The sequence below is a fragment of the Carcharhinus amblyrhynchos genome, chromosome 6 (genome assembly GCF_965287045.1).
Source record: "Carcharhinus amblyrhynchos chromosome 6, sCarAmb.v2.hapA, whole genome shotgun sequence".
Lineage (NCBI taxonomy): Eukaryota > Metazoa > Chordata > Chondrichthyes > Carcharhiniformes > Carcharhinidae > Carcharhinus > Carcharhinus amblyrhynchos.
Genome location: NC_137329.1, coordinates 27,163,552 through 27,307,730, shown reverse-complemented (window position 1 = coordinate 27,307,730; position 144,179 = coordinate 27,163,552). Strand labels below are relative to the sequence as shown.

At 47.2% G+C, this 144,179-nt stretch overlaps 1 protein-coding gene across 3 annotated transcripts; it reads right to left on the bottom strand.

The window, feature by feature from the left end:
- Nucleotides 1-36,809: 36,809 nt before the first annotated feature.
- Nucleotides 36,810-122,558, bottom strand: LOC145343774 (ras association domain-containing protein 8-like). Of its 3 annotated transcripts, none has more exons than XM_080190096.1 (7): nt 122,468-122,558; nt 55,263-55,418; nt 49,571-50,475; nt 42,450-42,506; nt 40,519-40,675; nt 39,541-39,648; nt 36,810-37,047 (listed from the first exon to the last, which is right to left on the bottom strand). In XM_080190096.1, exons 2-7 carry the CDS (start codon nt 55,387-55,389, stop codon nt 37,019-37,021), a joined length of 1,383 nt encoding a protein of 460 aa, XP_080046222.1. In that variant the 5' UTR covers nt 55,390-55,418; nt 122,468-122,558; the 3' UTR covers nt 36,810-37,018. The 3 variants fall into 3 exon arrangements, with proteins under 3 accessions (XP_080046222.1, XP_080046221.1, XP_080046223.1); XM_080190095.1 differs by lacking the exon at nt 122,468-122,558 and adding an exon at nt 93,411-93,582; XM_080190097.1 differs by lacking the exons at nt 42,450-42,506; nt 122,468-122,558 and adding an exon at nt 93,411-93,581.
- Between the last annotated feature and the right edge of the window lie 21,621 nt (nt 122,559-144,179).

Sequence of the window (144,179 nt, the reverse complement as noted above, 5' to 3'; positions counted from 1 at the left end):
GGCTTGGGTGACTGTCTATATAGAGTTTGTACATTCTCCCCATATCTGTGTGGGTTTCCTCCGGATGCTCCCACAATCTGAAAAATGTGCTGGTCAGGTGGATTGGCCATGCTAAATTCTCCCTCAGTATATATGAACAAGCACCGGAGTGTGGTAACTAGGGGATTTTCATATTAACTTCATTGCAGTGTTAATATAAGCCTACTTGTGACTATAAATAAAACTTTAATTTGCACAGTTCCAAACATTCTTTACTTCATTAACTTCTGAGTTAATTTTCCTCTGTTACGCAACACTTATAGATTTAAAAAAAACTATTAAAATCCAGTAATAGTTACCACACCAAGCAGTTATATCTCTTTGGGGTTGCCTCTTTTCACTTCTCAGGAAAATCTTTCTTCACTGATACCGCTTCCTAGACTTAAACAGCAATTCCTGCCATGGGCTGAGGAATTAAAACAGCTCCTCAGCATAGATTTCTTTATATACGGTTTTCCACTTTAATCATCTCTTAACTAAGCTAACTTCTGCAGAAGTCAAACTTACTTATCTTAATTCCTTAATTCTAACTTTAAGAGCATAATACAAAATGCACTCACTTTATATGACCCTTCATTCACACTTTTCCCCCTTCTTTCAAACTTTTAGCACCTTATTCAAATTCCTTCATTTTGTCCCCCATTCTTATCAACTTGCCTTTGGTGAACATTTATTTGTAATGTTGCTAAGTGCTTCAACATACCAAAGGCACTAATTCCATTAATGTAACCCAACTGGCCCTGCCTTAAGCAGCTTGCATTTTCCCACGGTTTTTAAAATATATAACCAGCAGAAAATATTCCAATTTCTTGGATCTCCATGATATTTTCATGTCACCACTATTTTTCTAACAATCTTCAGTGATGCGATTCTTAATTGTTGACAAACAAACTTTCTGGCAGGGAAAGTTAACTTATATAAGTGTAGAAATACATTTCTTTGGATTTTTGAAAAAGTTTTTAAAAGAATACTTTTATTCTTTGTTTCTTTTATCACTAAATAACATATCTTTACCTCCCTACATTTAATTTACTGTACATCATTTTATACTGTCTTGAATATTTTAATTTGTATGTTTAGACTCTTGTACCTCAATGAGGATTCTTGACTCTGTTGGTTAAGGAGACATGCTTTACCTTGGTCTGCTCACACAGGTCCCAGATTCTGAACAGCTGCTATTGTGTGACTGCCAAGTCACCATTCTGAAGCACACAAAACATCTGTGGACAGCTGTAAGGGTGATGTACAGCAAATATTGTTCCTCCATCGGTCACCATCAAATCCAGACCATTGTTTCACATAAGTTATCAAGACTTCAAAGAATAGATTTCAAAGAATTATTCCACTGCTGGGAAACTTCAGGGGTGTGGATTTACTGGAGATGCTGGAATTGTTCTCCTTGGAGAATAGAAGGTTAGGAGGAGAATTAATAGAGGTATTCAGAATTCCAAAAGATTTTGATTGAGTAAATAAGGAGAAAATATTTCCATTGGCAGCAGGGTCATTGTGCAGAGGGTGCAGGTTTGAGATCACTGGCAAAAGAACCAGAGGGGAGATGAGGTGGTTATTTTGCACAGCAAGTTATTACAATGCAGAATCTGCTGCCTGTAAAGGCAGCCCTGTAAAATTTACAGGCACAATGGGCCAACTGGCCTCCTTCAATGCTGTGTAATGCCATAAAAAATAAAGACAGAATTCCTGCATTGCAATGCTCAGAGTGTAAGAAATAAACAGGAGGAAATAGATGCTTTCATAGGAAGCTATAGATTTAATAGCAGCCACAGAAACCTGGCTGCAAATCGGGCAGGAATGGAAAATAGACATCTTGAATTCTCATATGTTTAGGATGAACAGAATAGTTTTGACAGCAGGAGGAGGAGTGACAATATTGGTGAAGAGGGTATGCCTGCCTGAGAGACCACTGATCGTAGTCTCAAATAGTTCATCATGTTAGTGATCAAGGAAATAATTTGCATTCATACAACTTTTGCAACCATTGGACAACTCAAAGTACTTTATAGTGCATTAAGTACTTTTGAAATGTATCACTATTGTAATGCAGCAGACAAATTGTGCACAGCAAGCTCTCACAAACAGCAATATGTTAATAACCCAGACAATCTGTGCTAGTGATGCTGACTGAGGGATAAATGTTAACCCTACTTTTCACTGAAATAGTGCTGTGTGGTAGGATCCTTTATGTCCATGTGAGAGGACAGATGGGTCTCAGCTTAACGTCTCTGTTCAGCACAGCCCCAGGATTTGACTTTTATGTTCAAGCCCTGGAGTGGGACTTCAACCTGGAACCTTCCAACTAGGATGGGAATGCAACCAACGCAAGGGAATACAAGCCTAATTTATGCAATCACTCCTCGTAATCATAGAATCATAAAATCGTTAGTGCAGAAGGTGGCCATTCAGCCCATCAAGGCTACACCGACAACAATCCCACCCAGGCCCTATCCCTGTAACCCCATATGTTTATCCTGCCACTCCGCCCTGACACTAAGGGGCAATTTAGCACGGCCAATCAACCTGACCTGCACACCTTTAGACTGTGGGAGGAAACTGGAGCACCCGGAGGAAACCCACGCAGACACATGGAGAGCGTGCGGACTCTGCGCAGACAGTGACCCGAGGCCGAGAATTGAACCTGGGTCCCTGGCACTGTGAGGCAGCAGCACTAACCACTGTGCCACTCAGATCATTCTTTCACCTTGGAATCATTCTGGTGAATCTGCGCTGCACTCTCGCCAAATTCAGTGTGTCTTTCCTGAGGTGTGGTGCTCAGAACTGAGCACAGTCACTTTTCAGATGGGTCTGGCCAGTTCTTTGTATTCCTCTCTCTTGTACCTTTATATTACCGCCGCCCCCCTGCAGAATATGAATCTGTCCCAGTCATTAAAATGATTGGAATCTCCCGCTGCCAATCCTGGAGAAGCCCAGTTGCTCGCTAGTCAACTTTCCAGCCAGAATGTTAAATCTCCATCCTCAACAGTCGGGCCGAAGGGCTTGTTTCCATGCTGTAAACCTCTATGACTCTACCCACTCATCTTCAGGCAGGCAGCATTGCTGGCAAGGCCGACACTGATTGCTGAACCCTGGTTACCCTTGAGAAGATGACTGTGGGCCTTATGTCTGAACCACTGCGATGAATGTGCTCCCACAGTGATGATGGGCTATGTTCTCAAACATGCTGCTGTAGGGACTGGAGTACATTTTGGCTCAGGTTAGGTAGGGACAGAGGGTTTTCTTCCCCAAAGGGAACCTAATGCCCAGCCACCCTGTGTGTCTCCATCATGGTTATGATAGCAAAGGAGACCTTCTGACCCATTGAGAGTCTTTGTCAGTCCCCATTTCAACCGACACTTCCATCACCAGTAGACTGTTCTGAATGCCACTGGGAGTGTTTATTGTACACTTCCTGTCAGCTGCTGTACAAAACCTGCGCTTGTGACAGGCCCAGGCCCAGCAGGAAAGTTACCAACAGTTCAGGAAATGGTTTTTTTTTATTGAGAAAGTCTACAGAGAGGGGTCGAGCAGGATGTTCCTTCATGGAAACAAATCTAAACTGGTGACCAACAACTCTTTACACTCATTCCTAAACATCCTGGAGATGGATATTTAAAGATTACACTTTGAAAACAAAATTACTGTGCTCAAAATTTTAATAGAGGCGTTTAAAACCAGGTTTGATCGAGTAAATAAGGAGCAACTGTTTCCAGTAGCAGGAGGTCAGTAACCAAAGGACGTAGATTTAAGATAATTGGCTGGAAGAGATGAGGCAGATTTCTGTTTACACAGTGAGTTGTTATGATCTGGAATGTGCTGCCTGAAAGGGCGGTGGAAGTAGATTTAATAGGAACTTTCGAAAGGAAATTGATAAATGCTTGAAGAGGTAAATATTTACAGGGCTACGCCGTAAGAGCAAGGGGAGTGGGACTAATTGGATAGCTCTTTCAATGTGCTGGCACAGGTGTGATGGGCCGAATGTCCTCCTTCTGTGTTGTGTCATCCAAAGTCTGACAGCCTCTATTTCAGAGCGATACAATGTACAACGAACATTGAAAGCACTTTCTCTTGTCAAGACAAGTTTTTTGGTCCCTGTATTGTCAGTACTTGAGAGTCACACTGTTGTTTACATGAAGATTACTTGTTCTGAGACAGGTACAGGAATGTCTGCCGTGTGTACCAGCCTGAGTGTACCAACACCACCTGATGAGACAAGCAGGGAATGTTCTCCAGAGCTATACGGGCTCAGTAAATATAATGTTTACTTCAATGATGTGTTCAGATCTGTGGTATGATCAACAAAAAACAGAACTTGCAGAACACCCTTTAATATAAAACAGCAAGAGTGGAGCAGAAATCAGACAAGATTTAACACAGCAATGAGGGGAGATATTAGGAAAGGTAACCAAACATTTGGTCTAAGAGGGAGGTTATAAAAACTGACTAAAAGAAGGAAAGAGAATCGAGAGGTTTGGGGAGGGAATTCCAGAGCCAGGCAGCTGTAGGAATGGCCATCAGTTAAAATCAGGCATACTCAAGAGGTCAGAGTGAGGGGAACACAGAGATCCCAGGGTTATGGGGCTGGAGGAAGTTACAATGATAGGGAGAGGCAAGGCTATGGAAAGGCTTGAAAACAAGAAAGACAGTTTTAAAATTGTGGTCTTGTTTGGACCAGATGCCAATGTAGGTCAACAGACTCAGGAGTGATTGAATTATAGAATCCCTATGAACATTGTTTACAATTTACATAGATGATTTGAAGTTGGGGATTGTGTAGTGTGTCAAAGGTTGCAGATGACACTAGAGAGTAGTAGAGCAAAGTGTGCAGAGGACGCTGAATGTTTGAAAAGGAATAGCGATAGTTTAAGTGAGTGGGCAACGGTCTGGCAGATGGAGTACAATAGTGGTAAATATGAGGTCATCCATTTTAGTAGCAATAACAGCAGAATGGAATATGATTTAAATAGTAAAAAATTGCAGCATGCTGCTGTGCAGAAGGGCCTGGATGTCCTTGTGCATGAATCACAAAAAGTTGGTTTGCAGGTGGAGCAGGTAATTAAGAAGGCAAATGGAATTTTGTCCTTCATTGCTGGAAGGATGGAGTTTAAAAACAGGGAGGTTATGTTGCAGCTATAAGGTGCTGGTGAGACCACACCTGGAGTACTGTATACAGTTTTGGTCTCCTTATTTGAAAAAGGATATACTGGCACTGGGGGTGGTGCAGAGGAGATTCACTAGGTTGATTCCAGAGTCGAGAGAGTTGGCTTATGAGGAGAGACTGAGTAGCCCGGGGCTATACTCATTGGAATTTAGAAGAATGAGGGGGGATTAAAAAGAAACATATAAAATTATGAAGGGAATAGATAAGGTAGAAGCAGGGAAGTTGTTTCCACTGGGGGGTGAAACTAGAACTAGGGGGCATAGCCTCAAAATAAGGGGAAGTAGATTTAAAACTGAGTTGAGGACGAACTTCTTCACCCAAAGGGCTGTGAATCTGTGAAATTCCCTGCCCAGTGAAGCAGTTGAGGCTACCTCATTGAATGTTTTTAAAGATAGATGGATTTTTGAACAGTAAAGGAATTAAAAGTTCTGGTGAGCAGGTGGGTAAGTGGAGTTGAGCCCACGAACAGATCAGCCATGATCTTAAGAACAACAGAGAACAACACAGCACGGGAAACAGGCCCTTCAGCCCAACGAGCCCGCGCCACCATTTTAACATTATGAGTGCCCTCCTCTACCCATGACCTTTGTCTACACCTATTGGGGATTATTGTATCCTCGTAATTATTGTATCCAACCTAGGAAAAAGCTTACCACTGTTCACTTTATCTATACCCTTCATAATCTTATATACCTCTATTAGATCTCCCCTCATCCTCCGCCTTTCTAAGGAGAACAGCCCCAATTTGCCCAACCTTTCCTCGTAGCTCAGTCCTCCCATACCAGGCAACATCCTGGTAAACCTCCTCTGCACTCTCTCCAGGGTCTCCACGTCCTTCCGGTAGTAAGGCGACCAGAACTGGATGCAGTACTCTAAATGCGGGTGAACCAACGTTCTATACAACTGCAACATTAGACGCCAGCTTTTATACTCTACACCCCTCCCTATAAAGGCGTACCATAGGCCTTCTTCGTCACCTTCTCCACCTGTACTGCCACCTTCAAGGACTTGCGTACTTGCACCCCCAAGTCCCTCTGCGTTCCTATACTCTTAATAGGCCTACCATTTATCGTGTAACTCCCCTCTACATTATTTCTTCCAAAATGCATCACCTCGCATTTATCTGGATTAAATTCCATCTGCTATTTCTCTACCCAATATACCAGCCTATCTATATCCCGCTGTATTGCCTGACACTGCTCCTCACTATCAGCAAGTCCAGCCATCTTTGTGTCATCTGCAAACTTGCTGATCACACCACGTACTCCCTCTTCCAAGTCATTTATGTATATTACAAATAACAAAGGTCCCAGTACTGAGCCCTGCGGCACACCACTAGTTACAGACCTCTAGCTAGAAAAGGACCCTTCCACTACTACGCTCTGTCTCCTATTTCCAAGCCAGTTCTCAATCCATCTAGACACCTGTCCTTGTCTCCCATGAGCCTTAACTTTTTCTACCAACCTACCATGAGGCACTTTATCAAACGCCTTACTGAAATACATATTGATGACATCCATGGCTCGTCCTTCATCGACCGTTTTTGTCACCTCCTCAAAAAATTCTACCAGATTCATAAGGCACGACCTCATCTGTTCATATCCATGATGTCTATCACTAATCAAATTGCCACACTCTTAATGCTTATACATCCTATCCCTAAGAATCCTTTCCAACAACTTCCCTACCACTGACGTCAAACTCACCGGCCTATAATTACCCGGGTTATCCCTCCTGCCCTTTTTAAACAACAGTACCATGTTCGCTATCCTCCAGTCCTCTGGGACCTCACCTGTGTCCAAAGAAGAGACAAAGATTTGCGTCAGAAGCCCAACAATTTCATCCCTCGTCTCCCTAAGCAGCCTAGGATAAATGCCATCAGGCCCCGGAGATTTATCAGTTTTAATACTACCTAAAAACCCTAACACTTCCTCCCTTGTAATAGATATTTCCTCTAACGGGTCTACAACTCCCTCCAAGACAGTATCTGAAAACAGGTCCCTTTCCTTCGTGAATACTGATGCAAAGTATTCATTCAGGATCTCCCCCATTCCCTCAGACTCTAGGCATAGTTCCCCTCCTCTGTCCCTAAGAGGACCAATTTTTCCTCTAACCACCCTTTTATTCCTAACATAGGAGTAAAATGCTTTTGGATTTTCCTTAATCCTGTCTGCCAAGACCATTTCATGCCCCCTTTTCGCCCTTCTAACTCCCCGTTTGAGCTCTCTCCTACTCTCTCTGTATTCCTCCAAAGCTCTGTCCGTTCCCAGTTGCTTAGACCTAACATACGCCTCCCTTTTCCTCCTGATCAAGTCCTCAATCTCCCTAGTTATCCAAGGCTCCCTGATCCTACCTTTCACATCCTTCCTCTTAACCGGCACATGTCTTTCTTGCATCCTTTTCAGCTGTCCCTTAAAAGACTCCCACATGCCGAACGTGGACTTACCCTCAAACAACCTCTCCGAATCAGTATCTACAAGTTCCTGCCTAATCCGGCTGTATCTAGCCTTTCCCCAATTTAGCACCCTGCCCTTAGGACAGCACTCATCTTTTTCCATTAGTATCCTGAATTGTGGTCACTATTCACCACATGTTCCACTACTGCAACTTCAATCACTTGACCAGGCTCATTTCCCAGAACTAAATCCAGTATAGCCCCCTCTCTAGTCAGGCTAGCTACATACTGCTCCAAAGACCCTTCCAGTACACACTTTACAAATTCCTCCCCGTCCGGACTCACAGCCCTCGGCACCTTCCAATCCACCCCAGGGAGATTAAAGTCTCCCACTACAACAACCCTATTTTTTCTACATCTATCCAGAATTTCTTTACATATCCTTTCTTCCACCTCCTGCGGGCGATTTGGTGGCCTATAGTATACCCCTAGCAATGTGATTGCTCCCTTCCTATTCCTGAATTCTACCCACAGTGACTCATTTCCTGACTCCTCTAAATTATCCTCCCCCTGCACCGCTGTGATCTGCTCCCTAACTAACGCCACTCCCCCTCCTCTTTTTGACCCTCCTCTGTCACGCCTGAAACACTTATACCCAGGAATATTTAGCTGCCAGTCCTGCCCACGTCTCTGTCGCTGCAACCACATCTAAATTCCTTGCAAACATTAAGGCCCTAAGTTCATCCGTTTTACCTGTTACGCTCCTCGCGTTAAAACAGACGCACTCCAGGCCCACTCGGATCCTCCCTCTCCTGGATGATTTTCCTCTTGTCTAAGCTAACCCTGTCTCCCAACTCGCTCCCAATCCCAGTGCCTACTGAGCTATCGGTCTCATCCCCACCCCCCCTCCACATTAGTTTAAACCCTGCCGAAACACTCCAGCTAACCTCCCAGGTAAGATATTTGTGCCCTTCCCATTTAAATGTTCCCCATTATTGAATGGTGGAGCTTGAGGGACCAAATGGCCTCCTCCTGCTCTCAATTCATATGTTCTTACGTTCTACAGTGCAGCAGGAGGCTATTCCGCCCATCAACTCTGCACTAACTCCCCCACAGAGCATCTTACCCAGGACCTACCCCCTGTAACCCTACATTTTTACCCCACTAATCCACATTTTAGAATACTAAGGGGCAACTTGGCATGGCTAATCCACCTAACCTGCACATCTTTGGACTGTGGGAACACTTGGAGTAAACCCACGCATATTTGGGGATAATGTGCAAACTCCACACAGACAGTGACACAAGGTCAAACCCGGGTCCCTGGCATGGTGTGGCAGCAGTGCTAACCACTGTACCACCAAAGGGGAACAGGACTTGGAGAGTTTGGATGTGGATAGCAGAATTTTGGATGCGCGCAAGTTTACGGAAGATGGGATATTGACAGAAAGCTTTGGAATAGTACATTCTGGAAGTAAGAATGTTGGAACAGGAGTAGGCCATTCAGCCCATTGAGCCTATTCATTATGATAAGAACATAAGAACATAAGAAATAGGAGCAGGAGTAGGCCATCTAGCCCTTCGAGCCTGCCCCGCCATTCAATAAGATCATGGCTGATCTGTCGTGGCTCAGTTCCACTTTCCCGCCCTCTCCCCATAACCCTTAATCCCTTCTCTTATCAAAAACCCATCAACCCGCTTCTTAAAAATATTTAGCGAGGCAGCCTCCACCACTTCAACGGGCAGAGAATTCCAGAGATTCACCACCCTTTGAGTGAAGAAGTTCCTCCTCAACTCCGTTCTAAACCGCCTCCCCTTTATCTTGAGGCTGTGCCCCCTAGTCCTACTGTCTTTTTTGAGCGGGAAGAGTCTCTCCACCTCTATCCTATCCATCCCATTCATCATCTTATACGTCTCAATGAGATCTCCCCTCATTCTTCTAAACTCTAACGAGTACAAGCCTAGTTTATTCAGCCTCTCCTCATAGCTCAATCCCCTCAACTCCGGTATCAGCCTAGTAAACCTCCTCTGCACTCCCTCCAGGGCCAAAATATCCTTGCGCAGGTGCGGCGCCCAAAACTGCACACAGTACTCCAGCTGCGGCCTCACCAATGCCCTATACAGCTGCAGCAAGACCTCCCTACTTTTATATTCAATCCCCCTCGCTATGAAGGCCAGCATCCCATTCGCCTTCCTGACCACCTGCTGCACCTGCAAGCTGGGTTTTTGCGATTCATGCACAAGGACCCCGAGGTCCCTCTGCACCGTCGCCTGCTGCAGTTTTTCGCCACGTAAGTAATAGTCCTTCCTACCATTCTTCCTACCAAAGTGGACCACCTCACACTTGCCAACATTAAATTCCATTTGCCAGATCTAACTGATCAGATACTTTGTAGCCTTTTACTCACTCTATCCCCATAACCCTTTATGATATTGTTATTCAGAAATCTATCAATGTCTATCGCTAACATACTCAATGACTGAGCTCCCATAGATTTCTGGGCTGGAGAATTCCAAAGATTCATAGGGAACATAGAATTCATAGAAGATGGTTTCAACAGCAGGTAAGCTGAGACAGGGGCAGAGATGAACATGGAAGTAAACACTCTGGGTGATGGAAGGGTTACGGGGTAAAACATGCAACTAGGAGTCAGTGATCAGGAAGAGGCACAGAATAAATAGGAAGGAAACATAGTGGGAACCAAAAACAAGGGCAGTGAACCAGAAATGAGCAACAATACATCATCTTAAACAATTCATAGACGCAAGTGTCAAATGAACTAGCAGCTTCCAAAATAAATGAATGGAGCTGGGTGAAAAAAAAATTATCTGCTTCAAACCAAACACTGAATTGAGTCACTCAATCTCTCCAAGCAGTGACTGGGGCAAATGTGTGGGTTCTGCACAAATTTCTTGCTGTGTAAGTATTCCTCCTAATTTCTACCCTCTTGGAAGTATGTCTCCCCTGGAATACAGGAAAGTCTCAAGGGCAAAGATCTAACCCAGAGGAAAGGTCACCCGTTCTCCAACAAGCCCAAGAACCCTAGCTGCTATGAGTCAGCCCAAATGGACACTAACACCATGTCAGGAATAGACTGTTCTCCCTCTGTCTGGTCAGCACTCTGGAAACATTCTTTGTTCTCTTGCTTGCAGACTGGATGAGGAATGATCATGACAAGCTGGGAGACTTGTCTGAATCCGTAAACAATAGTAGTGGGTGTTAAACATAAAACCAAACAAAATTAAACATTGCTGGCAAAATAATAAACAACATTACTAACGTAAAACAATCCAAATAATCCAGGAGTCAATGGGAGTACTTTCACCTCTGAGCCAAAGATTGGGGTACAAGATCCATTGCAGTATAAAATCCAGACTGACACTTCTGTACACTACCATGGGAGGGGCATCATTGATTAAGTGCTGCACTGTGGAAGGGCGGTACCAAGAGAGTGCTGCACTGTCAGAGGGTCAGTACCGAAGGAGTGCTGCACTGTCAGAGGGTCAGTACCGAGGGAGTGCTGCACTGTCAGAGGGTCAGTACCGAGGGAGTGCTGAGCTGTCAGAGGGTCAGTACCGAGGGAGTGCTGCGCTGTCAGAGGGTCAGTACCGAGGGAGTGCTGCGCTGTCAGAGGGTCAGTACCGAGGGAGTGCTGCGCTGTCAGAGGGTCAGTACCGAGGGAGTGCTGCGCTGTCAGAGGGTCAGTACCGAGGGAGTGCTGCGCTGTCAGAGGGTCAGTACCGAGGGAGTGCTGCACTGTCAGAGGGTCAGTACCGAGGGAGTGCTGCACTGTCAGAGGGTCAGTACTGAGGGAGTGCTGCACTGTCAGAGGGTCAGTACTGAGGGAGCGCTGTACTGCCAGAGAGTCAGTGCTGAGGGAGCGCTGCACTGTCAGAGGGTCAGTACTGAGGGAATGCTGCACTGTCAGAGTGGCTTTATTGAGGCAGTCTGCTCAATTCAAAAGCTACAAAGGGATATGGTCCCTGGAACGGTAGGAGGTTTTAGTTCAGATGGGCAGCACGGTCGCGCAGACTTGGAGGGCTGCAGGACCTGTTCCTGTGCTGTGATGTTCTTTGGTACTGCACCGTTGGAAGTGTGGAGTTTTGGAAGGCCCTTTGTACATGCTCAGGTTGAGGTAAACAAATCCCGCAGCCATTATTCAAAGTGGAGTTTATGAAACAGCCCAACAGTTTGGTGAAATCATTGCAGCAGAGAAGGAAATAAGAAGGGATTTCTGAAAAGTTGTGTCGGAATGGTCAGGACCGGACAGGACAAAGCTTTTGTGATTAAAACCCAATTCAGTTTTGAGAGCTGGGGAATGCAGCCTCCAAATGATATCACAGTGCACACAACTGCCTCTCACTATGAGAGTCTCTGTTAATGTGAATAGGCTGCGAGGCAACAGGGAAGGATAGACCTTCATGGCTGAATGTACTATTTGTGTGCCACAATATTCACTATCCTGAATGATTAACATTAACTGGGCAGCCAAGAGCCTTTTGCTAACAGTTGAACACTCTAAGTGAAAATGTAATAAAGGAAGATAAAACAATTTCCATTTTTCTTTCATTCCCTGAATTATCATCGACTGGGGGAATTTGCAAAATTTGAAATTTGTTCCAAGCCAAGTTAGAATAAACTGTTTGTTCTGTGTCTGCCTGAAAGTCTGGGATCTTGTTGTCAGTTCTTGTTCTGTGGGCAGCTTTGGTTATTTGTTGCCCAAATTATATTTGACCTGTTGGTGTTGGGAGGCAAGCACTGAGCTACAATTTTAACCCCCTCACACACTATCCCAACTGGGACAGATATCATTGAAAGCTGGGCAAAAGTCCTCAAACTCTTGAATGAACAACACAGTCATTGCACAGTGAGAAGTCCCACAACTCCAGGTTAAAGTCCAACAGGTTTATTTGGAATCACGAGCTTTCGGAGCACTGCCCCTTCCTCCGGTGAGTGGAGAGGTAGGTTTCACAAACATAGCCCGTAAAGTTTATTTATTAATGTCACAAGAAGGCTTACATGAAGTTACTGTGAAAATCCCCCAGTCACCACACTCCAGTGCCTGTTTGGTGGGAGAATTGAGATTGGTCAATGCACCTAACCAACACATCCTTCGGACTGGGGGAGGAGACCAGAGCACCCGGAGGAAACCCACGCTAACATGGAGAGAATGTGCAAACTCTGCCCAGCCAATGACCCAAGGCGGGAATCGAATGGGGGTCCCTGGCGCTGAGAGGCACCGTACTGCTCAGGGAACAGTTGCAAGATAATGGTTGGATAATTGCCCAGAGTTAGGATTCTGAGTGGGGTGGGGCAGATCTATTTGACGAGTGAGCAATTCAGTACCTAGCCCCACTCTGCACCTTGAACCAGATGCCCTGTATGTTCTTTTAGTGTGTGTATGTGTGTGTGTGGAATGGGGCGCGGAGGGGTGGATGAGGAAGGTTTACCCCTGCATTGTGGGTCACTGAGAGGTCGATCAGATATTTGGGGAATCTGGATATTCCCGACGGGAGAGAATCCAGTGCAAACAGTCGGTAAAACTGGCTGCATTTGAGACAATAACTGCTCGCACTGCAGATTAATAAGTATCCACACATTCCTGATTTGCGCTGTACCTAGATTCACAGAACCAATGTTTGTGACTGACACACCTTCCTCTTGCTGTGAACGTCAGAGGCAGGAAGCTGTCTCAAAGTTCACAGTCCGTTCAAAAATCAACAGCTGTCGCCAAGATCCACGCCTTCTTGGTAAAGAGAGTTCGTGCCAGCACTCTGGAGCCAAACCACTTCCTGTGTCAGTTCCCAGCAGCAGCTCTGGGGAAGCTCTGGAGAGTTGACTTGCACGGTCAGATTCCAGCCTGTCACACAGATCAGGACCCATCTGGAACTGGAGCATCCAGCTGCGAAATTGTAATCACTTATTCCTGAGTAATAAAACCCCACGTCTCCACAGACACTGGGGGATTCTGGTGAAATCAGGTGTTCAGGGGCTGCTGTGCTTATAAGACATGCCTAAATAATAAGTAAGACATCCCTGTTTAAAAGTCTGGCTCTAACCCGCAATACTGGGGCAAATTGGGGATTGCCTTGACTGAAAGGTATGAAAGCAGGCACCAGCCGGTTTAGCACGCACATATCAATTAGGTGCAATTTCCACAAAATGTAGCCTCCATGTAGACACACACTGAAGGCATATCGAATCCATACAGAGCAGAAGGAGGCCATTTGGCCCATTGAGTCTTCACTGACCCTCCAAAGACCATTCCACTTAGGTGTCCTCCCCTGCCCCATCTCCGCAGTAGTCATGATGTGGATGTGCCGGCGTTGGACTGGGGTAAGCACAGTAAAAACTGGTGTTGTCAGACTTTTTACCATCTCCGCAACCCAGCTCATCCATAGTAGATAATCCACACAACCTACACACTAGGGGCACTTTAGCGTGGGCAATCTACCTAACGTGCACATCTTTCAAACTGTGGGAGGAAATCGGAGGAAACCCACGCAGAGACAGGGAGATTGTCCACATCGTCACCCAAGGCCAGAATTGAACCTGGGTCCCTGGCGCTGTGAGACAGCAGTGCTAACCACTGTGCTGCCGTATTAGAATCCCTACAGTGCAAAAGGACGCTGTGGGACTGATGAGGGTACACACAGGCTGTTAGACACATCAGTGGAGGTTCTCAGGAAGAGGGCTATAGGACGAATGACCTGTACCCACTCAATCCCCTGCCCTTCTCTCTTTCAGTAGCTGTGTTGCTCTGCCTGGCTCCTCCCAACCCCCCTGTAGGTGGAGGGGACCTCAAGTGAGATGCACATACAGATACAAATGACTGCTGTAAGGTTGAGGATCACACTTTCGGTCTTTTTAGAAAGACTTTCTGTGGAAAAACTTTGAAAGAGCATTGATGAAATCTTGCCAAAATGTTGCAAAAGGCCTCTCAAAGAGGATCCGAAATCTTGGTCAAATGCAGAAGTCAATTGATCTCCAGCGGCAACTGAACAATGACAATCCTCAGCACCAATGTGAAAACTCCTGTTCAGCAGCTCAAAGTTAGGAGACTTTAATTAATTACAGCACTGCCAGCAAAGAGGCAACTGGCCTCTGTAATCAGAGGTAAGAATGAAGAGAATTGCCAATCTGAGGCTTAATGATCATCATTAATAATCAAATGTGTTCAGGAGAATTTTCTACATCAGTATATAAAGGTGCCAACTAGAGAGAACATAAGAACATAAGAAATAGGAGCAGGAGTAGGCCATCTAGCCCTTTGAGCCTACCCTGCCATTCAATAAGATCATGGCTGATCTGAAGTGGATCAGTCCAACTTTCCCGCTTTCTCCCCATAACCCTTAATTCCCTTGTCTGTCAAAAACCTACCTACACGTGACTTAAATATATTTAGTGAGGTAGCATCCACCAGTTCAATGGGCAGAGAATTCCAGAGATTCACCACCCTTTGAGTGAAGAAGTTCCTCCTCAACTCCATTCTAAACTGCTCCCCCCCCTTATCTTGAGGCTGTGCCCTCTAGTCCTGCTGTCCTTTCTGAGTGGGAAGAATCTCTCTACCTCTACCCTATCCATCCCTTTCATTATCTTATACGTCTCTATAAGATCCCCCCTCATCCTTCTAAACTCCAATGAGTACAGACCTATTCAGTCTCTCTTCATAATCTAACCCCCCTCATCTCCGGTATCAGCCTAGTGAACCTCCTCTGCACCCGCTCCAAGGCCAAAATATCTTTGTGCAAGTGCGGCGACCAAAACTGCACACAGTACTCCAGCTGCGGCCTCACCAGTACCCTGTACAGTTGCAGCAAGACCTCCCTGCTTTTATATTCTATCCCCCTCGCTATAAAGGCCAGCATCCCATTCGCCTTCTTGATCACCTGCTACACCTGCAGACTGGGTTTTTGTGACTCATGCACAAGGACCCCCAGGTCCCTCTGCACTGTAGCATGCTGCAGCTTTTCGCCCTTTAAATAGTAATCCCTCCTACTATTATTCCTGCCAAAGTGGATAACCTCACACTTGCTAACATTGTACTCCATCTGCCAGGTCCTCACCCACTCGCTCAGCCTATCCAGATCCCTCTGCAGACTTTCCACACCCTCCGCACAATTTGCTTTTCCACTCATCTTTGTGTCATCAGCAAATTTCATTACCCTACACTCAGCCCCCTCCTCCAGATCATCTATATAAATGGTAAATAGCTGAGGCCCCAGCACTGATCCCTGCGGCACTCCACTAGTCACCAACCACCAATCAGAATAGCACCCATTGATACCAACTCTCTGCCTCCTATTAGACAACCAATCCTCTGTCCACGCTAACACCTTACCCCCAACTCCATGCACCCTAACCTTCTGAAGCAACCTTTTGTGTGGCACCTTATCAAACGCCTTTTGAAAATCGAGAAACACCACATCCACCGGTTCCCCTCTGTCTACCGCTCACAGGGTATAAATGGAAAGTGGAAGGCCTTCGAAGGAGAAATTTTGAGAGTGCAGAGTTTGTATGTTCCTGTCAGGATTAAAGGCAAAGTAAATAGGGATAAGGAACCTTGGTTCTTGAGGAAGATTGTAACACTAATTAAGAGGAAGAAAGAGTTGTATGTAATGTACAGCCACAAAGAAACAGATCAGATACTCGAGGAGTATAAAAAGTGCAAGAAGCTACTTAAGAGGGAAATCAGGAGGGCTAAAAGAAGACATGAGATTGCTTTGGCAGACAGAGTGAAGGAAAATCCAAAGAGCTTCTATAGGTATGTAAGGAGCAAAAGGATAGTGAGGGATAAAATTGGTCCTCTTGAATACCAGAGTGGTAAACTGTGTATGGAACCAAAAGAGATGGGAGAGATACTAAATGGATTTTTTGCATCCGTATTTACTGAGGAAACAGAAATGGGGTCTACGGAAATAGGGCAATCAGGTAGGGAGGTCATGGAAACTTTACAGATTAAAGAGGAGGAGGTTCTGGCTGTCTTGAGGCAAATCAGAGTGGGTAAATCCCCAGGATCGGACAGGGTTTTCCCACGGACCTTGACGGAGGCTAGTGTTGAACTTGCAGGGGCCCTGGCAGACATATTTAAAATGTCAGTATTGATGGGGGAGGCATTGGATGATTGAAGGGTGGCTCATGTTGTTCCGTTGTTTAAAAATGGTTCCAAAAGAAATCCAGGAAATTATAGGCCGGTAAGTTTGATGTCGGTGGTGGGCAAGTTATTGGAAGATGTGATAAGGGATAGGATCTACAAATATTTGGATAGACAGGGATTATTAGGGAGAGGCTTTGTGCATGGTAGGTCATGTTTGACTAATCTACTAGAGTTTTTTGAGGAGGTTACCAGGAAAGTGGATGAGGGGAAGACAGAGAATGTTGTCTACCTGGATTTCAGCAAGGCCTTTGACAAGGTCCCTCATGGGAGGTTAGTTAGGAAGGTTCAGTCGCTAGGTATACATGGGGAGATAGTAAATTGGATTAGACACTGGCTCAATGGAAGAAGCCAGAGAGTGGTTGTGGAGGATTGCTTCTCTGAGTGGAGGCCTGTGACTATTGGTGTGCTGCAGGGATTGGTGTTGGGTCCATTGTTGTTTATCATCTATGTCAATGATCTGGATGATAATGTGGTAAATTGGATCAGCAAATTTGCTGATGATACAAAGATTGGAGGTGTAGTGGGCAGTGAGGAAGGTTTTCAAAGCTTGCAGAGGGATTTGGACCAACTAGAAAAATGGGCTGAAAAATGGCAAATGGAATTTAACGTAGACAAGTGTGAGCACTTTGGAAGGACAAACCAAAGTAGAACATACAGGGTAAATGATAGGACTCTGAAGAGTGCAGTTGAACAGAGGAATCTGGGAATGCAGGTACAGAGTTCCCTAAAAGTGGTGTCACAGGTGGATAGGGTCATAAAGAGAACTTTTGGTACATTGGCCTTTATAAATCGGAGAATCGAGTATAAAAGTTGGAGTGTTATGGTAAGGTTGTATAAGGCATTGGTGAGGCTGAATTTAGAGTATTGTGTACAGTCTTAGTCACCTAGTTACAGGAAGGATGTAAATAAGGTGCAGAGTGCAGAGAAGGTTCACAAAGATGTTGCCAGGACTTGAGAAGCTGAGTGACAGAGAGAGATTGAATAGGTTAGGACTTTATTCCCTGGAGTGTAGAAGAATGAGGGAGACTTGGTAGAGGTGTAGAAGATTTTGATGGGTATAGATAGAGTGAATGCAAGCAGGCTGTTTCCACTGAGGCTAGGGGAGAAAAAAACCAGAGAGCACAGGTTAAGGGTGAAAGGAGAAAAGTTTAAAGGGAATATTAGGGGGCGGCTTCTTCATGCAGAGAGTGGTGGGAGTGTGGAATGAGCTGCCGGATAAAGTGGTAAATGTGGGGTCACTTTTAACATTTAAGAAAAACTTGGATGGGTTCATGGATGAGAGGGGTGTGGAGGGATATGGTCCAAGTGCAGGTCAGTGGGACTAGGCAAAAAATGGTTCGGCACAAACAAGAAGGGCCAAAAGGCCTGTTTCTGAGCTATAATTTTCTCTGGTTCTATCAGGGTGGAGCATTTCCAATATGTACTTCAACTCCTTTACAATGTGGCATCTGGCACAAAACATGGTCCAAACCAGCAACTCCAGACTCAAATTGACCACCCAGAGGTACTTTAACACAAACAATATCATGGAAAATTATCTGCACCAGTTCACTGGTGGCAGCTCACTGGGATACAGTTCCACAGTCACTGACTCTCACTGGGATACAGTTCCACAGTCACTGACTCTCACTGGGATACATTTCCACAGTCACTGACTCTCACTGGGATACAGTTCCACAGTTACTGACTCTCACTGGGATACAGTACCACAGTCACTGACTCTCACTGGGATACCGTTCCACACACACTGACTCTCACTGGGATACAGTTCCACAGTCACTGACTCTCGCTGGGGTACAGTTCCACAGTTACTGACTCTCACTGGGGTACAGTTCCACAAATACTGACTCTCACTGGGATACAGTTCCACAAACACTGACTCTCACTGGGATACAGTTCCACAGTCACTGACTCTCACTGGGATACAGTTCCACAGTCACTGACTCTCGCTGGGGTACAGTTCCACAGTTACTGACTCTCACTGGGGTACAGTTCCACAAATACTGACTCTCACTGGGATACAGTTCCACAAACACTGACTCTCACTGGGATACAGTTCCACAGTCACTGACTCTCACTGGGATACAGTACCACAGTCACTGACTCTCACTGGGGTACAGTTCCACACACACTGACTCTCACTGAGGTACAGTTCCACAGTCACTGACTCTCGCTGGGGTACAGTTCCACAAACACTGACTGTCACTGGGATACAGTTCCACAAACACCGACTCACCCTGCGATACAGTTCCACACACACTGGCTCTCATGTGTACAGTTCCAGTCACTGACTCTCACTGGGATACAGTTCCACACACATTGACTCTCACTGAGATACAGTTCCACACACACTGACTCTCACTGAGATACAGTTCCACAAACACTGACTCTCACATAAGAACATAAGAAATAGGAGCAGGAGTAGGCCATCTAGCCCCTCGAGCCTGCCCCGCCATTCAATAAGATCATGGCTGATCTGTCGTGTCTCAGTTCTACATTCCCGCCCTCTCCCCATAACCCTTAATCCCCTTGCCTATCAAAAACCTATCAACCCGTGTCTTAAATATATTTAGCAAGGCAGCCTCCACCACTTCAACGGGCAGAGAATTCCAGAGATTCACCACCCTTTGAGTGAAGAAGTTCCTCCTCAACTCTGTTCTAAACCGCCCCCCCTTTATCTTGAGGCTGTGCCCTCTAGTCCTACTGTCCTTTCTGAGCGGGAAGAGCCTCTCCACCTCTATCCTATCCATCCCATTCATCATCTTATATGTCTCAATGAGATCTCCCCTCATTCTTCTAAACTCTAACGAGTACAAGCTTAGTTTATTCAGCCTCTCCTCATAGTTCAACCCCCTCAACTCCGGTATCAGCCTAGTAAACCTCCTCTGCACTCCCTCCAAGGCCAAAATATCCTTGCGTAAGTGCGGTGACCAAAACTGCACACAGTACTCCAGCTGCGGCCTCATCAGTGCCCTGTACAGTTGCAGCAAGACCTCCCTACTTTTATATTCAATCCCCCTCGCTATGAAGGCCAGCATCCCATTTGCCTTCCTGACCACCTGCTGCACCTGCAGGCTGGGTTTTCTGAGGTACAGTTCCACACACACTGACTCTCACTGAGATACAGTTCCACACACACTGACTCTCACTGAGGTACAGTTCCACACACACTGACTCTCACTGAGATACAGTTCCACACACACTGACTCTCACTGAGATACAGTTCCACAAACACTGACTCTCACTGAGATACAGTTCCACAAACACTGACTCTCACTGGGATACAGTTCCACAAACACTGACTCTCACTGGGGTACAGTTCCACACACACTGACTCTCACTGAGATACAGTTCCACACACACTGACTCTCACTGGATACAGTTCCACGCGCACTGACTCTCACTGAGATACAGTTCCACACACTGACTCTCACTGGATACAGTTCCACAAACACTGACTCTCACTGGATACAGTTCCACACACACTGACTCTCACTGGGATATAGTTCCACACACTGACTCTCACGGGGATACAGTTCCACACACACTGACTCTCACTGGGGTACAGTTCCACAGTTATTGACTCTCACTGGGGTACAGTTCCACAAACACTGACTCTCACTGGGGTACAGTTCCACACACACTGACTCTCATTGAGATACATTTTCAAAGGTATTAACTCTCATAATCTGGGTCAACGCACTCAGAGCCTGTTCAAAGGAGCAGTACTGATGGAATGCTGCATTGTCAGAAGGGTGGTTATGAGGAAATGCAGCACTGTCAGAGGGTTTGCTGTCAATGGAGGTATGGCGAGTTCACGATACTAGAATCACTACACCTCAGAGCAGCAGGAGGCCATTCAGCCCATCGAGCCTGCACTGACAACAATCCCACTCTGGCCCTATCCCCATCTCCCTGAAATTGAAAAGTAATCACACAGACTCTGCTGTAAGCAAACCCGAGAAGGAAATAATGAAGACATTAAAATATAAGGCATAACATTTCCCTTTTTTTGAAAATTTTTATTTATTAATTATGAAAATATTGATGATGGAGTTAAAGGCTGTTTGACCAGGTTTACCCCGCTAATCCCCTGATGTAGCAATTTAGCATGGCTGATTTAGCATGGCCAATCAACCTAACCTACATGTCTTTGGAGTGTGGGAGGAAACCGCAGCACCCAGAGGAAACATGCAAACCATGAGGAGAATATGCAAACTCCACACAGTCACCCGAGGCTGGGATTGAACCCAGACACTGTGAGGCAGCAGTGCTAACCACGGGGCCACCTGTAACTGCCTGAGTTGCTGCAGAGCCTCTTACAGATAATATGCATTAATGTTGCTGTGCGTCAGTGGTGGAAGAAGTGAATGTGTAAGGCGGTGGATTGGGTGCCCATCAAGCTTTGTTAGTGTCACAAGTAAGCTTACATTAACGCTGCAATGAAGTTACTGTGAAAATCCCTTAGTCGCCACACTCTGGTATCTGTTCAGGTGCACTGAGGGAGAATTAACCAGCACACCTTTCGGACTGTGGGAGGAAACCAAAGGACCCGGAGGAAACCCACGCAGACACGGGGAGAATGTGCAAACTCCACACAGACTACAACTCAAGCTGGGAATTGAACCTGTGTCCCTGGCGCTGTGAGGCAGTAAGGCTAACCACTGTGTCACCTATGGGCTGCTTTGTTCTGGATGGTGTTGAGCTTCCTCGAATGTTGTTGGAATTACACTCAGCCAGGCAAACGGAGAGTGCTCCATCACATTCCTGACTTCTGATTAGTTTTCCAAACTCAGGTTAGCCATATTCCAGGAGACTTTGCTACCTGTTGCTTCTAACTTGTCCATCTGGTCAAACAGCCTTTAATTCCATTGCCAATATTTTCATAATTCATAAAGAAAAATGCTCAAAAGAAAATGGGAAATGTTATAAGAACATAAGAACATAAGAAATAGGAGCAGGAGTAGGCCATCTAGCCCTTTGAGCCTGCCCCGCCATTCAATAAGATCATGGCTGATCTGTCGTGGCTCAGTTCCACTTTCCCGCCCTCTCCCCATAACCCTTAATCCCCTCGCTTATCAAAAACCCATCAACCCGCGTCTTAAAAATATTTAGCGAGGTAGCCTCCACCACTTCAACGGGCAGAGAATTCCAGAGATTCACCACCCTTTGAGTGAAGAAGTTCCTCCTCAACTCCATTCTAAACCGCCCCCCCCACAGCCTCAAGGCTGTGCCCCCTAGTCCTATTATCCTTTCCGAGCGGGAAGAGTCTCTCCACTTCTATCCTATCCATCCCATTCATCATCTTATACGTCTCAATGAGATCTCCCCTCATTCTTCTAAACTCTAACGAGTACAAGCCCAGTTTATTCAGCCTCTCCTCATAGTTCAACCCCCTCAACTCCAGTATCAGCCTAGTAAACCTCCTCTGCACTCCCTCCAAGGCCAAAGTATCCTTGTGTAAGTACGGCGCCCAAAACTGCACACAGTACTCCAGCTGCGGCCTCACCAATGCCCTATACAGCCGCAGCAAGACCTCCCTACTTTTATATTCAATCCCCCTCGCTATGAAGGCCAGCATCCCATTCACCTTCCTGACCACCTGCTGCACCTGCAAGCTGGGTTTTTGCGACTCATGCACAAGGACCCCGAGGTCCCTCTGCACCGTCGCCTGCTGCAGTTTTTCGCCATGTAAGTAATAGTCATTCCTACCATTATTCCTACCAAAGTGGACCACCTCGCACTTGCCAACATTAAATTCCATTTGCCATTTCCTGGCCCATTCACCCAGCCTATCTAGATCCTTCTGTAGACTCTCCACACCCTCCGCACAATTTGCCTTTCCTCCAATCTTGGTGTCATCAGCAAATTTCGACACCCTACACTCGGTTCCCTCCTCCAGATCATCTATATAAATGGTAAATAGCTGAGGCCCCAACACCGACCCCTGAGGCACTCCACTAGTCACCATCCGCCAATCCGAATAGCACCCATTGACCCCCACTCTCTGCCTCCTATTTGACAACCAATCCTCTATCCACGCTAACACCCTACCCCCAACTCCCTGTCCCCTGACCTTCTGCAATAACCTCCTGTGAGGTACCTTGTCAAACGCCTTCTGAAAATCCAGAAAGACCACATCCACCGGCTCTCCTCTATCCACCGCCCTAGACACATCCTCATAGAACTCCAATAAATTTGTCAGACACGACTTCCCTTTAACGAAACCGTGCTGCGTCTGCTCTATCAAGCAATTCCTCTCAAGATGCCTCGCTATTTCCTCCTTGATGACGGATTCTAACATTTTACCTACAACAGACGTTAAACTAACCGGCCTATAATTCCCCGCCTTTTGCCTGGCACCCTTCTTAAACAACGGCGTAACATTAGCCGCTTTCCAATCTTCCGGCACTTCCCCGGAATTCAGCGACGCCTTATATTTTAATGTCTTTATTAATTCTCGGTTTTGCTTACAGCAGAGTCCGTGTGATTACTCTTCTACTCCAGGTCACCTGAGGAGAGCTGGTAACCACTCACTCTAATGGGAAGTCAAGAACACGAGACCCAGGAAAGTAGCCAGGCGTGTCAGAGTCAATGCAGACTGGTTTGCCAAGAGCTGGCTACCAGCATCCGAATTACACTTTCATTTTAAAAGTATCCATTGAAAAAGCATGAAAAAAAACTAGAAATGTCAGAAATAGGAAGCAGTAATAGGAAACTTAAGACTTTTCTCAGTAGGTTCTACAATCCCAGCACAGTCTAAAGACTGCTTAGTGTTTCTCATCCGTGTACTATTAACACAACATACCCAACCCATCAATAAAACTGCTAAATCTACCTCTATACCGTCATCAAACTGACACGCGTTGCCTCAGCTCCTCTGTGGCTGAAACTTTCAGCCTTTATTATCTCGAGACTTGACTATCCCAACACTCTCCAGGCCAGCATGCCATCTTCCACCCTCCATAAACCTGAGTGTTGTCATGTCTTACTTCAAACCAAGCCCTGTTTGCCCATTGCCCCCTGTATCACTGACTCCTGGCCCAGCAATGCCTAAATTTCAAAATTCTCTTCATTTTTTTTTCCCCCAGATCACAGCCTGGCCTCACGCCTCCCTATCTCTCAAACTTCCTCCAGCCCTAAAAACATGTGAGATCTCTGCGTTCCTCTGACTCCCGATACTTATGCTTCCCCAATTTTATGATGCTTCCTCAATTTGAATTCTTCCATCATTTGTGGCCCTGTCTTCAGTTCCAAAACTGTGCAAATCACTCCCTAATCCACCTCCCATATTCTGACTCCTCCTCTAATATCTTGTTGTGGTATTACAATCAGGACCTCATTTTAAGGCTGATTAAATTGGATATCCTAAATTAAAGAATTGGGCATATTAAAATCTAACACAGTCAAACTTCAGGCAAGCCAGACTTGACTAAGGTCAGATATACAAACACAGGAACATGTCTGGGCCTCGCCCTTCAATCACCCATCTTTGCACTCTACTGAGACCCAGCAGGAGACAATCGCACCCTATTAAAATGTACCAGCCTATCGTTAGAAGTCCAGATCAGGCCAGACTTTCTGTCACCTCGAGTTACTGCACTTATCTTATCTGGCAACAGGTTACATGTGAGCAACACCATGGAGATGGACACCTGGGGGGCGGGCCCTGGTGTCCTGTCAGGCAGATATCAAGAAACCCACATCAAGAAACTCCCCCAGTGTTAGGATGGGGTAAAGAAACTGTGTGATTTCTCCAATCCCGCCAATTTCATGCTTGCGATTAATGTTAAAACCACAGCTGTCAAAAGTAGCCTCATACTGCTGAGTCAGATTGGAGATGATTGGGTCATGGCTCTATCAGTCACACGTGGAGCTTACTCTGCTGTCAGGGATAGCGACTGAGGCTACGCACATTCTTGTGAAGATCCCAAGGGCAGAGAATGAGATTGGAAGACAAAACATCAGCTTCCCATCACCAGAGTGAAGGTTGGCTATTGACTGGCCGGTGGACAGCGGGAAAAATCACTCTTCCCAATGGAAAATGGCAAGAAGCTTTTTTTAAATTCATCACCGTGTCACGTATTCTCACTAAAACATAGCTGCGCCTGATTAAACTGTAATTTAGTTTGGAACCAAGCCTGCGACAAATGAGAAACAAGTGCCCTCAGATTCATGACTGCTTAAAGGTGATGAGATAGACTAAAAGCAAAATACAGCGGATGCTGGAACCTAGAAAAAAACAGAAGATGCTGGAAAATCTCAGCAGGTCTGACAGCATCTGTGGAGAGAGAATCGACATGATGTGGAGATGCCAGCATTGGACTGAGGTAAGCACAGTAAGAAGTCTCACAACACCAGGTTAAAGTCCAATAGGTTTATTTGGCAGCACTAGCTTTCGGAGCCTCAAGTCCCTTCTTCAGCTGAGTGAGGAGTTGTGTTCATAAACAGGGCATATAAAGACACAAACTAAATTTACAAGATAATGGCTGGAATGCGAGTCTTTACAGGTAATCAAGTCTTAAAGACAATGTGAGTGGAGAGGGGGTTAAGCACAGGTTAAAGAGGTGTGTATGGCTTCCAGTTAGTGAGATGTTGCAAGCCCAGGCAAACCACAGGGGTTACAGATAGTGTGACATGAACCCAAGATCCTGGTTCTCCAAGATGGCCTTCATGACACACAACAACGCAGAATCACTGAGCAGACACTGATACCAAGTTCCACACACATGAGGACGGTCCCAACCAGGATCTTGGGTTCATGTCACACTATCTGTAACCCCCACAACTTGCCTGGGCTTGCAAGATCTCACCAACTGTCCTGTCTGGAGACAATACACATCTCTTGAACCTGTGCTTAACCCTTTCTCCAGTCACATTGTCTGTACCTTTAAGACTTGATTACCTGTAAAGACAAGCATTCCAACTATTATCTTGTAAATTGAGTTTGTGTCTTTATATGCCCTGTTTGTGAACACAGCTCTTCACTAACCTGAAGAAGGCGCTTGAGGGTCCAAAAGCTAGTGCTGCCAAATAAACCTGTTGGACTTCAACCTGGTGTTGTCAGAGAGAATAGAGCCAGTGTTTCAGGTCAGGATGACTCTTCGTCAATCTGTTCTGTGCAGCTGATAGCAGCTCCTGAGGTCTGGCTGGTTGATAGAACACAGTAAGAACTTTCACAACACCAGGTTAAAGTCCAATCAGCTTATTTGTTGATAGAAGCCAGTGTGAGGAGGTCATAGCATTTCCCAGAATCACAAAATCCTTACAAACAGCCCAGGCTGATGCTGCTGGATGGTAGAGAGTGGATGCCTATTTTAAATGGGTAGTGTTTAAACATGCCACCAGGACCATTGACCTCATGGGGTAATGGCGGAGCCGGCAACTGTCTGTCTGTCCCTGCTGCAGATTGGCCAGGGCACCTCTACATATCTAATTGGCTGATTGCCTCATGACCTTACTTTACGTCAGGTTCCCCACTCAGTGTGTAGACAGCTAGTCTAACTTACTGCTTTGGTGCTGTCAGACTTGCTGTGAATTTCCACCACTTTCTGTATATTCTCCCCGGTAAACAATCTCTTCCCCTGTGTCCTTTTCATTCTCTCATTCCCCTCTGCTATCTCTTTTTATTGCTTTCTCTATCCTTTGTCTCTTCCTCTTGTTCTCTCATCTCCTTCTACTGTGGCTCCCCTCACTCTCTTTCCCTCTCCACTTTCCACCCTCACTTTCCTTCCCTTTCTCTATTTTACCTCTTTTTCTCTTCACCCCCTCTATTCCTCCTTTCCTGCATTTCCACATTCTGCCTTTCACTCTTTCCCTCTTTCTTTCATCCCTCTCTCACTTCCCTTTCTTTCTACCCCCTCTCTTTCCGCTTCCTCTCTATCACTTTTCATGCTCTTTCCCTGCCTCCCCGTCTCTCTTTCCCAAAATAATTTCTCCCCCTTCTCTTTCATCTCCCCTTCTCTCATATCCCCCATCTCACCTCCCTTTTTCTATCTCTATCTCCCTCTCTCTTGTGTCTCTCCTCTCTCCAAGCCACTGCTCTCTCTCCCTTCCCTTCCCCATCTCTCCTTCCCCATGTCCCTTGCTGTCCACTCCTGTTTCTCCCTAGTCCCTCTTGCTCCTCCTTCCTCTCTCCCCTCGCTCTATTTTTCCCTTTCTCTCTCTCTCTTGCCCCACCCCCTTTGAGCGTACAGTTTAACATCAGTAACTCTGATTTATTAACACATGAAGATCACAGAAATATTTGAATAACATGAACCTGCCCAGGTAAATGATAGCAATGAGGCTGGATTAGAGGAGAATTCTGACACTGACTCTGGTCACTGGGGCTATTGCAGGTCAGCAGCTTAACCTCTGACCTGGGCGATGCACTTTACTCATCACATCCAGTAAGACTTAGTAAAAAACAAGACGCTAAAAGTGGAACCGAGAATCCTGTGCTAGAAGGTGTCGTAAGAAAGTTAAAACAACTTCCTCAAGTTTGCATCAATATTGGATTGCTACAAATGCTATTGGTTGGGTTTAAGGATTCCTTTGGTATTATTAGACCAGATGACCATAAGACATAGGAGCAGAATTAGGCCACTTGGTCCATCGAGTCTGCTCCACCTTTCAATCATGGCTGGTATTTTTCTCATTCCCATTCTCCTGCCTTTTCCCCATAACCCTTGATCCCCTTATTAATCAAGAACCTATCTATCTGTGTCTTAAAGACACACAATGACCTGGTCTCCACAGCCTTCTGCGGCAAAGAGTTCCACAGATTCACCACTCTCTGACTGAAGAAATTCCTCCTCATTTCTGTTTTAAAGGATCGTCCCTTTAGCCTAAGGTTGTGCCCTCTGGTTCTAGTTTTTCCCACTAGTGGAAACATCCTCTCGATGTCCACTCTATCCAGGCCTTTCAGTATCCTGGAAGTTTCAGTAGGATTCCCCCTCATCCTTCTAAACAATTGTAAGTACCTTGGCATCTCTAGGTGTTGTGGGCACAATACTTAAAAACTGTCCAAAATGTGTTTTTAAATCTATATGTGTGATGTGGACTAGGCCAATATTTACTGTCCATCCCTAATTGCCCATGAGATGTTGGTGGTGTGTTTGATCCAGTCCATGGATCACATATTTGAATTTCAAACACTACAAGTTGTCACCCGATGTCATTCTTACTGTGTGAACGATATGTTTGAGCCTGAGACAGGGATTAAAGATAGGGGAAGATTGGTCGGGAGGAGATGGAGTTTGGGATGATGCTAGAGACAATTTCAATCTTGTAAGGAGGACACCAGGAATCTGAGTTTCCATTGAATTCTGTGCCTCATTCTATAGAGTTTCTGTGAGGGCTTCTCAGGTCATTTCATCACAAGCGATGGCCTAGTGGTATTATCACTAGACCATTAATCTAGAAACTCGATTAAAGTTCTGGGAAGCCAGGTTCGAATCCTGCCATGGCAGTTGGTGGAATTTGAATTCAATGAAAAATGTCTGGAATTAAAGAACAATTGATGACCGTGAAACCATTGTCAATTGTTGGAAAATCCCATCGGGTTCACTGATGTCCTTTAGGGAAGGAAATCTTCCCTCTTTACCTGGTCCGGCCTACGTGTGACTCCAGGGCCACAGCAATGTGGTTGAATCTCAACTCCCCTCGGGCAACTAGGGATGGGCAATGAATGTTGGCCAGCCAGCGAGGCCCACGTCCCTACGAGTGAATTAAAAAACCCCTGTCTCAAAACTCACCACCAAATTATGGATGTGTGGCCCTAATCCACCTGTCCAACATCCCATCCAACTTTCCTTTCAAAGTCACAACTATGTGACTATGACATTGCTAAACTTTCTCTCCTTGCCCTTCTTGACCTGTCGGTGGCCTTTGGCATTTGATTTGATTTTGTTTATTGTTGACACTGTATTAGAATACAGTGAAAAGTATTGTTCTTTGCACACTATACAGACAAAGCATACCGTACATAGAGAAGGAAACGAGAAAGTGCAAAATGTAGTGTTTCATCACAGCTAGGGTGTAGAGAAAGATCAACTTAATGCGAGGTAAGTCTATTCAAAAGTCTGACAGCAGCAGGGAAGAAACTGTTCTTGAGCTGGTTGGTACGTGACCTCAGACTTTTTTATCTTTTCCGACATACCCGATCATACCATCCTCCAAGGTCTGGTTTAAGATATTAATAGATAAAGGTGAAGCCTGTCCTAAGGGGAGGGTGTTAAACTGGGGGAGGGCTAGATACAACCGGATTAGGCAGGATCTTAAAGATACGGACTGGGGTAAGCTGTTTGATGGCAGGTCGACGCTGGGTATGTGGGAGTCTCTCAAGGGAAAACTAAAATCTTTGCAGAAAGACATGTGCCGGTCAAGAGGAAGGATGGGAAGGGTAGGATTAGAGAGCCGTGGGTAACTAGGGATATTGAGGACCTGGTCAGGAGGAAGAGGGAGGCGTACATTAGATCTAGGCATTTGAGGACAGAGATAGCGTTAGAAGAATACAGAGAATGTAGGAGAGAACTTAAAAGGGGCATCAGAAAGGCAAAAAGGGGCCACGAAATGTCTTTGGCGGGTAGGATTAAAGAAAATCCTAAGGCATTTTACTCCTATGTTAGAAACAAAAGGATGGTTAGAGGGAAGATTGGTCCTCTCAGGGACAGAGGAGGGGAACTATGCTTGGAGCCTGGGGGAATGGGGGAGATCTTGAATGAATACTTTGCGTCGGTATTCACGCAGGAGAGGGGCCTGATGTCTGGTGCTGTGCTTGAGGAGTTTGAGGATCCATTGAGGGAAATAGTCATCACGAGGGAAGAGGTGTTGGGACTTTTAGACAGTATAAAGACGGATAAATCTCCGGGGCCTGATGGCATCTATCCCAGGCTGCTAAGGGAGGTGAGGGATGAAATTGCTGGGCCTCTGACGCAAATCTTTGTCTCTTCTTTGGACACAGGTGAGGTCCCAGAGGATTGGCGGATTGCAAATGTAGTACCGTTGTTTAAAAAGGGTCAGAGGGATAACCCAGGGAATTATAGGCCGGTGAGCTTGACTTCAGTTATAGGCAAGCTAATGGAGAGGATCCTCAAGGATAGGATGTATGAACATCTGGAGCGCTGCAATCTGATCAGGGATACGCAGCATGGCTTCGTTACAGGGAGGTCGTGCCTTACGAATCTAGTGGAATTTTTTGAAGAGGTGACAAAAACGGTTGACGAAGGACAAGCCGTTGATGTCGTCTATATGGATTTCAGTAAGGCGTTTGACAAGGTCCCTCATGGTAGGCTGATAGAAAAGGTGAAGGCTCATGGGATACAAGGCCAGGTATGTAGATGGGTGGAGAACTGGCTTGGGAGGAGGAGACAGCGGGTAGTAGTGGAAGGCTCCTTTTCCAATTGGAGGTCTGTCACCAGTGGTGTGCCGCAGGGCTCGGTACTAGGACCTCTTCTATTTGTGGTATATATTAATGACTTGGAAGAGGGGGTAGGTAGTGTGATCAGCAAATTTGCTGATGACACTAAGATGGTTGGATTGGCGGGTACTGAGGAGCAGTGCCTGGCAATGCAACATGACATAGACAGGCTGGTAGATTGGGCAGATAGATGGCAAATGGAATTTAATCCGGAGAAATGCGAGGTGATGCACTTTGGCCGGAATAATGTGGAGGGGAGTTATACGATAAAAGGTAGAACTATCCGGAGTATAGATACGCAGAGAGACCTGGGGGTGCAAGTGCACAAGTCCCTGAAGGTGTCGGTGCAGGTGCAGAATGTGATGAGGAAAGCGTATGGTATGTTAGCCTTCATAGGAAGGGGTATAGAATATAAGAGTAGGAGTCTGATGTTGCAGTTGTATAAAACGTTGGTTAGGCCTCACTTGGAGTACTGCGTCCAGTTCTGGTCGCCGTACTACCGAAAGGATGTAGAGATCCTGGAGAGAGTGCAGAGGAGATTTACCAGGATGCTGCCTGGTATGGAAGGGCTATCTTACGAGGAAAGATTGAATGAACTTGGGCTGTTTTCCCTTGAGAGACGACGGCTGAGGGGGGATCTAATAGAGGTTTATAAGATTATGAAGGGGATAGATAGAGTAAATGGTGGTAAGCTTTTTCCGCTATTAGGAATGGATAGAACGAGGGGTCACGGGCTTAGGGTGAGGGGGGCTAGGTATAAGACAAATATTAGAGGGCAGATTTTCACGCAAAGGGTAGTGGGGGTGTGGAATGCACTGCCGAGTAAGGTGGTGGAAGCAGGCACGCTAGGGTTGTTTAAGAGTCACTTAGACAGCCACATGAGCGGGCTACATATAGGGGGATATAGCAGGCCTTACTAAACATTGTAGGCTTGGGATTACGTTTTTGCCTCAGGGATGTTACAGTCTTTGCCTGTTTAATAATGAATTTTTTGTCTCCACAGGCATTTAAGTCCACCTTGTTGACCAGCAAGGGGCATGCATGCGGCAGGTTGTAGTGGGCTGCTCTTGGACATTGCTTCGGGAGTTGCCTATTGCTTCATGTCGTTAGTGTGCTTAAACTGGACCATCTCGAGGGCAACATGACAGCTCAGAGACTATCTCTGTTGCTGTGCGGACACATGGATTTGGGCCTGTGTCTGTGGGAGTTTGCACGTTCTCCCCGTGGTTGCGTGGGTTTCCTCCGGGTACTCCGGTTTCCTCCCACATCCCAAAGATGTGCTTTTAGGCTGATTGATTGGGTAACAAATTGTCCCTATATTGGACCTCCCTGATCCTCGCACATTAGGCATAGACTAAAATCATGAATAGGTCACTGAGACAGTGGGACGGCGGCGCGGGCTCGTTGGGCCGAAGGGCCTGTTTCCCGTGCTGTGTTGTTCTTTGTTCTTTGTTGTCTCTCCACTTTTGTCCAGCTGGGTGGGACTGCTCTTACCTTGTTCCATCCTTATCCATAACCACAGCCAGAGAGTCACTTGCAATGGCTTCTCTTCCTGTTCCTGCACCATTACCATCTTGCCTCTCTCCTGCTTTACCTTTACCTGCTGCCCCTCAGTGATAACATCTCAAAAAACAGCATTAACTTTCATATTTACATTGCCATACCCAGCACCAGCTGAACTCCACCTCGCTCAACTCCCCTACTGTTGCTTAGTTATTGGACTAGTTATCTGACATTCAGTGCTGGGTGAACAGAAATTTCCTACAATTAATTATTGGGTAAACTGAAGCCATTAGTTACAGTTCTCAGCAAACTCTATTCCCTCACTGTGCTGACTCTATATCTCTCCATGTCAACTGTCAGGGAGCAAACCAGTCTGTTTGTAATCTTGCTGTCTTGATTCTGCAATTTACAGTGCATTTACTAGTTTCCAACCACACAGCCATGTTATTACTAAGACCATCTATGTCTGCCTCTGTATCATGGACCAGTGCAATAGGCAGACAGATGGCAGTTGAAATTTAATGCAGAGAAATGAGACATTGTGATAGGAGGAATGAAGAAAGGCAATATCAAATCAAGAGTGCAGTTCTACAGGATCAGAGGAACCTGTGTCTAAGTGCACAGATTGTTGAAGATGGTAGGTCAGAATGAGAAAGCCAGTGATGAGGCATTCGGGATACAAGGTTTTATAAATCGAGGCATTGAGTACAAAATAGCAAAGGCGTAATGGTGAACCACTGCAAAGACACTCATTTAGTCTCCACTATGATATTGTGTTCAATTCTGCGCACCACAACTTAGGAAGAGTTTGAAGGCATTAGAGAGGGCATGGAAATGATTTACAACAATGGTTCCAGGAATGAGAGACTTCAGTCCTGTGGATAGGTTCGAAGCTTCCTTAGACAAGATTAAGAGTTGAATTAAGAGGTGTTCAAAAGCATGAAGAGAATAGATTGGGTGAAACTGTTTGCATTGGTGCAAGGCTCAAGAGCCAGTGGACACTAATTTAAGGTAAGTGGCAAGAGCGATGTGAGGAAAAGCATTTTTAACCCAATGGAAAATTACCTAAAGAGAAAACATTTGCAGGTTTACTGGGCAAAAGCAGTGGAGTGGGACTAGCTGCATTGTTCTTGCAGATGGCCAGCACAGAAATGATGGGCAGAATGGCCTCTTCCAATGCTTCTGTGGCTCTACTCTGCCTCAGTTTATTTGCTGCTGAAACCCTCATTAGTGTCTTTGTCACTTTGAGACTTGATTATTCTAAAGCGCTCCTGGCAGGTCTCCCACGTTCTTCCTTTGAGGTCATCCAAACTCTGCTGTCCATATCCTAATTGCACCAAGTCTTACTCACCCCTCATCTGTGTGCTCGCTGACCTCCAGTGGCTCCCTTAATATTGAGGAGACTGGAAGAATAATCCAATTCACTGCCTGAAGCTGACTGCTATTATATCAGAGACCTTCAACACATATCAGAATCATAGTACACAATCATAATATCCTTACAGTGCAGGAGGGAATGGGAGGCAGGATCTATGAATGAGCTCAACTCCACTCATAAATTCCTATCCATGATGCTGGCATCCTTGGAGACAGTAATGGAGACACCTTGTTCAATGTTTAGTTGGTCTGTGACCTTCAGTAACCCATTGTACACATCATGTGGGAGTCACTGGAAAGGTCAGCATTCGTTACCCATCCTTAATTGCCCTAAACTGAGAGGCTTGCAAAGTTATTCTGGAAGGCAGTTAAGAATCAACCTGGCCCATGGGTCTGGTATCGCCAAACCAGGTAAGGATGGCAGATTTCCTTCCCTAGGAACATTAAGAAGTCAAAATGGCTTTTAGCCACAATCCAGAAATTTTGTGGTCACCATTATTAATTCACTTTTAATTCCTGATTTATCGAATCAATTGAATTTAAAATTCCCCAAGTGCTGTAGTGGGATTTGAACTCGTGCCTCTGGATCATTAGTTCAGGACTCTGGATTACTTGTCCAGCAACGTAACCACTATGGGAGGCACGGTAGCACAGTGGTTAGCACTACTGCCCCACAGCACCTGGGGCCCCGAGTCCAATTCTGGCCTCAGGTCACTGTCTGTGGAATTTTCACTTGCCCCCCCCGTGTCTGTGTGGGTTTCCTCCGGGTGCTCCGGTTTCCTCCGATATTCCAAAGATATGCGGGTTAGATTGATTGGCGATGCTAAATTGCCCCTTTGTGTCCAAAGGTGTGTAGTTTAGGGGAACTAGGAGGATAAATACATGTGGTTACAGGATTAGGGCCTGGATAAAATGCTCTGTTGGAGATGTGCAGGCCCGATGGGCTGAATGGCCTCCTTCTGCACTGTCGAGATTCTACAATTCCACAATTCCGTACTTTTTATCTGTCTGAACTGAAGTGGGAGGGGAATAACCAAACCAAACGAATGCCACACTTAGACCAGTGGTAACATTCAAATAAATATTTGAATTGGTGTGGTAGTAACCAGTTGTTTTTATTCCCAGACCCTCTAGAACAACAACAAAAGGAACACAAGGGAAGGTATTGCCGTATAATTGTGCTTAATCTCATCAGAGGGCCATCTGGTGTTGAGTTAACTTGATCCAAAAGCTTGACAGATCAGCCAGAGAGGAGAGAGCAAATTGAATCATACAATTCCAGAAAGATATAGTGTTAATGGATACCATTTAGCTCCTCCTACCAGTGCCTCTTGCCATGTTCGCCAAGTCTTACAAATTTGTCACTTCAAATATTTAGCCCCCAAAACCTAGAAGGAAAAAAAAAATCGCTGAGGAGACTGTGTGTATCTTCCAGCACTGTCTCAGTTGTCGGAAATGATGTGGAGATGCCGGCATTGGACTGGGGTAAACACAGTAAGAAGTCTCACAACACCAGGTTCAAGTCCAACCGGTTTATTTGATAGTAAACCCACAAGCTTTCGGAAACGGTGTTCCTTCTTCTCTGATCAGAACCTTCCACACACCTGACGGAGGAACACTGTTTCCGAAAGGTGTGGGATTTCTATCAAATAAAATGGTTAGACTTAAACCTGGTGTGAGACTTCTTACAGTTGTCAGAAAACCAGGAAAGTCTAAAACAGTTGCTGAGTTTCCACCAAATTTTGATTTGCCACCACTCTAGGATTGCCCTAAACTGTCCTGTAATTAGAGATTAGTCACCAGTCTCTGCTCTGTTACATGTCATAATTTTCTAAACAGCATTAAAACAAATTGAATTTTTACTTCTAAAGATATTAAAGCTGGTTAAGAAGAATCAGATGGACGTCCAATCATATATCACAAACAAAAGAGATGGAATGCTTTCATTGGTGTGGAGTTAGGGCATTGTGGGTGAATCTTGTCAGCTGTACACTTTGCTGAATCATTGAATCCCTACAGAGCACAAGGAGGCCATTTGGTCCATCGAGCCTGCAGCAACCACTATCCCACCCAGACTCTATCCCCGAAACCCCTCGTATTTACCCTGCCCACGCCCCTGACATGAAGGGTCAATTTAGCATGGCCAATCAACATCACCTTAAACTGTGGGAGGAAACCCACGCAGACATGGGGAGAACGTGCAGACTCCACACAGACAGTAACCCAAGGCTAGAATCAAACCTGGGACCCTGGCGCTGAGAGGCAGCAGTGCTAACCACTGTGCCACCTACCGTGTTTCTTTTGGAGAAAGAACAGATTGAACAGCATGCCCCCCACCACCACCACCACGCCCTCCGCCACAGCCGCCACGCCCCCCCGCCCACCATGCCACAGCCGCCCCCCCACCCCACCAAGCCCCCCACCCCACCAACACTACCACCGAGCCACTGCAGGCTGTGATATGGCAGCCAGAGATCCTGAATAATCAGTGCAGCCAGTGGAATTAGCACCCTCCCAGTTTTGCCTAGGACACTATCCTAAGGAACTCCTGCAGTGATGTCCTGGAACTGAGAAGACTCACTTCAAACAACCATAACCACTTTCCTTTGTGCTAGGTATGACTCCAACCAGGGGAGAGTTTCCCACATGATTCTCACTGACTCTAACCTTGCTGGGGTTCCTTGATACCAGTGTCATTGACACTTTAATAGTTTAAGCAGAAAATGGTTCATCTTCAAGGACCAAGATAATTCTGGAGGAATTTGTGCTTTTAAATTCAATGTCCGTTAGTGGGTTACAGCAAGGAGTCCAGTTGCAGCATTTTACAAGAAAAGGTAATTAAGCAGTTTTAAAGAAGCTGATAACCTCCTGACCCTGGTGGACTCTTCATAAAAGTGGCATCACCACCTGCAATTTCCCTTCCAAGTTGCTCACCATCCTGACTTGGAAATGTATCGCCATTCCTTCGCAGTCGTTGGGTCAAAATCCTGGAACTCCCTCCCTCATGGCATTGTGGGTCCACCCACAGCACGTGGACTGCAGCGAGTCAAGAAGGCAGCTCACCACCACCTTCTCAACCGGGGTGGGCAATAAATGCTGGCCAGCCAGCAACACTCATGTCCCATGAATCACCACAGTCCGGCACATGTTCAGGTCACTGCCCCTAACCAGCACATCTTTCAGAGCGTGGGAGGAAACCCACACAGACATGGGGAGAACGTGCAAACTCCACACAGACAGTGACCCAAGCTGGGAATCAAATCCGGGTCCCTGGCATTATAAAGCAGCAATGCTAACCACTGTGCCACCGTGCTGCCCATCAGTGCTGAAGACGCTCCGAATTGTTGGAAGATCAGTGTTGAAGGAGTGATGAATTGTTGGAAGTCTCTCTTTTGAAGGTGGATCGAACAGTCCCCGTGTATACTGTTTGAAGAGGAGCAGGGACATTCTCCCTGGTGTCCTGGACAATATTTATCCCTCAGTCAATTTCACTAACAACAGATTATCTAGTCATTATCAGGTTGTTTGCTTAACATGTGCACATTGTTGTAATATAGAAAATATAGCAGTCAGTCAGTGACCACACCTGAAAAGTTGGCTGTGGAGCACTTTGGGACATACTGTGGTGCTGAAAGGCGCTATAGAAATGTACGTCTGTCTTTTTCTTTCAACAATAACTGATCCACTCAGTATTTCTGACATTTTCCTCTTAAACTACAGAAAACCTTCACAAAAATACACGATAAAAATGCACACTGATTTCCAGTTCTGATTTATTTTGAATATATACTTAAAATAAGTTTAAAACATTTCTGAATGACATGTTCCTTTACATTGACATGCTACCGTTAATAACCAACCTAACACATTTTTTTCCTCAATGTACAGGCCAGATTGGACAGAGATGACATTGAAACAATATCAACCTGAATGCAGTACACAGCTTCAAACAGTGTCTTGCTCTTTTTTTGTCAGCTACCTACTATCCAATGATGAAATTCTGAAACAAAAAGATTACGTAAATAAGTTAATGGGGCTTGAAATTTAAAATGATGTTTTTCTAGTTATTTGAAAAATAAATACAAGTTATTCTCGCAACCTACTCTCGAGTGAAACTGTAACAGAAAGGCTGCTCCTTCATATCTATATTCAGGTCTGTGGTAAACCTTAGCTTCATCATTTTCCCACACTGGCACGCACAGAGAGAAAGAGAGAAGGAGAGAGAGAAATGGAAATAAGCACGGAGAGATAGAATAATGAGGAGAGATGGAAGAGAGAAGGAGAGACAGAGAGAGGGGATGCGATAGAGAGAGATAGAAAGATGAGGGCAAAGCAGGGGGACACAGAAAACGAGAGTGTGTGTGCGAAGGAAGGAGAGAGTTAAGAGGGGGAGCTCCCAACCACCGGGGATCTGCTCTGCTCTGAATATGAGATCTTTGGGGGGGGACTGTGCTGTGTGCTGTCTGGTATTCTCATTCAACAACCTGAGGACTCACAGTGACTTGATTAACATCGAGCTCCCTCGCATGAGCTTTTATTTATCCCCTGGGGTAGTGGTCGTTGGAGAAGATGTTTCCGAAGGGGTAACCGCCTCCCCCCCCCACCTCAATGTTGTGCGTGGGAGGATGAATGGGGAGGAGGGGTGGGGTTGGGGGGGAGGGAGGGTGCTGCATCCAGTGTAGCACTGAGCATGAGAGAAGAGTGGTCTAACTGAGAACAGATGAGACTTGGAAATGCCATGGTTGGTTGATGCCGCGACTGCTGAGTCTCAGAAGCCCATTGCTATTTATCGCTGACCTGAGCGTTGGAGGTGGTGGGACTGCCACCTGCCATTGGAATAAAGTTCTGCCTGCGACGACTGTCGGCCAATCTGATTGGCGCTGCAGTGGTCAGAGGGCCACTCTCAAGGTAAGTCCCGGGGAGGGGGGGGTGGGGGCGGTAGAGGGTGTCTTGGTAAGTGGGGGGACTGGGGCAGGGGTGGTGGGCCAAAGCTCCAAGGCCCCAGAGGAAGGGCGCCCCAAATCCCTTTCCACCCGAGGTGGAGAAAAGTTTCCCACCGCACTCACACCCCCTCGTACCAGCTTAAAAGATTGAAGTTGGGTGGGGAAAAGGTACTTAAGTGGCCACTTGTGGGCCTTGATAAGTGAAAATGGCAGGTTTCCCACCCACAGTCCTGCCAACCCACACTTGAAACTACACGTGGACAGGAGTGCTTTCAGAGGGAATCCCATCCATACAATATTACACTCCATCCCCCCCACCCCCCCAACCATCTCCAAACCCACACTGGGGGAGGGGCAGGGGTGGGGGGTATCAAATTCTGTCCAGTCTGTTTCTGACTGCTATCCAGTTACAGACATGTGAGAAACTGGCGGACCTAAGGTCCGCCCTCCAAAATCTCACTGGCGCTGATTTCGACTGAATATCCTCGGATGGGGGAGGGTGTGTCAGCATTGGCGGACACCACCATAGATCGCCAGAGGATAGGGCTGGTTCACCCCTCTGCAGTGCACAGCCTCTGAGGCAAGGATACAGTGGGTTACTTGGTGCCCACTGGACCCAAACCCCAAAGAGTCAAAGGGAGGGAATAAACTCAGGTAACAGAAAAGAGAAATCAATTAATGTAAAGATGGTCACTATTCTAGAATACTGTATTCTGAATACTAACCTGCACTCCAAAGATGTGCGGGTTAGGTTACTTGGCCGTACAAAATTGCCCCTTAGCACTGGGGGGACTACTTGTGGTTACGGGGATAGGGGATAGGTGGGATTGTGTTGGCTCGGTGGGCTGAATGGCCTCCTTCTGTACTGTATGGATCGTATGACACTCCAAAGTCCTTTGCTCTGAAATCCATTACCGAATTCAGGAGAAACTTCAAGAACAAGGTGAGATTGTAGAACCTGCTACTACAGTGTGTGGTCGAGGTGGAGAATTTAAGAGGGAGCTAAATAATCAAATGAGGGAGTAAGAAATACGCTGATAGGGCGAGAGGAGGCTCGCGAGGAGCTTACATGTACCACTCGGGCCGAACGGCCAGTTCCTGTGCTGTCACATTATGTCATGTAATTGTGCTTAAAATAAAATGCAACCAATGGATATGAGAAAGATGACCCTTTGAATTATTTTCTAAAAGGGATTTCAGAAGGATTGGATAAGGTAATGTTGTAGGGCTCAGAGGAGATTGTAACTTATTCTGTGTCATTCGCAGTTAATTGCAAGTTGATGCATAGCATCAAATAAAAAGAGAACACAAGAGGAGAGAGAGAGAGAGAGAGTGTGAGTATGGTTACCATGGCTCATGCAGATACTACACCAGCAACCAGGTACTATATATACACAGAGGGGTATGTGTATCTCATTCTCAAACTGGAAAGCTGGAGTTTGTTCCGACATTGACCATCTCAAAGGTGCAGTTGCTGTGCGTTAACCGGCCCCATTGCCAAAGGCTAGTGTCGTTAGCACGAGGCATACACTCAGTTCAAACAAACACACCTTCCGGGTTCAGGCTCGACACCAGAGGGTTCTGGAGGTTCCGCGGGTTCCCCAGGAACTGTTTCGCTGTCTGTCGCGGCGGAGAGTCAAAATCTGAAATGTGAGCATCTGTAAAAATAGAATTAAATAAAATGGGTTTGGAACCTCACACACACGTCGCTCCGTGTCACCGTCACACGCATGTCACTGCGTGTTGTGCAGGTTAGTGAGTCAGTGTTACCATCACACACGTTACCGAGGGTCACCGTCATGTGCAGATCAGTGAGTCAGTGTCACTGTCATACATCGGTCCACAAGTTAGTGGCACTGTTGTACTCTGATATAATGAAATGCTTTTGAACATCTCAATCACATCTCCCCTTGTCTTTTCTTTGCCCCAGCTTCTCCAGTCTATCCACATGACTGAAGTCATTGCACTCTATCCAAGGTGCCGAATGGATTTCTCTGGTTGGGAATGGTCTTGTATAGCTCTCTCTCTGTGACTCCCCTTCCCTGATGCCTGTTTGGTGCCTCTGTTCCTCCCATCACATGAATGTGTTTTAGTATTTGGTCATGGGACATGGGTGTGGCTGGCTGGGCCAACATTTAATGCCCATCCCCAGTTACCTGAGGGTATTGAGAGTCAACCACATTGCTGTGGCTCTGGAGTCACATGTAGGCCAGGCCAGGTAAGGACAGCAGATTTCCCTCCCTGAAAGGACATTACTGAACCAGATGGGTTTTAACGACAATGATTTCATGGCCATCAGAAGATTCTTAATTCCAGATTTTTATTGAATTCAAATGTCACCATCTGGCGCGGTGGGATTCGAACCCGGGTCTGGAGAGCATTACCCTGTGTCCCTAGATTACTAGTCCAGTGACAATAACACTACACCACTGTCTCCCCCTGAGGCAGTACCTGTTGGTTGTTTGACTGGGCTGGGAGGGGCTCCAAGTGGGGTTTGGGTGCTATGGTGATGATGATTAGTTCCTCACCTCCATTGCAGTGAGCAGGCGGCTGGTTTGCTTCCTCCGTCGTTGTCTCCTCTTCGTTTCTGATCTGCGTTCCCGCACTGCCGGTTTGCTGGATAAATTGCTGTAAGTTGCACTGTCTCAGCTCTTTATTCAACTCCTCCAGCTCCTGTGTTTTGGCCTAAAAACACAACTCTCATTCAGAAACAAAGGACAGAAAACAAAAAGGCACACAAGTAGATGTCGTGATGGGCAGCACGATGGCACAGTGGTTAGCACTGCTGCCTCACAGCGTCAGGGACCTGGGTTCGATTCCCGGCTTGGTTCACTGTCTGTGTGGAGTCTGCATGTTCTCCCCAAATCTATGTGGGTTTCCTCCCACGTTCCAAAGATGTGCAGATTAGGTTGATTGGCCATGCTAAATTGTCCCTTAGTTTTAGGGGGGCTCGCTGGGTAAATGCACAGGGTTTTGGGGATAGGGCCTGGGTGGGATTGTGGTCAATGCAGTCTTGATGGGCCGAATGGCCTCTTTCTGCACTGTAAGATTCTATGATTCTATCCTAGATCCTGCTCAGAGGCAGGAATGCACTGACGAGCCCACCATGTACACTCCTGGCTAATTCTGTCCTCAATCCCTCCTCTTAACTGGACTCCACAGGAGCAGCAACACTCATCCCAAATCCATCATAATGAGTAAAGCAGCAACACAAAGTGTGCTTTGGGCATATGGAGAATGGTTGAGTGCACATTGCCCAGTGTCCAGCATGCAAGGAGGATGGTTACTTCAGTATCTGAAAACTGAACTTGCATCGCAGAGAATTGAACAAGTAATTCAGGCTGACATTGCCCATGAAATGCTGAGGGAGCGCAGCGCCACCAGAGGCTCAGTGCTGAGGGAGCGCGGCACTGCCAGGGGGTCGGTGCTGAGGGAGCGCGGCGCTGCCAGGGGGTCGGTGCTGAGGGAGTGCTGCACTGTCAGAGGGTCAGTACTGAGGGAGCGCGGCGCTGTCAAGATGGACAGTACTGAGGGACCGCTGCACTGTCAGAGAGTCAGTACTGAGGGAGTGCTGCACTGTCAGAGGGTCAGTACTGAGGGAATGCTGCACTGTCAGAGGGTCAGTGAGTGCTGCACTGTCAGAGGGTCAGTACTGAGGGAGTGCTGCACTGTCAGAGGGTCAGTACTGAGGGAGCGCGGCGCTGTCAAGATGGACAGTACTGAGGGAGCGCTGCACTGTCAGAGAGTCAGTACTGAGGGAGCGCTGCACTGTCAGAGGGTCAGTACTGAGGGAGTGCTGCACTGTCAGGGGGTCAGTGCTGAGGGAGTGCTGCACTGTCAGAGGGTCAGTACTGAGGGAGTGCTGCACTGTCTGGGGGTCAGTACTGAGGGAGTGCTGCACTGTCAGAGGGTCAGTACTGAGGGAGCACTGGGTGTAACAGAGGGGAACACGGGGACAGGAAACAGCCCCATTATATTCTGCCACTCAATGAGATGATGGCTGATCTGTGACCTGTCGTTACACCCCCATCCCTTCAGATTACAAAAATCCACCACATCTCCAATTCAGAATTCATAATTCTTCTAACAATATTTCTGTTTGAAAGATTCAAACTTCTGTCACCTTGTGTGTGTGCACGCAAGTATTTCTGAATTTCTTTCACCAGAACTCTGACTCTAAAATTAGAGTCTGCTTCCTAGTCCGAGACTACACAACTCAGCAGAAATAGTTTCCCTTTATCAATCCCATCAGTTACATAAGAGCTGAGTCGGCAGTTTAACCCCTCAACCGACTGATCTCATCTCAGCCTCAGCTCCATTTTCCTGCCCCTTCACCATCGCTTTCTAACCCCTTACTAAAATTCCATCCACCTCTTCCTTAAAGTCCCTGTATCCACTGCGCTCTGGGTAATGAATTCCACAGACTCATGGTCCTTTGAAAGAAGTAATTTCTCCTCACCTCTGTTTTAAATCTGCCATCCCTAGTCCCTTTACGTTGATATTCTTTCCAAGTGTTCTGATGAGTGCAAGACAAAAAGTTTTGACAGGTCTTTTTTTTCAGCAATTATCATTTTCACTTTGTAATTTCATGCTTCCATTTACAATGCTCATGATATTCTTTTGTAACCTTGGCAATCTAGTACATATCCCATAATTGAGGTCTGCAATAGATATGGTGAATAGTTGGAGGCTTGTTATATAGTGTGGGACATGCTGGTCATGTTGTTCCTATCTGCCATTATTCCTGCAGTGGCACAGTGGTTAGCACTGCTGCCTCATAGTGCCAGGGACCCAGGTTCGATTCCTGGCTTGGGTCACTGTCTGTGTGGAGACTGCACATTCTTCTTGTGCCTGCATGGGTTTCCTCCCACAGTCTGAAAGACGTGCTGGTTAGGGTGCGTTGGCCGTGCTAAATTCTCCCTCAGTGTCCCCAAACAGCCTCCGGAGTGTGGCGACTATGTGGCGGAATGTGACCACAGGAACTTCATTGCAGTGTTAAATGAGCCTACTTGTGACACTAATTGAATAAACTTTAACTTATTCTGCCACTCAGCCAATTTCCTGACCAAGTCAATAATCCATGATCTTTAATTTTAACCAACTTTATCAAATGCTCTCTGGAACTCTGTAGAAATAACAAGCATCCACATTCCTCTGTCTTCCTCATCAAAACAATAACAAAAATCAGTCAGCCTTCTCAGACATGACCCACCCTTTACAAACCTCTCTAATCAGCTGAAAAGGTTTTTTTCACCCCTGTCCTTAAATATCCTTAAATGTAGTCTGGTGGCACAGTGGTACACTGGTTAGCACTGCTGCCTCACAGTGCCAGGAATGCAGATTTGATTCCCGGCTTGTGTCACTGTCTGTGTGAAGTCTGCACGTGTCTGCGGGGGTTTCCTCTGGGTGCTCTGGTTTCCACCCATAGTCTGAGAGATGTGCTGGTTGGGTGCATTGACCATGCTAAATTCTCCCTCAGTGTACCCGAACAGGCGCTAGAGTGTGGCAACTAGGGGATTTTCACAGTAACTTCATTTCAGTGTTAATGTAAGCCTACTTGTGACACTAATAAACAAACTTTATTTTATACAGGCTCTACTAATTTCCCAAAATTGATCCCTAAACCAACCATCACCCCTTGTGACACCTGAATAAACAGATGCAGGACAACAATCTGGGAACATGCAAATGCCCCAATTAAATTGAGCAATGGTTTGAGTTCGCCACAGGGTGGCACCAGAGCTGCATGTTTGAGATCGGATGGAGTAGTGGTTGTACTGATAACTGGAAGACATTCTGTCGGACCTTTCATGACCTTTGGCTGTAAAGTGCTTTCGGACGCCCTATGAGATGCTTTTGAACAGTAGTTACTTTTGCAGTTATGTTTTTGCAGCCCAACATGTGCACATCATCTCCCACAAACAGCAAAACAACAGCAACTTATACTTCTGAAGCAAGATTGACTTAATAAAACACACATAAGAACATAAGAACATAAGAAATAGGAGCAGGAGTAGGCCATCTAGCCCTTTGAGCCTGCCCCGCCATTCAATAAGATCATGGCTGATCTGTTGTGGCTCAGTTCCACTTTCCAGCCCTCTCCCCATAACCCTTAATCCCCTCTCTTATCAAGAACCCATCAACCCGCTTCTTAAAAATATTTAGCGAGGCAGCCTCCACCACTTCAACGGGCAGAGAATTCCAGAGATTCACCACCCTTTGAGTGAAGAAGTTCCTCCTCAACTCCGTTCTAAACCGCCTCCCCTTTATCTTGAGGCTGTGCCCCCTAGTCCTATTGTCTTTTTTGAGCGGGAAGAGTCTTTCCACCTCTATCCTATCCATCCCATTCATCATCTTATACGTCTCAATGAGATCTCCCCTCATTCTTCTAAACTCTAACGAGTACAAGCCTAGTTTATTCAGCCTCTCCTCATAGCTCAATCCCCTCAACTCCGGTATCAGCCTAGTAAACCTCCTCTGCACTCCCTCCAGGGCCAAAATATCCTTGCGCAGGTGCGGCGCCCAAAACTGCACACAGTACTCCAGCTGCGGCCTCACCAATGCCCTATACAGCTGCAGCAAGACCTCCCTACTTTTATATTCAATCCCCCTCGCTATGAAGGCCAGCATCCCATTTGCCTTCCTGACCACCTGCTGCACCTGCAAGCTGGGTTTTTGCGACTCATGCACAAGGACCCCGAGGTCCCTCTGCACCGTCGCCTGCTGCAGTTTTTCGCCACGTAAGTAATAGTCATTCCTACCATTCTTCCTACCAAAGTGGACCACCTCACACTTGCCAACATTAAATTCCATTTGCCATTTCCTGGCCCATTCGCCCAGCCTATCTAGATCCTTCTGCAGACTCTCCACACCCTCCACGCAATTTGCCGTTCCCCCAATCTTGGTGTCATCAGCAAATTTCGACACCATACACTCAGTTCCCTCCTCCAGATCATCTATATAAATGGTAAATAGCTGAGGCCCCAGCGCCGACCCCTGGGGCACTCCACTAGTCACCATCCGCCAATCCGAATAGCACCCACTGACCCCCACTCTCTGCCTCCTATTTGACAACCAATCCTCTATCCACGCTAACACCCTACCCCCAACTCCATGTCCCTCGACCTTCTGCAATAACCTCTTGTGAGGTACTTTGTCAAACGCCTTCTGAAAATCCAGAAAGACCACATCCACCGGCTCTCCTCTATCCACCGCCCTAGACACATCCTCAGCAGCTTTACGGGACAAAAACACAAACCGTCATCACACAAGTGGCCATATGTTTGGTTAGAGAGGTGTGTTTTAAGGAGCAGTTTACAGTGAAGAGAGGGATACAGGTTTAGGGGTGAGGATTCCAGAGCTTTAGAGCCAGGGAGCTGAAGGTATTTCCATCACTGGGTCAGCGCCGAGGGAGTGCTGCACCGTCACTGGGTCAGTGCTGAGGGAGCGCTGCGCCGTCACTGGGTCAGTGCTGAGGGAGCGCTGCACTGTCACTGGGTCAGTGCTGAGGGAGCGCTGCGCCGTCACTGGGTCAGTGCTGAGGGAGTGCTGCACTGTCACTGGGTCAGTACTGAGGGAGTGCTGCACTGTCACTGGGTCAGTGCTGAGGGAGTGCTGCACTGTCACTGGGTCAGTGCTGAGGGAGTGCTGCACTGTCAGAGGGTCAGTGCTGAGGGAGTGCTGCACTGTCAGAGGGTCAGTACTGAGGGAGTGCTGCACTGTCACTGGGTCAGTGCTGAGGGAGTGCTGCACTGTCACTGGGTCAGTGCTGAGGGAGTGCTGCACTGTCAGAGGGTCAGTGCTGAGGGAGTGCTGCACTGTCAGAGGGTCAGTGCTGAGGGAGTGCTGCACTGTCAGAGGGTCAGTGCTGAGGGAGTGCTGCACTGTCAGAGGGTCAGTGCTGAGGGAGTGCTGCACTGTCACTGGGTCAGTGCTGAGGGAGTGCTGCACTGTCGGAGGGTCAGCGCCGAGGGAGTGCTGCACCGTCACTGGGTCAGTGCTGAGGGAGCGCTGCACCGTCACTGGGTCAGTGCTGAGGGAGTGCTGCACTGTCACTGGGTCAGTGCTGAGGGAGTGCTGCACTGTCACTGGGTCAGTGCTGAGGGAGTGCTGCACCGTCACTGGGTCAGTGCTGAGGGAGTGCTGCACCGTCACTGGGTCAGCGCCGAGGGAGTGCTGCACCGTCACTGGGTCAGTGCTGAGGGAGCGCTGCACTGTCACTGGGTCAGCGCCGAGGGAGTGCTGCACTGTCAGTGGGTCAGCGCCGAGGGAGTGCTGCACCGTCACTGGGTCAGCGCTGAGGGAGCGCTGCACTGTCACTGGGTCAGCGCTGAGGGAGCGCTGCACCGTCACTGGGTCAGCGCTGAGGGAGCGCTGCACCGTCACTGGGTCAGCGCTGAGGGAGCGCTGCACTGTCACTGGGTCAGCGCTGAGGGAGTGCTGCACTGTCACTGGGTCAGCGCTGAGGGAGCGCCGCGCTGTCAGAGAGAAAAAATGAAAACTTGCTTTTATATTGAATCTTTCACAACCTCAGGATATCCTGAAGTATTTTTCAGCCAAAGTACTTTTGAAGTATAGTCAGTGTTATAAGTTGATCTTTCTCTACCCCCTAGCTATGACTGTAACACTACATTCTGCACCCTCTCCTTTCCTTCCCTATGAACGGTATGCTTTGTCTGTATAGTATGCAAGAAACAATGCTTTACATTGTATATCAATACATGACAATAAATCAAATCAAAATCAGGAAGTGCAAGAGTGAATTTTTACACACACAGATTCCACTAACAGAATCAGAATGACCTGACATTCGGTTTGAGTGATAAATATTGATGGATACTCCATGGAGAACTCTGCTGCTCTTTTTGGAAATAGTGCACGCTCCACATCAATCTGAGACTGCATTCACATATCATTCAGAAGTCAGCACCTCCCAACGGTGTTTAAAGGGGAGGAGATAGCAATTCTGACTACTGGAGTGCATGCCTCAATTTCAATATCAAGGATCCAAGGTATAGGTTAGTAACTGGAGGATGCCGTTCAGTCCTTCATAACCACGTACGTTTTCCAGTCCTGTCCACCACGGGAATCGATGCCAGAGGGACAGACAATTTTGACAGACCATTGAGACTGGGAAATTCCCACCCAATCTGCAGTCAATGTTTTATTTTATTCTCTGCTAAGTGTCCTCTGAAGGCAAATAGGGATGGGCAACATAAGAGTCAAACTACATTGTTGTGGGTCTGGAGTCACAGATAGGCCCAATCACTCAAAAAGCTTGACACCATCCAGGACAAAGCAGCCCGACTGATATATGGGTGGCACGGTGGTTAGCACTGCTGCCTGACAGCACCAGGGATCCGGGTTTGATTCCGGTCTCAGGTTACTGTCTGTGTGGAGTTTACACATTCTCCCCGTGTCTGCATGGGTTTCCTCCCACAATCCAAAGACACGCGGGTTAGGTGGATTGTGGCCATGCTAAATTTCCCCTTAGTGTCGGGGAGATGGTGGTGCTAGTGAGGGTAAATACTGGGTTATAGGAAGATGGCCTAGGTGAGACTGTGATCGGTGCAGATTCGATGGCCCGAATGGCCTCCGTCTGCACTGTTAGGATCCTATGATTGCTACCCCTCCACCTAAGACAAACAGCAGCAACTGTGTGTACTATCTACAAGATGCACTGCAGGAATTCACTAAGTCCTTAGGCAATACCTTCCTAACCCATGATCACTACTATCTGCAAGGACAAGACTACACAACCGCCTGGATGTTCCCTCGCAGGCCGTTCACCGTCCTGACTTGGAAATAATCGCGATTCCTTCACTGTTGTTGGATCTAAATCCTGGAATTCACTCTCTAACAGCACTGCGGGTGTATCTGTACCTCAGGAACTGCAGTGGTTCAAGGCAGCAGCTCCCCACCACCTTCTGAAGGGCAACTGGGATGGGCAATGAATGCTGGCCCAGCCAATAACACACACATCCTATAAATTAATTATAAAAAACAGCCAAGGATGGCAGAACTTCTTCCCTGATGGACATTAGTGAACCAGGTGGGAATTTTTAAACAAAGAATGATAGTTGTCATGGTTGCCATTACTGAAATTAGCTTTCAATTCCAGATTTTACCAATTGAAGCCAAATTCCACCAGCTGCCTTGGTGGGATTTGAACCGGTGTTGTCTGGTCTTCTGGACTAGTCCAGTGACACTGCCACTACTCCACAATCTCCGCTCCCATCTGAACATGAGGAAATCATGGGTTATAGGTTGCATTCTGTTGGGCCTAGAAGGTTTAGGGGTGTTCCAATCAAACTGTTCATGATAAGTAAAGGAATCAGCAGGATTTGCAGAGAGGAACTGTTTCCTCTGCTGAGAGCGTCCGGAACAAGAGGATAGCGCACCTGAAAATCCCGGCTCGATATCTAAGCAATGTCAGGAAGCACTTCATCACATGGTGTAAATCTACAACTTTCTCCCTCAGAACCCTGTTGAGGTTGGAGATCGATTGAAAGTTTTAAAACTGAGATTGATGGATTTTTGGTTGGTAAAGGGTATTGAAGGAACCAAGGTGGGTAAATGGAGTTAAAATACAGACTGGCCATGATCTAACTGAATGATGGAATGGGCCCAAACGGGCTGAATGGCCTCCTCCTGGTCTGATGTTTCGTGGCTGATCCCTATCTAAACTTCATTCACCTGCCCAAAATTTAAACTGAGAGGGTGCATTCATCAACCCTAAACCTTGATAAAACTCCGGAGTATCATGGATGGTGTTAGGAAGGCCATGGAAAGGGAACGGAGATTTACTGGGACAGAACCAGGGATAAAGGGACTTCACATGAACTGAAGAGACTTGGGTGGTTTTCCTTACAGCACAAAGGGGAGATTTAATGAATAATTGTGGAGTGGATGCTTCCACTCGTGGGAGAGACTAGAACTAGAGGGCACAATCTGAGTAAAAGGGACACTCCTTCAAAACTGAGATGAGGAGGAATTTCTTCAGCCAGAGGGTGGTGGAGGCCCAGTCACTGAGGGTCTTGAAAACAGAGATAGATAGCTTCTTGATTAATAAGGGGATCAAGGGTTACGGGGAGAAGGCAGGAGAACAGGGATGACAATCACACGGGCCATGATTGAATGGCGGAGCAGGTTCAATGGGCTGAATGGCCTAATTGGATAGAGTGACTAAAGAGAAACTGTTTCCAGTGGCTGGGGTGGGGGAGGGTGGCTTGGTGGGGGGGGGGGGGGGGCGGTGATGTGGGGAAGAGAAATCAGAGGTCACAGATTTCAGGTAATTGGGAAAAGTTCAGAGTAGGAGTTCTAAAGAAACTTTTCTATATAAAACGCAGCAAGTTGTGATCTGGAATGCATTCCCTGAAAGGGTATTGGCAGCAAATTCAGTAATAAGTTCCAAATGGATAACTATTCGGAGCGAAGCATATAAGAGGGCTGTTGGAAAAAGTAGGTCAAGTGTGACTAATTGTATAGCTTTCAGAAAGATGGCATAGGCATGATGGACTGAATGGCCTCCTTCTGCAGTGTATGATTCTAAGCACTATGCCCCTACAGGATTAATCTCACCTGTAATCTTCTGTCTGCTTCCTCTAACGTCCTCCCTACTTCAGAGATGGATGTCTGTATTTGCTGGTTCTGCTGGGTTTTTGCTTCGATCTCGGCCCTCACTCGGTCGATGGCCTCCCTCGTGTTGGTGTGATTTGCCCTGTGAGAGGTTTTCAGCCTCCGCACCCTTTCGGCCTCCTCCTGCAGGATCTCCCTGTCCAAGAGGGCAGTCCTGTTGCTAATCTCGTGCAGCCTCTGCATGTTGTCCCTGAAGCTTTGCTTCAGTTTGTTCAGGTGTCTCTGCAGCTCCTTCTCTCGCTCCTTCTCCAGCTGCAGCTCCCGCTCCCAGAACTGCTCCTCCTCCAGTTCCTCCTCGTTCCTCCGGATCGCCTGCTCCAGCTGCACCAGCTGCTTCTCAAAGTCCGGAATGCCGGGCTGTTCCCAGGATTTTATCTGGCAGTCGAAGGATTCATGTTGGGCAGAGACAGAGTTCAGCTTCTCCTGCTGAATTAGTATCAGTTTAAAGAGATCTTCCTTGCTCGCTGGAGACTTGGAGACCTTGTCTTGGCCCTCCGCGTCGCTGAGCTTCTTGCCCCGCCATTTGTTCTGGACAGCGAGATTGGGAGCTCCCAGCGCCCCCCCTGTGAAGGTCAGGGATTTCTTCGGCTCGCGCCGTTTTGGGAGCTCGGGATTGGTGGGGTTAGCAGGGAACAGGGCAGTCCGGCTGAGGGAAGGTTCCGGAGTTTGGGCCCCGTTGCTCGAGATCGATCTCTCGGAGTGAGTGGAGCCTGTGCGGCGTAATAGAAATCGAACGTCATTGGCGTACTGCCCACACTTGGCCAACAGTTGCAGCGGGCACTCATTGGCCAGAAGCTGGTGTTCGCTATCGCGCAGTTTCTGAATCAACACGTAGCGGCCGGTCTGACCTGCAAAGGGGAGCAAGGGTCAAATGTCAGAGTTCAAATCAATGTTGTTAACAGTGCAAGTAGAGGGCGGCAGAGAGCCTTCCTCCAGCAACAAGCACAAAGTCTCCAGGAAATAAAGGTGTGGATTGTTCTCCTCACAGCAGCAAGGGTCAAGAGCAGATTTACTGACTAGTGTTCACAGGGTCTTACAGTCCATTGAACCCATTGCTGTAGGGCAATCCATTCCCCCACTCTATCCCCAGAGCCTGCTAGTTCATCTCCTTCCACTGCCCATCCAATTTTCTTCTGAAATCACTCACTGTGTCTGCTTCCAGCAGCCTCCTGACTTTCTTTCAGGTTATTACCACCCACTGTGCAGCATAGTTCTCCCTCACATCCCCCTTTCATCCCCTGCCCAAAATCTGAACTGTGTCCCCTAGTCCTTGTACCATGGCCAATGGTAACAGCTTTTCCTGGTCTACTTTACCCAAACTTTTAACAATCTTGTACCCCTCTATTAAATCTCCCTTTGCTCCAAGCAGAAGCCCAGCTTCTCCAATCTAATCTCGAGGCTAAAATATCTCATCCTCAGACCATTCTGGTAAATCTCTGCTGCACCCTCCCAAGGGCCATCAGCGCTTTATCATTTAATCTTGCTGCCCTCCACCCAACGGGCTGACTAATGTCCTTTAAGGAACAAAACCTACCATGTCCCGGATGTCAACGCAGACTAAATGGGCTGAATGGCCTCCTTCTACGCTGTAAGGATTCTATGATATGTAACTCCAATCCCACGCCAACATCATGGGCTCTTAACTTCCCTCTGAACACACCCAGCAAGTCATTCATTCTAATGGGAGCTTCTCAAATACACAACAGATGGAAAATAAACATGGGCTTTGCCAGCGATGCTCACATCCCAAGAGTGACAAATGATCTTAAAATCCAAGATTGAGATCTTTTCTAACTGACTGACTGGGTGACTCTAGGGAGCTCGGTTCAGAGTTGAAGTATTTGCTGGCTTCTGATTTGTGACCCAGTGCTTATCATTCTCCTGCCTTGTCTTTTTCTCTCCTGGTGAAATGTTCTCTTGCTATGTGAGAATAGTCACAAATATGACAGTAAAATTGGTTGAATGTAGCACAATCAGCAAGGCTACTCAATGTCCTGATATCACATCTTCAGAGACCAGCTAACAGAATCATTCAACAAACTTCACTTCTGTGGCTTAAAGAATTGAATCATTAACACTGGTCTCGCAGGGCCTTAGGCAGGACTAACACCCAACATCCACGGATAGCACGTCCACCAGAATTGCAAGATCACACAAGCGGTTTTCTACCACAGTTACAGGCTTAACTTTACTAATCCATGGCCTCACTATCTCTGCAACCTCCTCCAGTTCCACAACCCTCACAGTAACGGCACCTCATGAATTCCAGCCTCCTCAGCTTCCCTGATTTTAACACCTCCACTATCCATGGATGACCCTTCAGCTGCCTGGTTTCAAACCACAAAGTTAAACGAATGCCCAACATGAACATCACAGTACCTGATTTTTAAGCTAACCCAGAGTCCCTAAGAGCAGCGCGGTGGCACAGTGGTTAGCACTGCTGTCTCAGAGCGCTAGGCACCTGGGTTCGATTCTGGCCTTGGGGCTACTGTGTCTGAGCAAAGTCAGCACGTTCTCCCCTGTTTGTGTGGGTTTTCCTCCTGGATGTTCCAGTTTCCTCCCACAGTCCAAAGGTGTGTGTGCTAAGTGGATTGGCCATGGTAAATTGCCCCTTAGTGTCTCAGGATGTGTGGATTGGAGGGTTACTGAGGGAAATACATGGGGTCATGGAGATAGGGCTTGGGTAAAATACTCTGTCAGAGAGTTGGTGCAGACTTGAATGGCCTCCTTCTGCACTGTAGGGATTCTATGTTTCTAAATAAAAGCAAATTATTGGAATCTGAAACCAAAAAAAGAGAAAATGCTGGAAAATCTCAGCAGGTCTGGCAGCATCTGGAAGGAGAGAAAAGAGCTGATGTTTCGAGTCCGGACAACACTTTGTCAAAACTGCAGGGAGAGGGAGTGAAAGATGAGCCATAGTCACAGAAACCAGGGGAAAAGGCTGCTAATGGCTGTCCACAGAGAGAATAAAAAGGTGTGAATGGCCAAACGGCAGAGAAGCTGTAAACTGACAGATGAAGATTGGGGGGGGGTGGCGGGGAGAGGGGGGGAGGAGAGATGTGACAGAGGTAGAATGTAGAAAGGAGGGGGAGAAAAGGGAAGGGAAGGACGATAAGGTAGGGGCAAGAAAAATGAAGAAAGACAAAAAACAAATTAAAAAAAAAGGTAGAGAACAGTAAAAAAAAAATTAAATAAAATAGAATTAAAACAAAAAGGGGGTGGAGGTGGGATGGAGCAAATCCTCTGAAGTTGTTGAATTTGATGTTGGGACCTGTAAAGTGTCTATCTGGAAGACGAGATGCTGTTTCTCCAGTCTCCCGGTATCTCCCACTTTCTACACCTTTTAGCTTTGGCTAAAAAAATCATCTGGACTGGAAACGTCATCTCTTTTTCTCTCCTTCCACCTGCTGCCAGACCCGCTGAGATTTTCCAGCATTTTCTCTTTGGGGTCTATGATTCTAAGTGTTGAATTGCTGAGTGATAACGTATCTGTCTCTCCATTACCGAGGAGCTAGATTCTGAGAGTGTGGGGGTGGGTGAGGCCAGCAGCCTCTGACCCACACTCCATACAAACCTCACACACCCATCCATAGAGGGTGTGAGGAATCTTCCCTCTGAGTAAGTGGAAGGAATTGACACCGTATCCGGATAATGAGGCAAAATACTGCAGATGCTGAAATTTAAACAGAAAATACTGGAAAGTCTCAGCAACAACTTGCTGCAACTATACAGGGTATTGGTGAGGCCGCAGCTGGAGTACTGTGTGCAGTTTTGGTCGCCGCACTTGTGCAAGGATATTTTGGCCTCTTGGAGGGAGTGCAGAGGAGGTTCACTAGGCTGATACTGGAGTTGAGGGGGTTGGACTATGAAGAGAGGCTGAATAGACTGGGATTGTACTCAGAGTTTAGAAGGATGAGGGGGGATCTTATAGAGACGTACAAGATGATGAAGGGGATGGATAGGGTAGAGGTAGAGAGGTTCTTCCCGCTCAGAAAGGACAGCAGGACTAGAGGGCACAGCCTCAAGATAAGGGGGAGGGGGTGTGCAGTTTAGAACGGAGTTGAGGAGGAACTTCTTCACTCAAAGGGTGGTGAATCTCTGGAATTCTCTGCCCGTTGAAGTGGTGGAGGCTGCCTCGCTAAATATATTTAAGACACGGGTAGATAGGTTTTTGGTAGGCAAGGGGATTAAGGGTTATGGGGAGAAAGCGGGAAAGTGGAACTGATCCACTTCAGATCAGCTATGATCTTATTGAATGGCGGGGCAGGCTCGAAGGGCTAGATGGCCTACTCCTGCTCCTATTTCTTATGTTCTTGTAGTGTTAACTCCCTCTCTCTCTACAGATGCTGCCAGACCTGCTGAGTCTTTCCAGCATTTTCTGTTTTTATATTTGAACAATAGTCTATTTTTCCCCACCGATGTGGTAATAAGAAGTACGTGAAGCAGCAGCCAATAGAAATAATAGTGTGCCTTCATTCTGCATATTTAACAGGGTACAATGTCTCGGAATGGGCAGTGTTGTCAAACAGAGTGGTTCACAGAGAGAATTCCAGAGCTTGGGATCCAGGCAGCTGAAGGTATGGCTGTCAATGACGGAGCCATTAAAATCAGGGACACTCAAGAGACCTCCTTTCATAGTTGTCGAGTTGCGGCCCATCGCTCGCTCACTACACCCTTCCTGACCTCGTGACCCCACACTACACCCTTCTTGACCCCTGACCTGTTTCCGATTTGAGCATTCTAACATCCGAATCAGTGGGTAGGATTTCCTTGTCCCGAAACCATAAAAGCCCACCCGGAGGAATGCAAGAACACAAGGAACAGGAGCTGGCGTAGGCTATCTAGCCCCTCGAGCCTGCCCCGAAAGTGGATTTACCAGGATGTTGCCTGGTATGGAGGGCATTAGCTATGAGGAGAGGTTAGAGAGACTCGATTTGCTCTCACTGGAGCAACAGAGGTTGAGGGGCGATCTGATAGAAGTCTTATGAGGGGCATAGACAGAGTGGATAGTCAGAAGCTTTTTCCTAGGGTGGGAGAATCAATTAGTAGTGGGCATAGGTTTAAGGTGTGAGGGGCAAGGTTTAAAGGAGATGTACGAGGCAAGTTTTTTTTTACACAGAGGGTGGTGGGTGGCCAGAACTCGCTGCTAGGAGAGGTAGTGGAAGCGGATATGACAGTGAGCTTTAAGGGACATCTGGACAATTACACGAATAGGATGGGAATAGAGGGATACGGTCCTTGGAAGGATAGGAAGTTTTAGTTCGGTCGGGCAGCAGGGTCGGAGCAGGCTTGGAGGGCCGAAGGGCCTGTGCTGTAATTTTCTTCGTTCTGCCCTCCTGCTGGCTCCGATTCCCATGGCAAGAGGGGCAGTAAAATTTCAGCCGTTACTCACCCAAACGACAGTCTGTTCCAGTGGCAGAGTTGGTAGTAATGGTACCAGAGTCACTGTCTTATCGAATCCAAACTCTCCATCCTACTGCCCCAGTGCAACCCCTTCTATTGAATTCAAAACTCATCTTACCCCAGTCCCCTATCTCCATCCCCTCATCCCCATTGCCTCATCGTAATTCCCCCATCCACCACCTCCATCCCAAACCCGCGGCGCTGTTCCATCCCAGTTAATCTGGGCACTCACCTATGGCCTGTGCCAGGGCGATCACCACATCCTGACAGGTAGTCTCCTCAGTGACTCCACACACCACACGCTGGACTCCGTCCACCCAAACCTTTAGTTCCATCGCTGCGCAGCTCGTTCCTGGCATCGAGTGACCCAGTCAGTGCGGAGACAGCTCTGAAACAGAGAGGCCGTGTCCCATTTCAACACACAGAACAAAATAATGACACCGAACATACATTTCCCTCCTTCATTAAACTTTGTGTCCTCTTCCCATACTCTGACTGGTGTACGGAGCCACGGGCTGTTGTCGCTTCATTATTCTAATCAGTCAGAATGGATTACAAAATGACAATTTATATTAATAAAGCGTCTTTAAAATAATAAAATATCCCGTGACACTTCACAAGGACATTTTTAAACACAGTATGCCTCTGAGCTACATAAGGCGATAATAGATCAGATGATCAAAAGCTTGATCGAAGAATTGTCGCTGTTCCAGCCTGGGAGGCATTATCACAACGTGTAATCCTGCCCTCAACCCAAAGTCCCAAAACAAGAGCCTGCATTTTCACAGCACCTTTTGACACCTCAGGATATCCCAAAACCCTCTGTGGCCAATGGAGGAGCAGCTCGCTCCTGCACAGTCACGTGATCACAACGGGTAGCACAGCGGTTAGCACTGTCGCTTCACAGCTCCAGGGACCTGGGTTCGATTCCCGGCTTGGGTCACTGTCTGTGTGGAGTTTGCACATTCTCCTCGTGTCTGCACGGGTTTCCTCCAGGTGCTCCGGTTTCCTCCCATACTCCAAAGATGAATGGGTTAGGTTGATTGGCCATGCTAAAAAAAAAAATTGCCCCTTAGAGTCCTGAGATGCATAGGTTAGAGGAATTAATGGGTAAATGTGTAGGGGATATGGGGGTAGGGCCTGGGTGGGATTGTGGTCAGTGTAGACTCAATAGGCCAAATGGCCTCTTTCTGGACTGCAGGGATTCTATGACTTCTATGATCATGATTAGGCAATTCATCTTTTTCAGAGATTATGGCTGAGATAAATTGGGACAGGAGTGTGCGCAGTGGGACCTGGGTGTCCTTGTACACCAGTTGCTGAAGGTAAGCATGCAAATAGTTAAAGGTGGCAGATGGCATGTTGGCGGTCATTGCAAGAGATTGAGTACAGGAGTAGGGACGCGTTGCTGCAATTACACAGGGCATTGGTGAGGCCACACCAAGAGTACTGTGTGCAGTTTTGCTCTCCTTTTCTGAGGAAGGATGTTCTTGACGTCAAGGGAGTGCAGCGAAGGTTCACCAGGCTGATTCCAGGGATGGCACAACTAATGTAGGAGGAGAGACTGACTATGTTAAGATTGTTTTCACTGGAGTTCAGACAAATGAGGAAGGGATCTCTAGAGGATTATACAATTCTAACAGGGCTTGACAGGGTAGATGCAGGAAGGATATTCCCAATGCTGGGAGTATCCAGAACCAAGGGCACAATCTCAAGGTACAGGATAGGACAGAGATGAGGAGACATTTCTTCACCCAGAGTGTTGAGCCTGTGGAGTTCATTGCCACAGGAAGTAGTCAATGCCAAAACATTCAATTTTTTTTAACAGGCAGCTGGATATGGCATTTGGGATGAATGGGATCAAAGGTTATGGGGAGAAAGCAGGATTAAGCTGCTGAGTTGGACGATCAGCTATGATTGGAATGAATGACAGAGCAGGATCGAAGGGCCAGATTGCCTCCTCCTGTTCCTATCTTTTATGTTTCTATAATGATTGACCAAAGACATTGGGGAGGACTTTCCTGTTCTTCAGGATCCACGTAAAATGACAATTGCAGTTTGGTTTATCTGAAAGACAATGTGGTGCTCTCTCAGTACTACCTCTCCAACAGCACACCACTCAGTACGGAGCCGCAATCTTCACGCCAGAACTTCCATCGGTAACACTTCAGTTAACATTTGCACTGACTATTCCTCCCCATAAGAGATACAGAGTGAAAGTCATCCATTGAGCAGGAACCAAACTGGACCAGCCATATACTGGTTACAAAAGCAAGTCAGAGACAGGGAATTCCGCAGCAGGTAGCTTACCTCCTGACTTCTCAAAGCCTGTCCACCGCCTGCAAGGCACTAGTCAGTGTGATGGAATACTTTCCAGTTGCCTGGGTAAGTGTAGCTCCAACAACAGAGGATGCTTGACACAATCCAGGGCAAAGCACACTTGATCAGCACCTCAACAATCACTTCAAACATTCAATCCCTCCACCTTTGGTGCACAATGAGAGCTGCCTGTACTGTACACTGCAGCAACTTGCCAGTTCTCCTTTGACAGAACCTCCCAAACATAAGAACTAGGAGCAGGATTAGGCCATCTGGCCCCTCGAACCTGCTCCGCCATTCAATAAGATCATGGCTGATCTTTTTGTGGACTCAGCTCCGCTTACCCACCCACTCACCATAACCCTTAATTCCTTTACTGTTCAAAAATTTATCTATCCTTGCCTTAAAAACATTCAACGAGTTAGCCTCAAGTGTTTCATTGGGCAGGGAATTCCACAGATTCACAACCCTTTGTGTGAAGAAGTTCCTCCTCAGCTCAGTCCTAAATCTGCTCCCCCTTATTTTGAGGATATGCCCACTAGTTCTAGTTTCACCCGCCAGTGGAAACAACTTCCCTGCTTCTATCTTACCTATTCCCTTCATAATCTTATGTTTCTATACGATCTCTCCTCATTCTTCTGAATTCCAATGAGTATAGCCCCAGTCTACTCAGTCTCTCCTCATAAGCCAACCCTCTCAATCCTGGGGTCAACCTAATGAATCTCCTCTGCACCCACTCCAGTGCCAGTATATCTTTCCTCAAGTAAGGAGACCAAAACTGTACACAGTACTCCAGGTATAGCCTCACCAGCACTTTATACAGCTGCAACATAATCTCGCTGTTTTTAAACTCCATCCCTCTAACAATGAAGGACAAAATTCCATTTGCCTTCTTAATTACCTTCTGCACTTGCAAACCAACCCCTTGAAACTTCTATGACATATGACTTCTGGCATCTAGATGGGCAAGGATCACAGATGCATGGAAACACCCCCTCCTGCAAGTTTCCCTCCAAGTCACACATCATCCCAAGTTATAGTGGCATAGTGGGTAGCACGGCTGTCTCCCAGCACCGGGAACCTGGGTTCAATTCCAGTCTTGGGTGACAGTGTGTGGAGTTTGTACATTCTCCCCATGTCTGCATGAGTTTCCTCAGCATGCTCTGGTTTCCTCCCACAGTTCAAAGATGTGCGGGTTGGGTTGACTGGCCAGGCTAAATTGACCCTTAGTGTCAGGGAGATTATTGAGGTAAATATATGAGATTGCGGGGATAGGGCCAGGGTGGGATTGTTGTTGGTGCAGGCTCGGTGGGCTGAATATCCTCCTCCTGCACTGTAGGGATTCTATATCACTGTTCCTTAACTGTTACTAGGTCAAAATCCCAGAACTCCCTTCCAAACAGCAACTGTGGGTGGACCTACAACACGTGAACCACAACAGTTCAAGACGACAACTCAACATCACCTTCTGAAGGGCAATTAGAGATGGGCAGCAACTGTTGGCCTTGCCAGTGACACCCACATCCCATGAAATAATTTAATAAACTGTGTTGCATGTTTTGTAGATTTACATCAATGACTTCTGTAATATTGTTAGATCATACTGGATTAATCTATCTCGGTTTACATCCCAGTTATTTGAATGCAATTTAACATACTTTTCTTCCATTGTTTCAAACTTCTGGGAGACACACGACATGACAATGTCTCCATTTAATCAAACCACGCCCAGCCGTTTAGATGTCACTCCCTGTCATTGCAGAAGATCACAGAATCCCTACAGTGCAGAAGGAGGCCATTCGGTCCATCGAGCCTGCACCAACCACCCACTCCCTATCCCCTTGACCCCACATAATTACCATTTTAGTCCCCCTAAAGGAAAATTTAGCATGGCCAATCCACCTAACCCACACATCTTTGGACTCTGGGAGGAAACCAGAGCATCCAGAGGAAACCCACACAGACGCGGGGAGAATGTGCAAACTCCACACAGACAGCGACACGAGGTCAGAATTGAACTCAGGTCCCTGGTGCTGTGAGACAGTGGTACGAGCACTGTGCCAAAGTACCACCCAAAACTATTAGTAGTAATAGATGTTTCTATTAGGCTAATTCTATTATACTATTAGAATAGGCTAGTAGAAGATGAGGGCAGTGCAGTTGATGTTGTCTACATGGACTTTAGCAAGGCCTTTGACAAGGTACCGCATTGTAGGTTGTTGCATAAGGTTAAATCTCACAGAATCCAGGGTGAGGTATCTAAATGAATACAAAATTGGCTTCTTGACAGAATAGGAAGTCTCACAGCACCAGGTTCAAGTCCAACCGGTTTATTTGGTAGAAATCCCACAAGCTTTCGGAAACGGTGTTCCTTCGTCAGGTATGTGGAAGGTTCTGATCAGAGAAGGGCAAATAAAGTCACACATAGTTTACTGAATACTGTTTGGAATGCAAGTCTTTGCAGCAAACCTGCTATTCAAGTCTTAAAGATGCAGGCAATGTGAGTGCAGATAGCATTAGCATAGGTTAAAGAGATGTGTATTGTCTCCAGGCAGGACAGTAAGAGAGACAATACACATCTCTTTAACCTATGCTAATGCTATCTCCACTCACATTGCCTGCATCTTTAAGACTTGAATAGCAGGTTTGCTGCAAAGACTTGCATTCCAAACAGTATTCAGTAAACTATGTGTGACTTTATTTGCCCTTCTCTGATCAGAACCTTCCACATACCTGACGAAGGAACACCGTTTCCGAAAGCTTGTGGGGTTACTATCAAATAAACTGGTTGGACTTGAACCTGGTGTTGTGAGACTTCTTACTGTGTTTACCCCAGTCCAACGCCAGCATCTCTACTTCTTGACAGAAGCCATAGGGTGGTAGTAGAGGGTTGTTTTTCAAATTGGAAGCCTGTGACCAGCGGTGTGCCTCAGGGATCAGTGCTGGGTCCAATGTTATTTGTCATTTATATTAATGATTTTAACGAGCATATAGGAGTCATGGTTAATAAGTTTGCAGATGACACTAAGATGGGTGGTATGGTGGACTGTGAAGAAGGTTATCTCCAATTGCAATGGGATCTTGATCAATTGGGCCAGTGGGCTGAGGAATGGCGGATGGAGTTTGATTTAGACAAATGCAAGGTGATACATTTTGGTAGATTGAACCAGGGCAGGACTTATTCAGTTAATGGTAGGGTGTTGGGGAGAGTTACAGAACAAGGAGATCTAGGTTCATAGCTCCTGGAAGGAGGTGTCACAGGTGGACAGAGTGGTGAAGAAGTCATTCCGCATGCTTGGTTTCAGCAGTCAGAACATTGAATACAGGAGTTGGGACGTCTTATTGAAGTTGTATAAGACATTGGTAAGGCCACACTTGGAATACTGTGTGCAATTCTGGTCACCCTATTATAGAAAGGATATTATTAAACGAGAAAGAGTGCAGAAAAGATTGACTAGGATGCTATCAGGGCTTGATGGATTGAGTTATAAGGAGAGGCTGAATAGACTGGGACTTTTTCCTCTGGAGCGTCAGAGGCTGAGAGGCGATCTTATAGAGGTCTACAAAATAATGAGGGGCATTGGCAAGGTAGATCATCAATATCTTTTCCCAATGGTAGGAGAGTCTAAAACTAGAGGGCATAGGTTTAAGGTGAGAGGGGAGAGATACAAAAGTGTCTAGAGAGGCATTTTTTCCCCACACAGAGGGTGGTGAGTGTCTGGAACAAGCTGCCAGAGGTAGGTACAATTTTATATTTTAAAAAGCATTTAGATAGTTACATGGGTATGATGGGTATAGAGGGGTATATGCCTAATGTGGGCAATTGGGATTAGCTTAGAGATTTTAAGAAAAGGGCGGCATGGACAAGTTGAGCCGAAGGGCCCGTTTCCATGCTGTAAACTATGACTGTGATAGCTATAATGGGTTACTTTGGGTACAGTAGTACAGTGGATTTATTCCCAGTAACACAGCACGCCCTGATGTTTTTTGCTTCCCACCATCCAGAGTCCGTGGGGAACACAATCCCACCAACAAGGCGTGCCTCACTGCCAATTCATACCCAAATGATTGTTATGTGGCTGCAGGCCACTCCTAGAGAGCTGCCAACCATCCCTTCAATTCTGTGCTACTCCTATCCACCCAAGTGTGTTGGGGGGGGTGGGAGAGGTATAAAATTCTGGGCCGTGGGTTCAAAATACATCAGGACGGTTTTGAGACAATAAATACAGATTAAACAAACAATCTAAAATAAACCAGCTGAAACCACTAAAAAAGTATGAAGCTGTCAGATTGATGTCGAAACTAATTGGTTCAATTGAGAAGGAAATCTGCCATCCTTTGCTGCTTAAACCTGCATATGGGTCTCACCTACATATTAGGGGAGGCGATAACCTAGTGATATTATTGTTAGACTAGAAATCCAGAAACTCAGCTAATGTTCTGGGGACCCAGGTTCGAATCCCACCACGCAGAAGGTGGAATTTGAGTTCAATGTTAAAAAATCTGGAATTAAAAATCAACTGGTGACCATGAAACCACTGTCAATTGCCGGAAAAACCCATCTGGTTCACTAATGTCCTTTAGGGAAGGAAATCTGCCTTCCTGACCTAGTCTGGCCTACAATTGACTCCAGAGCCACAGTAGTGTGGTTGATTCTCAATTGCCCTCAGAATAAGGGCAATTATGGATAGCCCATGTCCCACAAGTTAATAAAAACATGACTCAAGACCCATAGCAAAGTGATTCTTAACTGCTTTGTGAAATAACTAAGTCAGACACTCAGTTGTATCAACGTCAATAAGGAGGCCCACTACCATCTTCTCTAGGTTATAAGTGCTGGCTCTAACAGTGACTCACACATCCGAAGGATGAATTGAAGCAAATGGAAGGAGATTCTGTTAAGTTGTACTCAAATACCTGTAACTAGTGCTGTATAAACTCAACCATGTTCCCCTTACAGGAGAAGTGCACATTAGGGGATTTTCACAGTAATTTCTTTGCAGTGTTGATGTTAAGTCTACTTGTGACAATAATAAATAAACTTTAAACATTGCCTCATCTCAGTCATCACACATCCTCAGGCTCATATCGGGAAGACCTTTCCCCATTTTGGGATCACTTTTAAGCTAATAAATAATCCAGACAAATTCTTCTCTGCAACCCACTCCCTCTCGCTAATGCACAACTGGACAACTAGTGAGAAACAGCAAGCGGAAGACACCAGGATCACTAGTTAGTGGGATTAACAGGAGCGGTTAAACCTGCTCCATTTAAAAAAAAGCATTCAGGATTATTGGTTAACAAAATCCAGGAGAAGATAAGACTTTTTTTTAAAAATGCAGTCAGTTGTTGTGATCCGGAATGTGCTGCCTGAAAAGGCGCTGGAAGCAGATTCAACAGGAACTTTCAAAAGGGAGCTGGATAAATATTTGAAGAGGAAGATTTTGCAGGGCTATGGGGAAAGGGCACGGGATAGCCCTTTCAACACAATGGGCTGAATGGCTCCTTTCTGGGACATAACTCTAATTAATTGGTGGTTTGTGAGGGGTTATAGGTGATCCCAGTAAAGCAACCCATAGCTGGAAGGAGAGACCGAGCATTAGTGACATTGAATACGCTCAGTATTCCACCGCGGTGCCTGGTGTTGTGACATTGGTTTGATTCCATGTGTCAACACAGAAGATAATTCACTGAGAACTTTCACCTTCTTACGATTCCAGTGACAGGGAGAGTTTGAGCTTGGTGTTTACAGCCCGAGATTAATTTCAAACAAGGCAGCTGGGTCTGGGTTTGCACAATCACTGGTTTCTTTCTCCATTCTGTTTGCTGCAGAGCTCAGACAGAGCAGTGTTATCATACTCCACTCGGACTGTCCCGCGTTGGAAGCTAAAACCTGTTTGATTGTGCCCATGTGATCTGTGCTGCTTGCACGTAACACTGAGGTAGGGGCTGCCAACCCTCCAGGATTGGCATCTTAAACACTGCAGGCGAAACCCGGAGAAAGGGGGATCATTTGGGGTGTTAAACAAATGAGCTCTTCCGTTTATTAGTTATAAAAGCTGTGAAGTCGGAATCAAAGGCTATTTGACTGTCATTCAACTGACTAATGAAGAGTTTGTTACCCAAATGGTCATGGGGACAGGGCCCCATGGAATTGTAGGTCAGTGAACAATGGCTGATCCTGGCTGATGAGTCATTGATAACAGAATTGGATGACTGATTTCAAGAGCTTGGGAACAGGGGACACGGATGGATAAACAACTGATTTAGGAAACTTGTTGATAGGGATGAGGATGGTTATGTCAGGGGTCCAATGGCAGGTGCGTGAGGTCAGAGCAGTTGGAGGTGGGAGATCATATTGAAGAAAGCTTGAAGAATACATTAACCAGAGCTGGCAACCCTATCTCTACTGCCCGCCATTAGGGCAACAGGATATGCAGAACCAGGGACTAGGCCAGAAAATAGTTCAGTGCCTCAGCACCGCGCTCCCAACAGTGCGGCGCTCCCCCTCGGCACCGCGCTCCCGACAGTGCGGCACTCCCCTCGGCGCCGCGCTCCCGACAGTGCGGCACTCCCCTCGGCGCCGCGCTCCCGACAGTGCGGCACTCCCCTCGGCGCCGCGCTCCCGACAGTGCGGCGCTCCCCTCGGCGCCGCGCTCCCGACAGTGCGGCGCTCCCCCCGGCACCGCGCTCCCGACAGTGCGGCGCTCCCCCCCGGCGCCGCGCTCCCGACAGTGCGGCGCTCCCCCCGGCGCCGCGCTCCCGACAGTGCGGCGCTCCCCCCGGCGCCGCGCTCCCGACAGTGCGGCGCTCCCCCCCGGCGCCGCGCTCCCGACAGTGCGGCACTCCCCCTCGGCACCGCGCTCCCAACAGTGCGGCGCTCCCGACAGTGCAGCACTCCCCCCGGCACCGCGCTCCCGACAGTGCGGCGCTCCCGACAGTGCAGCACTCCCCCCGGCACCGCGCTCCCGACAGTGCGGCGCTCCCCCTCGGCGCCGCGCTCCCGACAGTGCGGCGCTCCCGACAGTGCGGCACTCCCCCCGGCACCGCGCTCCCGACAGTGCGGCGCTCCCGACAGTGCGGCGCTCCCCCCGGCACCGCGCTCCCGACAGTGCGGCGCTCCCGACAGTGCAGCACTCCCCTCGGCACCGCGCTCCCGACAGTGCGGCGCTCCCCCTCGGTGCCGCGCTCCCGACAGTGCAGCAGTCCCCCTCGGCACCGCGCTCCCGACAGTGCGGCGCTCCCGACAGTGCGGCGCTCCCCTCGGCACCGCGCTCCCGACAGTGCGGCGCTCCCCCTCGGCACCGCGCTCCCGACAGTGCGGCGCTCCCCTCGGCACCGCGCTCCCGACAGTGCGACGCTCCCCCTCGGCGCCGCGCTCCCGACAGTGCGGCGCTCCCGACAGTGCGGCGCTCCCCCTCGGCACCGCGCTCCCGACAGTGCGGCGCTCCCGACAGTGCAGCGCTCCCCCTCGGCACCGCGCTCCCGTCAGTGCGGCGCTCCCCCCCGGCGCCGCGCTCCCGACAGTGCGGCACTCCCCCTCGGCACCGCGCTCCCGACAGTGCGGCGCTCCCGACAGTGCAGCACTCCCCCCGGCACCGCGCTCCCGACAGTGCGGCGCTCCCCCTCGGCGCCGCGCTCCCGACAGTGCGGCGCTCCCGACAGTGCGGCACTCCCCTCGGCACCGCGCTCCCGACAGTGCGGCGCTCCCGACAGTGCAGCGCTCCCCCTCGGCACCGCGCTCCCGACAGTGCGGCGCTCCCCCCGGCGCCGCGCTCCCGACAGTGCAGCACTCCCGACAGTGCAGCACTCCCGACAGTGCAGCACTCCCCTCGGCACCGCGCTCCCGACAGTGCGGCGCTCCCCTCGGCACCGCGCTCCCGACAGTGCGGCGCTCCCCTCGGCACCGCGCTCCCGACAGTGCGGCGCTCCCCTCGGCACCGCGCTCCCAACAGTGCGGCGCTCCCCTCGGCACCGCGCTCCCAACAGTGCGGCGCTCCCGACAGTGCAGCACTCCCCCCGGCACCGCGCTCCCGACAGTGCGGCGCTCCCCCTCGGCGCCGCGCTCCCGACAGTGCGGCGCTCCCGACAGTGCGGCACTCCCCTCGGCACCGCGCTCCCGACAGTGCGGCGCTCCCCCTCGGCACCGCGCTCCCGACAGTGCGGCGCTCCCGACAGTGCAGCGCTCCCCCTCGGCACCGCGCTCCCGACAGTGCGGCGCTCCCCCCGGCGCCGCGCTCCCGACAGTGCGGCGCTCCCGACAGTGCGGCGCTCCCGACAGTGCAGCACTCCCGACAGTGCAGCACTCCCCTCGGCACCGCGCTCCCGACAGTGCGGCGCTCCCCTCGGCACCGCGCTCCCGACAGTGCGGCGCTCCCGACAGTGCAGCGCTCCCCCTCGGCGCCGCGCTCCCGTCAGTGCGGCGCTCCCCCCCGGCGCCGCGCTCCCGACAGTGCGGCACTCCCCCTCGGCACCGCGCTCCCAACAGTGCGGCACTCCCGACAGTGCAGCACTCCCCCCGGCACCGCGCTCCCGACAGTGCGGCGCTCCCCCTCGGCGCCGCGCTCCCGACAGTGCGGCGCTCCCCCTCAGCGCCGCGCTCCCGTCAGTGCGGCGCTCCCGACAGTGCGGCGCTCCCGACAGTGCGGCGCTCCCGACAGTGCGGCGCTCCCCCTCGGCACCGCGCTCCCGACAGTGCGGCGCTCCCCTCGGCGCCGCGCTCCCGACAGTGCGGCGCTCCCCTCGGCGCCGCGCTCCCGACAGTGCGGCGCTCCCCCTCGGCGCCGCGCTCCCGACAGTGCGGCGCTCCCCCTCGGCGCCGCGCTCCCGACAGTGCGGCGCTCCCCCTCGGCACCGCGCTCCCGACAGTGCGGCGCTCACCTCGGCACCGCGCTCCCGACAGTGCGGCGCTCACCTCGGCACGGCGCTCCCGACAGTGCGGCTCTCCCGACAGTGCGGCGCTCCCCCTCGGCACCGCGCTCCCGACAGTGCGGCGCTCCCCCTCGGCACCGCGCTCCCGACAGTGCGGCGCTCCCCCTCGGCACCGCGCTCCCGACAGTGCGGCGCTCCCCCTCGGCACCGCGCTCCCGACAGTGCGGCGCTCCCCCTCGGCACCGCGCTCCCGACAGTGCGGCGCTCCCCCTCGGCACCGCGCTCCCGACAGTGCGGCGCTCCCCCTCGGCACCGCGCTCCCGACAGTGCGGCGCTCCCCCTCGGCACCGCGCTCCCGACAGTGCGGCGCTCCCCCTCGGCACCGCGCTCCCGACAGTGCGGCGCTCCCCCTCGGCACCGCGCTCCCGACAGTGCGGCGCTCCCGACAGTGCGGCGCTCCCGACAGTGCGGCGCTCCCCTCGGCACGGCGCTCCCCTCGGCACGGCGCTCCCGACAGTGCGGTGCTCCCGACAGTGCGGCGCTCCCGACAGTGCGGCGCTCCCGACAGTGCGGCACTCCCCTCGGCACCGCGCTCCCGACAGTGCTGCACAATTCTGCAGTTTGAGTTCAAGCCTCCAGGAATTGAACCCAAAACCTTGTGAGTAAGAACAATAGAAACAAAGCGCTGGAAAAGCTGGCAGTACCTTTGGAAAGAGCATCAGTTAACGTTTCCAGTCCATACGACTCTTCTTCAGTCATACGGACTGGAGATGTTAACTCTGCTTCTCTCTGTGTAGCTGCTACCAGACCTGCTGAGATTCTCCAGCATTTTCCATGTCAATTTCAGATCTCCAGCATCTGCAGCATTTTGCTTTTTATTCAGTCAGCTAGTTGACTGGTCCGAGCCATTTCTGCTTCTTGTATCTGCAATGTTAACTCAGGAGCTGTTCAGCTGCACAGGGAGCTGGCCTCAGTCCAGAACTGCTGGCTGGCAGTGTTACAAAGAGCCCCTTTAGTTGCTGGTGAAATCTCGAGCCATCCCTCCATTAGATTAGCATCGCTCAGATAGCTGCCACATCGCTGTCGCAGGGACAGAGTTCCACTGAATCCACCGTATGTCCCACACAATGAGGAGGGGGCCCGTTTGCCTCTCTCCGCTTTTCAATGCTGGCTGCAAACACACTCCGTTCGAGAGGGTTGCACAGTCTTCGAGCTGGTGATTGATTAAATGTTTGGGGGCAGGGAGACTACAAAGCCAGTCGCAGTGCAGCAGGTACAAAAACAGCAAAGGACAGGTCACCACCATCCAGCTCTCCTGTCAGGCAAGGGTCAGAATTCTGCCTGCTGTCATTCCCCAAAACTACTTGCTTCCTGGTTGTCCCTGCTATCACTCCAAAATTTGGATCGAAATCCTGTCCCTATCTCCGTAACCTCCTCCAGCCTTATGACCCTCCCACGATATCTTCCCGACTCTCAGTTGGAGCTTTTCTGATTTTAATCACTTCACCATTGGTGGCCAGGCCTTCAGCAGCCTGAGGCCTAAGCACATTCCCTCCCTAACCCTCTCCGCTTCTTCTTCCTCCTTTAAGACTCCCTTTGAAACCCATCCCGCTCGACAAAGCTTTTGGTCACCTGTCCTGACGCCTCCTTATGATGTTTTATTCTGTCGAAGGTGCTAGGTTATTTTTTCCTGATGTAGGGGATCTCAGAGATTTATAAAATTCTAACAGGACTGGTCCAGGTAGAATCAGGGAGAACGGTGGGTGTGTCTAGAACCTGGGATCACAGTCTGAGGATTCGGGGTAGACCATTTAGGATGGAGGTGAGGAGACATTTCTTCACCCAGCGTGGTGAGCCTTGGAATTCATTACCACAGGAAGTAGTTGATGCCAAAACCTTGAATATATTCAAGCTTGGTACAGCACTTGGGGCAAATAGGATCAAAGGTTACGGGGAGAAAGCAGGATTAGGCTACTGAGTTGGATAATCAGCCATGATCATAATAAATGGTGGAACAAGCTCGAAGGGCCACCTCCTGCTCCTATGTTTCTAGGTTTCCCCATCTTGTGTTTAACTGTTTGTTGGTTTTTCAGGTTTATCAGAAAAAACAACCTAGCACCTTCGACAGAATAAAACATCATAAGGAGACATCACGACAGGTGACCAAAAGCTTTGTCAAGGGAGATGGGTTTCAAAAGGAGTCTTACATAAGAACATAAGAAATAGGAGCAGGAGTAGGCCATCTAGCCCTTCGAGCCTGCCCCGCCATTCAATGAGATCATGGCTGATCTGTCGTGGCTCAGTTCCACTTTCCTGCCCTCTCCCCATAACCCTTAATCCCCTCTCTTATCAAGAACCCATCAACCCGCTTCTTAAAAATATTTAGCGAGGCAGCCTCCACCACTTCAACGGGCAGAGAATTCCAGAGATTCACCACCCTTTGAGTGAAGAAATTCCTCCTCAACTCCGTTCTAAACCGCCTCCCCTTTATCTTGAGGCTGTGCCCCCTAGTCCTACTGTCTTTTTTGAGCGGGAAGAGTCTCTCCACCTCTATCCTATCCATCCCATTCATCATCTTATACGTCTCAATGAGATCTCCCCTCATTCTTCTAAACTCTAACGAGTACAAGCCCAGTTTATTCAGCCTCTCCTCATAGCTCAACCCCCTCAACTCCGGTATCAGCCTAGTAAACCTCCTCTGCACTCCCTCCAAGGCCAAAATATCTTTGCGCAGGTGCGGCGCCCAAAACTGCACACAGTACTCCAGCTGCGGCCTCACCAATGCCCTATACAGCTGCAGCAAGACCTCCCTACTTTTATATTCAATCCCCCTCGCTATGAAGGCCAGCATCCCATTCGCCTTCCTGACCACCTGCTGCACCTGCAAGCTGGGTTTTTGCGACTCATGCAAAAGGAGGATAATGAGGCGGAGAGGGTTAGGGAGGGAATTTGCTTAGGCCTCAGGCTGCTGAAGGCCTGGCCACCAATGGTGAAGTGATTAAAATCAGAGAAACTCCAACTGAGAGTCGGGAAGATATCGTGGGAGGGTCATAAGGCTGGAGGAGGTTATGGACATAGGGACAGGATTTCTATCCAGATTTTGGACTGATAACAGGGACAACCAGGAAATTGGGTTCTGCTGACCAAGGTGGGGTTAGTCCCATTCTGTTTGAGTCATTTTGCTGGTGGCTGGATTGGGAGCGGGACTGTTACCTTGCTGATTAAGATAATCAAATGGCCAATTATGGGCATGGAGCAGGGGCTAACTGGAATTTTTCAATCAGTCTATAAGCCATCCACACTGCCAGATACATCCTCCCGATGACAGAGCAGGTGGGGTTGGCGTAGCAGCACGATAGAGGAAAAGAAAATCCACCAATCTCCCCCCTACCCCCCACCACCACCTCGAAGGTCACTGTGGCCACTTACTGGCCCTCAAGCCTCTGCCTGCTATCAGTGACTGGACACTAAAACACTTGCTCTGGCCGCTAATCAGCCAAATCGGTGAATTCTCTAATCACAATGCAGGGTTGAATCCCCCCATTTGACTCCAACATTATGGCTCCAAATACAAACCCCGATCCCAGGGGAGGTGGGGGGGTGGGGAGGTGGGGGGGTGGGGGGGGGGGCGTCTGGCCATGAAGGAATTTTAAAACCGAATAAAAAAGAGTTTTATAATCAAGACCAGCGTAGGTCACTGAGCTAAGGGGATGATGGGTGAACGGGATTTGTCGTGAGTCTAAAGATGGACAGGAGATTTTTGGTTGAATTGAAGTGCACTGGATGGCACAGTGGTTAGAACTGCTGCCTCCCAGCGCCAGGGACCCAGTCTGATTCCTGGCTTGGGTCACTGTCAACGTGGAGTTTGCACGTTCTCCCTGCGATTGTGTGGGCTTCCTTTGGATGCTCCGGTTTCCTCCCACAGTCCAAAAAAAGTGCTGGTTAGACGCATTGGCCAAGTTAAATTCTCCCTCAGTGTCACCGAACAGGCGCCAGAGTGTGGCGACAAGTGAGTTTTCACAGTAACCTCATTGCAGTGTTAATGTAGGCCTACTTGTGACTACTAAATAAGCTGTGACTTTAATTTTTTACAAGGAGGGTGGAAGGTCAGCTGGAACAGCTAACTACAGGCCGTCTTGTGTAGGGGCAATGGGTTTTGGAGAAGCAATTATCAGCCCCAGCTCAGTGAACAGCTCTCTCACCCCAGTCAGAACCTGAGAGTTCAAAACAGATCCCAGACAATCAAACGCAATCAATGCTGATGTTTCATTGCCGCTCCACCAGAGGGTCAGCGCCGCTCCGCCAGAGGGTCAGCGCGGGGGGGGGCGCCGCTCCGCCAGACGGTCAGCGCCGGGGGGGGGGGCGCCGCTCCGCCAGACGGTCAGCGCGGGGGGGGGGGCGCCGCTCCGCCAGACGGTCAGCGCCGGGGGGGGGGCGCCGCTCCGCCAGACGGTCAGCGCCGGGGGGGGGCGCCGCTCCGCCAGACGGTCAGCGCCGGGGGGGGGGGGCGCCGCTCCGCCAGACGGTCAGCGCCGGGGGGGGGGGCGCCGCTCCGCCAGACGGTCAGCGCCGGGGGGGGGGCGCCGCTCCGCCAGACGGTCAGCGCCGGGGGGGGGCGCCGCTCCGCCAGACGGTCAGCGCCGGGGGGGGGCGCCGCTCCGCCAGACGGTCAGCGCCGGGGGGGGGCGCCGCTCCGCCAGACGGTCAGCGCCGGGGGGGGGCGCCGCTCCGCCAGACGGTCAGCGCCAGGGGGGGGCGCCGCTCCGCCAGACGGTCAGCGCCGGGGGGGCGCCGCTCCGCCAGACGGTCAGCGCCGGGGGAGCGCCGCTCCGCCAGACGGTCAGCGCCGGGGGAGCGCCGCTCCGCCAGACGGTCAGCGCCGCTCCGCCAGACGGTCAGCACCGGGGGGGGCGCCGCATTATGTCAGACGGACAGCGCCGAGGGAGCACCGCATTACATGCTGTGTTTGTGCACAGAGACAGACAAACATTGAGATATGTTTAACACACTATGGAAATTACAGGATCGTCTGACTAACCTTTGAGAAATTCTGCAACTTTGCAAAATGCAAAAAAATTTAAAATCATCGCTGTGTTCATCTGGAACTCTGGCACCCTAGTGGCGGGTACAACTGAAATCTTCAAATAGAGTTTTATAGAATCTTGTCATTAAGGTGAGGAAGGGTTAACGGAACTAAGGCGAGTGGATAAAGTTCAGGTACTGATCCAACATGATCTAACTCAACAGCAGAAAGGCCTGAGGGCCTCTGTTCCCGAAGGGTGGGGTTAGGACAATTTGTTTCATGCAGGACGTTACTAAGACTCCCCAGCAGGCAGGGGTGGGGGAGGCAGCGTCCAGAATAGCTTTCATAGGGAAGTGAATAAATAGTTGGAAAATAAATGGTGAGTAGCATCGGGGAAGGGGGGCTAAATGGCCTCAACTCCAGATGGATGTGAGGGGCAGGACAGAGGAGGTCTGGACACAATGCGCTTCCCCAAACCTGCACTAAGTGGTGAATTCACTATTCCACCCTTTTGCAACACCCCTACCTGTGAGCAAGTTACAAACCGACAGCTCACTCTGACAGAACAGAACTCGGGGCTAGTGATTAAGCGGAACTTAGTAGGAACAAAGTAAACAGTCAAACCACCTCTGAAACCACAAAAGGTGGCATTGGCATCTCATACCCGCTGTTTGTGCTCACACGGAACGAGGGAGAAAGAAAGCAAACAAAATTTACATTTTTATAGCACCTTGAGCAAACTCAGAATGTCCCAATGCTCTATGTTTAAATACTGAATCATAGTCACTGTTGAAATATGGAAGTGTATGTATATATGTGTGTGTCCTATACCCAATTCATTTTCCACAATACAAAGTGGAGGTGATTGTGGAAGAGAAGCCACTTCCCTTGCTATGTTTTTCAGCTAATCTCTTGTATGGACTTGCTTTGGGACATTCTGTACTTTGCCATAGCCATTGTGTGGGTTAGATTTGTGATCGATCCCTGTGTTTATTTACAGTGCTGAAACCCACTTCCTTCTGAACAGCCAGCACTCTCACATCCACAAGCCAGAGGAACCACTTGCAACATGTGTGTAAATTCACAATGGTAACCACTTCCCTTACTGCCGTTCTAACAATAGATCACGGACCTGAAACGTCAACTCTGTTCCTCTCTCCACAGATCCTGCCCGACCTGTTGGGTAATCCCAGAATTTCTTGTTTTCATTTCACCTTCACCCAGTGTTTGTGTGTTTAATCAAACATTTCCTGAGTATTTTATAGAGGGGAGGAGGGAACTCAAGTTACAGGAGACTGAGGAGAGTTTGCTGCGAGACAAAGGTCTAAAGCAGTAATAGAAGTAAGCATTTTGGTAGCACCTTTCACATCCCCAGACCTTTAAGCCAATGAAATACTTCCCATGTGTAGTTCGTTGTTGTAATGTAGGAAATTTAGCGACCTATTTGTGCACAGCAAGCTCCCACAAACAGCAAGGTGATAATGAGCAGCTTTAGCTATTGGTTGTGGGATAAATATTGGTCCAGGATATCAGAACTCTCCCAATCTTCAAACTGTACCATTCATGCTATTTACCTTAATTGGCCTACATTAGTGTTTATAATCCATAATAATATCCTCTCACCTATTAGCATATCTTTCTATTTCTATCTATTCCCATCAACCATTCCCCTGGTATGGAGTTCCACATTCTCACCATTCTCTGGTCAGAGCTTCCTCCTGAATTGCCTCGATACCGCAAGAAGCCACAATGGGTTGTGAACACAGCCCAATCTATCACATAAACCAGCCTCCCATCCATTGACACCATCTGCACTTCCTGCTGCCTTGAGAAAGCAGCCAGGATCCCCACACACACACACACACAGGACATACATTCTTCTATTGGGAAAAAGATACAAAAGTCTCAAAACACACACACCAGACTCAAGAACTGCTTCTACCCTGATGCCAGCAGTTCTATCATATATTAAGCTTATCTTTCTCTACATCCTAGCTGTAGAATCACTACAGTATAGAAGGGGGCCATTCAGCCCATCGAGACCGCACCAACAAGAATCCCATCCAGGCTCATTTCCCATAACCCTATGTGTTAATCCTGCTAATCCCCCTGACACTAAGGTCAAGTTGGCATGGCCAATTCACCTAACCTGCACATCTTTGGAATGACTGCTATGACCGTGACATTATATTCTGCACCCACTCCATTCCTTCTCCCCTATGTATTCTATGAAAGGTATGTTTTGTCGGTATAGTGCTCAAGAAACAATACTTTTCATTGTAACCCAGTATGTGTGACAATAAATCAAATCAATCATAGGTTTATTACCCACTGTCTTATATATGTAACACTAGTGGTCTCCCTGACCTCTCTGTTTATCTTATTAAACTTTTATAAAGTTTGAAAGCTCTCCTTCAGTCTTCTCCTTTCTAAAGAAAGAGCCCAACCTACTCAGTCTGAATTCACTTTGCTCAGAGCTGAACTAAGGCTCAAGTCTGACCTTGTCTGCACAGCTCATTAACACGGTGCATTTTGTGAATCATGGGGAGGGGAAATGGATGGAACAGCCCCTTTGAAAAATCCAGCCCAATTTCATTGACAGTCTTTACGTGGAGGCCTGTTATAGCTCAGAGAGCTAGTGGACTGATGAGCTGAGGCACAGGCTGTTTGGTACAATTTGAGCTAAGTAGTGAAGTGATCTCAGCCACATTGTAAACTAATGCAGCAAGTACAAGAAGCCCAGTGTGAGGCTGGACAGTGTGTACAAGGAGGGCTCGAACATGCAAGGATGGATACTGGTCTTCAGTGCTTAATTCAGCCATTGGGACCCACCATCAAAGTTTGTCCTTGAGTCACATGCCCATTGAGGATTAGTGGCAGTGGTTAGCACGGCTGTCTCTGAGCACCAGTGACCCTGGTTCGATTCCAGCCTTGGGTTGTTAGGAATGGGTTTACAGCAATCTTCCACTTTAGACCTAATTTGTATGTTAGTTGTTTAATAGTACTCACCGGGATATATAAAGGGGTTGCAGGTGGCACTGGGTGTTGGGTGTGTGTATGTGGAGTTGTAAAGAGAATAAAGTGAGTTTCTGAAGAAGCGGGATTTGCATACTCTTATTACTGGACTGCAACTGAGACGCTCAACACGGGTGACTGTGTGGAGTTTGCACATTCACTCTGCATCTGCATGGGTTTCCTCGAGTGCTCTCGTTTTTCTCCCACACTCCAAAGATGTGCAGGTTAGGTGCATTGGCCAAGCAGAATTGCCCCTTTAGTGTCACAAGATGTGTAGGTTAGATAGATTAATCCTGGTAAATGTGTGGGGTCATGGTGATAACCATTATACACAATTGGGATGAGTTACATGCACAAACTGAGTGCAATCTCTCTGCATTATTATGAACTGCTGAATTCTCCTAGCGCCTGGACAGCATTTTCTGTAGTAATATGATTTTTTAAAACTTTTTATTTTACTCCACTAGCAAATTAGCTGCACACAGATATCTCTTTACTACACATCAGTAATAACTTCGGCTGACTGCAATTTCAAGCCTGGTTTAAATTTAAAATTTACATAGTTAAATTACACTTTAGCGCATCAGAAGTACGGGGGAGGGGGGAGACTTGGGTGGGATGTTCTTTTGGAGTGGAGTGTCGGTGCAGACGCAATGGGCTGATTGGCCTCCTTCTGCATTGTAAGGATTCAATGGTAACAGTAACAAGGTAAACCATTCTGAGAATGGTAGGATTAGTACAGATACTCTTCACAAGGGCAGTTTTTGTGGTTGTTGATTTTTTTTAAACCTTCTTTACTATCCATTGTGGTCGGGTGGGTAGCATTTTGCCTCGAGTCAATGATACTGAGGATGTGCAACACCGTCCATGGCAAAGTAGCTCCCTTCATCAGCACCCCACCCAACATCTTAAACACTCATTTCCTCTACCACCGATGCACAGTATGTGCCATCTACAAGATGCACGGTGCCAAGTCACCAAGTTTCCTTTGATAGCAGCTTCCGAACTCGCAACCCCCACCCATCAAAATGTACAAAGGCAGCAGGTACTTGTGAATATGACGACCTGCAGATTCCCCTCCAAGCCACTCATCAGCCTGACACGGAAATATATCACCGTTCCCTCACTGTCGCTGGGTCAAAATCCTGCAATTCCCTCCCTAATTGAAGATAATTTATTAATCACTGTGAAAATCCCCGAGTCGCCACATTCCGCATGTTCGGGCACACTGAGTGGGGGGGGGGGGGGTGGTTGAATTCAGCATGGCCAATCCACCTTACTTACATTTGGACTGTGGGAGGAAACAGGGGCACCCGAGGAAACCCATGCAGACATGGAGAGAACATGCAGTCTCCACGCAGACAATGACCCAAGCTGGGAATCGAACCTGGGTCATAGAATCTTACAGTGCAGAAAGTGGTCATTCGGCCCATCGAGTCTGGACCCAGCACAATCCCACCCAGGCCCTGTGGGTGCATAACCCCGTGCATTTATCCTAGCTAGTCCCCCTGACACTAAGGAACAATTTTTTTTTTAAACGCATGGTCAATCCACCTAATCCGCACATTTTTGGACTGTGGGAGGAAATTGGAGCACCCAGAGAGATCGCACACAGAGACTGGGAGAACATGCAGATTCCGTCCAGACAGTGACTGAAGCCAGGCATCGAACTGGCACTATGAGGCAGCAGTGCTAACCACTGTGCCACCCACAGTGGGTAGCATTGTGGGTGCATCTACACCACAGGGACAGCAGCAGTTCAGGAAGGCAGCTCACCACCACCTTCTCCAGAAGGAATGAGAATGGGCTCTAAACACAGGCGGAGCCAGCAACACTCAAAACCATTTTTAATGGAATGTTTTGATTGAATCCCGTATTTGTGAAAAGTAAATACAAGTTCGTTCTTTCTTTCTTTAATCACACACATTCAATGGTCAGATTGACTCCATGCCAGATTAGATTTACTGTTTACAGAAACACCTGAGTCACAGTCAAATATCTGGTGAATAAGGTTACTGTGAATCAGTTCCTGCTTTCCCTGCACACCCAGTCTCCAGGCTGGGTGACAAACTACTCCCGTTGGACAGGAGTTCTAAGAATACTGTGCTATCTCCCGCTGGTTGATACAAATAATACCCTGCATCAACAGACAGATAGAGGGAGAGATGGAGACTGGAGAGAGGGATGGGGGAGACACAGAAAATGGTAAAAATGCAGAAATGACAGGAGAAAGGGAGAATCCAACAGGTACACAGGTCACTGACAGTGGCAATGCAGGTGGAGAAGGTAGTCAAAAAGACATACGGCATGCTTGCCTTCATCGGCCGGCGCATTGAGTTTAAAAATTGGCAAGTTACGTTGCAGCTTTATAGAACCTTAGTTAGGCCACACTTGGAATATAGTGTTCAGTTCTGGTCGCCACACTACCAGAAGGATGTGGAGGCTTTGGAAAGGGTACAGAAAAGATTTACCAGGGTGTTGCCTGGTATGAAAGGCATTAGCTACGAGAAGAGGTTGGAGAAGCTTGGTTTGTTCTCACTAGAACGACGGAGGTTGAGGGGCAACCCTGATAGAAGTCTACAAGATTATGAGAGGCATGGACAGAGCGGATAGTCAGAAGCTTTTCTCCAGGGTGGAAGAGTCAATTACTAGGGGGCATAGGTTTAAATTGCCAGGGGCAAGATTTAAAGGAGATGTATGAGGCAAGTTTTTTTTTTACACAGAGGGTGGTGGAACTTGCTGCCGGGGGAGGTAGTGGAAGCAGATACAATAGTGAGTTTTAAGGGGCGTCTTGACAAATACATGAATAAGTTGGGAATAGAGGGGTATGATCCCCAGAAGGGCAGGGGGCTTTGGTTCAGTTGGGCAGCATGGTGGGTGCAGGCTTGGAGGGCCGAAGGGCCTGTTACTGTGCTGTAATTTTCTTTGTTCAACAGAAAGAAAGGTTCCCCTGGATGCTCCGGTTTCCTCCCACAGTCCAAAAGGTGTAATGGTTAGGTGCATTAGCCATGCTAAATTCAGGCGCTGGAGTGTGCCGACTAGGGGATTTTCACAGTAACTTCATTGCAGTGTTAATGTAAACCTACTTGTGACACTAATAAGTAAACATTAAAAATGTTAAGCAGGCACAGATGAGGGGAGAGAGAGGAGAGAGAGACAGAGACATGAGGGAGAGCAAGAGCTTGTGAGTGAGAAAGAGGGAGGCAGAGAAACAGGGTGAATGGTGGAGAGAGAGAGAGGGGGGGAGCAAGAGGAAAGCAAGGTGAAGGATAGATAGGGGCGTAGGGAGAGGAGCTGAGGAAGTGAAAAACACGTGGTTGGGGGAAGGAGGGAAAGAGAGCACAAGAGAAAAGACAGGGCACAAAGCAAAACCGAGTGAGCAAAAGAGGAGGAGGAAGAGAAATCTAAAATGTTGAAAACGCTGATGGATTTTCCAAGTATATTGGCAGTGAAACTATTTGGATCAGTTTGCTAGAGTGGATGGGTTTTGCTCCAGGATATAATAATGAATCTTAGCAAATGTTGTCGGATAATATTCCTGTGAACTGTTCCGCAAAGTGTTACCACTTTAAAAACGCAGGTAGTTACCGCTGTTCTATGAAACTAGTCAGGGATTGCTCCTCCGCATTCCTGCTCCCAAAAGTTTGGAACGTCTTCCACCTGTTACATGTCTATCATGTGGAATGTTCCCTGACCTGTTCTCAGCTCTGTCTGACCCTGACCCACACACAAACTGACACACCAAGAATGCATTAGAACAAACACAGACTCCAATCATCCCCCCCCTCCAAACTTCCCTCAGGCATCAGCGCCTGAGAACCTGTTCCGAAAATACGTTCGCAACTAAAACGTGCCTGACCGTTAACCCCGCATCATCGATAACCAGGAAATCATTAACTTCTGCTGATTGTACAAGCGCAGGTCCCTCCTTACTATTTACCAACTTTTACCTTGTCCTCTCACTCTGTTCTCAGCTCTGCAGCAGGCCCAGAGAAAGGGTAAATGATCACTTCTGAGGCGACTAATGATCAAATTATCAATTCCGAAAAGATCGTATTGAAACATTAACTCCGTTTCTCTCTCCGCAGATTCTGCCTGACCCGCTGAGCTTTTCCAGCATTCCGTTTTTATTTCAGATCTCCGGCATCTGCGGTATTTCATTTTGCAATGATCGCTTTGTCTCCTGGGGCCTTCAAAACAGGCTCCATTCACCAGCTTCGACCAAAACAGAAAATGCTGGAAACGCTCGGCTTTTGTTTCAGATTCCAGCATCTGCAGCATTTTGCCTCTATCTTAACTGTTCCACTCGCTTCTTCCATTTCCATTTCAGAACCTCCTACCCCCTCAGTGACCTCTTCACCCCTTCCCCATCCCTGAAAGCTTTGTCATGATCTGGAATGCTCTGTCTGAAACAGTGACCAAAAGACATTCGGTAACTTTCAGATGGGAATTGGGCGAGGTGAATATTTGGAGGGATATGGGGAAAGATCAGAGGAGATGAACTAATTGGTTAGGTCTTCCAAAAGGGCCAACACAGACATGCTGGGCTGAATGGTCTCCTTTCGTGTTATTTGAGGATCCTTTCTAACCTGTAGTTTCTGATTTTTATTAGATGATGGACTATCTTTTGTTTCTGAAGAACTAAAAGTGTTGTCTACCAAACTAGTTTTAATCCTCTACCTTTTAAGTACAGAAAACGTGTGGACTGACAGCAGAGGCACAATTCATCGAGAGTTACCCAAAATACTGGAATCTGAAACAAAAACAGAAAATGCTGGAAAATCTCAGCAAGTCCGACACATTCTGTGCAGAGAGAGAATAGAGCCAATGTTTCGGTAACCCTTCATCAGAGCTTCATAGAGGGTGATTAAACCTACAGTGCAGAAGGAGACCATTCGGCCCATCGAGCCCACGCCGACAACAATCCCACCCAGGTCCCAGCCCCGCAATCCCATTTACAGCCCAGAGCTCCTTCAGAGAGGTACCCTCTCAGTGCAAACTCAGCAACTGAGAAAATGTCATCCACAATTATGCAGGATGCTCTGAATTGTAAAGCAGCCAGTTTAAGCTGCCTTCTCCGAGGACATGCTTTTCATCACAGACCTGAAACCAGCTCACAATCAGCAGACGTTTCACCCACATTTGTTGCTGCCACGTTTCTCCTTCCCCAGGAAAATGTATTTTGTCAAGCCCGTCTTTCAGATGGGACGTTTAATCGAAGCCCCGCTGCTCTCTCAGGCGGATGTAGAAGATTCCACTGACGCTATTTTGAAGAAGAGTAGGGGAGTTCTTCCTGGTGTCTTAATCAATATTTATCCCTCAGTCAACTGCATTAAAGCACATCAACTGGTCATTGATCTGTTTGTGGGAACTGGCTGTCATGTTTCCTGCAGCGCCAAAGCTCTGTCAGCACTTCCTGCCGAACCCGCAAGCTCGAGCCCCTAGACGGACAAGGGAAGCAGACACCACCACCTGAAAATTCCCCTTCAAGCCACCCACCATCCTGACTTGGGACTATAATCGCCGTTCCTTCACTGTCACTGGGTCAGAATCTTGAAACTTCCTTTCTAACAGCATTGTGGATGCACCTGGACAGATGGGCTACAGCGGTTTGAGAAGACAGCTCTCCACAGCATTCTCAAGGTCAATGAAGGATAAGTGACGAGTATTGGCCTAGCCAGGGACTCTCACATCATCAGAACGAAAAAATCCACGCAAGCGACTACACTTCACAACTTTGTCACTGGCTGCAAAAGAACTCTGGGACAACCAGTGGTTGTGAAGGGTGCTATACAAATGCAAGTCCTTCTTGAACCCTGGGAAGTATTGAACATTCTGGAACTTTTTCAGGAGAATTTTATTTAATTCAGCAGGTGAAACCCAAGGAGTTAAACACCCAGCGTTCTACAATGGGCTTATTATCTGAAATTTGTCACTCAAGTGTGTATGCACTGAGTAAAGTGGGTAAACTGTATAATCTTTAACTACTTACTGATCTCTTGACAGAATTCCATGTAAACACTACCCAGCATGATAAAGCAGTGCACTGCTACCCAGTATCGATGAAACTGTGAACTAGAAGAGGGTTCAAAGGACAGGACGGTCTAACTGTAATCCTAACATACTCTGCACACTTTCGCCTCTGCACCCCTGCAGTCACTTTTATCAGAGTCAGGATGTTTAAGCCACATAGTGCATTACATCAAGTTCACAATGGTGTAGTAAGTCCAACCCCACTTTCATTAAAGTATATTCTGGTAGTTGCATAAATTGCATTACATCAGAGAGAGATTCCAACACTTGGTGAAACTGATGGTGGCCTTTGTCAATCAGTTACAATGGGAAGCTGTTACTGAAAGAATTGATACTGTCAACCATTGGGCTTAGTGGATAACCCTCCTCCCGAGTCAGAACAGTGTGGGTTCAAATCCCACTCCAGCGACATGAGCCCAAAATCCAGACTGACCCTCTCATTGCATTCCTTCAGTTCTGCAACACAGTCAGACGGTCTGTACTGAAGGATGGTGTCTTCGATGTCTATTTCTCTTTTTTCCCACACATGTGCATCGCTGGCTGGCCAGCATTTATTGCCTATGCCCTTGGGAGTCAACCATATTGTTGTGGCTCTGGAATCCCATATAGGCCAGACCAGGTAAGAATGGCAGATTTCCTTCCCTAAAGGACATTACAGAACCAACATCACCAAATAGATTATCTGGCCATTTACCTCTGACACAAAAAAAATAAGCAGATATTAGGATAGCGGACTAATAATGTGGTTGAAGAGGTAGGTTTTCAGGAAGGTCCTAAAGGAAGAAAGGAAGGTTTATGGATGTATGGTCAGAATTAGGTGTACACATTGATGATCGCACAGCATTCTCTACCATTCACAACTCCTTAGCTACCAAGGCAGTCTGCACCAAATTTAACAAGACTTGGACAACAATCAAGCTTGGGTTGATAAAAGGCAAGTAACTTTTGTCCCACACAAGTGCCAGGAAATGACCGTTTAAACAGAACAGAATGTAACCATTTCCCCTTGATATTCAATGGCATTAACATCAACGTATCCCCCATCATCAATATCCTAGGAACCAGTGATCAGAAAATGAACTGGACTAGCTATATAAGTATTGTGGTGACTACAGCAGGTCAAACACTGGGAATATTGCAGCCAGTAACTCAGGTCCTGACTCCCCAAAAGCACGTCAACTATCTACAAGGTCAGGAGGGATACTCTCCATTTGCCTGGATGAGTGCAGCTCCAACAACACAAAAAAACTTGCCATCACCCAGGACAAAGCAACCTGCTTAATGGGCACCCCATCCGTCATCTTAACCATTCACTCCCTTCACCACTGACGCACAGTGGCAGCAGCTGTACCAGCTACAAGATGCACTGTGACAACCCTGTTAATGCTCCTTCGATAGTACCCACCAAACGCACAACTTTCACCCCCTAGAAGGGCAAGGGCAGCAAATGCATAGGAACATCATCACCTGCAAAGTGCTCCTCCAAGCCAAGTACCAAACTGATTTGGAACTATATCAGCATTCCTTCAATATTGCTGGATCAAAGTCCTGGAACCTCCTTCCTAATAGTGCCCCTACAACACACAGACTGCAGAAATTCAGGAAGATGACTCACTACCCCTGTCTAAAGGTATGGGCAATAAGTGCTGGCATCATCAGTGACACACATCCTATAAACAGAGTTCCAGATCTAGCCCGTTAAAGGTGACTCAGTATTGGATGTGCAATGGCTTGAATTGGAGAGGTGCAAAGGTCTTGCCAGCCATGGTTCCCCCAACACCTACAGCTTTGTGTTTGCAGTATCATAGAATGATATAGAAGGATACCATTCAGTCCATCATGCCTGTGTCAGCTCTTTGATAAGAGCTGTACAATTAGTGTCACTCCTGTGTTCTTTTCCCACAGCCCTGTACGTGTTTTTCTTCAAATAGTTGTCCAATTTCCATTTGAAAGTTATTGGCCAGAATTCTCCAACCTTGCCTGCGGCTGGGATTCTCCAGTCCCACTGCAGTGAATAAAGTTTTGCCTGAGCACCAAATTCTCCGTTCTCACTGGCAGGGGTGGTGGGGCAAATGAGAATGCCAGCTATTGTTTAATCTGCTTCTCCTGCTCCTTCAAGTAACATGTGCAAGATCATTATTACTTGCTGTATAAAATACTTCTGAGTCTCCTGCATCCCCCCACCCCCACCACACCCCCCCAACCAATTTTTTTGCTAATTACCTTAAAATTACCTTAAAACATTCTGGCTTTCATAGACACAGTGATGTAGAAGATAGGAGCAGGAGGAGGCCATTCGGCCCTTCGAGCCTGCTCCGCCATTCATCAGGATCATGGCTGATCATCCAACTCAACAGTCTAACCTGCTTTCTACTCATAACCTTTGATCCTATTTGGCCCAAGTGCTATATCCAGCTGCCTCTTGAATACATTTAAATGTTTTGGCATCAACTACTTCCTGTGGTAATGAATTCCACAGGCTCACTACTCTTAGGGTGAAGAAATGTCTCCTCATCTCCATCCTAAATGGTCTTCCCCAAATCCTCAGATTGTGAGCCCTGGTTCTGGAGTCACCCACCATCAGGAATATCCTCCCTGCATCTACTCTGTCTAGTCCTGTTACAATTTTATAAGTCTCAATGCGATCCCCCCTCATTTGTCTGAACTCTAGTGAAAACAATCCTAACCTAGTCAATCTCTCCTCAGACATCAGCTCCACCATCCCTGGAATCAGCCTGGTGAACCTTCACTGCACTCCCTTGGGAGTAAGAACGTTCTTCCTCAAAAAGGGAGAGCAAAACTGCACATAATACTCTAGGAGTGACCTCACCAAGACCCTGTATAATTGCAACAACAGTCGATACGAACATAACTAGAAACAGATGGAGATCGTATGGCCCCTCAAGCCTACTCCACCATTCAATATGCTCCTTGTGTCAGGAACATGCTTGATGGGCTACTTGGAGATGTCACTACTGATTGACACTTAGAACACGCTAACAAGGACTCAAACTGGAAACGAATTGCCCAGAGTGGGTCATTTATTGGACAGATTGTGATATCCAGTCTCCCCACAGTCAATAAGTTGGTGTCCTTAAAGAACCAACAAGACCACCACCAGAAATGTACATTTCACTAAAGTCATCCTCCCGTTGTCCCGACTTCAAATGTAATAGCCGTCACACACCAGTCACGGGGCACCTCACTGCCAGCCTTCACCCTACTCCCCCAGCCATCCTGGGGTACTCCTTCCTGGACCCTCCCCCCCCCCCGACCTCTTCCAAATTCCTGTCTCCTCCCAGACTCCCCCATGACCAACCAGCTTGTGTGGGGTGGTGGGTCTACAATTCCTCTCCCCCCCATTGCACAGCATGTAGTGGGAGACACACTGCTCTGTGTCTGCTGGGGAGAGAGAGAGAGAGGCTGTTCACTCTGACTGCAGTACGGTGAGTACACTACAGTTAATCTTTACCCAGAACGAGGATGCGTCACCTCCACGTTCATTAATACTCGGGACACTTTATTGGCTCCCATGTTCCTGCCCTTAGCAACCTGTTGTTTACCTCAATGTGACTCACCACCAACTTTAGCACGTGCCCATGCTTACACTGCATCCACCACCCCCTCTCCCTGCCCCCACTTAAAGAAAGCAAGTTTGCAGAGTGCATCATGAGTTTTAATCATGTGATATTAACCAGAACATTCTTTCATTCACCTTCTCAGTGGGTCCTAAGCTCTGGGAATGTCCTCCCTAAGCCTCTCTATCTGGAGGGTTCTCTGTGCTGGCTGGTGGTGGTAGGCAAACAGGGTCTCTCCTTAAAAGCCTCCTTGAACCCATTGCAGAGCACTAACCCACCCCCCCCCCCAACCACAAAGCATAACCCAATAAGGTTTAACCTGCACAACATCCTCCCCCTCCATTTTCACACAAATCCTGGCCACCCCCAGCCCCCTCGCCAGCCTTCAGGCTACCCTGCCAGATTTAGCGCAGCTCCCTTCCTCAAGCCACGAGTGCAGTACCAACAGTGGCCTCGACTCCCAGTGGCGCTGCCAGTACCGTTGGCCTCTGATTGACTGGCAACTCGCAGACAGGATGCGCTGCCTGGTGGGACTGAACTCCGGTCTATACATCAGCCTTTAAGTGGCTGTGGGGCTGGCCATTTGTCACCTGAGCTTGCTGGCCCAATGGAGATGTACAAACTAGGACATCTCAGAATCCAGCCCTACACCCTGGGTTTCCAGTGCAGGGGCAGCAAGGAAAGGGAGCTCTGGTTAAAAAAAAAATAGGGGAGTGTGACCTTTGCAAACACACCAGTAAGAAGACACTCCTTACAGGAACATAAATCAGGCATAAGAAGTAGGAACAGGAGTAAACTATTCAGCCCTTTGGGATTGCTCTGCGGTTTAATAAGATCATGGCAGATCTGCCATCTCAATTGTCACTTCCCATCCACTCGCATATCCCTGGATTCCATAAGATTAAAAATCTATCCATTCCCACCTTAACGATGGAACAGCCTCAACCCTCTGGGGTAGAAAATTCCAAAGATTCACAACCTGTTGATTGGGATTTTCCAGCCGCGCTTGTCCCAAGGCCAGAATTTTCCAGTGGAGGTCAACGGATCTTTGCATGGTCCATGTCCTGCCCTTTATGATTCCCGTGGCAGGGCAAGATGGGAAAATTCTGCCTTTTCCACTGAAGAAAGTTCTCCTCGTCTCAGTCCTAAATGATTGAGTCCCTTATCTATGCCCCTGTCACCCACGCTGTGTTCTAGATTCCCCAGTCTGTGGAAACAGCTTCTCGTGTCTACCCAGTTGGGATCCTGCGCATTTCTAAACTCCAGTGTGTATAGACCCAATTCAATTGGCCACTCATCCCAGAGATCATCGAATGAAGCTAGGTTGATCCACTAAGCGCTATTCTCACCCTATTTTAGATTTTCTGAGTACCAAGTGAATTTTCACCGCAGGAATCTTGTCAATACATAGAAAACTGTCAAGATAATAAAAGGCTCTTGAACTATTCTGCTCAGAACACAGGGCGGCATGGTAGCACAGTGGTCGGCACTGCTGCTTCAGGGACCTGGGTTTGATTCCCGGCTCAGGTCACTGTCTATGTGGAGTTTGCACATTCTCCTTGTGTCTGCGTGGGCTTTCTCCAGGTGCTCCGGTTTCCTCCCACAGTCCAAAGATGTGCGTGTTAGGTTTGTTGGCCATGCTAAATTGTCCCTTAGTGTCCTGAGATGTGTAAATTAGAGGGATTAGCGAGTAAAGTATGTAGGGATATGGGGGTAGGGGCCTGGGTGAGATTGTGGTCGGTGCAGACTCGATGGGCCGAATGGCCTCTTCCTGCACTGTAAGGTTTCTGTGATGTCTGAAATATGCTTCTAACTAAAGATGGACATGACGTGATGTCTTTCCCTGTAACATGGGGACAGATGATTGCAGGAAGATTGGAGATTTGGTAACGCAGAGAACATTTTGGTCCCACTGTATGACTAAGATCCTACGTAATGGTTTCAAACTGTACACCAACAGTCAAACACCCACAGGGCCTACTGTCATTTCAAACCTCACTGCAACCAAAAGAATTAAATAACTTGCATTGCTGTGGCACTTTTAATTGCTTTAAGATGTCTCAAATGCTTTAGAGCCAATCAAGTACTCTTGAAGTGTCATCACATCCTATCCTTTCCTTCTCCTCTATGTATTCTATGAATAGTATGTGTTGTGTGCGTGCATAGCGCGCAAGAAATAATACTTTTCACTGCACACTAATACATGTGACAATAATAATTCAATTAATATAGGAAACACTATAGCCAATTTTTACATAGCAAGGTTCCCAAAACAGCAATGTGATAATGACCATAGAACATGTTTTTACTGACATGGTTTGATGGATAAAAATTGACCAGGATAACCTCCCCTCCCTCTTCTTCCAATAGTAATCATGGGATCTTGATCCACCTAAGAGGGTTCACATTTATTCATGTTAGGCATCCATTCAAAAGATGTCCCCTCCCTCCACACCCCCTGACAATGCAGCACTCCCTCAGTATTGCCGCACCAACACTGCTGCAGTCCCTCAGTATCACCTATCCAACTAGCAGCCATCCTATGGTGCTGATCCTCAAATTGGCGTAGCGCTCTGCCCACTCTGGTCCTCCGACAGTGCAGCTATCCCACAATATTGATTGTCTAACAGTGCAGGGCTTCCTCAGTACTGCCCTGGGAGTGTCATCCTATTTCACGTTCTTAAGTCCTTGGAGTGGCCTGTGAGCCCTTGAGACTAAATCCAACAGTTCAACTAATCAATGCAAAAATGTACAAAGTTACACCACACTGAATGAGAAACAGGATGGGCTAGCAAAGGTGGCCATTTAGCCCTTCACATCTGTGCATGAAAGACAAATTCCTTTTGTCTAATTTCCCAGACACTTAAAAGTTTTACTTTTTCAAATATTTATTCCCCCTTTAAAGCTAGCCTGAATCCTTCAGCTTCTGGTTGGTCAATTCAGGTCTTAACAGCTCCGGATAAGAAATAGGACAGCTGGTGATTGCTAAAGGCACTTCACTGACCAGTGGAAAGCTTGTTCCTTTTTTTACCCGATTGAAACCCTGATCATTTAGTCTCCTCTCCTCTGCTTCAGTGCAAACGACACCAGTTTTCCAGACACAGCTCATAACTAAAGTCCCTCATCCCACACCGTGCATCTCTCCTCCACAATTTCCAAAGCCTTGACATCCTTTCCCCAAAAAGAACAACTGAAATTGGAGACAGTCTTCTAGCTGGGGAGGAGCCAGCGATTGGAACAGTTTCAGCGTTATCGCTTTAGTATTCTATACCCTTATTTATAAAACCACAATTCATAAAGAAAGCTGCAGGAAAGACCCGACAGGTGTGGCAGTGTTTGCAAAGTCTGTGTTGTGGCTCCATTTTCAGAAACTCACCCAAAGGGCGGAACTTTCCTGTCCCGTCCGACACGGGGGATTCATAGCTGGCGGGACGGGACCATGTAAAGACCCACTGACCTTGGGCTGGATTTTTCAGTCTTGAGGGGCAAGCCTGGCCCAAATGGTTAACTGACCTGTTATTCAACAGATGCCGAGGATCTCCTGTATTTCAGATGTTCGATTCCGCTTTCTCCCATCTCCTGTCTTTCACTTTTTTTTAAAAGTTTTAGCACTTTAAAAATACAAAGACAAAGTTTTCTTTTCCCAATTTCACATGGCAAAATGGCCAACATCTGTTTCCAGCAGCTGGCAGTGACACTGGGAAATGTCCCGACACACGGGCGGCACAGTGGTTAGCACTGCTGCTTCACAGCTCCAGGGACCTGGGTTCGATTCCCGGCTCGGGTCACTGTCTGCGTGGAGTTTGCACATTCTCCTCGTGTCTGCGTGGGTTTCCTCCCACAATCCAAAGATGTGTGGGTTAGGTTGATCGGCTACGCTTAAAAATTGCCCTTTAGAATTGTGAAATGCGAAGGTTGCAGGGATTAGTGGGTAAATATGTTGGAATAAGGGGGTAAGTGCCAGGGTGGGATTATGGTCAGTGCAGACTCGATGGGCTGAATGGCCTTCTGCACTGTAGGGATTCTGTGAGTCTATGAACATGGAGACTGTTGAATGCCTTTCAGGCCCAAGATTCACTGTCTTTTCACCAGCTTCATGCGCACAGATTCACAAGAGTGGTCCGGCTTGAAGGCCGAGTGGTCTGCTTCTGTTCCTGTGTGACAGGCTCGAGGGACTGAATGGCCTCCTCCTGTTCCGGTGGAAAGTGAGGAGGACAGTTTTTTGCTTGTTGAGCACGTCCTGGACAATTTCAGCACTGGACAGTGGGTTGTAATGACTCCAATTCCACATTTGGTCACCATCTCACACATTCCTGGTGCAATCTGCGTAGGTCACCATGGCAACAAACTGGTTAGTGCTGAACATTCCAATTGCGTGATGCAGATGAGGGCAAGTCATACAATCAAGTGTAAACCAGGGAGATAGACCAGATATAACCGCACATGGCAAAATACACAGGAGTCAGTCACTCAGAGATCAGGCACAGGGATAAGGTAACAATAAATCTCAAGATGAACTCCTGCCCTGCAGCTTTTTCCACTCACCACATCTGAAAGCCAGCACAGCGCGACTGTGATAATCACCGACACGGGGAGTGGTTGAGGTGAATAGCATGGATGAAGTTAAGGACATGAGGGAGAAATGGTGATCGGGTGAGATGCAGGAAGTTTCTCTCAAACGTAGGGAGGATATTCCCATTGGTGGGGAAGTCAAGAACCAGGGGTCACAGTCTGAGGATTCAGGGTAGACCATTTAGGACGGAGGTGAGGAGACACTTCTTCATCCAAACAGTGGTGAGCCTGTGGAATTCATGCCACAGGAAGTGGCGAATGCCAAAACATTGATATAGCACTTCAGCCATGATCGTAATGAATAGCAGAGTGGGCTCCATGGGCCAAATGGCCTCTTCCTGCTCCTATGTTTCTATAAACACCGACATTGAACCCAGTTGGACTCATTGGCCTGTTTGTGTGCTGTAAACTTTAGGTAAAAAGATTGCAGAGTACTTCACTGGCTCAGTGACTGAGAAATAGACTCTACATTCTGTCCAGTTGGTGAAAAATTAATTTGTAAGTAATAACTGAAGCTGGTGATTAATGATGGAGTAATTAGTATTGAAATCATGATTATGTTTCACTGGATTCTCAATCTGCCCTTCAAATCTCTCTCACACACGCTGACATTATAAATAACAGCCGAGGTTTTTACAAAATCCAAACATCCTTCTTTAGCCACTCATCATTCTATTTAGGGATATAGCAATGGAGTGATTCTAGCTGGGATTTCCCAGCACCGGCAGAGAATTTTTACATTTCTCTCCTGCAGAATGAGGTCATTTGGCCCATTGAGTCTGCACTGACTCTCTGATAGAGTATCTTACCCAGGCCCTCTCCCTATCCCCATAACCTCACACATCCATCTAACCTATACATCTTGGTACACTAAGGAGTCCTTGGCTAACCCACCTAACCTGCAGATCTTTGGACTGTGGGAAGAAACCGAAGCACCCGGAGGAAACCCAGGAAGAACATGTAAACTCCACAAAGACAAGTCACCCAAAGCCTGAATTGAACCCTGGGTCCCTGATGTGGCGAGGCAGTAGTGCTAACCACTGTGCCACCATGCCACCCTTGGTGTCTGTCAGGGTAGGTCCTGCCACAGGAGATTCTGTGGCCCAGCCATAGGTCCACTGGGGGCTGATAAGGATGAGTTGAGGGAGCGAAACAGGGAGCTGGAGGAAGACGGAACTCGGAGGAGCGGGGTCAGGATGGTTGGATAAGTGGTTACAGAGATAGAGAGGAGGAGAAGCCCTGGGCTGGGCGTGGAGAATACTTCACAAATAATAATGAGAATTTAAAACTTGAGGCACTGAGGGACTAGGAGACAATGCCAGAAAGGAAAGGGATAATTAAAGACTTAAAACATACGCAGAGCATTGGAAGCCTCAATTTTATGATCCCAATGATGCAGTCCAGATAGGAGATTATCAGTCAAGTTAGAAGAGAAAATGGCACGCAATAAAGTTTCAGCAGCAGGCGAGTTGGAATAGGGGCTGAGCAGGGAGGTTTTTTTTTTAAAATTCCTTCAAGGGACATGGGTGTTGCTGGCTGACCAGCATTTATTGCCGATCTCTAGTTGCCCAAGTGCAGTTGAGAGTCAACCACATTGCTGGGGCTCTGGAATCACACATAGGCCAGTTCAGGCAAGGACAGCAGATTTTCTTCCCTAAAGGACATTAGTGAACCAGATGCGATTTTCTGACAATGGTTTAGTGGTCATTAGTAGATTCCTAATTCCAGATATTGTTTATTGAATTCAAATTCCACCATCTGCCGAGGCAGGATTTGAACCTGAGTCCCCAGAACATTAGCTGAGTTTCTGGATTAATAGTCTAGCGATAATACCACTAGGCCGTCGCCTCCCAAGAGGGCGAAATAGGCAGTCTTAGGGATGGCAGGAATACGCAGTCAGCAACTTATTTCAAGGTCGCGACCGGACAGGCTTAATGTCAGGCTGTTGCTAGGGAGAGGGGTGGAGTTGGTAGCAAGGGGACAGAGTATGCAATGGGGACTGAAAATAACGGCACCAGTCTTCCCAATATTTCACTGGAAGATATGCCTGTTCCTCCAGTACTGAATGTCGGATATGCAGGCTGACATTTTAGCAGTGGTGGAGGAGTCAGGAGAGGCAGTAGTGAGATAGAGCTTGGTGTCAGTGCCCACATGAAAACTAATGCCAATACATTGGATGATGCAACTGAGGGGCAGCAGGGAAATAGGAGGGAGTAAAAGGATGGGGGACACCTGAGGCAACAGTACACGAATAAGAGAAGCCACTGCAAGACATTCTCGGATTAGAAAGATAGGAATAAGGGCACACCTATGTTTACCTCCAGAGACTGTCAACACACGCTGGCAAGATTCACCGTAATATTGTGTTTGCTTTCTGCTTTTTTTAACTTCTATTTATAGTTCAGTTGACATCAGCAAGAGAGAATTATCCCACAGGAGCTGCGGTGGCTCGGACGCAAAGCAGTTCAATTCACCTCAGCTAGCACATTAATCAACCCAGCCCGCATCAGAAGAGTTTGTGTAAATTCAGCTTCATTGCATGGTGTAAAACACCAACTCCTTCCCTTCACTGATCATCAATTACCCCACAAATACAAGAGAATCCTAAATTAACTAAATACGGACAGGCCTAATCAGATGTTACTGAGCACAAAGCAGGCGTACTTCCCCTTCCCCACTGCAGTGATTGTGTAATGTAGGAAAGTCTGCAGCCAATTTTCACAAAGGAAGCTCCCATTAACAGTGATGAGATAGCAATTTTAAAGTACATATTTTCAATGATGTTGATTAGGGATAAATGCTCCGCAGGATACTAGGGAGAACTCCCTGCGCCTTTAAAATACTGATGTGGGTATGCCAGCGTTGGACTGGCGTAAACACAGTAAAAAGTCTGACAACACCAGGTTTTAGTCCAACCTATTTATTTGATAATATACTCACTAGCTTTCGGGTTAGCCCCTTCGTCAGGTGAATGGAGAGTTCTGGCCTCAGACAGAGCATATAAAGCACAGACGGTTTAGAGATTACTGATTAAAATGCGAATCCTTACACCTAACCTGCTGTTCAAGACCTGAAGTGGCTGATAATGTGAGTGGAAGGAGCACTGATCACAGTTTAAAGAGATGTGTATTGTCTCCAGACAGTACAGTAAGTGAGGTTTTGCAAACCCAGGCAAGTCACGGGGGTTACAGATGGATCTTGGGTTCATGTCGCACTATCTGTAACCCCCGTGACTTGCCTGGGTTTGCAAAACCTCACTTACTGTACTGTCTGGAGACAATACACATCTCTTTAAACTGTGATCAGTGCTCCTTCCACTCACATTATCAGCCACTTCAGGTCTTGAACAGCAGGTTAGGTGTAAGGATTCGCATTTTAATCAGTAATCTCTAAACTGTCTGTGCTTTATATGCTCTGTCTGAGGCCAGAACTCTCCATTCACCTGACGAAGGGGCTAACCCGAAAGCTAGTGAGTATATTATCAAATAAATCGGTTGGACTAAAACCTGGTGTTGTCAGACTTTTTACTGCCTTTAAAATACTGTCATTGGAACTTTTAAGCAAATGAAGTTTCAAGTTGCAACTGAACATTGACCCCTCTGACAATGCAGCACCCCCTTGGCACTGACCACCCGACAGTGCAGAGCTCCCTCGGCACTGACCACCCGACAGTGCAGAGCTCCCTCGGCACTGACCACCCGACAGTGCAGAGCTCCCTCGGCACTGACCACCCGACAGTGCAGAGCTCCCTCCATTTCATGAGAGGTGTGCATCAGTGGGCCTTCTGGCAACAGATTCGCTGCTCGTGGACAATCACCTCGTCAACGGGCAGGCGTCTCATCAGCAGACAAATGTGCCAACAGCAAACAGGAGTCCTATCAGACAGTGTACCAGCCAGTGAGAAATGTGCCAACAGCAAGCAGGTGTCCTGTCAGGTGGGTGTGCCAGCCAGCAGCAAGCATGTCAGAATGCCGGTGTGCCAATAGTAGAATGTTGTAATCCAGGATGACACTTGACTCCCATCTCACTTTAAAAAATGCTGCTGAACCCCAACTCATTGGACTAATCTTTGCTGACCTCCTCTAATACATCATCGTTAGTGTTTGGTTCGCTTTCTGTCCATGAAGCGTTTTTGGTCACGTGAAGAGATTCTTCAGCCAGCTAGCTACCTGTAGGCCCTGAGGAATACACCGTTGATCCAATTTATTTGTTTACCAGAGATTCTGGCAAGTCCTTTGGGAAGAAGCAAGCACGGCCTCTCTGACCCTGAAACGTTGTGTAAAATGCTTCAGGTAGTTAGCTTATCCTGATTGAATTGGTTAAGTTGTTGAAAGGTCTGTCTTTTTGCATCAGACAGTGTTTAGAGTAAGAACTCACTGACATGCACGTACACACGATTAAAAAGGTCTAAGATTAGGTTACCCCAAATTATACCCTTCACTAAACGTTCATTTCAGGAGGCTGTACTTAAAACACGGTGAGACACACAGGGAGCTGCACTGAGCTCACTAACTCAAGAAAGCAGGGGCCCATCAGATGAAAGGCTTTGGGGATATGTGAGATAGATCAGCTGCTAAACCTCTGGGACAAAAGGAGCAGGTCAAAACCGAAATAAGGCTTGACAGCAAAGGATTGCCATTGTTTTCCAACTCTCTCTGAACATAGTAGAGGGAAAAGAGTCTCCAAAAAGCTCAAAAAACCAAAGTTCTCTCCCTACAATCATTCCCAAACTCAACTTGAAACGGGGGGAGGGGCAGAGGGACTACTAACACCCTAACCTGAATAAAATCCAACCTGTACACAGACTATAATGTACACACATTCCTACGCGCCCAGGAAACTCAACTCTCCTTTAACATATCGACCATTGGAAAGTTGCTAGGAGAGTTCTAAATGTTAGGACTCACTGTGGGGTCAACGTTTGAACAGCGGCTTGTAGTTTAAAGAGAGTTTCTAGACCATCACTCACCTCCCTCCTGTCGCTGTGCACAGACTGGTGTCCGGGTTAAAAAGTAGCTTACCGCAGTCAGCAGGGTGAAATGGTCCTTGTTAATTGTAATCCACACAGAGCGCAGGCGAGGAAGGCTGCTGCTGCCACTCCAGTGTTACAATGCCCAGCACCTCTCGATACTGCCAGTGTGAGTAAACGCAATGTAATGTTCTGCCTTCCCACAGGCACTCCCACCTCCACAACCAACCAGCAACCTCACTGTCCCAGGTGTGGGAGGAGCCCCAGTGTCTAAGTGACACTTACCGCCCTTCAAATTCAATTCTTTAGCAAGAAGATAATGGATGAAACAGATCGGAGGAGGGGTTTTTTTGTTGTTGTTGGCCACCCTCTAAACAAACAGCACCATCATCAGCTTTTCAAACAGCATCAGGTTACTCTCAGAGAAAGACGTCAGCCCAGGTGCAGGAAGAACAAGGCTTCACTTCCTGATCAAGTCCACCCTGTCACCTGTATGTTCAGGAAGGGAGAGCTGTTCAGTGTCAAAACCAGATTCAAACAGGATCTACCAGCTTTCCAGAGCGTCAGAGAAAGCTTTTGGCTAATCAAAGACATTTCCTGCCTTCCAAGATCCCCTTGTTTTGTGTTTCATTTAGATAGCACCTTATTCTTACACAGAACCATAAACAGGCCTTTAAACCAAACTGCTCAGTGTCAGCATTTAAGCTCCACACCAGTCTCCTCCACTCCAACAGCCTTATCCCACCCTGTCCCTCCATTCCCTTCGCCCTCATGCACACAACAAGCTGTTAAACAAAGGAACTTGCATTTATACAGCATGACTGGGATTCCTCCGGATGCTCCAGTTCCCCCCGCACAGTCCCAAGATGTGCATGTGGGTTAGGTTGATTGGCCATGCTAAATAGCCCCTTATTGTTAGGGGGATTAGCAGGATAAATATGTGGGAGGATGGGACCTTGGTTGGCGCAGGCTCGATGGGCCAAATGGCCTCCTTCCACACTGTAGATTCTCTGACATAAGGGGTGCCAAATGATTCATAGCCAATGAATTGCTCTTAAGGTATAGTCATTATGGCAGAACAGTACTGAAGGAGTGCTGCATTGTCAGGGGAGCAGTTTTTTGATGGAATGCTGCACACTCAGGGCAGTACTGAGGTAACCTTTCACTGTTGAAGAATCAGTTGCGGGAGCTCTGCATTGTCAGTGCAGCAGTACAGAATGAGCGCTGCACTGTTGGGGGGACAGTATTGAGGGAGCACTGCACTGTTGGGGGGACAGTATTGAGGGAGCACTGCACTGTTGGGGGGACAGTATTGAGGGAGCACTGCACTGTTGGGGGGACAGTATTGAGGGAGCACTGCACTGTTGGGGGGACAGTATTGAGGGAGCACTGCACTGTTGGGGGGACAGTATTGAGGGAGCACTGTTCATGGCTGGGGGGGGCAGGATACGACAAGGGGTGGAAGTTAGTGCTGAGGAAGCCCCACACTGTCAGGGCAGCAGTACTGAAGAAACAGAATAGGGGTAGGCCACTTGGCCCTTCGAGCCTGCTCCTCCATTCATTATGATCACTGCTGATCATCAAATTCAATTTCGTGAAGCTACCTTCCCCCATATCCCTTGATCTCTTCAGCCTGAGGAGCTATATCTAATTTCTCCTTGAAATCATGCTGTCAGGAGGGCAGTATTAGGAGAATGCTGCACCGCGTATGTGGGGGTTGGGGTGGGATCAGTACTGAGGGAGTGCTACAGGCAGACTGTTGTACCGAAGGAGCTCTGCACTGTCGGGACAGTAGTACTGAGGGGGTGAGACAAAGGCGGTTGTGGTAATATAATCAGGGCCTAGTTTTAAGGCTGATTAAATTGGATATCTTAAATTAAAGAATTGGGCCTATTAAAATCAAACAGTCAAACTTCAGGCAAGCCAGACTTGACGAAAATCAAATATACAAACACAGGAACATGTCTGGGCCTGACGCATCAATCACCCATCAAAGATCATTGCACTCTACTGAGACCTAGCAGGAGATCATTGCACCCCATTGAAATGCACCGGCCTATTCTTAGAACAGTAAGAAGTCTCACAACATCAGGTTAAAGTCCAACAGGTTTATTTGATAGCAAAAGCCTTCAGAGCACTGCCCCTTTAACAGGTGTGCGGGAGTTGTGTTCACAAACAGGGCATGTATAAATACAAACTCATTTTACAAGATAATGGTTGGGACGCAAGTCTTTACAGGTAATCAAGTCTTAAAGGTACAGACAATGTGAGTGGAGAGAGAATTAAGCACAGGTTAAAGAGATGTGTATTGTCTCCAGACAGGACAGAAGCCCAGACTTTGTCACCTAGAGTTCCTGCAGTTATCTGGCAACGTGTGAGCAACAGCATGGAGATGGGCACCTGGGGGCGGGCCCCCTCCCAGGAGCTCATTGACCAGAAACCAGAGGTTTCTGAAAAGGAGGGCAGGGGGATAAAGGTACACATTTCGGACACACCAAACTCGGCAAGGGAGGCGACTTTAAGAACATAAGAAATAGGAGCAGGAATAGGCCATCTAGCCCCTCGAGCCTGCCCCGTCATTCAATAAGATCATGGCTGATCTGTCGTGGCTCAGTTCCACATTCCCGCCCTCTCCCCATAACCCTTAATCCCCTCTCTTGTCAAAAACCCATCAACCCGCGTCTTAAATATATTTAGCGAGGCAGCCTCCACCACTTCAACGGGCAGAGAATTCCAGAGATTCACCACCCTTTGAGTGAAGAAGTTCCTCCTCAACTCTGTTCTAAACTGCCCCCCCCTTATCTTAAGGCTGTGCCCCCTAGTCCTACTGTCTTTTTTTGAGCGGGAAGAGTCTCTCCACCTCTATCCTATCCATCCCATTCATCATCTTATACGTCTCAATGAGATAACCATCTGGAAGACTGACCAGAGAAGGAAGGAAGGAAGAAGCTGCCATCAAGACTCACCTTTGTGACGACAGACCAGAAAATCGGCCCTGCAGTTTAAACAAACCATCTTTGCGGTTAGTATACTTGAATCTGGGGATTCCTCTTGTTTCGTGTGGGTAATTTAAGGGTTAATAGTATTATTTACAAAATTATTGAACTTTTGCTTGTATTTGTCCTTTGTCTATCTTGCAAACAAGGACATTGGGATAAAACTTTGAGTAAACTAGTTGGAAGAATCTGAGAATTAACAAGTACTCATGATGTGGAGATGGCAGCATTAGGCTGGGGTAAACGCGGTAAGAAGTCTCACAACACCAGGCTAAAGTCCAACAGGTTTACTTGGGGCCTCTTTTAAGGCACCAAACAAGTAAACAAACTCAAATTAACTTAGGGAAACAGGTTTATTTGGTAGCAAAAGCCACTGGCTTTCGGAGCGCTGCTCCTTCATCAGGTAAATGCGGTGTCGATGGTCGTCACCTTATCTGACGAAGGAGCAGCGCTCCGAAAGCTAGTGGCTTTTGCTACCAAATAAACCTGTTGAACTTTAACCTGGTGCTGTGAGACTTCTTACTTAATTAAGAGGTACAACAGGGTGCTGCACTGTTGGAAGAGCAGTACCGAGGCAGTGATGCATTGTCAGAGAGCCTCTGCTCTCTCACACAGATGTAAAAGGCCCACGTCCTATTATTATTTTTATATTTAAATACAAGTCATTAAACACACCATCTCCTCAATACCACATTGCTGTTTCTGTGATCCTGCAGTGTGAAGTTGGGCTGCTGCACTACAGAGTGGCTGTAAAGTGTTTCAAGACATTCTGAGGGGGGTTACATGAAGTATTTCCCCCCCTCCCTCCCCTCCCTTTGTCTCCAGTTCTGAAAATATTTCATTGTGGTCACATCAAAAGTTGCCTCGTGGATGGAACCCGCCCCCCCACCCGTTCCTGCCTGGCCGACCTGAGACAAGAGAGAGGGGGTGGAGCGGGGGAGGGGGAAATTAGGGATGGGTTGTGCTCTGTTCCCACCACTTTGGTATTTCTCCTCCTTTTGTCTGTGACCCTATTCTGCAGCCTGCCAAAGAGGGTCAGTTTCAGAGAGGGATGAAACTGAGAATTGCAATAGGCCATTGTATTAATTTTTTTTCACTCATTCTGGGCACAGGAACCTGTTGGGAGTGAAACCAGATAAGTGAGGTATGCACTGGAAACACATCGCTCAGGAATGCTGGCTGGTGTGAGACTGGCTCTGAAACGATGATCTGAGGCAAACCCTTGCGCTCGATCTCATTCGCAACTCTCCTGGAGGAGGGGCAAAAGGCGTTTAAAGTGAGCTAAGATGCAGCAAAACTTCTGCTGCTGCCGTGTACGTGTGTGTGCATGCGTATGTGTAAAACAAGAGGGCATCATCTTAAAAATCAGGGATAGGCCTGTTCGTGGGTGTGCTGTCGGCAAGCACTTCGTCACACAAAAGGCAACAAAAATCTGGAACCCCCCCCGCCCTCAACTCCCCCTAAGAGATGCAGGATCATAGAATCCCTACAGTGCAAAAGGAGGCCATTCAGCCCATCGAATCTACACCAACCACAATCCCACCCAGGCCCCATCCCCATGACCCTACTTATTTACTATACTAATCCCCCAACACAAAATGGGTAATTTAACATGGCCACTCAACCTAACCCACATATCATTGGTCTGTGGGAGGAAACCAGAGCACCCGGAGGAAGCCCACGCAGACATGGGGAGAATGTGCAAACAGCCCGCAGATAGTGACCCAAGCCAGGAATGAAACCCAGATCCCTGGCGCTGTGAGGCGGCAGTGCTAATCAACGTGCTGTCCTTTTTTTAAAACAATTACAATCCTTAACTTTAAAATTCTTATCCTGGTTAGGTATCCTGTATTCAATCCTGATTAGGACTGTTAGGATCTGGGTGGATTGAGAGCTTTCGAGACAGAGACTGATGAGGTTTTTTTGGCTTAGGTGTTAATGGAGCACAATCAGGTAAATGGGGTACAGATCACCCACAATCTGATTAAATAGCTAAGAGGATTCAAGAAGGTTACCTAACTTACCATTAGCTTCTCTACATGGGCAGCATTGGTTAAAACTGCTGCCTCACAGTACTAGCACTGCTGCTTCACAGTGCCGGGAACCTGGGTTCAATTCCGGCCTCGGGTCACTGTCTGTGTGGAGTTTGTACATTCTCCCTGTGTCTGCGTGGGTTTCCTCCAGGTGCTCCGGTTTCCCCCCACAGTCCAAAGATGTGTGGGTTATGTTGATTGGCCATGCGAAATTGCCCCTTAGTGTCAGAGGGACTAGCAGGGTAAATGCATGGGGTTATGAGGATAGGGCCTGGTTAGGCTTGATCAGCTGAATGGCCTCCCTCTACATTGTTGGGATTCTATGATTCTCAAGGGCAATTAGGGATGGGCCAGTGACAAGCAACACCTGTGTCCCATGACGCATTTATATTGCATTTTTAACATATAAGAATATGAATACAAGTCGTAGATAAAAGATATAAGTTGTGAATGATACCCAGCCCATCACGCAAACCAGCCTCTCATCCATTGACTCCGTCTACACTTCCCACTGCCTTGGAAAAGCAACCAGCATAATTAAAGATCTCAAGCGCCTCGGACGTTCTCTGTCCACCTTCTTACGTCGGGATAAAGATACAAAAGTCTGAGGTCACATACCAACCGACTCAAGAACAGCTTCTTCCCTGCTGCTGTCAGATTTTTGAATGAACCTACCACACAATAAGTTGATCTTTCTCTATACCCTAGCTGCATCTATGACACATTTTGCACTCTCTCCTTCTCTATGAATGGTATGCTTTGTGTGTATAGCATGCAAGAAACAATACTTTTCATTGTATACTAATACATGTGACAATAATAGATCAAATCCAAAAGAACAGGGATAGACCTTTATAGGAGCATTAGCAAACAAGCCACATCAGGACATGACCAAAAGCTTGATCAAAGTGGTTGATTTTAAGGATTGTCTCAAAAGGAGGAAAGTCAGAGGTAGAATCAGTGAGACTTAGAGGAGATTCCAGAGCTTAGGGCCCAGATAGCTGAAGGCATGGTTGCCAGTGGTGGACTGATTAAAATCGAGATTGTACTAGGGGCTGGAATTAAAGGAGTGCAGATGGTTGAGGGTGAGGGAGCTGGAGAAGTTTACAGTGATAGAGAGCAGAGAGGCCACAAATGAAACATGACAACAAAGGATAAGAATTTTTAAAGTTAAGGCAGTGCTTAACCGGGACTAATGTGGGTCAGCGAGCAGTTGCAAGCTAAGTCCCGGGGAATGTATTCAATTTTATGAATGGTAGAATGTGAGAAGCTGGCCGGGAGTGTGTTGGAATATTCAATTCTGGAGGTAATGAAAGGCATGAATGACTCTCACCAATTTTTACAGATGCATCATCAAAAGCATTCTTTCTGGTTGTATCACAGCTTGGCATATGGCTCCTGCTCTGTCCAAGACCACAAGAAACTACAAAGGGTCGTGAACATTCCATCATGCAAACCAGCCTCCTATCCATTGACTCTGTCTACACTTCCCGCTGCCTCAGAAAAGCAGTCAGCCTAATCAAGGACTCCGTGCACTCCGGACATTCTCTCTTCCACTTTCTTATGTCAGGAAAAAGATCAAAAGTGGTCACATACCGACTGACTCAAGAACAGCTTCTTCCCTGCTGCCATCAGACTTTTGAATGGACCTACTTTATAATAAATTAATCTTTCTCTCTGCATCCTAGCAATGACTGTAACATTACATTCTGCACTCTCATCTTTGCTTCTCCCCTATGTACTCTACAAACAATATGCTTTGTCTGTATAGGGTGCAGGAAACATTACTTTTCACTGTATACCAATACATGTGATAATAAATTGAATCAAGAATGAGGGCTCCAGCACCATTTAGACTGGAGTCAAGTCATATTGTAGAGGTGGAAATAATCCGAGTGAAAATACAGTTATATGGTCAGAGGTACATCTCAGGGTCAAGTATCCCAAGGTTACATACAGCCTGTGTTCAGTTGTCAGGGAGAGGGCTGGATTTGGTCGCAAGAGAACAGAGTTTATGGTGGGAACTAAACACAGTGGCATTTAGTTCAAGGAAGTTTCTGCTCGTCCAGTACTGGCTAGCCTACTGTTGTTCCTACATAGCCTCCAGTGTTGGATACTGAGCAATAGAAACCAGAAGAATCCCAGGTTCAGTGCAATGGGAGCTATATCACCATTCCTTTACTGTCACTGGGTCAAAATCCTGGAAGTTCATCCCTAACAGCACTGTGGGGCTGCAGCAGTTCATGAAGGCAGCTCACCACCTTCTCAAGAACAATTTGGGATGGGTAGTAAATGCTAGTCTAGCCAGTGATACCCACAACCAAATTAATAAAATTAAAAGGTCTACATAAAGATGGGAGCAGCACACTTCTGCCTCAGTGCCTGGATTTTTTTCCCAGCCTTGGTGTGTGGAGTTTGCACATTCTCCCATTGACTGTGTGGGTTTCTATCAGGTGCTCCGGTTCCCTCCCACAGTCCAGAGAGGTGCAGGTTAGGTGGACTGGCCACACTAAATTGACCCTTAGTATCCTGAAATGTATAGGTTAGAGGGGATTAGTGGGGTAAATACGTCAGGTTGCAGGAATAAGGCTTGGATAAGGTGTTCTGTCAGACAGTCAGTTCAGAGATCCTATGAAATGTTTTAAATTTATTTTTTATTGTCACAAGTAGACTCTTTCAAAGCTCCCTCTCTGACCAAGCCTGCATTAATATTACATTTCCAACTTTCCTCCGTTCTGATGAAAGGTCATTGGACCTGGAAAGTTCACTCCATTTCTCTCCACAGATGCTGCCTGACCTGCAATTTTGTTTTTATTTCAGATATCCAGCTTCTCAAATATTGTTTAAAAGTTTATTTATTAGTGTCACAAATAAGCTTACATTAACACTGCAATGAAGTTACTGTGAAAATCCCCTAGTTGCCACACTCGTGCACCTGTTAGGGTACACTGAGGGAGAATTTAGCCAATGCACCTAACCAGCACATCTCAGACTGTGGGAGGAAGCCCAGATAGACACGGGAAGAACATGCAGACTCTGCACAGTGACTCAAGCCACGAATCGAACCCAGGTCCCTGGCACTGTGAAGTAGCAGTGTTAACCACCATGCCATGCTGTTTCTCAGTTGGAATTAAACTGGATGCATGGTACAGGAAGTTTTCATGTCCCAGGGTGATTGAGGAGAATCAGCCAAGCTTACTGCTGCTGATCCAGCATCAGGGTGTGGCCTTTAAGTTTGAAAGCCTACTGACGAACAGGGGGTCAATGTAGGCAATCAAATCTTTGGGATTGTCCAATTTTGTGTAGGAAAGAATAATGGCAGAGGAGGTTTGGACAAGTTGGAGCTTGAGTGCTATTAAGGATGATGCTGGAGAAATCAAGACTGGAGGTGATAGAGAGGCAGGTAAAAGTGTTTGGGGGAACGTGTTGTAAGCTTAGATTTGGTGTGGAACAATTAGGCGATTATGCATAACCCTTTGGAGTAGCCAGAGAGAGGAATGGACCTGGTGATGAGGCAGACTTATAGTGTCAGTATGGTTAATGAGAAAGATGTTTTGCTTTAGCCACTGTCTACTCAGAAGATAGTCTAGTGGGACCAAAGGTCACAGCGAGTGATGGTGAGATAGAGCTGGGCATTGCCCAGGAAAAGTGATCCCCTGACAATACAGACAATATTATTGAGGGGTTGCAGGTAGCTGAAGAAGGGGAGCTAGAGGGGCAAAGATATGTTATGAAAAGATCAGGGGAGAAAGAAGCTGCCAACATTGACATGAAGAGGAGTATTAGACACCACAGGGTGTCAGAGAGAATGGTGTCATTCACCAATGTGACAAAGCATTGGCTTTGACATGACAAAGAAACACTACATATTTAAACCAATCATACATTATTAAAATGGGACAGGGCTGGTTGAGGGATTGGAGAGGGATAGAGAATCAGAGAGAGGGATTGATGACGGGTTGATCATAGAACGCATTGATCTTTCTGGAACTCTTGATTCTTTGTTTTCCTCTGAATTTCAACAGTTCCAATCAGAGCTGTAATTGAACTTTGGGCTTCTGTACAAAGTGGATAATTTCTAGCAAATGGAAAGATATCTGGACTGGTTTCTGATGACTGCCAGCTTAACAGGAAACCAATCCATTTCGCTCCCTCTGGCTGAGCCCTGTTTCATTCTGCACCACCTATTTTGTTTCAACTTTGACGATTGTCAAATGTTCTTTTTTTTATACGTATTTAAATCTTGTCTGGTTTCAATCACTGGTTGGATTTTAACCATGTTAAAAGAGGTAAATTAATTTTATTTCCCCAGAAAGACAATTAGGGTGATTTTGGTTAACACTTAGTCCAATCCATCCCTCAATGATAGGTTATATAATGATCAGGAACAGCCCTAATTGATATAACAGCACAGTGGTTAGCACTGCTCCCTCACAGTGCCAGGGACCCAGGTTCAATTCCTGGCTTGGGTCGCTGTCTGTGTGGAGTTTGCATGTTTTCCTCTGGGTGCTCCAGTTTCATAGAATCTATGGCACACCCCAAAGCCTGAAAGATTTGCCGGTTTGGTACATTGGCCATGCTAAATTCTCCCTCAGTGTACCTGATCAGGTGTCGGAGTGTGGCGACCACAGGATTTTCACAGTAACGCTATTGCAGTATTAATGTAAGCCTACTTGTGACTAATAAATAAATAAACTTATAAACTGTGTGGAGTTGTGTGGGTTTCCTCCCACAGTCCAAAGATTTGCAGGTTAGGTGAATTGGCCATGATATCTTGGACTCTCAGGGACAATTTGTGTAGATTAGATGGATTGGCCTGGGAAATGTATAAGTTTAGGGGATAGGACCTGGATAAGGTACGTAGTCAGAGAATCGGTATCTTGATGGGCAGAATGACCTCCTTCTACAATGTTGGACTCTATGATAATGTGAAATTGGATATTCAATGTGTTGATCCTCTCAAATAGTCTAGCTGCAAAGATACTATATCAAACCCCATCCATTCAGGTAGCAGTAGGCAAAGATTAGCAGCAAGGTCAAAGAAAATATACAGTGTGGTCAACTCCTCACATTGGACACTGTTGCGGTGTCGGAAATATGGCAACTCATTTACACTCAGCGGGGAGATACACTGATACTGGGGAAAAACAGAGACAGAGCACGGAGAGAGGGAGAGAAAAGGAAGCAAACAGGGAGAGTTCAAAACAAGATGACAGAGAGAGAGTGAGGGGGAGAGAGACAGAGACAATGTGAGAAGGAGAAAGGCAGAGAGAAAAAATAGTGAAAAGGTAGCGATTTGGGAGCAGTGATCAAAAGCTAGGGCAAAGAGATGGTTTTGAGGAAGGACTTGAAGGAAGCAAGGGGGGTGGTGAATGCAAGTGGTTTAGGGAGGGAATTCATTAGGGGTGTTGAAGGCAAGCTCTACTCCAGTATTTCCATTTATTAAAAGAATAATGAAAATATTTATTCCCATAATTAGATTTATTGTAAGCAATGGTTACATTCTGGGTTTGGAACTCAGTCCAACATTAATATATTTTTGAATAAACCAGACTCCCTCCAGTTAGCTGCTTTCCTTTGCCAAGGGTTTTAACTTAATAGAAACTAGAAGCAGGATTGGCTATTCGGCCCATCGAGCCTGCTCTGCCATTCATCTTTCTCATGGCTCATCTATGCAATATATCCTGATCCCCTTCGTCCCATATCCTTTTAGCCCCAAGAGCTATATTTAATTTCTTCTTGAGATCAAACAATGTTTTGGCCTCAACTACATTCAGTAGTATTGAATTCCACACATTCTCCACCCTCTGGATGAAGAAATTTCTCTCAGTTCTAAAAGGTTTACCGCTTATTCTCAAACTCTGACCTCTATTTCTGGACCCCCCCACCATTGGGAACATTCTTTCTGAATCTCCCCCGTCAGAAAGAAATGTGATGTGGAGATGCCAACGTTGGACTGGGGTAATCACAGTAAGAAGCCACACAACATCAGGTTAAAGTCCAACAGGTTTATTTGGTAGCACAAGCCACTAGCTTTCGGAGCGCTGCCCCTTCATCAGATGAGTGGGATTTCAGTTCACAAACAGAGCATATAAAGACACACACTCAATTTATAAAATAATGGTTGGAAAAAAGGATAGCAAGAGTTTTTATAAATATATAAAAAGGAAGAGGCTGGCTAGGGTGGATGTTGGTCCTTTAGAGGATGAGAAAGGGGACCTAGTGGAAGGGGATGGGGATATGGCTAAGGTATTGAATAACTTTTTTGTTTCTGTCTTCACGAAGGAGGACGTGAATAATTTGCCGGGTGTTAGCGATGGAAAGGTGGTAGGACTGCAGGGTCTTAATGACATTACTGTTACTAGAGAGGCGGTGCTCGACAGACTGGAGGGACTGATTGTGGACAAGTCCCCAGGACCGGATGGAATGCATCCGAGGGTTCTGAAAGAAATGGCGGAGGTGATAGTGGATGCCTTGGTGGTTATTTTCCAGACGTCGCTGGATTCCGGGGAAGTGCCAGATGATTGCAAAACGGCTAATGTTACGCCGTTGTTTAAGAAGGGTGCCAGGCAAAAGGCGGGGAATTATAGGCCGGTTAGTTTAACGTCTGTGGTAGGTAAAATGTTAGAATCTGTCATTAAGGAGGAAATTGCGAGGCATCTTGAAGGGAATTGCTTGATAGAGCAGACGCAGCACGGTTTCATTAAAGGGAAGTCGTGTCTGACAAATTTACTGGAGTTCTATGAGGATGTGTCTAGGGCGGTGGATAGAGGAGAGCCGGTGGATGTGGTCTTTCTAGATTTTCAGAAGGCGTTTGACAAAGTACCTCACAAGAGGTTATTGCAGAAGGTCGAGGGACATGGAGTTGGGGGTAGGGTGTTAGCGTGGATAGAGGATTGGTTGTCAAATAGGAGGCAGAGAGTGGGGGTCAACGGGTGCTATTCGGATTGGCAGATGGTGACTAGTGGAGTGCCCCAGGGGGTCGGTGCTGGGGCCTCAGCTTTTTACCATTTATATAGATGATCTGGAGGAGGGAACCGAGTGTAGGGTGTCAAAATTTGCTGATGACACCAAGATTGGGGGAACGGCAAATTGTGCGGAGGGTGTGGAGAGTCTGCAGAAGGATCTAGATAGGCTGGGCGAATGGGCCAGGAAATGGCAAATGGAATTTAATGTTGGCAAGTGTGAGGTGGTCCACTTTGGTAGGAAGAATGGTAGGAAGGACTATTACTTATGTGGCGAAAAACTGCAGCAGGCGACGGTGCAGAGGGACCTCGGGGTCCCTGTGCATGAGTCGCAAAAACCCAGCTTGCAGGTGCAGCAGGTGGTCAGGAAGGCGAATGGGATGCTGGCCTTCATAGCGAGGGGGATTGAATATAAAAGTAGGGAGGTCTTGCTGCAGCTGTATAGGGCATTGGTGAGGCCGCAGCTGGAGTACTGTGTGCAGTTTTGGGCGCCGCACCTGCGCAAAGATATTTTGGCCTTGGAGGGAGTGCAGAGGAGGTTTACTAGGCTGATACCGGAGTTGAGGGGGTTGAGCTATGAGGAGAGGCTGAATAAACTAGGCTTGTACTCGTTAGAGTTTAGAAGAATGAGGGGAGATCTCATTGAGACGTATAAGATGATGAATGGGATGGATAGGATAGAGGTGGAGAGACTCTTCCCGCTCAAAAAAGACAGTAGGACTAGGGGGCACAGCCTCAAGATAAAAGGGGGGCGGTTTAGAACGGAGTTGAAGAGGAACTTCTTCACTCAAAGGGTGGTGAATCTCTGGAATTCTCTGCCCGTTGAAGTGGTGGAGGCTGCCTCGCTAAATATTTTTAAGACGCGGGTTGATGGGTTTTTGATAAGAGAGGGGATTAAGGGTTATGGGGAGAAAGCGGGAAAGTGGAACTGAGCAGTGACAGATCAGCCATGATCTTATTGAATGGCGGGGCAGGCTCGAAGGGCTAGATGGCCTACTCCTGCTCCTATTTCTTATGTTCTTATGTTCTTATGAATGCGAGTCTTTACATGTAATAATACACATCTCTTGTCCTGGCTGGGGACAATTCACATCCTTTTAACCTGTGATTAACCCTCTCTCCACTCACATTGTCTGTACCTTTAAGACTTGATTACCTGTAAAGACAAGCAATCCAACCATTATCTTGTACATTGAGTTTGTGTCTTTATATGCCCTGTTTGTGAACAGAACTCCCTCTCACCTGATGAAGGGACAGCACTCTGAAAGCTTGTGGTTTTGCTACCAAATAAACTTGTTGGACTTTAACCTGGTGTTGTGAGACTCCTTACAGAAAGAATGTGTCCGTCCCAGTAAATGATCTTCAGTGAATGGGAGCCCTGTGATGCAGTGTGAGCTATCACTACTACTGCCCTCAGTTACATTAACGCTCGTGGGCTCGCTTTCTCTCCCTAAAATCAAATCTGGTCAGTTGCAAAATCCATTTCCTCCCTTAAAAAGTCAATTCATCTGGAGGGCATAACAATTCAGTCCCAATGACAGGCTGAACATAGCAAACTAATCCCTCTGCTGTGGGTGTTTTAACACGCTGCTCTGTTAACTGGCTACTTGCCAGATTCCTCAGCAACATTTCACTTGGTACAAACTGGGGATGGTGAGATGACAACATTCATTCAGAAAGTTGACTGATCTCCAATGGCATTGCTCCGAATGATTCACTGTTTTTTAATGTTACGTCAACATAATGCAAATAAAAAGGTCTTCTGCTGTTAAGGTGCAGGTGGATTAAACTTGGGACTGCAACTTTAAAGGGCAAAGTCCTGTCGCAATTTACAGACTTAACTTTCTAACTGAAATCCCGGGCAGCAGTCTGCCCACATCTACAGGTGGAATTTCACTTCTCCCTGCCCTCCGTTTCTGTGGCATTTTCCTCTACTAAAGGCGCTAGACAAATGCAAATTGTTGTTGATCCAATTGATCTTTATTTTTAATTCATTCCTGGGCTGAGTGTCACTGACAAGGTCAGCATTTATTGCCCAATGCTATTCGCCCTTGAGAAAGTGATGGTTAGCGGCCTTCTTGAAGCTTCAGTTCATGTGACGCAGGGAGGAAGTCCCAGGATTTTGATCCAGTGACGGTTAAAAAATGGCAGCAATATATTTTCAAATAAGGATAGTGTGTTTCTGGGAGGGTAAGTGGTTCTCATGTGTCTGCTACCATTGTCCTTCTGGAGTCTTGGCAAGTTTGCTCATCTCCTGTTAATTCACACACAAACTAAGCCAATGGACATGATCGGTCTACATGAGATCTTTTTACGTGCTGCAAATGTTGTTGAGCAGATCAATATTTATTGCCCAACCCTAATTGCCCTTGAGAAGGTGGTGGCAAACAGCCTTCTTGGATCACTGTAAATCATAGCAATATACCGGCCAGACTGGGTAACAGTGGCGGATTTGCTTCCCCATGAGATCATTAATAAAACCTAATGGGTTTTGACAAAACTCTGGTAGTCTCATGGTCATCATTACTGAGGCTAGCTTTATTTAATTGAACTTAAATTACCACAGCTGCCTTGGTGGGATTTGAGCTCCTATCTCCAGATTATTCATCCAGATCTCTGAATTATTAGTACAGTAATGTTACCATTGTACCCATTGAATTTATATATAACAAAGCCATGGTCATTTCTACTGGAGCAGAACTGTGTCCAATACCTCAGTTTCTGTGCATTTCACAGATCTGTAACACAGATGCCCCAGGGGCCTCACCTGAAGTTTAAATCCTTAGAATGATACAGCTCAGAAGCTGCCCCTTGCACTTTCTGCTTTCCTTTCCAATTCTTCTCTGCAAAGTCTGTTTTCAAGTCTGATTTCTTCGTCTTTTCAGGAAACACATTCCAGATCACAGCAACTTAGGTGGCAGTGGTTAGCACTGCTGCCCCACAGCACAGTAAAAGTCTCGCAACACCAGTTAAAGTCCAACAGGTTTATTTGGTCGCATAACAAATAAACCTGTTGGACTTTAACCTGGTGTTGTGAGACTTCTTACTGTGCTTACCCCAGTCCAATGCTGGCATCTCCACATTATGGCTACCATCGACATCTCACAGTGCCAGGAACCTGCGTTCGATTCCCGGCTTGGGTCACTGTCTGTATGGAGTCTGCATGTTCTCCCCGTGTCTGCATGGGTTCCTGCCGGATGCTCCGGTTTCCTTCCGAAGTCCGAAAGATGTGTTGGTTAGGTGCATTGGCCACGCTAAATTCACCCTCATGTACCCGAACAGGCGCCGGAATGTGGCAACTCGGGGATTTTCACAGTAACTTCATTGCAGTGTTAATGTAAGCCTATTTGTGACTAATAAATAAACTTTAATGGTCCCGACGTCTCGGCTGCTGAAGCCCTCATCTATACCGGTCTCGAATTTAACATCTTCGCCCTTGTGTTCAATTCTCTTCATAGCCACAAGCCACTTCTTACCTTTATCACTCAATCCAAACTGCTTCTACATCCTGGTTTCCTGAACAAAGATCATCCCTCTCAAATGTGCTAATACCATCACTAATTAACACAGCCATCTCTCCACTGTCCTTAACTTCCTGTCCTTCTGAAATTACACATATCCTTCGATATTCAGGACCTAATCGATGTAACTCTGTAGGTAGGACTCTGTAACAGATACCAGTTAATCATAAAGCATATAGACAGTTAACTGGGTCCAAAGGGATAGGGGCCAAATGCGGGCAATTGGGACTAGCTTAGTGGTAAAAACTGGGCGATGGCTTAGTCGTATTATCACTAGACTACTAACCCGGAAACTCAGCTAATGTTCTGGGTTTGAATCCCACCACGGCAGATGGTGGAATTTGAATTCAATAAAAAATTATCTGGAATTGGAGAATCTACTGATGACCATGTCAGAAAAACCTATCCGGTTCACTAGTGTCCTTTAGGGAATGAACTCTGCCATCCTTACCTGGCGTACATGTGACTCCAGAGCCACAGCAATGAGGTTGATTCTCAGCTGCCCTCCAAGGGCAAGTAGCGATGGGCAATAAATGCTGGGGTTTGGTGGGGGGGGGTGGGGTGGGGATAATTGGGAGATTTTAAGTTTGACTGACAGTCACTGATACTGGAGCTTAAAGAATGGAGAAGAAGCACAAATCAATCCCGGCCTGGGGAGGTCCAGAAGGCCAGCGATTGGGGGGAGTGGAAGGGGGTGTTTAAGGGGCTGGTCTGCGATCGGGATGGCCAGCGATCTGTGGGATCGTTGTGGATGTGCGGATCTCCACACTGACAGATTGGCACATGCGCAGTAGCCCGCTCAGCACTATACTGATGGCATCTTGGGGGGCGGGGGAATAGGCCCCCCCCCCCTCCTCCCACCCCCCAATATTCAAAGTGACTCATGCTCGGGCACTCTGCAATGCACAGAGTATCGTAGAATCATTCCGAAAATCATGCTAAAAAACCTGCTGGATTTTCTCCCATTTTCGTGCACGTTGGTGCCTTAGAAATTTTTGGGAGAATCCCGGCCGATGTTTCCTCTTGAGGGAGAGTCTAGGACCAGAGGGCATAATCTCAGAGTAAGGGGTGGCCCATTTAAGACAGAGGTGAGGAGGAATTTCTTCTCTCAGAGGGCAGTGAATCTGTGGAATTCTTTACTGCAGACAGCTGTGGAGGCCGGGTGGTTAACTATGTTCAACGCTGAGATATAGGCCGGAATTTTACCATCCTGCCCACCACGGAACTTGGTGGAGGGGGCAATGAGTGACTTTAGGTGGGATTTTACGGTTTTGGGATGAGCAAGACTGTAAAATCCCGCCCATACAGATTTTCAATCAGTAAGGCAATCAAGGGTTATAGAGATAAAGTCAGAAAGTGAAATTGAAGATTATATCAGATTATCATTTAATGGCATAGCAGACTTGATGGGCCGAATGGCCAACTTCTATTCCTATGTCCTATGGTCTTATCAGTTCATGTGTTTTATCTTGAATGCAATGTACATTTAGATATAGATCCACAACTGGAAACATCCTTTTCTCGCAGCTGCACAGTGCCCAGTTTAAGGGCAGTAGGTCACGATCTTTCAACTTTCCTTTGTGTACTCAGTAATCCTTTGGGAACATCGGGGAAAGGGTACTCATTATCCTATTGTTGTGCTTCCTCTCCATTCTTTCAGCTCTGGTTTCAGTGACAGTCAGACAAACTTAAGTTACTTTTGCACATAAATTAATTGAACTTGTGGGTGCAAGGTTGAAATCTGGGCTATGTTGACATTAACACATTATCGGAACCATTTCACACATGTTATTCAATTGCCCTGTTACACTACATTCAAACGTGCATTCGTGGCCTCACTTCTCCCTCTGTAATCTCCTCCAGTTCTCATCCTCCAAGATCCGTGAGCTCTTCCAGATCAGTTCCCTTGAATATCCCCAAATTTAATCATTATCCCATTGGCAACTGTGCCTGTGCCTAAGCACTGGAATTCCTTCCCTAAACACCTTCATCTCTCTTACTTTAAAACACTCCATAAAATCTACATGCTTGACCAAGCTCTAACATAGGAAATAGAAGCAGGATTAGGCCACCAGGGCCATCAAGCCTGCTCCACTCAACAAAATGGAGATCGTCATCGACTTCAGGAAGTGTGAAGGAGAACATGCCCCTGTCTACATCAATGGGGACGAAGTAGAAAGGTCGAGTGCTTCAGATTTTTAGGCACCCAGGTCCCCCCATGCCGACACTATAGTTAAGAAAGCCCACCAACGCCTCTGCTTTCTCAGAAGACTAAGGAAATTTGTCACGTTAGCTAGGTCTCTCACCAACTTTTACAGGTGCACCATAAAAAGCATTCTTTCTGGTTGTATCACAGCTTGGTATGGCTCCTGCTCTGCCCAAGACCACAAGGAACTACAAAAGGTTGTGAATGTAGCCCAATCCATCACACAAACCAGCCTCCTATCATTGCCTCTGTCTACACTTCCCATTGCCTCGGTAAAGCAGCCAGCATAATTAAGGACCCCACATACCCCGGACATTCTCTCTTCCACCTTCTTCCTTCAGGAAAGATATACAAAAGTCTACAGTCACATACCAACAAACTCAAGAACAGCTTCTTCGCTGCTACTGAGAGACTTTTGAATGGACTTAGCTTGCATTAAGTTGATCTTTCTCTACATCCTGGCTATGACGGTAACACTACATTCTGCACTCTTTCATTTCCTTCTCTATGAACAGTATGTTTTGTCTGCATAGCGCACAAGAAGTAATACTTTTCACTGTATGTTAATACAAGTGATAATAATAAATCAAATCATATCATCAAGGCCACAGGTTTCCTTCATTAAACAACAACATAGCATTTTTATCCTAATGAAGCAAGTGGAGCATTTTAAAACAATGTCAAGAGGAATGCATTACAGGGCCAGATAAGCAGATAGTGACTGGAATTTTACCACCTCCCACCCCCAGGCACAGGGATCGGAGTGGGTGAGGGGCAGCCACCTCCCGCCCCCAGGCACAGGGATCGGAGTGGGTGAGGGGCAGCCACCTCCCGCCCCCAGGCACAGGGATCGGAGTGGGTGAGGGGCGGACACTCTGAAAGTCTGTTGACCTGGTCCAGGACTTTACAGTTTCGGGACAAGCAAGGCTGTAAAATCCCACTCATTTGGTCAGGTGTCCAAAGCTGAGTCAAAGAAGTAGGTTTTAAAGATAAAATTAAGGTGGAGAATCATAGTGAGGGTATCAGCCAGGTTTTTAAAATGACAGTCTGGGTCATTTCATAGTTATCATTAGTGGGACGAGCATTTTATTCCAGCTTTATTTCATTAAAGTGAATTGAAATTCCTCAGCTGTTGTGGTGGGATTGGAAAGCAGGGCTCCGAATTAATAGCTCACTAGTCCAGTGACATAATGGTGCCAGGTTGTCCCTCTTTCAAAGAGTTGGCACAGGCACGTGGACCAAATGATCTCCTTCAGTGTTTGATCATTCTCGGAGTCTCATTGGTGGGTGGTGCAAGTATGCCCGCCATGTTTTATGGACTGTGTGAGGTCAGTACACTGGGAGCTGGCAATGTTGGCACATTTCGCCCCTGGTACAAAAACAGCTTTGGTTGTAATTGGCAGTGCAGCCCTCACTTGTGAGGCTAACCTTGACAGGACGCTTTTCATCCCTTCAGCACTTGCCCAGAACACAGCCCAACAGCCAAGAACAAACATTAAAAAGGAACTAATTAAACGACTTGCCAGCTACAGATTAGTCGAGTCAGCAGACAAGCAGTAAAATCTTTATCAAGCTGTGCAAACCTAATAAAAACCATCACTAACAAACCAGCATTAAAACGTGCTGTGTGTTATTAAATTAACACTAGAACACAGAGCATCGTGAAACTTTTGAGACCGACAGACCTGCAGCGCCTCAATATCTAACAGTAGTTAATTGAAGATACTTTCAGCTGTATGACGAAACTCTGGAAGTACCTCAACTACACTGGGGAAAATGAACCCATTGGAAAATTTAGCGCCCAGTATGGAATGGAATCTGACAGACCCCAGGAGTGAGACAGGCCGTATGGCCCAGTGTCCGGGCTCAGTTAGCCTTGTCTCAAATACTTCTGTTTTAAACTTTTATTTATTAGTGCCACAAGTCGGCTTACATGAAATGGCAATGAAATTACTGTGAAAATCCCCTAGTCGCCACACTCTGGCACCTGTTTGGATACACTGAGGGAGAATTTAGCGTGGCCAATGCACATAACCAGCCCACCTTTGGAGTGTGAGAGGAAACTGGAGCACCCAGAGGAAACCCATGCAGACATGGGGAGAATGTACAGACGCTGCACAGACAGTGACCTAAGCCGGGAATCAAACCCGGGTCCCTGGCTCTGTGAGGCAGCAGTGCTAACCTCTTGTCACTTAGGTTGAGAAAAGTGGTCACAGTGTCCCTGGACAAAAGGAAGACCCTCCCACTTTTCCATCATTGCCTCGATTAATTCAGTGGCAGGAAGGCCCATGGATGACCTTCCTGCCTGCCTATTGAGGCCCTTAAATGAACAATTAAATTGAGCAGTGGGTGTAGTATTTACCAGGCAGGGAGCACAACAGCAAACCAGTGCCACGTTTTCTGCAGCTTTCCAGTGTGGAGATTGTGGGGGGAGGGGGTGCTAGGCTCACATTCAAAGACACTCAATGCATGATGGAGCAACCCAGCATCAGACGGGGGGGGGAGAGCCACTGAGAGGCATGCCCCCCTACAGGCTGCAGTGTAACTGTGAGCCATGACCTGGTCTAGGAGCTGTCACCTGAACTGTGGACCAAATATGGAGCTAGACTCTATGGCACTGAGGTTGATTGATTAACCCGTATATGTGAGCTAGATGCTATTGGAACAAAGCATTATGGATTTGTTTACAAATAATTCCATTGGCTGTTCGAGCAATGTGATCGATTTTCTTGCACTTTCTCCTCCTTTGAGCATCTCAGCTTGTTCCACCCTTCTTGCCCCTCATTTATAATCCTGGTTATGTCCCACCCTCCCAAATACAAGAAGAAAATTCTTACTGAGGTTTCTTCCCTTAGTCTCTGCACCATGGGAATTCTCATTCTTGATGAATTCAAACTCCAATTCAATTCATCATGCTCTCTCTCTCCTGCCCCCTCTAAATCTCTCCCTTTGTGTCAACTCTCCAACCCATATTACTGGCTGCCCCCACCCCTTCACTTTGTCACCCCATCTTAAATCATAAAAGGCCATTTCTGATCATTACCCTGTATCACTCTCCATGCACATCCCTCTCCCACACCCCAGCCCTATATCCTTCTGTATCAGCTCCCAAGGCATTGACAACTGCACTTCCAAAAATCCCGACTGTCTAGTCTTTGGCCCTCCTGGCTTAATTTTTATTCATTCATGGGACACGGTGTCGCTGGCTGGCCAACATTTATTGCCCATCCCTAATTGCCTGAGGGCAGTTGAGAATCAACCACATTGCTGTGGCTCTGGAGTCACATGCAGGCCAGAACAGGTAAGGACAGCAGATCTCCTTCTCTAAAAGAACATTAGTGAACCAGATGCATTTTTCTGACAATCAATGGTTTCACAGTCATCAGTAGATTCCTAATTCCAGATTTTTTAAAAATTAAATTCAAATTCCACCATCTGCCGTGGCAGGATTCGAACCTGGGTCTCCAGAACATCCCACATTTTATAAATTTGAGGCCATCCAAATTCTGCTGCTCATGTCCTTCCTTGCACCATCCCATTCACCCAGCTCCCCACCCTCCCCACCACCACCACCACCCTGTCCAGCTTTGTAATCTCCTCCAGCCCCACAACCACCAAGATTTTGAGTTGAGGGGGTTGAGCTATGAGGAGAGGCTGAATAAACTAGGCTTGTACTCGTTAGAGTTTAGAAGAATGAGGAGAGATCTCATTGAGACATATAAGATGATGAATGGGATGGATAGGATAGAGGTGGAGAGACTCTTCCCGCTCAGAAAGGACAGCAGGACTAGAGGGCACAGCCTCAAGATAAAGGGGGGGCAGTTTAGAATGGAGTTGAGGAGGAACTTCTTCACTCAAAGGGTGGTGAATCTCTGGAATTCTCTGCCCGTTGAAGTGGTGGAGGCTGCCTCGCTAAATATTTTTAAGATGCGGGTTGATGGGTTTTTGATGAGAGGGGATTAAGGGTTATGGGGAGAGGGTGGGAAAGTGGAACTGAGCCATGACAGATCAGCCATGATCTTATTGAATGGCAGGGCAGGCTTGAAGGGCTAGATGGCCTACTCCTGCTCCTATTTCTTATGTTCTTATGTTCTTGTTTTTGCCATCATCCAGTTCTGGGCCCTTCAGTACTCCTGATTTTAATCACTCTAACATTAAACCTTCAGCTGCCTGGACCCTAAGTTCTGGAATCCCCTCCCTAATGCCCTCCACCCCCTCTTCTGCCCCTTAACAGACTCTTTCAAAGCTCCCTCTCTGACCATGCCTTCGGCTACCTGCACTAATATTACTTTTCTATCCTTCCTCTGTTCTGATGAAAGGTCGTTGGACCTGGAAACTTCACTCCATTTCTCTCCACAGATGCTGCCTGACCTGCTGAGCAGTTTTGTTTTTATTTCAAATTTCCAGCTTCTCCAATATTTTGTTTAAAGTTTTAAGTTTATTTATCGTAGGCTTACATTAACACTGCAACGAAGTTACTGTGAAAATCCTCGCTTCGCCACACTCTGGCGCTTGTTCGGATATACTGAGGGAGAATTTAGCGCGGCCAACGCACGGTGTCTTTTGCACTGTGGGAGGAAACTGCAGCACCTGGGGGAATCCCACGCAGACATGGGTAGAATGTGCAAACTCCGCACAGAGAGTGACCCAAGCCAGGAACTGAACCCGGGTCCCTGGCACCATGAAGCAGCAGTACTAACCACTGTGCTGCCCCCTAATACCTCTTCACATGGCTCAGTACTTTAATAACACTCCTATGATAATCGTGGAACATTTAATTGTATTAAAGGCACTATATAAATACAAATTATAGTATGTAATTAGCCATAGTCCACACAGGGCTATAGGCATCTCCCTCAATTGGAGGGAGATAACTGGTTATATTAGCTTGAGGGGCATCACTCACAGGTATGAGATCTTCGGGTAAACGTTCTCCAAGGCAGCCTTCAAGACACACAACAACGCAGAATCACTGCGCAGAAACTGATAGCCAAGTTCCGCACATATGAGGACGGCCTCAACCGGGATCTTGAGTTCATGTCACACTATCTGTAACCTCCACAACTTGCCTGGACTTGTAAAATCTCACTAACTGTCCTGGCTGGAGACAATTCACACCTCTTTAACCTGTGCTTAGCCCTCTCTCCACTTGCATTGTCTGCACCTGTAAAGACTCGATTACCTGTTAAGACTTGCATTCCAACCATTATCTTGTAATTGTGTTTGTTTCTATTATATGACCTGTTTGTGAAACAAATCCTGCACTCACCTGATGAAGGGGCAGCGCCCTGAAAAATCATGTTACCAAATAAACCTGTTGGACTTTAACCTGGTGTTGTGAGACTTCTTACTGTGCCCACCCCTGTCCAATGTCAGCAATTTCACAGCAAGGGGAAAAAGGCAGATCTCTGTGAACTACCTACACCATTGCCAGCACTCTGCACCACAGTAACTGACCCCATCATTGATAGCAATATAATTCAGGACAATTTGCAGGAGCAAAGAGCAGACAAAATATGCCACCAAGGAGATATTCGTGTAGGAGGCTAACAATTTGATCAAAGAGGTCTATTTTAAAGTAGAAAGGCAGATTCCAGAGATTCGGAGCCCAAGTAGCTGATGGAGTGATGAAATGATGTGGAGGTGCCGCTGCTGGACTGGGCTAAACACACTAAACAGTAAACAGTTTTACCTGTTGGGACTTTAACCTGGTGTTGTGAGACTTCTTACGGAATGATGAAAATCAGGGACACACAAGAGGGCAGAATTGGAGTTCTGCTCCTTCATTCTGGAAGCTTCAAATCTCAAAATCCCCTGGTCGCATACTCCGGTTCCTGTTTGGGTACACTGAGGGAGAATTTAGCATGGCCAATGCACCTAACCAGCACGTCTTTCAGACTGTGGGAGGAAACTGGAGCGCCCAGTTTCTGGAAACTGGAGGAAACCCACACAGACACAGGGAGAACGTGCAGACTCTGCACACTCAGTGACCCAAGCCGGGAATCGAACCCGGGTCCCTAGCGCTGTGAGGCAGCAGTGCTAACCACTGTGCCACTGTGCCACCCATCAGGATGTAATCGGGAGATTCACTCCCAGAGATCTGAGACAGGCTCCCCACCATCTCAGGGAAATAATGAATTGAATCAACCCTTTGTGCTATCTCATACATTGTGACAAAATGACAGCAACAAAAGGAATCAGATTTGCTCCTCTAACTCTTAAGCACATTTCATTGTGACTAAACGCGGGTGATGACTCAAACCTCCCACTCTGACACCTGATCCTATTTGTCTTCCGCCTGAAGAATGTTCACGTTGATCAAAGAGGAGAGGACGGGGAGAGGGCCATTGTTCGAACGGCAAGCTGTGTTACACATTAAACCAGGAGCAGGCATTGTCTTGGAGATCAATAGGGATTCTGTTTTTCTAAACACCCTGCAGTGTGCATACAGATCTCGGCTGCTGAGTGTCCAACTCTCTTATTTCCCAGTGGGTTTAGTGGAGAGATATCCGCCTGGCTTTGGGAAACAGTGTTTGAAGTGGGAAGCATTGGGGATGGAAAGTACAACAGGTCGGAGATCAGGTTTAATCAATGGTGTTGAAGTTCCACATACAAAGCAATGGCCTAGTGATATTCTTACTAGACTATTAATCCAGGAACTCAGCTAATGTTCTGGGAACTTCGGTTTAATCCTGCCACAGCAGATGGCAGAATTTGAATTCCATTTTGAAAAAAATCTGGAATTAAGAATCTACCAATGACCATGAAACTATTGTCGATTGTCAGAAAAACTCATCTGCTTCGCTATTGTCCTTTAGGGAATGGATTCTGCCATCCTTACATTGTCTGGCCTACGTGTGACTCCAGACCCACAGCAACATGGTTAACTTTCAACTGCCCTTGGGCAACTAAATGCTGGCCAGCCAGCGACACCTATGTCCCATGAAATATAAAAAAACTGAGGCTCTCCGGGTATTCAAGAGGCGGCTAGATATAGCACTTGGGGCAAATGGGATCAAAGGTTATGGGGAGAAAGCATGATTAGGCTACTGAGTTGGATGATCAGCCATGATCATGACAAATAGCACAGCAGATTTGAAGGGCTGAATGGCCTCCTCCTATTCTTATTTTCGATGTTTCTATGAAGCAGTGCTACTCTCCAGGAGGGCTCACACGGTGGCAGTGCCACACTGCCAGGAAGGTTCTCATTGCAGTAGTGCCACGCTGCCAGGAGGGTCCATACTGCAGCAGTGGTGTCCTGCCACGAGGGTCTGCATGGAGGCAGTGCTGCATTGTTGGAGGTGCTGTATTTTGAATGCGATAGATGCTGTCTGCCTCTCAGGTGGGTGTAATAGATCCCATGGCCATTGTTTGAAGAAGAGTTGGGGAGTCTCTTGCGGCTAATGTTGATTAAATGAATTTCTGATCATTTATGAAATGGTTACTTCCAGGATGTTGTTCTGCACAAATTGCCTCCCACGTTTATGACAATTACTATTTCAAAGTGTTTCATTGACATAAGTGAGGCATTGGCTTAGTGCCTTTTCCAAATCCCGACAAACACCCATGCCCTCTCCAGATACTGTTAGAGTCTCACTGTCAAATGCCAGGTCTTTCTCAATGGAAACACTCCAGACAACTGGTCCCAGACAGTTCATGAACAAAATATCATGAGCCTGTAATATGATCCAGAAATTAGAAGGAATTTCACTTGTAAAAGAAAACATTGCTTTTTAATAAGAAGATTGATGTGTTCTGAAGCAGCTCAAATCTGAAAGCAAAACATGGAAAGTTGAGGCTGCACTCTTTGGATGATCATGGAAGAGCTGAACTCTATTTAACCTCCAACCAAGTGGACTGGGTGCTATTAGCGTTATTGTTGCTTCTCTTTAATTATCTTTCAGTCAGGCATTCATTGGTGCATTATTGACACGCGGCAAGAGAAATTTACTCAGGAAATATTGGACTTTAAGTGCTGAGGAGTCAGGGTCAGGGTATTTTTAGTTACCGATGTTGCCAGACATTGGAATAAAAACAATTAAAATTGTCCTCTTACGACAAAGGGATTATTTACTGGATTATTCAAGTCCATTCCCTCAGTGGGAAAGGATATTAGTTTACACTGCACCTTTCACAGTGTCTACATGTCCCAGGGAGATTCACAGCCGTTGACTTCAGAAGGGCAATCACTTGTAAAGTCGAAACATAGCAGTCGAATTTGTGCACATCAGGTGTCCCCAAACAGCAACAAGGATATGATAATAAGGACATAAGGACTAGGAGCAGGAATGGGCCAGATGGCCTTTGAGCCTGCCCTGCCATTCAGTAAGATCATGGCTGATCTTTTTGTGGACTCAGCTCCACTTACCCACCTGCTCAGCATAATCCTTAATTCCTTTACTGTTCTACCTATCTTTGCCTTAAAAACATTCAATGAGTTAGCCTCAACTGCTTCATTGGGCAGGGAATTCCACAGGTTCACAACCCTTTGGGCGAAGGAGTTCCTCCTCAACTCTGTTCTAAATCTGCTCCCCCTTATTTTGAAGCCACGCACCCACCCCTCCAGTTCTAGTTTCACCTGACAGTGGAAACAACCTCCCTGCTTCTATCTTATCTATTCCCTTCATAATTTTATATCTTTCTATAAGACCCCCCTCATTCTTCTGAATTCCAATGAGTATAGCCCCAGTCTACTCTATCTCTCCTCGTAAGCCAACTCTCTCAACTCCAGAATCAACCTAGTGAATCTCCTCTGCACCCCCTCCTTTCTGAAGTAAGGAAACCAAAACTGTACACAGTATTCCAAGTGTGGCTTCACCAGCACCTTATACAACTGCAACATAATCTTGCTGTTTTCAAACTTCATCCCTCTAACAATGAAGGACAAAATTACGTTTGCCTTCTTAATTACCTGCTGCACCTGCAAACCAACTTTTTGTGATTCATGCACAAGGACGCCCAGGTCCCTCTGCACAGCAGCATGCCGTAATTTTTTACCATTTGAACTATAGTATATTTTGCTGTTACTCCTACCAAAATGGAATTCCTCACAATTACCAACATTGTACTCCATGCTTTAGTGATATTGACTGAAGGATAAATATTAGTCAGGACACTGGGGAGAATTCCCTGCCACTGGGTTAGTTTATATCCACCCAAGAGGACAAATAGGGCCTGTGGCGCCCCTGCCCGGGGCAAGGGGGCTGGTGCCAGTGGCACCCTTGCCTGGGGGCCAGGGCCAGTGGTGCCCCTGCCTGGGGCCAGTGGTGCCCCTGCCCGGGGGCAAGGGTGCCAGTGGCGCTCCTGCCCAGGGGCGAGGGTGCCAGTGCCAGTGGCACCCCTGCCCAGGGGGCAAGGGAGCCGGTGCCAGTGGCACTGTCCGCCAGTGAGAAAGTGGGTAAGTGTGGAATTTGGATCGGATAGACACGGTCAATCTCATGGTGAGCATAAATACCATCACTTGTTCACGTAAGGGCATAGATCAGGTGAGTAGCCTCACAAGGGAGATAGCATTTTGGTAGGGTGAGAACAACGTCATTGAACTTGTCATCAAGAATTATGCAGCATATCAGGCTTGTCAAGTGAGGCAGGAACAGGGGGACCTGGGTGTACAGGTACATAAATCATTGAAGATTGCAGGAGAAGTGGAGGGAGCAGCTAATAAAGCATATAATATTCTGGGATTTATTAATAGGGACATTGGGTACGAGAGCAAGGTGATTATTCTCAACTTATACAAAACACTAGTTAGACCTCAGCTGGAGTATTGTATTTGGGATCTTATATTATAGGAAGGATGTGAATGCACTGGAGAAAGTGCAGAAGAGGTTTACAAGAATGGTTCCAAGGGTGAGAAACTTCAGTTCCGAGGATAGAGTGGAGAGATTGGCTCTGTTCTCGTTGGAGAGAAGGCTAAGGGGAGATTTGATAGAGATGTTCAAAATTATGACGGGGCTGGACACAGTAGATAGGGAGAAACTGATCACACCCATAAAAGGATCATGAATGAGAGAGTACAGATTTAAAGTGCTTTGCAAAAGAAGTGAATGTAATGTGAGAAAAAAACTTTTTCCACACAGTTTGGGTCTGGGTTACTCTGTCTAGGAGTGTGGTGGAGGCAGGATCAACTGAGGATTCAGGAGTGCATTGGATGATTATTTGAATATTAACAACGTGCAGGGGTATGGGGAAAAGGCAGGGGAATAGCACCAAACCATGTCATTTAAAGAGCTGGTGCAGATACAATGGGCTGAATGGCCTACTTTCACACTGTGATTCTGTACACCAGAGGGAGAGTCAGTGACTGTGGCACTGCGCCCCACAGTCAGTGACTGTGGCACTGCGCCCCAGAGTCAGTGACTGTGGCACTGCGCCCCAGAGTCAGTGACTGTGGCACTGCGCCCCAGAGTCAGCGACTGTGGCACTGCGCCCCAGAGTCAGCGACTGTGGCACTGCGCCCCAGAGTCAGTGACTGTGGCACTGCGCCCCAGAGTCAGTGACTGTGGCACTGCGCCCCAGAGTCAGCGACTGTGGCACTGCGCCCCAGAGTCAGTGACTGTGGCACTGCGCCCCAGAGTCAGTGACTGTGGCACTGCACCCCAGAGTCAGTGACTGTGGCACTGCACCCCAGAGTCAGTGACTGTGGCACTGCACCCCAGAGTCAGTGACTGTGGCACTGCACCCCAGAGTCAGTGACTGTGGCACTGCACCCCAGAGTCAGTGACTGTGGCACTGCACCCCAGAGTCAGTGACTGTGGCACTGCACCCCAGAGTCAGTGATTGTGGCACTGCACCCCAGAGTCAGTGACTGTGGCACTGCACCCCACAGTCAGTGACTGTGGCACTGCACCCCAGAGTCAGTGACTGTGGCACTGCACCCCAGAGAGAGTCAGCGTCTGTGGAACTGTGCCCCAGACTCAGTGACTGTGGCACTGCACCCCAGAGAGAGTCAGCATCTGTGGAACTGTGCCCCAGAGAGAGTCAGTGTCTGTATTTTATGAGTAAAAACGATTGAGAAGATATGCTTGGAAGATAAATTTGGCAGGCAATACAATGAGCTGATGAGAGTTTGCTGTCCATCTGAATGGTTAATAAAGGCCTGGCTTTCGCTACGACAGACAGACAAGTGCACACTCTCAGCTCCTTGCCCGTACTCCAACAGGTGCCAGTTCCCCTTCACAGTCAAGCAATTTTATTTTGTTTTCACAACATCCACATTGGTCAATCCTCCCTCTGTCCTACTTTCTCCCCCAGTTCCCCAGTGCTTCCCTGAACCTTTCCTTGCTGCACTGTCCGGCAGCAAACACGAGCAGGCAGACAGAGTGAGAGTTTCTTACCGTAGCAGGAGTAGGTGCGTGAAGTCTGTGTGTCCTGTCCTGCGCTGCGCTGCCAGCGTTAACACTGCAACCGTGGCTCTCGGGCTTTCACACTGGACTCTCTGCTCCCAGGGGGCTGCTGGCTGCAGAATGATGATTGCTAAGCTGCATCGCGTCACCTTGGTTACACACTTTATCCGCTTTCAGAAGGGAAGGTTAACCAATGGAGAGCCCCCATGCCCTTTTCATTGAACAGATTAAGTGGCAGCCATGTGATGCTAGTGTTCCAGTCAGTGAACAGCTCCTGCTGGAGCTCGATGTAAACAGAGTAATTGTACCGCATTGCTGCTTATACTAATCCAAACTGACTGCATCTCCCAGCTAGGCACACTGCTCCAGAACAGGGCAGGCTCTCCATACAGTTTCTGTCCAGTCAAAGTTTCTGTCGTGTCAAAGTTTATAAATGTTTTTTTGAAAAGGGAAAACTTTTTACAATGCAGTCTCAACACAATACAAAGTAAAACCTGAAGAGGCTGTCTGGCTTAATGATCACAAACTGGGTTTACTGAAGCCCTGAAGGTTTGTAGGAAGGGTAGAGAGTGAGGATGGAGAGGAACTTCACAGATTTGAAACCCTGCGAAGAAATTATTTAAAGGGAGACAGTCCAGAGGAGCGCAGTGAGGATGGAGAGAATGTCACCGAGACGTAGAGGTTTACAGCACGGAAACAGGCCCTTCGGCCCAACTTGTCCAAGCTGCCCTTTTTTTAAACCACTAAGCTAGTCCCTATCGCCTGCATTTGGCCCATATCCTCTATACCATCTTACCCACGTAACTGTCTAAATGCTTTTTAAAAGACAAAATTGTACCCGTCTCTACTGCTACCTTTGGCAGCTTGTTCCAGACACTTACCATCCTCTATGTGAAAAAAATGCCCCTCTGGACTCTTTTATCTCTCTCCCTTAAACCTGTACCCTCTAGTTTTAGACTCCCCTAGCTTTGGGAAAAGATGTTGACTATCTAGCTGATCTTTGCCCCTCATTATTTCATAGACCTCTAGAAGATCATCCCTAAACCACCTACTCTCCAGGGAAAGAAAAGAGTCCCAGTCTATCCAGCCTCTCCTCAAACCATCAAATGGGATACAGGACACTGGAGGACAGAAGAGAGAGCAGATTCATTAAAAAAAAGCATTCCAGTAAAATAGAGAAGAGACAAGAAAGCCTGGCATGCAGAAGAAAGGGAAAGAAAGAGAGATGGAGGGATCAATGAAGGAAGTTAGAAGGGGGAAAGGTTGAAGAGAGAGAGATACAGAAGGGAGAAAGTGAGGGGAGCTGGAAGGGAAGGAGAGAAAGAGAAAGAAAAGAGAGGGAGAATATTTGCTGCTGCATTTCATTCCAACCGTGACTGTCTACACTTCAAAAATACTTCATTAACATTTCTGATGGAAACTTATTGACCTGAAACATTAAAACTATTCCCTCTTCACAGATGGGTTTTTGGAAGTGTTATTTAATTAGTCCCAATCCTCTGCTTTCATTCTATTGCCCTGAAAAACATTCCTTATAAATATCCCAAACGTTTATCCAAGTTCCATTAGAAAGTTACAATTGAATTTGCTTCCACTGCCTTTCCAGGCAGAACATTTCAGATTATAACAGCTCATTACCTTAAATAAAATTCCTCATGTCCCGTCTGGTCCTTTTGGAAAAGATTTGAAGTCTGTGTCTTCTGGCTATCGATCCTCCAGTCACTGGGAAGAGTTTCTCTTTACCCTACCGAAACCCCTGATAATTTTAATGTTAATACTGATGTGCTAATGTGCCTGGAACTGGAATTTAGGAGTTCAGGTTCTTCCTGTTTATTCAAGCGCTCTCCCTGAAGAGCTGTCCTGATTTATTTTAACATCAAACCATCCCCCCAACAAAGAAGTTGATTGGAGATACTCAAACACACAAGCCAGCGTTCTTTGCTGAGAGGCAGTGACATCCACATCTCAGCAGCTGAGGAATCAGAAACAGGGACTGGGATCCTCCCAGAAATATTCAAAGTGTCAAAATTTATGTGAAAACTGGAGTAAATCACACTGTTTAGATTTTCAGTGGGAGTTTAGAGAAGTATCTCTCACACTCTGTGCACTGCAGAGTGGATCACACGGAAAGTCAATGGGCAGGGCCTATTCCCGCTGGAGAGACTGGCAGCGTAGCGCAGAGCGGGCCACTGCACTTGTGCCAATCTGTCAGCGCTGAGATTGACACATGCACAGTGGCCCCACACTTGCTGGCCAGCTCATTCACTGGTCATTCCCGCGATCGCTGCAATGCTGGTCCTCCATCTCACCCCCCCCCCCAACCTCCCCCGGCCTGATCACTACTCCCCTCCCATGCATGCCCGGGCCCAGCCCCAGCACAGCCTCGATCTCCCCTCCCCTCCCCCACCCCCCAACCCTCACTGATAGCCCTGAACCCTGCAGTCACAATTCCCCCTGCAGTTCCAACGCCCCCCCCCCCCCCAAGCCCCCACCCACCAAGTAGGCTGCGCACCCCCCCACCCACCCTGATGCCCAGCCCCAATCGCTGGCCTTCTTCCCACCCTTTGCTTGATCCTAGTGACAGAATGGCAGCGGGAACCCCTCCCCCTCACCTGCACTGACTGCCCTCCATTAGGTCCTGTCCCCATCAGGCCCCACCCCATTAGGCCCATCCCCTTGGCACTGCCCCCATGCGGGAAGGGCAGTGCCAAGATGCCAGGCTGGACAATTGGCACTTTGCCCTTTGGACGGTGCCAGGAGGCCCAGGCTGGCACTGCCAAGGTGCCAATGCCCGGGGGGGGACCCCAGTTGCCCTCCTTTACTCCTGCGAGGTCCCCAGCAGTAAAATCCGCTGGAGTGAAATACTCTGGTAGTAGGAGGGGGGGCGATGCCAGCAGGCCAGGGACTGAAGCCTGCAAGCCCATTAATAGTATTTAAAATATATGGAGATACTCATTTAAATAACGCATGTGCCTCATTGCCAATTTCCGCATGGAGCTGACACGCTGGGAGATGCTATCGGAGTGGGACACCCAGCATAGATCCCGTGAATGGGGAATCACTGGAATCTCCTGGCCTGCGGCACTAAAATATCAGCGTGGCGGGATGGGAGAATCACCCCCAGGAATTCTGAATCTTCAGTTTGAGTGAGCTTGAGCGCCGTGCCCAGGGACGTGAGCCAATAGTCGAGGCTGATACTCAGAATGCCACACTGAGAGAGTGCTGCACTGTCTGAAGTGCCATCTTTTTGATGAAATCTTAAGCCGAGGCCTCATCTGCCCTCTTAGTTGGGCAGAAAAGGTCCCAGGACACTGCCTTTAGGAAAAGCAGTAGAATTATCCTCAGCGTCCCGAAAAACATTCATCAATCAGCATAACGAAATGGTCATTACCACGTTGCTATTTGTGGGATCATGCTGTGCATAAATTGGCTGCTGCATTTCACATGTTACGACGGCGGCTGCACTGTGTCATTGGCTGCAAAGTGCTTGGGAATTCCTCAGGCGGTGAAAGGAGCTATGGATATGCAGAGGGCAGCACGGTGCCACAGTGGTCAGGGTGGCACAGCGGCACTGTGGTTAGCACTGCTGCCTCACAATGCCAGGGAACCCGGCTTCAATTCCCAGCTTGGTTCACTGTGCGGAGTCTGCACGTCCTCCCAGTGTCTGCCTGGGTCTCCTCCGGTTTCCTCACACAGCCCGAAAGACGTGCTGGTTAAATGTCCCACAGCGACAGGGACCTGGATCCGATTCCGGCCTTGGGTCGCTGTCTGTGCGAAGTCTGCATGTTCTCCCCGTGTCTACGTGGGTTTCTTCTGGGTGCTTCAGTTTCCACCCACAAGTCCGAAAGATGTGCTGGTTAGGTGCATTGGCCATGCTAAACTGTCCCTCAGTGTACCCAAACAGGTGATAGAGTGTGGTGACTAGGGGATTTTCACAGTAACTTCATTGTGATGTTAATGTAAAACTACTTATGACGTTAATATAAAGCAATTTCCTTCTTTTTAAAGCTGCCCCTACTTGGAAACTCAGTGTAACTACCCAATCAGCAGCACATCCAGTGGCCAATTCACAAACGTGTGAGGGAGGGAAGGAGGGGAGCTGGAACGGGGCTGTGAAATACAAAAATTCATATCCACATTAGCAGCAGGTCTTACAGAAATATCTGAAATTCTGTAAAACATCTACAGGTGAAGCTGCCCTGACAATGTGGTGGGCCATCGGGTACTGCTGCTGGGTGCAGGGTGACCCATGCTGCTACCACCCAAACCCAGTGCGATCACCTCCAAATGCCGAGGGCAGGAGCAGGGAGAAGACATGGGTCAGGCGGAGAGGAGGGGGACAGGCGAAGAGGAGGAGGTACAGGAGGAGGGGCAGGAGAAAAGATCAGGAGTAGGAGGGAAAGATGAGGGGGAGGGGCAGGAGAAGAGGAGCTGGGGCAAGAGAAGAGGAGGTGACGAGAAGGTGGAGGAGAGCTCTCAACAGGAGGTTTTACCAACAAATTTCCGAGAGAGTGGCACAGTGATTAGCACTGCTGTCTCACAGCGCAAGGGACCGGGTTCAATTCTGGCCTTGGATCACTGTCTGTGTGGAGTTTGCACATTCTCCCCGTGTCTGCGTGGGTTTCCTCTGGGTGCTCTGGTTTCATAAGAACATAAGAACATAAGAAATAGGAGCAGGAGTAGGCCATCTAGCCCTTCGAGCCTGCCCCGCCAATCAATAAGATCATGGCTGATCTGTCGTGGCTCAGTTCCACATTCCCGCCCTCTCCCCATAACCTTTAATCCCCTCTCTTATCAAAAACCCATCAACCCGCGTCTTAAAAATATTTAGCGAGGCAGCCTCCACCACTTCAACGGGCAGAGAATTCCAGAGATTCACCACCCTTTGAGTGAAGAAGTTCTTCCTCAACTCCGTTCTAAACCGCCCCCCCTTTATCTTGAGGCTGTGCTCCCTAGTCCTACTGTCCTTTCTGAGCGGGAAGAGTCTCTCCACCTCTATCCTATCCATCCCGTTCATCATCTTATACGTCTCAATGAGATCTCCCCTCATTCTTCTAAACTCCTTCCACAGTCCAAAGTTGTGCAGGTTAAGAGGATTGGCCAGGCTATATTGCCCCTTAATGTCAAGGGGAATAGCAGGATAAATATGTGAGGTGACAGTAATAGGGCCTGGGTGGGATTGTGCTCAGGTTTGGCTCAACGGGCCAATTGGCCTCCTCCTGCACTGTTGGAATTCTATGATCCGATGATTAACACCCCCATTCCTTCAGCGATTTCTCCAGCAGTGCACTTGACGGCTGTGATTCAGTCAGTTGGCGCTCACAGCACTCTGTCATCTCTTGGAAGGGGACCTACAGCCTCAGAGCAGGGTGAGGATGTCACTGCCAGTAGCTGTCAAGGTGACCGTGGCCCTAAAGCTTTTCATTAGCAGTTCCTTTTAGACTGGAACAGGCAGCATTGCGAGCATCTGACAGTTCACCATGCATGAGGTGAAAGAGACCCCCTGCATCAGGAGAAAGAAAGATTGTATCGATATAGAACCTCAGAAAACCACAGGTCATCTCAAATTCTTCACAGCAATGTTTGCAATGCTGTCACTGTTGTAAAAACAGCAGCCAGTTTGCCCAGAACCAGCCCATAAACAATATAATAATGAGCAGACCATCGATTTTGTTGAATAAGTATTAGCTGGGACACCTTTCCTGCTCTCCTGTGACATAATGACTTGGAATCTTTCATGTCCACCCAACAGAATAATCAGGATCTTAAAGTTTATTATCACAAGTAGGCTTACTTGTGTTAATTCACTGCAATGAAGTTACTGTGAAAATCCCCTAGTCACCGCAGTCCGGCGCCTGTTCGGCTCAGTGCACCTAACCAGCACGTCTTTCAGACTGTGGGAGGAAACCTGCGCAGACATGGGGAGAATGTGCAGAGTCCATGCAGACAATGACCCACGACAGGAATTGAACCTGTGTCCCTAGCGCTATGAGGCTATGCTAACTACTGTGGCTAACCTGCCTCATCAAAAGGCAGCACCTCCAACACTGCTGCTTTCTCTCAGTGCTGCACAAGAATATCAGCCTAGATTCTGTGCTCAAGTCCTGGAGGGAAGCTTAACCCCACAACCATCTGACTCAGGGTGAGAGTGATCCCAACTCTGCCCCAGCTGGCCGGGGGATTCTGTCACCTTCTCTCGAACAAGAGAGAAGCAGGAAAAACTTGTGCACTTTCAATTTTAATCGTTCCGTTGCTGACGGCTATACCTTCAGCTTGAGGCCTGAGGTTTAACCTCTCCACCTCCCTAGCTCTCTCTTCTCCTTAAAGAGTTTTGGTCACCTGTCCTAATATACAGACTCAAAATGTTAACTCTATTTTTCTCTTTCCAAAGATGCTGCCAGAACTGCTGAGGTTTTCCAGCATTTTCTATCTTTCTTTCCAATGTTTCCTTATGTGGTTTGGTTGAAACATAGCTTCATTTACACCCCCATTAAGTGTCTTGTGATATTTTACTACTTTAATGATGTTAAATGCAAGGAATGTGAGGAATTAAACTCCTACCACATACCTTCAAGATACAAGGCTGTTTATTAAAATGTATTTTTGGGAAGTGGGTGTTGCTAGCTAGGCCAGCATTTATTGCCTATCTCTACTTGCCCTTGAGAAGGTTATGCTGAGCTGCCTTCTTGAAACGTAACACTTTCCAAGTGTCATTAGACCTGAGAAAAATAGTGGAAATCCACAAAAGTCAGTTCAGATTCATGTCCAGAGGGTGCATTACCAATGCCACTTTGGTTTTGAGACAATTGGTGCAGAAATTGTGGTAGGATAGGGAGGAAATTGTGGTAGGATAGGGAGGAAATTGTGGGTTTCCTAGCAGAGATATTTGAATCATTGATAGTCACAGTGAGGTGCCTGAAGATTGGAGGGTGGCAAATGTTGTGCCTTTGTTTAAAAAGGGCTGCAGGGAAAAGCCTGGGAACTACAGGCCAGTTAGCCTCACACCTGTGGAGGGAGAGTTGTTGGAACGTATTTTGAGAGAAACAATCTACAGGCATTTAGAGACACAAGGACAGATTACAGACAGTCAGCATGGTTTTGTGAGTGGAAAATCATGTCACAAATTTGATTGAGTTTTTATGAAGAGGTAATCAAGAAGGTAGATGAGGGCAGTGTAATTTATGTTGTCTACATGGACTTTAGCAAGGCCTTTGACAAGGTACCGCGTGGCCGGTTGCTGCATAAAGTTAAATCTCATGGGATCCAGGGCGAGGTATCTAAATGAATACAAAATTGGCTTGATGACAGAAGCCAAAGGGTGGTTGTAGAGGGTTGTTTTTCAAACTGGAAGCCTGTGACCAGCGGTGTGCCTCAGGGATCAGTGCTGGGTCCACTGTTATTTGTCATTTATATTAATGATTTGGTTGAGAATATAGGAGATATGGTTAGTAAGTTTGCAGATGTCACCAAGATTGGTGGCATAGTGGACAATGAAGAAGGTTATCTCCAATTGCAATGGGATCTTGATCAATTGGGCCAGTGGGCTGACGAATGGCGGATGGAGTTTAATTTGGACAAATGTGAGGTGATGCATTTTGGTAGATTGAACCAGGGCAGGACTTACTCAGTTAATGGTAGGGTGTTGGGGAGAGTTACAGAACAAAGAGATTTAGGTTCATAACTCCTTGAAAGTGGAGTCACAGGTGGACAGAGTGGTGAAGAAGTCATTCCGCGTGCTTGGTTTCAGCAGTCAGAACATTAAATACAGGAGATGGGACGTCTTGTTGAAGTTGTATAAGACATTGGTAAGGCCACACTTAGAATACTGCGTGCAATTCTGGTCGCCCTATTATAGAAAGGGTATTATTAAACTAGAAAGAGTGCAGAAAAGATTAACTAGGATGCTATCGGGGCTTGATAGATTGAGTTATAAAGAAAGCCTGAATAGACTGGGATTTTTTCTCAGGAGCGTCAGAGGCGATCTTATAGAAGTCTATAAAATAATGAGGGGCATTGGCAAGGTAGATCGTCAATATCTTTTCCCAAAGGTAGGGGAGCTCTCCTTCATCAGGTAAGTGGGAGTTCTATAACACATAGAGACAGAACTCCCACTTACCTGATGAAGCAGCAGTGCTCCAAAAGCTAGTGACTTTTGCTACTAAATAAACCTTTTGGACTTTAACCTGGTGTTGTGAGACTTCTTACTGTGTTTACCCCAGTCCAACGTCAGCATCTCCACATCAAACTCCACACAGACCGTGACACAAGGCTGGAATTAAACCCAGGTCTCTGTCACTATGAGGCAACTGTGCTAACTACTGCGCCACCCTCTTGAGAAGAAATTCCTTCTCACTTCCACCTTGAATGGAAGACCCCTTATTATTGAAAATTATTGAAATTCTAAACTTCCCCCCTCACGAGGGGAATTATCCTCTCAGAATCTACCCTGCCAAGCTCCCTCAGAACCCAACATGTGTCAATAGGGTTAGAGTCATTGGAAGAGGTGCAGTGGAGTGTTGTGTAACTGAAAGGAAGAATCTCCAAGCAGGATTTTCTGGCCAAGTACCAATGGGTACCACCATGAGTGGGGCAGGAAATTTTAGAGAACCATTGACTTTTAACGTCTCACCAAATTTTCTTGTCCCACCCACGACGCTGCCCACCAGTGTTGGGGCTGGGAAATTCCACCCAACAAGACAGCTGGGAGACCGGCCTTGCTATATTTGTAGAAATTGGGCAATAAGAAAAGGAGAATGATGACTGGGTCCTCCAGCCTCGAAATGTGGGTGGAATTTCACCGGCACATCCGCCCAAGGTTGGTACCCACCCAAGGCTCATTCTCTGAGCCTAGCCCAACCCCTAGAATTGGGGCGGATGTGCCGGTAAAATTCCGGATATTGGCTCTGTTCTCTCTCCACAGATGCTGTCAGACTTGCTGAGGTTTTCCAGCATTTTCTGTTTTTGTTTCAGTAGGGGGCGGCACGGTGGCACAGTGGTTAGCGCTGCTGCCTCACAGCGCCAGGGACCCGGCTTCGATTCCGGCTTGGGTGGAGTCTGCATGTTCTCCCTGTGTCTGCGTGGGTTTCCTCCGGGTGCTCCAGTTTCCTCCCACAGTCCGAAAGATGTGCTGGTTAGGTGCATTGGCCATTCAATTCTCCCAAACAGGTGCTAGAAGATTTTCATAGTAACTTCATTGCAGTGTTAATGTAAGCCTACTTATGACACTTATAAATAAACTTTAGATTGCAGTATTTTGCTTTTATTTTAGGGAAGAATGAGGAACGGCTACTGATGGGATGTGGATACTGAGATGGATATGTGGAGAAAGGGGAAACTCAGGAACTAACACATCGGGGGGGGTCAGTGAAAATTGTAGGTGCATTGAAGAAAAGTAGGCAAAAAGTGATTGAAATGGTCTGGTGATCTGTTGCAGAAAGAGATGCAGAGGGAGAAATGGTGGTGAGGCGAGTGATGGCGAGATGGGAATAAAAGTAAAAGTTTATTTATTAGTCACAAGTAAGGCTTACATTAACACTGCAATGAAGTTACAGTGAAATTCCCCCAGTCGCCACACTCCAGCACCCGTTCAGGCCAATGCACCTAACCAGCACATCTTTCAGAATGTGGGAGGAAACCGGAGCACCCAGAGGAAACCCACGCAGACACGGGGAGAACGTGCAAACTTCTCTCAGATAGTGACCCAAGCTGGGAATTGAACCCAGGTCCCTGGCGGTGTGAGGCAGCTGTGCTGACCACTGTGCCATCGTGCTGCCCCTGTGGGTAACAGGATGGATAAAGGGGCTTCAGCACAGCAGGGCTGGACGATGAATGGGTGAGAGACAGAGATAGAGAAGGCTGATCAACCAGCAATGTGGCAGTTCCGGGTAAAATAGGAGGAGCCAAGGGAAGAAGAAGATCTAAATGGAAATTCTTGTTGTACTGTCAGCAATGAAAGCATAATGGAGATGGTTAATCCTGTACTGATGTGAGTACAATGAGGTTCCAGCAGCCCACTGATTTATTCATGTCTCTCTCAATACATGATACCACTGAAGGAGGCCAGCTGTAGTGGATTATTTTCACAATTAACAAGTATAAAAATATCAAATGGAACAAATAGGGGATATAAGGATTAACAACCTCTGAGCGCAGAAATCCCAGCCAAACCATCTATTACCACATTATCTGCACCATCAATTACATTCTGAAGCTGTACGTTTTGATAGGAACAGGCAGAGGCCATTCATTTCCTCGTGCCTGTTCTGCCATTCAATAAGATGGAGGTAGATCCGCATCTCCACCTCCCCCTGCCTGCCTTTAATTCCACTGTCTAGCAAACACCTAGCAATCTCAGATTTAAAAGAATCAGTTCAGCTAACATAGAATCCTCACAGAGTAGAAGAGGCCATTAGGTCCATTGAGTCTGTACCAACCATCCAAACGAGCATCCTACCTAGACCTAATCCCGCCCACACTAACCCAGTAACCTGGCGCGTTGATTGTGGCCAATTAACCTTGCCCACACTGTCTGGAACTGGAGGAAACCGGAGCACCCAGAGGAAACCCATACAGAGTATGTGCAAACTCCACACAGACAGTGACCCGAGGCCAGAATCAAACCCGGGTCCCTGATGCTGTGAGGCAGCAGCGCTAACAACTGTGCCACCGTGCTGGAAGTATTAACACTGGCTCCATCATTTTACCACTGAAATTTCAGACATTCTTTCACAGATAAGTTATCAGCATAAAGTGTGGCATATTTAAAAGGTGGCTGTGAATTTATTGTGCATTATCTGTGTTGTACATGGAAAAGAAACATTGCCGAAAGCAGACACCAAATTAAGATAGCAAAACTAAAGATACAAGATTCTGTCTGACTAAATCTCCTTCACAAGACCCTCACACCCCCCTCCAGTGTTGCCTCCCACTGAGGTACACCTAGGGGCTGGTTTGCAGTAGCCTCTCCCTCTGTCTTACAGTCTTGGATCATCAAATAATTCACCAAAGAAAGAAGCCACTTGGCTCATCAATGCATTCCAGCATTTTGAAAGAGTTTCCTCATGAACCCACTTTCCCCAAGGCCCTGAATAAATAAAATATATTCATAGAATCCTTACAGTGCAGAAGAAGGCCATTCAGCCCATTGGCCTGCACCAACTCTCCGAAAGAGCATCTTACCCAGGCTCATCCCACTCCCTATCCCCATAACCCCATACATTTACCCCATTAATCCCGGTAACCCGCGCATCTTTGGACACTAATGGACAATTTAGCATGGCCAACCCACCTTGGGGCAGCACAGTGGCACAGTAGTTAGCACTGCTATTTCACAGCACCAGGGAGCTGGATCTGATTCCGGCCTCAGGTCACTGTAGTCTGGAGTCTGCCTGGGTTTTCTCCGGTTACTCCAGTTTCCCCCCACTGTCCGAAAGGTGTGCTAGTTAGGCTTATTGCCTATGCTAAATTCTCCCTCAAGCGTACCCGAACAGGTGCTGGAGGGTGGTGACCAGGGGATTTTCGCAATAACCTCACTCTAGTGTTAATGTAAGCCTACCTGTGATACTAATAATTAAACTTTAAACTTTAACCTACACATCTTTGAACTGTGGGAGGAAATCGGAGCACCCAGAGGAAGCCTATGCAGACATGGGGACAATCTGCAAGCTACACACTGACAACCACCTAAGGTTGGAATTGAACCCAGGTCCCTGGCGCTGTGAGGCAGCAGTGCTAACCAGTGTGCCCAATTCACCCAATTCTCTTTCAGAAAGTACCTTCCTTCAGAAACATTCCTGAAAGCAGACACCAAATTAAGATAGCAAAACTAAAGATACGAGATTCTGTCTGACTAAATCTCCTTCAGAAGACCCTCACACCCCCCTCCAGTGTTGCCTCTCACTGAGGTATATCTAGGGGCTGGTTTGGCGTAGCCTCTCCCTCTGTCTTACAGTCTTGGATTACCTTCAGAATCAGCTTCCATCGCCCATTCAATGGTAGCACTTTCCAAATCAAGACAACTTGTTGGCTGAACTGGGGTGGGATTTTATGGCCTTGTTTGAGCGAGACTGGAAAATCCTGCCCGAGGTCAACGAACATTTCCATTGTCCTCCCTTCGCTCGCTCTGATTCTGTGGTAGGTGGGGCGGTAGAATTCCAGTACGGATTTCCCTACTGCCTTTGGTTTGGCTCAATTACCCTTAAATCTCTCAGCCCTCCTGCCAATGGAAAATGTTTCTCCCTACTTAAGCAATCAAAACCATTCATAATGTTAAATTTACAATGGAAAGTGTTGGAAGTACTCAGTGTGTCAGGGAGCATCAATGAAGGAAGAAATAGAATTATTGGGCTAAATCTTACCAAAAAAATGGCAGTTTGTTGTCTCTGGAAAGAAAGTGAGTGCGTTTCTTTCCAGAGAAACATGTCGATTTTCTCTCTCTCAATAAAATCTGTTATATGGGGAGGCGGGGTCTTAACATGTCAACAAATCTTGACTACACAGATATCTGGGCACCATTACTGAGATCACTATTTCCATGTCTGTAAAATTATCTGACCACCTCTGCCTCAGTCCATTTGATGTTGAAACCCTCATCCACACCTTTGTTACCTGACTTGATTATTCCAAAGCCTGATTGGCTTTCCATCTTCCACCACTCACCCAAAATTCTGCTGCCCGCATCCTATCTTGCAGCAATCCTGTTGGTCGGGATTTTACTGCTCCACCTGCCACGGGAATCAGAGTGGGTGAGGGACGGACAATGGGAAGGTCCGTTGACCTCGGGTGGGATTTTATGGATTTGGGACTAGCGAGGCTGTAAAATTCCGCCCATCATCCCAGTGCTCCTTGGCCTACATTGGCTCCTGTTCCTGCCCATCCCTCTCTATCTCTGTAACCTCCTCCAGCCCGAAAACCCCCTGAGATCTCTGCCCTCCGTTTAATTCTGGCCTCTTGAGCATCCCAATTTTAACTGCTCCACTTTTAGCAGCTGTGACATTGGCTGGTTGGAACTGATGCTCTCCAGCTCTCTCCCTTCACTCTCCCTCTCTCTCCTTCTTCAAACTCAATGCCTCCTTAATATCTCTGGCATTGGCTTGGTGTCAGTTTTTTCTGTGTGGTGCCTTGTGTGGTTGTATATTATTTGTTGTTAATTATATGCAGGTAGTGAAGGTTTACTTGTATCCCTGACTAACCTGATGAAGAAGCAGCGCTCTGTAAGCTCGTGATTCCAAATAAACCTGTCAGACTTTAACCTGGTGTTGTGAATCTTCTTACTGCGCTTACCCCAATCCAACATCAACATTTCCACATCGTCCCTGACCAAAGCTGTAGTGGTTGGGTGAGAAGGTACAAATTTATAATGTGTAACTCTGCAATAAACATTTATAAAAGTATATACGTTCGCAAAAGGCCCTTCTGGAGTATAACGCCTTGGACCATTTTACCGTGAACTTTATCACAGTATTACCTCAGTAAGTCCCAACTACAAGGGCAAAACTATTCAATGAGGGATTTACCAAGTCCCTGCTAAACCCATCTTCCCCTAAATCCAGGGATCAGGACCAGGCTCAGATCTACTCTGGACTCATTTCTCTGGCCTCTGAAGCGGGGAATATAGAACGTAGAACATAGAACACTACAGCACAAACAGGCCCTTCGGCCCACAAGTTGCACCGATCACTTCTATACCTACTAAGCCATAGACCTATCTATAACCCCCAATCCCATTAGATCCCATATACTCATCCAGAAGTCTTTTAAAAGACCCCAGCGAGTTCGCCTCCACCACCACTGACGGCAGCCGATTCCATTCACTCACCACCCTCTGAGTGAAAAACTTACCCCTAACATCACTTCTGTACTTGCTCCCCTGCACCTTAAACCTGTGTCCTCTCGTAAGCTGTCATATCATAAAGACGAGTACCTGACACTCAAAATGGTGGCCTGGCACATAAAATGGTTACCTGAGAAAGAGACATTAAGCAGGCACTGACTTGAAATTAAAACATGCAGCACAGACAGTTATTTAAAGTTAAACATGCAGGAAGCAAATACTGCAGGAAGCCAGTAAGAGCTTGAGGCACTTTAAAGATAAGGACAGACTCAGGACAATAAGGGCTGATAAAGAGATTAGCCGTAAATGGGAATGGGAATACATAAATGCAGGAAAACCAATTACTGTGTGTATAGACTGAAACTAAGTCATTGATAGTCACTGATAGAGGAAATGTATCCACTCTATGAAACGATGCAATGTTAAATGCCAATGTCTGTATATATCTGACTGTAATGATGCGTTAACTATCGATCCTACTCAACTGTAACAATGTGTTAAATGGCTAATGTCCATTGTCTGAAAAGTATAAAAATGAACCGAATCCTATTGTATTATTGAGAAGGTAGCTGCCAAGTACTGCAGAGTACCAGTGCTTTCTCCCTGAAACTTTGTGTCCGAAATAAAGCTGTATTATTGAACCTCCAGTCTGACTCCAGTGGTAATTTTCCCACAACACCCCCACCAGCCCAAGTCCAGTGATGGGCAGGTCCAGTGCTAGTCAGCCTGGGATCAATATATATAATCCAGAACAGGTTAAACCTGGGCCTCAGCTTCCTAAGGTTGACTGGACATTTTCGTTATCCGCAGATACTGTGGAGCAGAGGCCACATTCTATTTAGTAAACTTTGTGAAACCTGCAATTATCTGCTAAAGGAACAAGTTAAAACACTTGGTCCTTCATGATCTTTGATCTGTCGCAGCCCTCATACATTTTCTGCTAATCCATCAAGATCACAAGCAGCGGATTAGAAGATTATAATTATTTTGTGTTTAAATTATAAGGCAATATCAAAATGTAGCACGCGATACAGCACATTAACAGGGATTACAACTTAGTCCTGACATCAGGCCAGATCATTTTTTTAAATTTATTCGTGGAATGTGAGTGTGTCCCTGGCTGGCTAGCATTGCCCATCCCGAGTTGCCCTTGAAACTGAGTGGCTTGCTAGGCCATTTCGGAGGGCAGTTGAGTGTCAAACATGTTGTTGTGGCTCAGGAGTCAAATGTAGGCCAGACTAGGTAAGGACGGCAGATTTCCTTCCCCAAAGGACATTAGTGAATCAGATCAGTTTTTCCAACAGTTGACAATGATTTCAGGCTCATCAGTAGATTCATAATTCCAGGTATCTTTTATTGAATTCAAGTTTCACCGTCTGATGTGGTGGGATTCAAACCCTGGTCCCCAGAACATTAGCTGAGTTTCTGGATTAATAGTCTAGCAATAATACCACTAGATCTGGGTCTCCCCGATACTATATCTGTGTGTAAGTGGGATCCTGGGCAGAGGGGGCCAAGTGATGAGGTGAATATCTTAGAGGGTGGGAAGGTGTTAGGAACATAGGAATGAGAAGAGGCCATTTGGCCCCTCGAGCCTGTTCTACTGTTCAATGAAATTGTGGCTGACCTATGAGCTAACCCCATTTACTCACTGTGCCCCAACTGGAAAATCCATCAATTTCAGATTTACAAGGGGTCCATCATCAATTACCATTGGCAGAAAAGAGTTGCAAACCTCCACCATCCTTTGTGTGTAAAAGCGTTTCCAAAATTACCTCCCAAAATGTCTGCTTCTAAATTTAGACCTCGGCCCCCCCAGTTCTAGACTCCCCAACCAGCAGAAATACTTTCGCTCCATCCTATACGTTCCCTTTCATATTCTGATGAACTCACCTCTAAATCTTCATTAACTCAAAGGAATACAACCTCAGTTTGTATAATCTCTCCTTGTAATATAACTCTCAGAGCTCAGTGATAGAATCATAGAAACCCTACAGTGCAGAAGGGGGCCATTCAGCCCATCGAGTCTGCACCAACAACAATCCCACCCAGACCCTATCCCCATAACCCCACATATTTACCCTGTTAATTCCCCTGACACTAGGCGCAATTTAGCATGGCCAATCAACTTAACCCACACATCTTTGGATTGTGGGAGGAAACCGGAGCACCCGGAGGAAACTCATACAGACATGGGGAGAATGTGCAAACTCCACACAGGCAGTGACCCGAGGCCAGAATTAAACCAGGGTCCCTGGTGTAGTGAGGCAGCAGTGTTAACCACTGTGCCACCATGTCACCCTATATAATCCTGCCATAGTCCTGGTAAATGTATACTGAGTTCCCTCTAAGACCAATATAAACCTTCCTAAGGTTAGTGCCCACAACTGTTCACAGTACTCCAAGAGTGATCTGAAGCAGGGCTTTTTTATTGTGGTGGCATAACTTGACAGGAAAGACACGGAGAGATCATTTTCACTGGTTGGAGAATCTAGCACCGAGTGACTTAGTGCGCAGAGAAAGAGTCGATCATTTGGGATTGAGATCAGGAGAAATTTCTTCAATTTAAAGATTAGGAATCTTTCGAAGTCTCGGCCTCAGGTTCTCCATTGTTGAAACTATTTAAGACGAAGTAAACAGGCTTTCTATATTTCGGGGAATCTGGGATATAGTGAGGAAGCAGGAGAGTGGAGTTGAGAAGGCAGATCACCCATGATTGCACTGAATGCTGGAATGGGCTCAATGCTGGCCAGCCAGCGACACTCATGTCACAGGAACAAAAAACAATCTTGGAGCTTCTGATCTGGGCCCTAATACACTGGGTTCACATTGCTTTTGACCGCTATGTTCTCCCAATGTAATTGTAAAGATTTTTGTGCTGAATGTGCAATTCCTTGCAAGTTTCTTTTTGATTGCTGTTTTTGAAGCTCTTACTTTCCATTTTGTCACCCTTTGCTGCGCTCAATTTGTATTTTTTCATTTCCCCGGGGTCTTTGTTATTCCTTGAATTTTGTGAAATTGCTCTGTTCTGTTTTGCCTTTCAGGGGTATGAACTGGTTTTGTCTTACACTAAATCCAAGTTGTTTTACCCATTAACAGATTTGTCCAGTATATTGCGGACTGTTTGTCTCATCTCTTTCAAATTAGTGTACGTCAGGGTAAGTCAGTTTGCCTAATTTCTTAATATGGAATCTAACATGGTGTGCCTTTTAGTTGGTCCTAGGACATAATGTTGCAGAAAACTATTTGAGAAGCACTCAATAAATTTAATAGCTTTCTGACATGTGCTAGTCTGCTTATCCCAATCTATATGAAAGGTAACCCCTCCCCATTCAGACAATCTGTCTTTATTACATGTTTGTCTACTCTCTGCTTTTATACAATCTACCACTTCATTACTGTTACTGGGGGCCTTTATACTACTCCTACTACAGTCTTAAATCCTTTTGCTTCATTTCACATATGTGTCACAGAATTATAGAAACCCTACAGTGCAGAAAGAGGCCAGGCTCAGCTATTTACCATTTATATAGATGATCTGGAGGAGGGAACCGAGTGCAGGGTGTCGAAATTTGCTGATGACACCAAGATTGGGGGAACGGCAAATTGTGCGGAGGGTGTGGAGAGTCTGCAGAAGGATCTAGATAGGCTGGGCGAATGGGCCAGGAAATGGCAAATGGAATTTAATGTTGGCAAGTGTGAGGTGGTCCACTTTGGTAGGAAGAATGGTAGGAAGGACTATTACTTACGTGGCGAAAAACTGCAGCAGGCGACGGTGCAGAGGGACCTCGGGGTCCTTGTGCATGAGTCGCAAAAACCCAGCTTGCAGGTGCAGCAGGTGGTCAGGAAGGCGAATGGGATGCTGGCCTTCATAGCGAGGGGGATTGAATATAAAAGTAGGGAGGTCTTGCTGCAGCTGTATAGGGCATTGGTGAGGCCGCAGCTGGAGTACTGTGTGCAGTTTTGGGCGCCGCACCTGCGCAAGGATATTTTGGCCCTGGAGGGAGTGCAGAGGAGGTTTACTAGGCTGATACCGGAGTTGAGGGGATTGAGCTATGAGGAGAGGCTGAATAAACTAGGCTTGTACTCGTTAGAGTTTAGAAGAATGAGGGGAGATCTCATTGAGACGTATAAGATGATGAATGGGATGGATAGGATAGAGGTGGAGAGACTCTTCCCGCTCAAAAAAGACAGTAGGACTAGGGGGCACAGCCTCAAGATAAAGGGGAGGCGGTTTAGAACGGAGTTGAGGAGGAACTTCTTCACTCAAAGGGTGGTGAATCTCTGGAATTCTCTGCCCGTTGAAGTGGTGGAGGCTGCCTCGCTAAATATTTTTAAGAAGCGGGTTGATGGGTTTTTGATAAGAGAAGGGATTAAGGGTTATGGGGAGAGGGCGGGAAAGTGGAACTGAGCCACGACAGATCAGCCATGATCTTATTGAATGGCGGGGCAGGCTCGAAGGGCTAGATGGCCTACTCCTGCTCCTATTTCTTATGTTCTTATGTTCTTATGTTCATTCAGCCCATTGAGTCTGCACCGAATACAATCCCATCTTACCCCTATATCCCTACATATTTACCCACTAATCCCGCTAACCCTCGCATTTCAGAATACTAAGGGCAATTTTGGCATGGCCGATCAACCTAACCCGCACATTTTTGGACTGTGGGAGGAAACCAGAGCACCCAGAGGAAACCCATGCAGCCATGAGGAGAATGTGCAAACTCCACACAGACAGTGACCCAAGCCAGGGATCAAACCCAAGTCCCTGGAGCTGTGAAGCAGCAGTGCTAACCACTGTGCTACCGTGCTGTGTCTACTGCTTGCTTATCTCTCATTATATCACCTCTCATCATTGAACTGATTTCATCTTAATCACTGAGCCTCCCCTTCCCACTCTAGCATCTTTCTAACTTTGCTACGGAGCCTAAAACCCTGGTATATTGACCATCGTGCAGCCATGTCTCAGTATATCCATGTCTACGTCTCACCTTCCAGTTTGAATTTATACCTGCAATTCATTCAGTTTGTTGCTTATACTCTGGGGGCAGATTTTCCAGCTGCACCCACCCCGAAACCAGAAAATCTAGCCCAGGATCAATGGACCTTTGCATGGTCCTGTCCCGCCCGCTACGATTCCCGTGGCAGGCTGGATGGGAAAAATCAGTTCCCCCTCTAACACCTTCCCCTCCTCCCTCTATCCCTCCCTGGGAAAGGGAAGGAATGGAGGTGATTCCTCAGGAGTTAAGAATCACTGTATGCAGGAAAATCGAATAAGGAGCAGAGCGACACATATATATGACGTCAGTTTTAATTGTGTGAAAAGTAAAAGGGAGAAGTTCTGTTCCAGACTTAAAATATAATTTCCCTATTATAATAACGTTTAGGCTACAAAGGTTTTAGTCTATTTGTTACAGCAAAAGTCTTGTCACGCCATCTTTTTTGCTACCAACTGAAAATTTGAATTTCTATTTTTTTTAATTACTGTAAGTTTGTATAAAGAATTTGGGCCACACACACCATCAGCTATCCTCCCGTACTCACATTAAACTCACATCTTTCCTATTTCACTCTCCTAATTTACATCTATTAGTTTTCCCTTTACTTGAAGTGCCTAGAACCTGATTACTGACTGTTGTCTCATTCATTTGTTTTTGATCCATTATCAATATGACCTGAGTCATAAGAACATAAGAACATAAGAAATAGGAGCAGGAGTAGGCCATCTAGCCCTTCGAGCCTGCCCCGCCATTCAATAAGATCATGGCTGATCTGTCGTGGCTCAGTTCCACTTTCCCGCCCTCTCCCCATAACCCTTAATCCCCTCTCTTATCAAAAACCCATCAACCCGCTTCTTAAAAATATTTAGCGAGGCAGCCTCCACCACTTCAACGGGCAGAGAATTCCAGAGATTCACCACCCTTTGAGTGAAGAAGTTCCTCCTCAACTCCGTCCCACCTGTTCCATTTATTACTGTTATAATTCCTCATAAAGAACAGTAATTAAAACAAAACAGAAGTTCAAATTTTCAGTTAGTAACTAAAAGGATGACATGACAAGAATTCGCATTTTAAGACTTTTGCTGTAACAGACTAAAACTTTTGTAGCCTAAACACTATGGTTGTAGGGAAATTATATTTTAAGTCTGGAACAGAACTTCTCCCTTTTACTTTTCACACAATTAAAACTGACTTTATATCTATGTGTTGCTCTGCTCCTCAAACGGTTATTTGATTTTCCCATGCACAGTGATTCTTAACTCCTGAGGATTCACCTCCGTTCCTTTCCTTTCCCAGGGAGGGATAGATGGAGGAGGGGTAATTGTTAGAGGAGAAACTGATTGAGGGGATGAGGGGGAAGTGGTGGAGGAAGAGAGGGATAGAGGGATGAGGGAACCGTTAGAGGAGGAATGAGGGAGGGATGAGGGAGAGGTGTTAGGGCTTCCTCCTACTGCCTCCTAATTCTACTGCCAGCCTGCGCTCACTCCCTCCATTTCTCTCCTGCGCCTGTTGGGGTCTACTGTTGCATTTTATCCCTGAAACGCAATGTGTCTGGCCCTGCATTCTGGTCACTCAGGTTAGCTGCATGTCTAGACAATGAGCCCATTTAGTGCGATTGGTAGGAGGGGTGGGCCTGGCATGTCTATGTTAAAACGTCGCACCCTCAACCCTGCACTGAATCCTGCGGGAAAGTGTAGTGTGAAGGTGCTGGAGGAGTTAGCTACATGCAGACGTAGAGTCACATGTGCAAACTCCTGGTTCACTGAGGTTATGTACAGTTCGCCTGCTGACGGCCAAACTGGATAAATAGATCGCATCATTAAAACAATTATTTCATGTGAATAAGCCAGTGTTTAGTTTGTCAGCTTCCTATTGAATCTTTCTCTGAACTCTATCCAACTTTCTGATCCAGCAGTAACTCCTGACACACATATACCGACACATTATTACATCACTTATCAAACTTCATCCAACAAACCTCTGATTCTTAAAGTTTGAACTTATTGAATGCACTTTGAGGGCTGTGGGTCCTGACAACATTCCGGCAATAGTACTGAAGACTTGTGTCCTGGAACCTGCCGCTTCCCTAGCCAGCTCTTCCAGTACAGTTACAACACTGGCATTTACCCAGCAATATGGAAGATTGCCCAAGTTTGTCCTGACAACACAAAAAGCAGGATAAATCCAACCCAGCCAATTATCGCCCAATCAGCCTACTCTCGATCATCAGTAAAGTGATGGGAGTGGAATCGACAGTGTTATCAAACAGTACCTGCTCAGCGATACCCTGCTCAGTGACGCCCAGTTTGGGTCTTGCCAGGGTCACTCAGCTCCTGACCTCATTACAACCTTGGTTCAAACATGGACAAAAGAGCTGAATTCCAGAGCTGAGATGAGAGTGACAGCCCTTGGCTTCAAGGAACCCAAGCAAAACTGCAGTTAATTAGGATCGGGGGAAAACACTTCACTGGTTGGAGTCATACCTGGTATGAAGGAAGATAGTTGTGGTTGTAGAGGTTCAGTCATCTCAGCTCCAGGACATCCCTGCAGGAGTCCCTCAGGTTAGTGTCCTAGGCCCAACAATCTTCAGCTGCTTCATCAATGACCTTCCCTCCATCATAAGATCAGAAGTGGGGATGTTCGCCGATGATTGCACAATGTTCAGCACCATTTGCGATTCCTCAGATTCCTCAGAAGCAGTCCCTGTTCAAATACAAACAAGATCTGGACAATATCCAGGTTTGGGCTGACAAGTGGCAAGTAACATTCACGCCACACACATACCAGGCAATGACCATCTCCAATAAGAGGCACTCAAACAACTGCTCATTGACATTCAATGGTGTAACCATAATTGAATCCCCCACTGTCA

Excerpts from the sequence above, each read along its gene's own strand:
- LOC145343774 (XM_080190096.1), bottom strand. The coding sequence starts at position 55,389 with ATGCCAGGAACGAGCTGCGCAGCGATGGAACTAAAGGTTTGGGTGGAC. Across the intron at positions 40,676-42,449 it reads ATGGCAGATTTAAAACAGAG|GCCAAAACACAGGAGCTGGA; the intron begins GTGAGGAGAAAT and ends TTGTGTTTTTAG. Across the intron at positions 37,048-39,540 it reads GTCGAGCCTGAACCCGGAAG|AATTTCATCATTGGATAGTA; the intron begins GTGTGTTTGTTT and ends TTTTTGTTTCAG.